Here is a 144,179-nt window from a genome sequence, read left to right as displayed (position 1 = left end):
GTAAATGCGTTGGTGAATATTTTGCATTAAAGCATTCATATCGTCGTTGTCGGGTGGAAACCTTGCATGTCCAAAACCGTTCGTTTTGTATTTATCATCTATAAAATGTACTAAACTAGTGAAAACAGCAGATCTACAATTGCGAGGCGTTGTGTGCTTGTAGATCTGCTGTTTTCACTAGTTTTGTGCAACAGCCTTGTATGATTAAGCAGGGCAAAAGACGTACACATTTGAAACTTGGAGATACGAGGTTTCTGCCCGACAGTGACGATATGGTTAATGCCTCATTAATACAGGTTGCTTTTTTTTTTACAAGGAACGTTTTCCACATTGCTTTATTGTCGTATTCTGTGTGTATGTACTCATGACACAAACAACACTTCAAAAGTATATTTTCAGACAAATGAATCGCACTGGCCCAGCTAGCCTGGGCTGGGTCCCGGTGTGTAAGTACATTAAATATGATTAGACATTTAAATTAGTCCTCACTAATGCTTATTATAAGATGTCACTATTCTGTCTGCTCACTCTGGGTCTCATTTGGTGGGATATGGACAGTTCAGGAAACTGCCTACCAATGACATCATCAATGGAGATTCCAAGCTAATAAAAACTACAGGCTCTCTCTTCCTGGGAAGATAGTGTTTAAATAGAAGCTATTGTTCTTGCATATATAAAAAAAACTTTGAAATCTTGTTCGACATAACCGAGCCTACCAATCCTGCCTACTGATGACGTCACTAGTATGCAGATTTATGTCTACAGAGCGGGCGGAAAATAAATGGTTCCATGTTATAATGAGCATCATTGTGGACCAAATATATGACGATACGGTTGAAAATGAATGCTCAAGAGTCTATTTAAGACTATTCTTCCCAAAGGCTTTGTGCTACACCTGGAAATCATGTCCGATCATCAGTTCCTTACCTTTCCCCCGAAAACAATACTGATGTTTAAAAACATCGCTGGGCTTCTTTCAATGATTCCTGTAAGCCAGCACAGTAAAATAAACATTTATAACTTCATAACCTTTCGGTCCATCACACAGAGCTGATTCGGAACCGACCCCTGCTGTGCTGTATAGAACACATACAGTACAGACATTAGTGTATAGATAAGTGCAGGCCTATATTGCTATATTGTTCTGTAAGCCGAGGTGGTCGTGGGACCAAGGTTTGGTCATCTGAGCCTGGGGAAGATTCTGATGAAGAGGATCATGCTGATGAAGGTGAAGGAGACCAGGATGAGCATCAGCCACAGGAACCAGTTGACGGCCTTCTTGGTGTGCTGCTCCAGACGCTCCGACTCCGTCTTCAGCTTCTCAAAGTTGGCGTCTGCCTGGCGCATCGACTGGCTGAGAGTCTGCGGGACAGAAGGAGGGAGACCCAACAATAAACTAAAACAAGGAAAATCAAAAGTAAACAATTAGGAAAGCCGCAATATTGTTGGAGACAATGTGGCCACTTGAATGCCGATCACTCATATATTCTGGTCATGTAAGAAAATACAGACATTCTGGGACAGTGTTCTAAGGATATTAGAGGAAATCATGGGTTAAAAGATCATTAATGACCCCACGGTATTATATCTTGGCTTGATACCCGAAGACACAGTTGGACAAGAGGACATTCATCTGTTTAAAATCCTGACACTGGCGGCTAAAAAAGCAATCACAAGAAGGTGGTTGAAAGAGGCCCCTCCTGAGCGAGGATCATTGGTTGGACTTTGTGGAAGAAATCAGCCTCATGGAAAAAATTACGTATAACCTGAGGACCAAAGCAGAGACATACGAAAAGCGATGGGAAAAATGGTATTTGTATAAGAGTAAATAGTGTCGCCAAGGAGACACTCAGCTCATGTCAAATATTGTCTGTGAGTAAAATGTCTTCAATGAAATGTAACGCTAAATGCTTAACCCTACTAAATAAAAGTGAATAAAATTGGGTCTGGGACACTCCCACTGGCCAACTGGTCCGGGCGCAAACCACTTAGGCATTGCCACATAGGCATGGATACCTGGCGGCGTCGCCAGTTCGATTCCCGATCCGGACGACCTTTGCCGCATGTCACTCCCCGTCTCCGCCCCCCATTTCCTGTCAGTCTACTGTCCTATCAATAAAGGCATAAAAGCCCAAAAACAAATCTTAAAAAACTTCTGCCCGAACCCGACCCTACCCGACCCGTCTACCCCTCGCGGCAAGGCAGACGGAAATGGCAGTGGATGTGTTGGATGCAGCTCAAAGTGAACTTTACTCAGGTATTTAGATTGCCGCCGTCCAACCTTCCTAGCCTGTGTTATTAAAGAAAAAACAGGCGACAATGGCCTAAAATGGGCGATCGAAAATCAGTCAAAGTGGCCATTATATCTGGAACATAAGGTCCAATCTGCTCAGTTCAAAACCTGTTGGATGCGTGACTTTGAGGACATTAAGCGCATAATGACACCATTTGAGGTTTTCGGGCCTAAAAGTATGGTAATTGATTGGCCGGGCAGAGCATTGGGGTCGGCCCAGTAGGGCCCAGTTAGGGCCAGGCCTTAATTTACAGACCTGTTGAGAACTCAACCTTTTTTCTGCATGTCCCAAGAATCCATGGGCACACCAACATAATACAGGAGGGTGTAAATATCGTCACTGTTGTGAAGAAACCTCGTATCTCCAAGTTTCAAATGTGTACGTTTCTTCGCAAAGTAAAGCCCTGCTTCATCATACAAGGCTGCCACACAACAGTAGTGAAAACAGCAGATCTACAAGCACACAACGCCTCGCACCGCGAGGCGTTGTGTGCTTGTAGATCGGCTGTTTTCACTAGTTTAAATGATTTTTAAAATGATAAATACAATACTGGCTTTCAAGCAGTTTTAAGGGGCACACTTGAGCCTTCTCAGGGGCACACCAAAGGTCCCCAGGCACAGTGGTTGAGAAACACTGCTCTAGACACACATACAGTACAATATGTGTACCTTAGTGATGCGCGGATAGGCTTTTGAAGCCATCCGAATCCATCCGCGCAAATTCATTATCCGCCCATTATCCAACCGCATTAATTATATCATCCAATTTATAAATCTGCACCATCCTCATCCGCAACTTCAAAAGTATTATTATTATTATTACCCTTATTATTAGGCTAATATTATTTTCTGGTAGGCTATTCCCTGTTAGTTTTCTTAGTCGTGCGATCACAGAAATGCATTGATCTAGCCTACGGAATGTCTCCGTTCGTCTTTTTTTCTTTCTTTTTTTTTTTGGAGTCGGTGCTGCGCGTCGATGCAGACAGACATGCAGGCAGACAGACAGAGTCAGACACACGAGAGAAAGAGAGAGCGAGGGAGAGAGCGAAAAAGAGAGGAACAAACACAACTTAGTGGGAAGTTTAACTTACCTACTGTACAGTAGGGCATTCACGAATAGTGATTTTTAGAATTCGAATTATTCGACCTCAAAGTATTCGAATATTCGGAATTCGACGGGTATTTTTGTAATCTAATAAATCATTAAAACGCTCCTTTGCGAGCCTTAAAAACAACCAGCAATTAACGGGTTAACCTCTGTTCGTGAAATAACAGCCATCGATTGGCTGTGAGAGGTTTTCACTGGTGGATGCAGAACTCAAGCAGCAGAGAGAGAACGGACCCTTTGGAACAGACCTACAATGCACAATGCGTCGCGGATAGACGCGTTGTGAGCTTGTACATCTGCTATTTTTGACACGCTGCACTGTCTTACGACTGAACATAGCATAAACATGCTGATGAAACTTGCGACGAAAAACGAGTTCATTTTACTAGGAAAACTCCGAAAATAACTGTTCAAGCCTATCCTATCTATCTTCAACAACCACATTTATACTGTCCATCCTTGTTCGTTACAGGCTCGTTGTAGGCTATTGTGAATTGTTTAGCCTCGGGATCCAGGCATTATAGTGATTGTTTGATGGGATGAACGCTATGTTAATGACTTCACACGCATGTCGTTGACACCTCCGCTACTTAGCAGGCCATTAATATGTACCGAGACTCATTCCAATGTTAATGAAGGCTGGTGTGACTCGAGTCTCGACCAGTACAACAGACAAGGCTAAGATGGGTTATGATTACATTACATCACATGCTATAGTATAGAAGTATACAGTATGTAACACAAGCTTTACAAGATCATCAATTCCACTCCAATCCGTGTCGCGAAACTCTCGACCCGTTATCATAAATAAAACGGCGGACGCTTGTACCTTTATGGTTTAAAGAGGAGATACATTTGAATATGAAGCATGACATCAACGTGGTTGCGGTGAAGCGCGGTCCGAAAGAGCTACTGTAAAGAGAAGGGTGTCCTCTAAACTGGATATACTCGGCAAGAGGAACGTAACTCAGCAGCAATAAAGTAAAGTAGCCTAAAGAATTACACACTTTTGTCAGCAACGAGCAGAGCTTGCTTGTTCTGGAGAGCCCCTCCCCTCCCCTCCTACACTGAGTGACTGTCATCTATAGTGACGGGCCAGCAGTGTATGTCGGCAGTCGGCACATCAATCACATAAGCTAGTCACTACAGTGTGGTTGGATTTGACAACAATCAAACATGAATGGATTAGGAGAAATACTAACACCAGAGCTCACAGCTGCATGTCTACTGTAGAAATATTGTTTGTCACGAAAAAAAACCGGGAAAAAAAAAAAAAAAAAAAAAACGAAAATAATATTAAAATTAATTTCGGCGATTTTTCGAATAGTGTTTTGATATTCGAATATTCGGTGAATGCCCTACTGTACAGTACTTTACAATATGGACTATGGAGCTGAGAGAGATTCACTTTGCAGCGCGACCAGAGGTAACAATGAGTGCGACGATGCATGCCGTGATGCCGTTTAAGTGGACACAGCTGTTTAGTTTTATCGTGGACTGCACATTGCCTCATGAAAAATGATGGTTACTTTACAAATTATACAAAATAACACACACTAACACAGACACAAGCATACCTAGATTTCGCTTTTTATTGATAGATATATTAGGCCATAATTTATTTCCTGCATTATTTCATCCGCGGATATCCGAAATTAATTACCTGTAATAATTATATTTGATTGATCCAAATCCGACTGCACCGCGGATCACCGCGGTCCACCGCGGCTAAAACCGCTATCCGCGCATCTCTGTACCTGGTTGTCCTGTTTGATGAGGTTCTGTGCTGCCAGGGTGTTGTTCTTCAGGTTCCTGGCCAGGTTGAGCATGTCGTCAGCCAGCTTCTCCTGCAGGCTGTGGTGATGCTGCAGCACAGCATCCAGCTCTGCTGCAGACTGACGCTCGTCCACAGGCAAACCTCTGCGTTCATATGAAAGGAAAAGGTATTTAGGCTCTCTTAAGCCCCTTTTCCAGTGGCCCAACACCACACCACTCCGCCCACTTGTGACAGGTTTTCCAATACAAGGACCTGGGTAGAGTGGTGTGAAAGTGGTACTAAATATGGTACTAAAAAGTATCCAATCTAGAGTAGGTCTGAGCTGGGCCAAACAGGGTCAAACACTTCATAGTAATGACTGATCACTCACTGACTTTTCATTTAGACCACCAGGATATAGTTGTAATACATGATAATAGATTATATTGTGTTATAACCACTATTATAGTGCATCATAATTATCATAGTAATACATTAATACTTTATAGTGTATTATAATCACAGTTATAATCCATTATTGTGTATTATAATTTAGGATAGTTGTAATACAAATTTATATTGTATTATAAAAGCCCCCTAAAGCCCCTTTTCGACTGCAGCTTTAGCACCACACTACACCACACCACAAAAAATATCGACATTACACAAAAGTACCCCTATCGGTAAGAAACAAATTGACCCTTTTAACTGTGATTATAATACAATATAAATTTGTATTACAACTATCCTAATTATAATGCACTATAATGGATTATAACTGATTATAATACACTATAAAGTATTCATATATTACTATGATAATTATAATACACTAAAATAGATTATAACAGTGATTATAACACAATATAATCTATTATCATGTATTACAAGGATATCCTGGTGGTCTAAATGAAAAGTCAGTGAGTGATCAGTCATTATAAAGTGTTTGCCCCTGTTCAGACCTACTCTGGATTGGATACTTTTTAGTACCACGTTTAGTACCACTTTCACACCACTCTACCCAGGTCCTTGTAATGGAAAGCCTGGCACAAGTGGGTGGTGTGGAGTGGTGTGGTGTTGGGCCATGTCATAATTAAGTATTTTTTAAAGTTATGGATAGATTGGACAATGTCTCTTGCATTAGTTCTTACTGAAATTAAATAATGCTTCACATTTTTTAATGTTTACCTTCTGTTTCGCAAGTCTGTATCTGAGGTGCCTATGAAGGATAGAAGGAAATCACACAAATACATTCTTAGATTCTCCATTAAATATTCATAATATCCTAAATGTGCAGCTATTTAAACAGAAACTGAAGGGATACTGAAGTGTAGATGTCTCCCAGTTGATTATGATTCTTACCGTTTACAAACATTCCCTGTGAAGAGACAGAAAAGATGCTTCAGGATGTATGCATTTTAGAGTTAATCGAATTTATTAACTCATCTACTGCCATTTTGAATATGCCTTCTTTGGGATCTCCCCGCCAGAAGTCTCCATAGACTTCCATGTAATTTATAGTGCACAGATCATGCACGCCCATGCACAGATCATGCACCATGTTTGTGCAGGTTGTTCACAGCTTTCAAACAAAAAAATCTGATTGGAAATCCGTTCAGGCATTCTTGAGATAATAGCCATTATGTTTTACATGTTATGTAAGCAAAGATGGCTGCCCTGTATGAAAGATTTAATGGGGTCCAAAAATATTTAAAAAAAAAAAAAAAAAAAAAACTTTTTTTTTTTTTTCAAACTCGTCATAAGCAGAGTGGACACATAACTATAACTCGTCAAACTAGTCATACGCAGTGGATGAGTTAAATGGTCGTCAAACTCATCACTGGCGGATTGGAAAGCCTCCAAAACTTGTCATATGGCAGTGGGTGAGTTAATTGGCTATCCAAAATGTGTGCACAGAAAAGCCTACTTTTAATTTAATTTTATTCAGGTAGAAAATAATTAAGGGGGACAATACACATCACCATGAATGATATTGATAAATATGTCAAATTAAATTGCTTAGTTATGTTGAGGAAAATGACTGCGGCTTGTTAATGGACATGTTCCAAATGTAGAACCAATGCACATTTTCAATGCAGGAGGAGGAATCAGTAATGGATACCAAGTAGCAGAACCTGGAAGATATTCGAAACCCGGAGCAAATAGGTAATCATACCGTGCCCAGCAACTCATTTCTCATCTCCCGTGTACAGCGAGCTTTGGTCTGCATGTGGACAGTCTTAGTGGCCGGCATTCTCTCGTTGGCTATCGTGGGTGTCCGACCAGGAGCAAGGAACTGATTGGCTAAGGCTTTCTCTGTTGGGGAAGACTGCACACAAACACATGGGAGAGGCATAAGATGGGAAATGAGAATCCCTTTTCTGGCAGAAGTAGTAACATTACCTTTTTCAAGTTTTTCAACCCTAACAACTTAAATATATGGGGGAAATATGTTTGAAGAAACAGATTGCATAAGGACTAGAATTTCACCCTCACTATTGAATACGGTTTCTGAAAATTGAGTGATACACAATAAATACATTCTGTTTAAAATATAGAATCAAGTGGAATTCTTGAGAGTAATAATGTTTTAAGTACCAACACTGACCAGTTTCTCTGCATCTAGAAGTCCTTTGAGGAAATCTACTTTCCTTGTGTAGTCTGTCAGGACTTCTGGTGTGGGTTTGCTGGGGGAGAGGGAAAAAAAAGCTTCATTATTTTAGAATAACATGGTATTACTGAAACTGTGTAAATCAGTTATGTAATTAACCCAATAAAGCTGGTTGCACATTGCACTGCATTTTTTCGGTTGAGTTTTGGAAATCCGAAATCCGGAGGCCAGGGAGAAAGAGAGGTAAGAGAGAGAGCAAGGGACTCAGTGGCAAACGTTGCGAAAATCTGAAAAAAATCAACCCTGGTCCGAAAATAAATACTAAACGGGCGGCAGTGTGCAAACATGATTGACATAAGGTCACGGTGAGGTAGATTCTTTTAATTTACGTGCTCCGAAATTCGCTCCGATATTCAGGCCCGAAAACCGCAGCAGTGTGCAAAGACCTTTAGTTAGATTATGCATGCCAGTGTCAAGACTCTTTCAAGTACCGGTATAGCACTATACTTTTAATATAAAATAAAACAGAGAATGCTATTGAGATTTGCTAGCATTAGAAACCCAACCGTCAATTGTGAATTATTTTGTAGGCTATATGGTTAGCAATTGTGAAAATATGACTCATTAAGTCACATTAAAGTAGAAGAATTACATACATATATGATATTATTAACATTAAAATATAATAACAATACTGTAACTACAATGACAAAATAAAACCAAATGTCGGCACAAAAAAGTTTGAATAAATTGTAAAATTCAAAATATGTCTTGTTATACTGATAGACTTCATCAATCATCCAATCCACCAAACAAGAGTCAATAGCAACAACAACATATTTGGCATTTCTTTCATGGGTGCTACATGAGCTGTGCTGCTCAGTGCTCATCCCACAAATGCGGGCACCATTAATACATACCATTATACAGTTGCAAAACCTGTTTTTCCCAAGAAGCATTGTTGAAGCATTACAGAGAATAACAAACATAGTAAACTGGACATGAGTTGGTGCTGTAAATGGGACCTTTTTTTGTCCTGTCTACTTTACACACCAAATCTTTTTTAGCAAAAGTTGCACATCTACTATGTGAAGCTCTGCTATTTGTGGCTAATAGTAATAGCCTATCTTTTTTGTATTTTATTGAAATTATGATTATTATTATCGTGCAATGTTATTCTCCATTATTTAGTTTTTTATGTTCTTAATGCATTATTATTGTGTGTTATTTTTGTACGTATTTTAATGTTGGAAATAAACATTCATTCAGACAAATGTGCATTTTTGTCTGACTTACCTTGAACTCTTCCTCAAAGCCACCATCATCTCCTCCAGAGCACCAACATACTAGAAGTGGATGAATTTAAGATCATTGCATGTCTGCTGTTCATATACATTGACTGATGTTTATATTGGTCGTAAAACAGATTGTATGCTATTGAAATCATTAGCATATAATCTTGACACCACCAAGATGGATCAAACCTCACATTTTTTGTTCAACAAATCATATACTAATAGCCATAAATCATAACTCTTGTAGAGGTCACTAATATTGGGACGTTTACTCTCTACAATATAAGCAACCTCTACAAGAGTTATGATTTATGGCTAATATACTAACAAGTTACCCTACATTAAACAGAAAGACAATTAAACATTATCAAGCCAAGCGTCCAACTCGAGTCATGGGTCATAACACACAACACAGCTTGCCATGTTCATATATTCTTTAGCTTAACAACATTAACAAGCTAGGTGACATTAAAACATGCAGTTTGAGATCCAGGGGGGATTTATAAATGCTATTAAATGGTGTGTAAAACAAGTGTCAAATATAACGCAGTTGTCCATGAATTGGATATAAAACATTAGTGTCATTGCAGTCAGTGGCGACGTGGCTATCCGATCCGTTTGGAGTCATTGCAGCGCTGTCAACAAGGCTATGAATGTATGCGTGACAGTCACGCTTTACTAAACCGTTGACGCAAAGCTGCGTTGAAAAACAGAAATGGCGAAAAATGTATTCGTAAATTTACCTTTTCTAATCTCCATTCTTCTTCCCCTCGCTTCTCAGAAGCTATGGACTCGCAACGAGACAATAATCGGATGAAATTAATTTCCAACCTGGACGAAGCCATGTTTAAAAACTGACACAATAAACGTCGCGAGGATTTGACGTAGGCAGAACCAGAGTGGGCGGGTCTTTTTTTTGTCTGACAAAACATGACGGTTATCACATTACCATAACAAGATAACTGCTTTTTCTGTTTGTGGGACCTTAAAGGAGTAGTTCACCCCCAAAATGACCATTTCCCCCCCTTCTATGGTATCCAGTCGTCTCGCCAAAAATCCAAGTCGCCAAATTTGCGGGACATGTCGCCGAAGACAGGTCGCCAACCAGTCGCGGACATCTCGCAAAATTCCTGAGTCGGCTCGCCAACCAGTAGCCGAATAACTCGTGAATGATACACGTTCATGGAGGCTTATTCAAGAGCACAAGTGTTTAAGAATGAAGAGTGTTGTGTGTGTGTGGAGGCTTCAAGAGCACAAGTGTTTAAGAATGAAGAGTGTTGTGTGTGTGTGTGTGTGTGTGTGTGTGTGTGTGTGTGTGTGTGTGTGTGTGTGTGTGTGTGTGTGTGTGTGTGTGTGTGTGGAGGCTTATTCAAGAGCACAAGTGTTTAAGAATGAAGAGTGTTGTGTGTGTAATGAAGAGTGTTGTGATCAGTGTAGATGTAGATCAGCATTTGAATTATTTAAAAATGTTTTTCAAAATAGTAAAAAAAGGCAAAGAAGTTAAGGCATAAGGCATGAGACCTGGATCATAATAGAGCCCCAAATCTCATCAAATGGTGGTCCTCACAGTTTTCCTCCAGAAATCAAAACTTCAAATCAACCTTGGTTACATATACACATTATGTTCTGGCCTCTCTGTTTATCCTTTTTCTACTAACAATAAAGTAGGTTTATCCACATAAATAATGATGTAATTTTCTCCAGCTGTGCATAACAGTGTGATCAGATCAACTCAATAACAAATTACAGTAGGCCTACTCTACTACAAGGATAACAAGATAGGCCTACAAATGGATAATGTGCAAATGGCAATATAGCCTAGTCTAACTAGAGATCAAACCTTTATCAAATACTGCCCCCTACTGACAAGATGAATTCCAATCTATATGTGTGTCACATCAACAAATTGGAAACATTGACATTTCAAAAGGATGGAATGTAGGCTACATAAGGCTATCATCACCTTTTGTTCTCAAAAGCACTTTGCACCTTCAATGAAACGTCCAGTCAAATGAGGTGTTGATTAATGGGTCATGCGCCTGCATTATGCAATGACCCATAAGTATGTGATATTGTGCTATTATGTAGCTACATTCCATGCACAAAGAAAAGCAGAAGGAAGAAAGAAAGAAAGAAAGAAAGAAAGAAAGAAAGAAATCCAGTGTCCATGAAGTGAACGCTGTTTGTAGGCTATAATATGTTAAAGTATTTTATATAAGTAGGCTAATGGTTATAATAATGCTGCTGTCCCTGAGCAGATATTGTCTAGTGGCCTGATTGTTAGATTATAATTGTTTATATCCAGTGGTGTACAGTAACTAAGTACATTTACTTAAGTAATGTACTTAAGTACACTTTTGAGCTATTTGTAGGCCTACTTAACTTGAGTATTTCCAATTTTCAATACTTTTACTTCTACTCCATTACATCTCGGATCCAAATATTGTACTTTTACTCCACTACAATTTTTGAAAACTTTAGTTACTAATTACTTTGCAGATACAAAATAGAATAGGCTATTATAAAAAAAAATGCATGGACCACTTTAGCCCCATTTTATACCTTGGCTATTTGAAAATAGCCGATCTACAAGCTCACAACGCGTTGTGAGCTTGTAGATCTGCTATTTTCAAACACTTAGTAGGCTACTTTTACTTTTGGTACTTTAAGTACATTTTGATGCCAACACTTTCATACTTTTACTCAAGTACATTTTGAATTCTGGACATTTACTTGTAACAGAGTATATCTACAGTGCAGTATTGATACTTTTACTTAAGTACAACATGTGAGTACTTTTTCCACCACTGTTTATATCACAGTCCGTGGCTTAGGGGTGAGCCATCCAAGCTGTTTTGGCGACCTGTCCTTGGAGCATTTGGCGAGGCATCCTAACCCATGTGGCGACATGTCCACGCTAGTTGGCGAGCTGCCCTAGAAAATTCATTTGGCTTCATTTGGCGAGTTGGAAATTTGGCGAGAGGACCTGTATTCGCAGAAAGGCTGCGCCAAGTAGCCAATAACTAACAAGCACTTCACTTCCTCTCAAAATGGTAGATTTCAAAATAAGAGGCTACTCCCGTAGGGAACTGGTTTTATTTTTAAGTCTACTTACAGGAAGTAATGGACTTAATTAGAATTACATGACACGACCAGTTTCGAGCATAGGGAAGCCTACGCGCTGACCGCAGCCTCTTCTAGCGTCCGCGTGGTCCTAGTGCCGGCCCTATTTGAGGCTTTTTTCCTCTCCTTTTTCGCGGCAGCCCAAGTGCCCAACTGGTGGTCCGCAGCCCACGGGGGACAAAACGTACGCGACCCCCCCCCCCCCCCCCCCCGTCTCCTACGTCGCTGCGTTGTGAGCATGTAGATCGGCTATTACACAGGTTTCTACGGGTTCTTGGGCTGGATATGGCAGCCTGGAATGGTTTTTCAAGTGCAGCTAAACTTAGCATGTTAGTAAACGTGCCACAATTAACAATAATGCATTGCACCTGTGCAGCTGACCTGCGGAACCTGGGAATATACCATTTTGTCAAGATGGGGAGAATACAAGTGTGGAAAATATAATTATAATACCTTGTTAAACATTTTGTAAAATTTTGCATTTGTAGTTATTTTACTGTAACATAATAACCAGCGCAGATAGACAAAGAGACATTCATGGATTTATATTTAAAAGTAACTTTTCCCCCCTGGACCCAGGGTATGGCAGCTGCATACCCCTGCCATACCCAATTGACGCCCCTGCCTGGACCCACTGTTGAAGACCCCTGCCATAAAGAAAGGTTTGGCTGGACATACATAGCCATACCTTCAGCACCAAGTTAACATGTTACATTTAATCCCACCTGGGGTTTATTCAGAGCAGCCTCAGTCTGTTATTGGCCATCATGCAACAAAGAAAAAGGTTAACGGTCCTTTTCATATGAACCTTGACCGTAATTTATTCTGGCACTAATGTTCTGAAATAGGGGATCAGAACATTCAACTTTGGGTCACAATGTCACCAACAGGCCTACTCTATGCAGTCAACCTCTTCTACTTTTGCAATTAAAGCTTGATTCCTCTTGAGTGTGCTGTTGGATCTTAGGATCTTGTTATTGACTGTCCATTTGTTTTGAGCGGTGGTCACACCGTCTCCATAGCGTGGCCATGTGTGTATCCGTGTATGTATGCGTGTATCCGTGTATGTATGCGTGTGTGTCTGTCTGTATGTTGCCTGAGTACTGCCGGGTGACCAGAGAGGCGCTGTTGAGCAGCACGCACACACACACACACACACACACACACACACACACACACACACACACACACACAGAAACAGCCTTGAAATTAATGGACACCACCGCTCAGTTCACACTGGTGTGATTTTTTAAGTGACCTATAGGCTAAATTTGTCTTCTCGTTTTTAATATGAATGTTGACATCATTATTTTTAAAATGTCATCCTTCATTATGGTTGTTTCATGTTTCAACAGTAAACAATGACAGCCAAATACATCTGCATTAATTTACACATACTTTCTCACACACACTACTCTCAGGCTGAAAGATATCATCACAGAAACCGCTAAAGACAAAGCAAGTTCCTTTTAACCTCATTTCTAACCCCGTGCAGGAGACGGTTGGCTGCAAATGCTGTGAGACGTTGGAGGCAAGCCTACAGAGCAAGGTAAGAACAGCCAGGATATCGACTCAATCTCAATTATAGGTTTATTATGGAAAATAATAACGTAATCAAATGTAGCCATACACGTACAATGTGACACACACACACACACACACGCACGCACGCACGCGCACACACACACACACACACACACACACACACACACACACACACACACACACACACACACACACATTTCTATGAAGGGTCAGTATAAGATATTATACACAGTTATTAGTATTTAGGCAGGTTTTGCATGTTCATTTGAGAATTAATCATATGATCTGAATCAATTGTTTGAACCTTACTTAAGTCAGTAAAGCTAAAATATAGAGGTTTGTTATCAACTGGTCCATCACAGTAAAAAAATAACAACTTTGGCTTTTATCTCGTTTCTCTTCACACAAAACTGTGCAAACTTGAAGTCACATGTTTTGAAAGATCTGATGTGTGAAAACATGACAGCATAAACAAGTGAGCCCTGCTACTGTATGTCTGAGCGAAAGAGGAAGTGGTCTGAGATCCTGCAGTTGCCGTTGTGCTGTTGTTTATCTAACAGAACTAACTGTTCTCTCGCTTATTGAGTTTCGATATCACTCCACCCAGGATGGAATGCATGTGAGTAGAGATTCAGAGATCATACTTTCAAATGACACATTTAAGGGTTCATATACAGTGTAGACTTGGGCCTTATGGTTCGACAATGCTTGTATAGAATTGCATGCATGTATTTGTTTCAATAATAACATTTTGCTTGTCTGACTATCAGCATTGTATTTTGTTAATGTGTGCTGTGTGCAGTACTTCAGAGTTGATAAGATTAAACAAAATGTGGGTTTCCAGTTGCCCTCTCAGCTACTGTAGCACTGCTTCCTCTATCTCTGTGGGAAGTTGATGTGCAGTCAGGTGAACTACAGTGTCTGGCCAGCAGTGGCGTCAGTTCAGAAAAAGCTAAGGTATGGCAATAGAGATGCAATTTATGGCTCTTTGAAGTGAGCCAGAGCCATGGCTCTGGCTCACTTAAAAGAGCCGTTCAAAAGACTGGCTCATTTGGCTCTTTTGGCTCATTGCATATTTAAAATATTTTCGTTGAAACATGAATCCACAAGGTGGCACAGTCTGGCACCACATTCCTCTGCTGACAGTTGAGATCACAATTTTGTATTTACCCTTTTTAGAAAACATGTGTGTGTGTGTGTGTAAATTAAGCTACCTTGACTAATGTTATTCATGCAACACCTTAAAAAAAACAAGCAGGCAACAATGAACTCGCTCCTCCCAGCGGCGTATAGCCTTAATGGTCCACGTCACATTGATATAAACCAGTATGCGCACGCCGGTCGGCACCAAATGAACCCCACCGTTCATAGGATGCAATGGATGGCACTCGTGTTTAAAAATGCATTCCATCAAACTTTCAGATGCCGTTTTTCTCCCAGTGTGGAGGAAGAATGTGTAGGATTTTTACTGTAAATTCTCACTCTTGAAATATATAATCCTTAGTTTCTGTTGATTGTAAACAATAATAGCGATTCAAAACAGTTGTCCTTCAAACCCCACCTCTATTCACCATCATCAGAACAGAGGGATCGCTCCTCATGATCACCCACCCGATCCACTGGATCACAAGCGTCTACAGCTCGCCCAGCTGCAGTCCATGAAGCCTAATTTATGCTCCGTCCTGCGACGGTGTCGCGCGCAGACCTCCAAGCTCAGAAGGGTTGCATTGGTGACGCGGAACACCGTTGCGCAATGAAGTATATATGTCTCGATAAGGGCACTCCCATGGGAGCAAAAATGTGGAGAATATATACCTTGTTGAAGTGACCATTTTGTAAAATTTTGCATTTGTAGTTATTTTACTGTATTTTATAACATAATAACCAGCACAGACATTTATGTATTTATATTTAAAAGTAACCTTAATTCCCCCCCTTGGACCCAGGGTATGGCAGCTGCATACCCCTGCCATACCCAATTGACACCTCTGGTAGCCAGTCATACAGTTACGGTTAAGAAGGAAATTGGGAAACACAATTGTTGCAACAACACACTCAGAATATACACTGGATGGATCTGGTATTTGAAAAAGAATCCCTCTTGACGGCAGTCGTGTATATAGGCAGCAGTAGAGTCACACAGCAAGTGAATGGTTTTGGTCACATATTATTATAGTGTTGCTGCTGTAGTGTGTGGCTCATTGGCTCATTTTATGAGCTGATTGGTTGATTTGACTACACGTATATAGCGCTGTTACCAGGGACGTGCAGAGAATGTTAGAGAGGCAGGGGCTGACATTTCTAAAAGGGCCTTTTGGTGAATATATTGAAAATATCAGACCTCCAAGAGTTTGGACGAAGCACTTCTTTTGAACGCTGTCTTCAGTTATGGCATGCATGTAAAGGGGGGCGTTCGCATTTATTTTTCCATAGTAAAAACTGCATCCAATGGTCTGGAGAGGGCACGTTTTTTACAGACGGATAAAAGGGCAGGGGCTCAAGCCCCCTTTGATGTCTATGTGTGCATGTGCCTGGCTGTTACCACCAGCCCAACACCATGCAGGCATGCACCACCTTTTCTCATCTCTCCATCTTCTCAATCTTTCATTCTGCCATGGCCCTCCGCAACCCCCTGTTGCTGCCTTTCAATTACTTACTGTACATTATTCAGAATCAGAACAAATAATATAAAACAAGACAAGGAAAAACATGGGCAAAATGACATTAGTTTATTAACTATAGTAGACTTATATTGTTCACCCATTGTCCCTCATTTTGTGCTACATATTTTGCTGCCAACCAGCGTGAACATGCGGCTTTCTCACCCAATAAGTAAGGGATTGCCTGGATAGAATCAAACTGTATGTTTGTTTTTGTTATATTTGTGAATTTAGGGTACCGTAGTATTCTTCTCTTATGTGTTTATATTTGTCACAGTCAGTTTGTCTCTCTCTCTCTCTGCCTTCTCTCTGTCTTTTTTCTATGTCTCTCTCCCTCCTATATGGAGCCAACAATAATTAATCTCCAGCAGCTCCAGATCCTAACCTGGTATTCTCACTTGTACCCTTTCATTCCATCTCTCTCTCTCTCTCTCTCTCTCTCTCTCTCTCTCTCTCTCTCTCTCTCTCTCTCTCTTCTCTGTCTCTGTCTCTGTCTCTGTCTCTCTCTCGCTCTCTCCACCTCTAGTTGTTGCCTGTTCTTTCTCTCTCTCTCTCTCTCTCTCTCTCTCTCTCTCTCTCTCTCTCTTGCTCTCTCTCTCTCACACACACACACACACACACACACACACACACACACACACACACACACACACACACACACACACACACACACACACACACACACACACACACACACACACACAGTGTATACAGTACAGTCATCGCAACACTTTTTGTCCATCTCTCATACACTCACTGACTCCCCAGCCAACACACCCTCCCCTCCCCTCCCCTCCCCTCCCCTCCCCTCCCTCCCCTCCACTGCCTGGCTAAGCAGCCAGAGCTCCAGTGTGACAGTGAGTGCTCCAGCTCTCGCTGGCCTCCTCCTCGCTGTCTGTTCTGTGCTGCTGCCATGGCCGACTCGCCCCTCAACAACTCTTGGCCCTCCTTCTCCAAGCTCTGGATGAAGAGATGGTCCTTCAAGAGAGGTACGGGAGAGTGCAACTATGTCTGGGAAAGTGTTGTTACATAGAGGTTATAGCTTTGTTTAGATGGGGGCACAGTGCATGGGGGTCTGAGACAGAGAGACAGACAGTAGAGTGCAACTATGTCTGGGAAAGTGTTGTTACATAGAGGTTATAGCTTTGTTTAGATGGGGGCACAGTTCATGGGGGTCTTGAGACAGAGAGACAGACAGTGGTGGAAAATGTACTCAAATGTTTATCATGTTTTACTTTAAGTGTCGTTACTGCAATGTAGAAATACTCTGTTAGAAGTAAAAGTCTGGAATTCTGAATTTACTTGAGTTAAAGTACAAAAGTATTGGTATCTTGATGTACTTAAAGTACCAAAAGTAGAAAGTTCTCATTGCGCAGAATGTCCCATTTTACAGTTCAAAATGTATGCAAATCATTTGAAAATAGCAGATCTACAAGCTCACAATGTGTTGTGATGCAACACATTGTGAGCTTGTAGATCTGCTATTTTCAAATGGCCAAAAATGTACAGTATATAGGGTTGAAGCGGTTAATGTATGTTTTGTAATAATAATCACAAAGTAAGTACTGGTAGTTACTAGTTCTGAAATAAATGTGTTGGGGTAAAAGTACAATATTTGGAATCCGAGATGTTGTGGAGCAGAAGTAAAAGTATTGGAAATACTCAAGTAAAGTACAAATACCTCAAAATTGTACTTGAGTAATTGTACTGAATTACTTTCCACCACTGGTCAGACAGATGCAATGGCCTGTCCACTCTCTTGACGTCTTCTAATCTAAAGAACTTAAAGGGGCACTCCACCACTTTTCAACCTATGTTCATATAATTGGTCCTCACTCAAAAATAGCTTTTTTTTTTTCTCTCAGAGGAGGGCTGTGCAGGTCAGAAATCCATCGTCTTGTGACATCATCGATTGCCAATCCAGCTTATAGAAACTGCAGGCTTTCTATTCCTGAAAAGTTGCAATTTTAAAGTGGAAGCCATTGTTCTCGCGATAATAAAAATCTAAATATTTTTTTCAAAAATATTGATTAATTTTGTTTTTGGGAAAATGATGATGTCACAAGACGATGGATTCTGAACTTCCCACAGCTCTCCTAGGAGACTTGGACTGAGTAGAAAAAGATTGTGATATTTTATCATGAACATTAGTGAGGTACTATTATATGAAGACAGGTTGAAAAGTGGTGAACTACTCCTTTAAGAATGAATCATCATCTCTTCTCTTTTCTTCTCCATTCTCTCTATCTTTCAACATTTCTCACTCTCTTTTAGCTTTCATGCATATATAGTTGCATGTGTCCGGGTTTTTGTGACAGTTGCATCAGTATGTTCAGGCTTCGCGTTCATTGCTGTTTCAGTGAGTAATCTCATTCTCAGACAATCTTCTTTGCCTACTTTATACACTATTTATACAGTATTTGGGGTGTCTTGACTCCCCAAAATATCCCCTATTTTGGGAATGACTCAGCTGTAGCTTGCTAGCAGAATGATTTTTTTGTACTTTTTTGGAGTTGCCCCAGAGTTGATCAGTGTAGTTCTCAAGAACAATCGATGACTTTGACAAAGTGGGAATAAAATGGTTTCTGTTTTAGTTATTTATTTTCTTCTATTTACTATTTTTTAAACAGCTTCACGTTGTGGTTTTCATTCTTCTCTTGATGACCCTTGTCTAACGTGAACTGAAATATATCAATGTCATTGGTGGAATATAACGCGGATGTATTGGAAGTAGTGTGTAGGATGTTTCCATGCTCCATCAACGGCCGAGTTCGCTCAGTGCTTTGAAACGCTAGTCGAATGGATATCTGATCAGAGGCTCTGTGAGATGACAGTTGTTTTGATGTGTGATCTATGTGTGATCTGACCTTAGATCAAAGAGCCTCTGTGGCCCCTAGCTCTCCCCTACAATACACCCAACATCATGCTGTACACCATACATGGGCAACTGGCGGCCCGGGGGCCACATGCGGCCCCCACCTTCACTTAATGCGGCCCGCAGGTTAATACCGGAATACTGATATATTACTGATTTCAGCTGTTACAATTCCAAACATGACCTGGTTTAATTCCGTCAGTCAATATTAGTAGCTTAATTACTAGTATAGTAGTATTAAAATGTATTTTTTTTTTATGTCCAATGTAGTTGTATTTAGGTTCATAAAGTTAACATGAGTATATAACTAAATGTGTTTGAAATTAAATCAAAATGTTACATTTCAGGATTCCAATTCAAAAACAACAAAAATGTATTCAGGATTTCAATTCAAAAGAAGCAAAAATAGCCGATCTACAAGCTCAAAACGCATCGCAGCGCGATGCGTTTTGAGCTTGTAGATCTGCTATTTTTGCTTATTTTGTATGAGATACTAGAATGACAAAGTAGGACGAAACAATATGTAATGTGGCCCTCTGGGTGGAAATATCGTGCTGTCATCAAAGTTGCCCACCCCTGCTGTACACAGACACTATTACACACGCACGCGCACACACATGCGCACGCACACAAAACACCTTCACAACGATACATGCACATACACTCCTATAGCCACTAACAACTACACATCAGTCATACATGGACACAATCACACGTGAACAGGCCAACACCAAATGCATTTGAGTTGTTAAATCCATAATCAATCAAGTTTTTAATCAGTCACTGAATAAAATAAGTTGTCATGCATTAGGAACGAGGCCTACAGTATAAAAAGATGACCAAGTAAGTTAGCAACGGCTTGTAGATCTGCTATTTGTCTGCTATAGGTCAAGTTTAATATGTTAAGGACTGTTCATACTTATATACTTACACTTATATCAACTCAAACAAATTCAAGTATTTGTGGGTCATTTGGTGATTTTAAATGATAACTGTTGCAATGCTGTCGGGTAGGGTTCTGTACTAGAGACAACATCCTTATAGAGGAGCTGATAGGCCACACGCACGCAAACGCACGCACGCGCGCGCGCGTACACACACACACACACACATGCACACACGCATGCACGCACGCACACATGCACGCACGCACGCACACACACGCATGCACGCACACACATGCACGCACGCACGCATGCACGCACACACGCACGCACGCACGCACGCACGCACGCACGCACGCACGTGTATTGGGAGATGAGATGAGAGGCCAACCATAAAAGGCTACAGGGACCGCATCAAGCTGCAGCAGCAGCAGCAGCAGTAGTGTCTACAGTATAGCAAAGGTCTCCGTTTACACTTAACACAGGAGGGATTTGGATGCAAACAAACTCTTCCCCCCGGCCGGGGACATTGTCACCGTCTTGGCCTGAGAAAGTGATCTAGTGGTATTGAAAACAGATCTACGTCCATCTCTGTGTTTATCTGAGAGCATCTCTGGCTGACGGACTGGAGTGGATGCTGCTGGTTGTGGTTTATGGCAAGACCTGGAGGAGCCCAGAGCTCAGAGTGTGGCCTGGCTGGGAGGAGAGGAGTGGAGGGGGTGGTCCTGGTGGTCCTTGGGCTCTGCTTCTCATCTCACTGAATAACATAACACTACTAATCTCGCTGTCCACTGTAAAAGTAAAGGTAATCCTCAGCAGCAGCTGTAGTGAAAGCAGTGCAGTGAATGCTACAGGGGCGTCACAAGGGGGGGGAGTGGGACTGAGTTACTTTAGCTATTGAATAATAGCAGATATACAAGCTCACAGCGCAGCACCGAGTGCCGCGCTGCGAGCTTGTAGATCTGCTATTTCTGAAAAGTCGTGACAATGTGTGCAAATCTTTGAATTATATGTATTTTTTAAGCGAACATTTGTAACTCAAATGTTGCTTCTGGGGGGGGGGGGGGGGGGGGGGTCCCTGGAACTAAATATTTTGAGATGGGGGTCCGTGGCCAAATACATCAAATACTATAGGATTTGAAATATTATATATTATATTAATTATATATATTATAGACTAGCACAACTTTTCATGATTTTTCAAAAATAGCAGATCTACAAGCTTGCATCGTGGCGCTCGGTGCCGCGCTGTTAAAGCACAAAATAACGCGTAATAATGCGTTCCTAGGCTAAATGAAATGGGTTAAACCCCCGCCCCCTATGAAGAACATTCATGGGGGGCCCGCAGTGAATCCTTGTACCCAGGGCCCAGAATTGGGTGCGACACCTGCTGCTATCACTACGGGCAGAGAGAAAGGCGGACATCTTGAACCCAAATCGGGACCCCCCGGGCCATGCAAGAAGAACCTCTATCCACTTTACATCAATTACATCCAAACGGCGTATACAGGCATACGTTATTCCTTTCTACATTGTCCAGGGAGTCACAAAGATGCCATCAGATACCAGTAACACACAAGGTTTTTAGATCCCAGGTTACGGCCGGCTGCATGTGTTGTGTGACATTGGAGGATAAGGTGCCAAGTTCTGATTGAAAGGAGCGGGTGGAATTTGGAAGGCTGAATAAAAGGATCTCAGATTTTGCTTTGTTAAGCTGGAGATAATGTTAATTGGGACATCCAGTGCCTAATCTCAGAGAGAAATAACATTGGGCGGAATGACCTTTTTTAACCTGCCCTAGCAATGGGCCTGCCTTACTCAGATGAGCACGGTAGATGAAACCCAAACACTTTATTGTCTAGTAAATCTAGAAAAAAAATACACTCAGGTTGGACAAAATTGTATTATTTAGTTTTTCAACTGATTCTGACAGGAAATTAGGTCTACTAGCCAGGATAAAAAACCTACCCTGATCTGCTCATGGCAAATACCCACAGTGGCGAAATCAAGTTGGCCTCCCATCGACTTTCTATACAGGAGGAAAATACCCAGAAAAAGATCAGCTTTAAGTAGGATGTGAGGGGTCTAACTAGGGGTTTGTCATGATGCTGAATCCATTGCAAGCATTTGTTTTGCACATAAAACATTCCTTGGGCTAAAAATAGCCCAAGAAAACGATGGTTTAGTGACGAAAAGTGATGAGTCATCACCTTTTGTGGTATTTTCCTCCTGTATAGAAAGTCGATGGGAGCCCAACTTGATTTGGCCACTGTGGGTATTTGCCATGAGCAGATCAAGGTAGATTTTTTTATCCTGGATAGTAGACCTAATTTCCTGCCAGAATCAGTTGAAAAACTAAATAATACAATTTTGTCCAACCTCTGCCTTATATTTATCTGACTATTTAGGACTTTTTGATACCTCATAGACTCCTCAGATATCAGATACCTCACATGCAAACTCTGTGTGGAGTTTACATGTTCTCCCCGTGTCTTCTAGACCTAGAGTAGGTACCCTCACAAAAAACATGCAGTAATCCTGGTCTCTATACTGCCTCCCCCTGGCCAGCCGGGGTGCCTGATGGAGGGGAAAGGAACTGGTTGGAATAACGTGTTCCTTCCACGCGCTACGTTACCAACCGGGGAAACTCCCCCGGTCAGGTGAAAAGAAGCAACTTGTACTCCTCATGCATAGAAGGAAGCATGATGTCAGTCCGTTGGCAGAGGGAGTGTAGCACCCAGGATTACATTAGATAATTGACACCGGGTGAAAAATGGGTTACAAAATCATGGGATTAAACAAAAAGATATCATCAGACACACATGAAGTTGGTCAAGCTTAATCTTTAGTATGAAACCAACAAATGTGGAAACATTATGCATATGAAAGACCCCTTCTCTTCACCATCCTTATCATGTCTAAATTTCATTAGCATGGCTTGTATTTACAGTACTGTGGCATATTCAGTCATGAGTGGCTCCTTAAGGTTGCATAGAGCAGAATGTAGTGAATAAGCAGCTGGGTCTCTCTCTGCCAATGGAGACTAGTGGTTGCCAGTGGTGACAGCAGTTTGTGGCATCATGTAAATCAAGGAATCTGTTTATGCTTTCACAAAGGGGTTGGACTTGGGGTTGCTGTGAATTCACTGTGAATTCACTGTGCATCCATTACATATACCCCAATTACAATCACTCACACATTTTTATAATTGTATTATTATTACACCAAATAAGTGTCCAAATGGCATCATATTATTATCCCTGCCAGGCCAAAGGTAGTGGAGAGATTATGTTTTCACCCCCTATGTGTGTGTGTGTGTGTGTGTGTGTGTGTGTGTGTGTGTGTGTGTGTGTGCGTGCGTGCGTGCGTGCGTGCGTGCGTGCGTGCGTGTGTGCGTGCGTGCGTGCGTGCGCAGTTAATCCTTCTCGCAAACCACAAATACCTATGAGCGTTACATTTCTTTGACACTTTCTAGGACAAGATACTCAAAACTATACTATATAACTATACTGTATTTCTGCCTAGGCACGCCTCCAGCAGCTATGTCACCGTCAAATGGGAGGTTGAAGTCTCCTGCACTTTTGTTGGTGTTGTTGAGGCATGACACATGACTATACAGATTATTATATGTGCAGATCTGGCCAGTGCCACTAGATTAGAACACCATTCTTCCACTGGAGATGGGAAGCCAACTGTACAATGACACTCGTGACAGTCACCAATCCTGAAACCTATCATGGTCCAATATCCAAATTGGCCACTTGCCAAAACCTGAAACCACTTTGCTTTGAGCCAGGGACGTGCTGGGCCACTGATTCAGCCCGGGAAAAAGAGTTGTAGAGGCCCTCATTGCGTGCTATAGAGAGAGATCTCTCTCTATAGCGCTGCTGCTGCTACTCAAAGATTTGCCATTTCAGATCATGACAAGTGACAAGCCAGTGGGCCAATTACATGAATTAGGTCTATATTTCGTTGTTGTTGGGTGGAATCCTTGTATGTCCAAAACCATTTGTTTTGTATTCGGTGCGAGGCGTTGTGTGCTTGTAGATCTGCTGTTTTCACTACTTTTGTGCAAACAATTGAATTTTTACTTTTGTGCAAACAGTTGAATTTTTTCCTAATGGCCCGGCCCCGACCGGGCGGGAATGAACCGGCCGTTCGGGAGTTGTCCCGCTTTTCCCAATGGCCAGCACGTCCCTGCTTTGAGCTGTGATATAATTTGAATATTTATAGATCCAGAATGTCTCAATTAGACAGTAGTAGACATGCTTCCAGAGGAGGAGGACTTTAAAGCCTGTAGGCTACAACTCACATATTGGACTTGGTCTTTGTCTATTACATTTCAGCATCAGAGTGTAAGCCGTGCAGCCAGCCCTATGGGCCACCCACTGCCCAGCCTGGTGATGGCCATGTGACAGGGACAGGCTGTTGCTCCTTGCTTTCCCCTGTCTCCATTGCTGAGGACTGTAGCAGCACCAATGAGGACCCGGTAATCCACACTGTTCTAGCTTTTAATAATGGGGTCGGACAAGAACGTTCACTAATAATATGGGGTTGTTGTGAGATTGTATGTATTAGAGTAATGTAAACTTCATAGACACATACAAAACAGAAAATGAATGGAACCACCTCTTTAAAAATATATATTTTTAATCCATCATACCAATTACAATTTCATTGTTTTTGGGGTAGAATGTGTACATAAAAGGAGCTATAGTCAACTTTTTCTTGAAAAATGGACGCTAAAATAAAAAAAATCACACTCGTGTGAACTGAGCGGTGGTGTGTGTGTGTGTGTGTGTGTGTGTGTGTGTGTGTGTGTGTGTGTGTGTGTGTGTGTGTGTGTGTGTGTGTGTGTGTGTGTGTGTGTGTGTGTGTGCAACAGCGCCCCTCCCTTAACATGTGTGGTCAGAAAAGGTTACTGCAGGCTACAGACCCGGAGACAGACAGACATACAGACAGACAGACATACAAACAGACAGACAGACAGACCCACACACACGGCCACGTATAGGAGCGTTGTGACCACCGCTCAATAATATCGAAAATATTTTATAAAAAAGATTAAGCTTCATATATGTGTTTCTTTTCAAAAATGACCACAAAAAGCGTAAAATAATGATAAAATAATCATTTTGGCCATTGTCAGGCTGACTTTGTTTACATCCCTTAACAATCCATATATAAGAATAGAAGAGGGATGTAAACAAAGTCAGCCTGACAATGGCCAAAATGATTATTTTATCATTATTTTACGCTTTTTTTATAAAATATGTTCGACGTTATTTTTATTTTAGCGTCCGTTTTTCAAGAAAAGGTTGACTATAGCACCTTTAAGGCTCAAAATACTCAGTGATTACCATGCTATGAAGAAGATATCGGCTTTCCTGTAACTCTCCCTACCTTTCCCTGCTCCCATCTGTCCTCCCTCGCCCCTCTTCTATCCCTGGCTCTCATGCAGGACACCTGTTCGGTAGACAGTGACTACGACTGCCCAGGTGTGGTGGGGTGTAGCAGTAGCGTGGAGGACCTACTGGACCTCAGCGCCTCTCTCAGAGACTCGGAGTACTTCAAAGACCTAGCGGGAGGTGTAACACTGTCACCGTCTGCCATATCCACCGCCGTAAACACAGTCTCAGAGAGTAGCAACCTGCCTGGTGGCCTTCATGAGTCCCTGAACAGTCCTACTGTCACCGCACATGCACTGGTTTCTCTGAACACCCATCGCAGCCAAGACGTCCCGCCAACATCCACCTCCTGCTACGCCCAGCCAGCGAGTGGACTACAAGCCTCCCACCCCTGCTTTGTGGTCAGGCATCTCAACCACAGGGCCATGGACAGCTGTGACAGCTGCGAGGACCCTGTGCCGGGGCACAGTATGGCAATGATAATGAATGGCATTCTGGCATCTTTGGAACCAGCAGAACCCACAGAATCGGCGCTACTTATTAAGGGGGCAGAGGGATTAGGAGGTCATGTGGATGTGGATACGGACCCAGACACAGACCCGGACCCAGACTCAAGCCCAGGCCCAGGCCCAGAGAGCATCCCAATCTTTGTCCGGTCCATGTCAACTTCTCGTAGACACAGCCTTTGTCCCATGTCCCCCATTGACCTGGGGAGGAGGTAGGTTGATGGATGGATGGATGGATGGCATTGATGTGTGGATGTGCTGTATGATCGGATGACCAGACAGATAGACAGACATGTAATCCTGGCTGTCACTATACACCTAGCGAGAGTATTTGTTCCTACTGTATGTACAGTATTATAGCGGTCAGTGACAGCTTTCTGCTCACTGAGTGCTATAATTCAGCTGAGTGTCTTGTGGTTTAGCTGGTTGTTCTTTCAGAGCTTTTCAGAAGTTGAAGAAGCTGCGGCTGAGAACGTGAGAGGAACACCCAAGTGTCTCTAGATAAAAAAGCCAGCTCATATTCAAGTTAGCAAAATGTGTGCAATGTGGGCAATATATTTAGTTTATAACATTGTGAATGATATAACTCCACTCCAACATTGTTATGTTGTATGTAATGTAACATAAGGAATGAAACCTACTTTGATATTGGATATTGTTTACGTCATCAGTCCTTCTGGTGTCTCTCTATTCTGACAGACTGAGTCTGGACACCTTGGCATTGGACAGTGATGACGAGATAGAGGACGAGGATGAGCCTGGCGGTTCAAAACAGCGAAAACATCCACTTCAGATCCATGGAGTGCAGCATGGTAATTTGAATCAACAAAACTTGAATTGTTGTGGGTCACATATGATAAGATGGAAACTAGAGGTGGAAATTAAATTAAAAAGAAATTGATCTAATGCTGCATCTGTCATTGTCCAGCAATGTACATCAATTGTACATTGTACAGCTTTTAGGTTCCCCTGGGTTAATATAGCTGTGCTGATAAAATGAATATGTTTTTCTATTCCATTATTATTATATTGCACCTAGGACCATGACTCCCCATATAGCCCCCAACCATTTGTGCCAGACTAGATTTCCTACCATTTTGCACTTTTCTTAAAACACACTTTTTGCCAAGACTCCTACATATCTTGTCCAAAACTCAGACAAATCGGAACACATTATCTCTGGAGTCATATGTGACCAAGATGTGTCACTGTATGACTTTATACTGACCTACAGTACTAGCCATATACCGGCCTGGCGGACATCTGCGCTCAGAGGAGCGCACCTTTCTGGTTCTAATATGATATCCTTGCTGATTTCAGGATGCTGGTGTATCAGGACTCTCCTGTTCTGACATCCTGGCCACAGATGAACGTTACCGTGCTGCACACGTCTCCCGTGTTGTAGAGACTTCCAAACAAGCTGCCAGGGCAGCAGGAGGTATGTCTGTGTGTGTGTGAGTGCGTGCGTGCGTGCGGTACGGTACGGTACGATGCGGTACGGTACGGGTGCCCTTTGACTCACCTGGCAAGGGTAAATAAGGCTATAGTCCGACAGGCAGGCCTGATTTGGAATCGCACTTGAGTTCTGGGCGGAGCCGTTTGTTTTCACGTCCGTCGGCAGGTTAGTTACTTACCAGCGTTAGTTTCAGTGAGGTTAGGTTTAGGGTTAGGGTTAGGCATAGTTTTACTGAGGTTAGGTTCAGGGTTAGGGTTAGGGTTAGGCATAGTTTTACTGAGGTTAAGGTTAGGGTTAGAGTTAGGGTTAGGGTTGGGTTTAGGTGGTCGAACCTTCGTGCGGCTCCCTAGCTCCAGTTCAGCCAATCAAAAGCTTCCTTGGGCGGGGTTTGCCCACAACTCATGTGCGATTCCAAATAACGCGTCAGGCAGCTGTATGCATCCATCCTTTCTCTCTCTCTACCACCTTTCCTGTCTCACTGTCACTATAGATTCTAGAAAATAAATCATAAACCATAAAATGCTTAATTAAAAAAAAGGAGAAGAACTTATATACTTTTTCTACTGTATGTGTAATCGTTCTATTGCAGAGGAGCTGGTTCCTGATGAGGATTTACACTCTGCAGAAGGACAGAGTCACATGTGAGTCTAACACAGCCATTCATTACTGTACTGTCTCCCTGTGTCAGGTTACACACATAGCTACCATATTCACAACAATATTTCACTTTGTTGTAGTCTTCTATTTTCAGACTCTTTGATCTTCCATAATGATCCTGTGTTACTCCATGACTGCCGTGTATAGAGGCTACATGTTGTTCTTTTGTTGCGCCTGGACTCCCTGGTTATTTGACACCCTCAGAGTACAGGGGTTTTCCCCTGTTCCCATCCCTGCTCTCTGTCATAATGTCTGCAACCTCCTCCTCCTCCCACACTCCTCTCCACCAGCTCCTTCCATGGCCCAGGGGTGTGTGTGTGTGTGTGTGTGTGTGTGTGTGTGTGTGTGTGTGTGTGTGTGTGTGTGTGTGTGTGTGTGTGTGTGTGTGTGTGTGTGTGTGTGTGTGTGTGTGTGTGTGTGTGTGGGGTGTGTGTTGGGGGGGGGGGGGGGGGTAACAAGGTCACAGAGATCAGGTCTCTCTGTAAATTGAAGTTTGACACCCAGCACCCAGTAGACTTCTCCTCTCCTCTCCTCTCCTCTCCTCTCCTCTCCTCTCCTCTCCTCTCCTCTCCTCTCCTCTCCTCTTCAATTTACAATTTACAATTGAGGCATTTAGCAGACGCTCTTAACCCAGAGCGACTTACAATAAACAAGGTAATACATCAATACATCAGTACATCAACATCAATACATCAAATGCATAGAAATAGTAATCTAATCTAAAAAGAACGTAGAACAAGCACCTATTCAGTAAAAAACACTTTACATAAAACATTAACAAATGCCATCTAACTTTCATGTAAGGTCATTTGATGGTAGGTGAGTGCTACGATAAGAGCTATGGGCTTAGGTGGAGTCTGAAGAGGTGAGTCTTCAGATCACGGCGGAAGCTAGGGAGTGAGTCTGTTGTTCTTAGTGCAACAGGTAGTTTATTCCAGTGGTTCTCAACCTGTGGGTCGGGACCCCCAGGGGGGTCCTCAAATTATTTTGGGGGGTCCCCAGATGATTAACTTAATGTGCAACATTGTTTTCTCACTCAACAGTAGACAAAAAGTTAAGGAATATTAGAGGCAGAAATTGTGAAAATAGCCGATCTACATGCTCACAACGCCTCGCGTTGCGAGGCGTTGTGAGCATGTAGATCTGCTATTTTCACAATAGAACCGTTTAATATAAAATGGAATACCTAACCTCTTGGGTGGGGGGTCCCCAGTTAAAATATGATTATTTTGTGGGTCACGGCCTGAAAAGGTTGAGAAGCACTGGTTTATTCCACAGTTTGGGGCCAGGAGGGCGAATTGTTTAGGTGGAATTTTGTCCTGGGGTTTTTAGCGAGGGTTCTGTCAGCGTCCCTGTGTTAGCTGATCTCTTCCCACCCGCCCGCCCACTCAACCCTAGTGTCTTGTTTGTCTTAAAGGCTGATGGTACAGAGAGTTCTGCAGGAGCTAAAACTGTACCATGGGTAAGTAAACAGGAGAGAGAAGGTCTGCTCGCTGCCTCCATGCCAGTGTGAGGAGTAACAGAGCAGGCCAGGTCATGAGCACTGTCTGGGCTTGCATGAGCGAAATGCATGGAAGAATAATGGTGCGTGCACACAGGCGTCAATATGATACAGCATGTGTGTGTCTCTGGGATGAGGCACGGTGTCGATCCGTCTGTGAATATTTGAAGTTTCACCCAAATGTATCACTTTTTAAACACTGACTGGACACAGTTCACTGCTGGCTGAACAAATATTTTCACTGATTGAGACAGACTGATCTAGACCAAGGCTACACTAATCTGGATCTTTTTCTAAACTCAGATTTTCTTATATCTGCATAGAAAAATATCTTGGTCCACACAACAAAAATATCTAGGTCTGAAAAAGCCCATGCCTACACAGATCCACTGAGAATCAGTATTTTTGTAAATCTTCACTTGTTTATCCGGTTTCAAAAAGATCTGGTTAAGTCCCAATCGCACAAAGAAAGGTCCGGATTCAGAAAGATCCAGACTTGTATAGCCTAAGCCTTAGTCACTCAGGAAGATTTGAGCATGATGGTGAACACAGAACAAGACTTTGATAATACTAAACCACTGTATATATCATTAATTGGAATGTTTCCAATTGTGGTGGTAAGCACCGTGACAGATATTTGGGAACGTTATCACAGATATGTGAGTCAGGGTAATTCTTCTGAAATACATTGCATCTGGTTGTCCTCCGCACAGAGCCAAGCAGGGGAACAACAGAACCCAGGCCAAGGTTTCAGGAAGTGTCACTTGGTACGAGTTCCTCTCTAATGAGTGAGTACTGATCTTATTAACATTACACAGTTTAGAGAAATCCATTATAGTTGGCCTGGAGGCGATTCACAGCTCAACAAGCGATATCCGCCTGCTTTTAATATGATACCACATGTACCACGTCTATTGTAGTTCTGTTTTCATGTGCTACTTCATAGGTCTTCATTTTTATTTTATTATTATTTTAATCATTGGAATATATAGGGCAAAAACAAATGTCCATGCAAATGGACAATTAAACATAATTGTATATTGAATGAAACCTGTACCAAAATAGGTCTCACCGCACTGAAAGGGTCTGAGGTGGGTTGGGTTTTTCTGCTATGGAATGAAAGAAATGAAATCTTCGTTTGCAACGCTATACTAAAATAACTTCACCATGGAATTGCATTCTTTGCTGGAAGTATTGAGCATTGTCTATGCCTATGACTGTCTCAGCAATGCAGAAGTGATCATTCTGTAGCTGTCATATGGCTGCCATCACTGCACCTCAACAGCATGAAAGTGGTGATAGACATATGATGAGCTTTCTCAAAAAACATGTGATCTCAGTCATCTCACATAAGCGGTTATGAGAAGTTCTGAAATGTGAGGCATGGCATGTGATTGGCATGAAGCTCCTTTATTATGACATAAAGGAGGAAAGTCCCGATGATGATGACTCAAATCGTTGTCAGCTGGATCCATACATGATTTGATTTTGTTTTTGTTTCGTTTTTTGTAAAGCTTATGAGTATGAATGTTCGATCTTTTTTTTCCTGTTAGGAATGAGGAAGAGGAAGATCGCACAGAGAAGGTAGAGAGAGGCACAAAGGTGAAGAGAACTCTCAGCTCACTGAAAAACAGGATGACTGGCTCCTTCAATAAAGACAAGGTGAATAGTTACTATTATGGACCATCTGTGTCACTGTTAGTTTAATAACGCATTCTAACTGAAATGCAGCATTCATTATCATTATTGAACTATTACAACCAGTTGCATGACCAATTCTCTCATTTGCAAATCCCGCCCCATTCTGCCCTGTTACTACTGTGGTACAGATGACCTTGGGCAGATTGTTTTTATAGTGGCAGTGAATGGGGGGAGAGGGTATTTTCATTGCCTCATTATTGCAATTTAAAGTACCAAAGGAAAAACATCTTGGTGATATTAATAAAAGGGGAAGACAAAGGTACAGTAGTTACATTGCAAAACAGGGGGTTTCCCTCGAAAATATATGTTTTAATTGTTTAATCCCAGTGGGACAGAATCACCATTGCAGATTCTTTTATAGTGGAAGTGGATGGGGAAAAAAGATTGTTCATAGCCTCATTACAGCTATACCAGTAAGACTCCCTAATCGGGAGATAAGCGACCGTTGGTCGCTTATCTCCACAAATAGGCCAAAAGTTTGTTTTACCAATTATTACACTCTATGTGAACATTTACATCAACAAATCCCAAGTACTGGTTTTTAGGGGTGCTGAGTGTGGCGCAGCAGCGTGTCATGCATTTTCTGCAGGGCCTTGTCACACCTTTGCCCTGCTCATATCTCCGCATCAGTATGACATCACACTGCTGACATCAGTATGACATCACACCGTACACAAATGACCCTTATATAAGACCGGCATTATCTACCGACAGATTAGTAACAAGATGTCAAAATCGTTGAAGGTTGAATCTCCAGATATGGAGATAACCAACACATCCCTCCATATATGGAGATAACCGACGAATCTCACTAAGTCTGACCTCACAAGCCCCATATTTGGACACGAACAACATATAACTCCATATATAGAGGCATAGCTGCTGACATCAGTATGACATCACACCGTACACAAATGACCCTTATATAAGACCGGCATTATCTACCGACAGATTAGTAACAAGATGTCAAAATCGTTGAAGGTTGATAACCAACACATCCCTCCATATATGGTGTGATGTCATACTGATGTCAGCAGTGTGATGTCATACTGATGCGGAGATATGAGCAGGGCAAAGGTGTGACGTGTGACCGACGGACGGGGTCGCAATAAAGTACCAAAAAAAACACATCTACGTGATATTAATAAAAAGGGAAGAAAAAAGTACAGTAGTTACATAGCAAAACAGTAGTTTTCCCCCGAAAATATATGTTTTAATTAGTTTAATCCTCTGGATCAGAGAGAGAAGAGAAATAGAAAGAGAAAGCGCAGTGCATCTTGGGTAGGAAAATGACAACCAGATTATAGTTCTACTCACATTTCTGCCCATTTAAAATATATACCCAATCGTAACTCTTAGTTACATTGATAAGGTCCATGTGAACTAGTCTGTTGAAGCTTATTCATTATAATGAGCGAAATCGCTATCACCTCGCGCGGCCGTACTGCACGCAGGCCGTGTCGCGCAGAGCGGACCGTTGTTGAAAGCCTAAAGCAACATTCTCCACTGCACAAACTCCACCCCCGATAGCAAAAAGTGAATGATTTTTTCTGGTTGGCCAGTCAGGGAGTATCAGGGACCAATCAGAAGGCTGACAAACGGTGAATTAGATTGGTTAACCACATAAACCCTGTCCCTATTCTGGGCTAGCCTAGTAAACCACCAACTTCCGTAATCCAGATGGATTCCAGAAAATGAAAATGCTTTCTGGACGGTTTACGAGGCTAATTCTGGGCATGTCATTGTATTAACTGCACATTCTGGAGAAAGAAACAGGCGAACATCAGGCAAAGATAGCCGATCTACAAGCTTGCGTTGTGATGTGTCATGTATGTGAGCTTGTAGGTGCACGGGCTATTTTCAGCAAAGAAATGTGGTGTAGAGGGGAAGATGAGGGAACAATGTATAGACTCCTGGGAGACCCTGATCAAAAAGGTATCTAGGGCAGGGGTCTTCAACAGGGGGCCCGGGACCCTTAGGGTTACTACAGGGGGGGCCGCCAAATCCTCGTGTGATAGGATCATTCTTTTCAATTAAAAACTTGAACGCTCGCATCCCTAATCTGAGGAGAACTTTAGGCAAAAATAGCAGATCTACAAGCTCTCAACGCCTCACTCAACGCTATTTTCAGCAAATAGGTTTGGTGTAAAGGTAAAAGAGAGCAGACCTTTCAAGTACAGAGTGAAAGGTCAAGTTTACTAAGTATCGACGATTTAAGTGGCTAAATGTCTGAAACACAAATCAAACATAGACTGTTGACAGCGCTGTCAAAAAGGTCGATGAAAATCTGCATAACGCATTTATACAATATGTAGTGGGGGTACCTGCTTCATCTCTCTCTCAGTTAAGGGGTCCTTGGCCTGAAAATGTTGAAGACCCCTGATCTAGGGTTTAAGTGGTTTAATTATAGGCTTCTGAGTGTTATTAGTCATAGAGGGAATCGAACGCCTCATCACATTTTAATGTTCAGGTGTTGCTCTCTATTTTCACAGCATGTGCAACTCATTGGGTTGAATAATGGCTGGGCCTATCTACATTACAATTTGTAATTGCATCGCTGATCATTAATTCTGCTACAAAAATAGCTGTTATAATGACTTTGATACAAATGGGTTTGACACTTGCGGTGATACATTCTGTGGTGAAAGAGAATGCATAATGTGACACAGAATTAATAATACTGTAATAACGTCCCTCTTTCGCTTGCTTTCTTTGTCCTTTCCAGGGTAAGCACCAAGAAAAGGAGCAGCAGAAAGAGAAAGGAAAGGAGAAACCTCAAGTGTTTCGCACCCGGAGCCACGGGCACGAGTTGGTGCCCGGCTCCTTCTCCAGCTATGCCACCTGTTCGTTGTGCAGCAAGACGTTGCAGGGAAAGCATGGCTTGCAGTGCATGAGTGAGTACTTCATTCATGCACACACCCACCCGCCCACGCTTGCTTTGTTGCTCACATGCTGCTGGTGCATGTGATCACAGCCACAAACTCACCCATTTCTACACACATTGCTCGAACTCCTTACTGTCTCACTCACTCTCAACATGCAACACACACTCTCACACGCATGCACACGCACACGCACACGGCCACACGCACACACACACACACACACACACACACACACACACACACACACACACACACACACACACGCACGCACACACACACACACACACACACACACAGTTCTTCAAAATGTTCACTAAAGTTCACTCTGTGCGATGCGCTGAACCTATACACTATGTTTTCAGTTCCTCTTCATAATACTGTGCTGTAAATACTGTATGCCATGCTAAACTAATTTGACTCAAGCCATTTCTGTTGCCACTCTCGATAAAGGACCTCACTGTGCACTTTCAGTTCCTCTTTCAACAGCATTTGCTTGCAATGTTATGATGTTACGATCAGTGCTCAGTCAGTGTTGTGGCCAGACAGACGGTAAGGCTGTACAGGATGTGTCAACACCCTTTTACTCATTTTACAGTACTCTCTTCCGTGTGCATGCAGTTCAGCTGATACTGACAGCAATATGTAAAGACTTATGAAATAGCCTTGTTTGTTTTCGTTTGGGCTATAGTGAGCAGAGTACTCTGTGACTTTTAGCTGTTGTATGCCTACATCATAAACTGAGAGGCAGTAATATAGTGCAAGTTTGACATTTTCTTTGAGATTTGAATGCTTGCGTTGGTATTTGTGAGAAATTGATAGCAACCTTGTGTTAGGCAAGACAAAATAATTAACCTTGAAGTTACTGAAGTACGTTGCGCGCGCACACACACACACACACACACACACACACACACACACACACACACACACACACACACACACACACACACACACACACACACACACACCAACACATGCTCCTTTCTTCTTCCCTCAACTTATTATTCAATAATTAAGTAATCTGATAATGTCTGTTTACCTATTCCTTAAAGCCAACTCCCTGAAGTTTGAACTGATTTAAATATAATTTATCTTGAAGAGATAACAGTCCTAAATTAAAGAAAGCAGATGTTTTTTTTGTGTGTAGACTTGGTGATTGAGTCAGCTTCTCTATCTGATTTAAATGCTTTCGTAATTCTCATCATACGGCCAAGAGCCATATCTGGTCACCTCATCTGTATCTGTCTGTCTGTTACTTATGAAATGTGACATGTTGTAGGCTATGGCTTTGTGTAAGCCATGTTGTTTTCTCAACTTAAGGGGAATCCCTTAGCAGAGGCTGGTGACTGTTAAACAGAAGCCAGAAGGCATGCTCTCCGCTTTGAGGAACTCTAAATAGTGTCCAATTCAATCCACAGTGTATCAGACTAGGAGACAAGGAAATAAAGTTATTGTAAATATATTATAATTAATATTTCCTTGCCCTCGCCTGTGTGGTAACTGGTAAACCTTAACAAAAGGGCACATACTGTTTCCAAACACATCAAGACGACGGAAACCAACAGAATGTATTCAAACAGTTTAATGTTGTTTCCTGCCTGCAACATAATTACAGCCTAACTTTCAAAGAAGTATTCTTTGTTATTATAGGATGCAAAAGCCATAATATCTCGCATACAGTTATAAAACTTATAGTCTGGTGGAGGGAAATATAATGGATGGCTGTTTTGATCAGTGTGCTTATTAAACAAAGTTCTTCTGGTATATTTCAAAAGGCTCATGCACACATCCAGTGTGCTTCCAGACAGCAAGCTGCCTTTTAAACATTAACAAGTGTGACAGCAGACAGCAATGCTGCTGCTGTGTGTGTGTGTGTGTGTGTGTGTGTGTGTGTGTGTGTGTGTGTGTGTGTGTGTGTGTGTGTGTGTGTGTGTGTGTGTGTGTGTGTGCCATGTACACAAACGCACACAACTTAGAAACAGAGACAAGAATTGTTCATTCATTAACTATGGCTGTTTTGAAGTTGGCAAAAGTTATGAATCCATAAACTCTGACCGTGTTGTCAGTGGTGTAAAGTAACTAACTACATTTACTTAAGTACTGTAGGCCTACAGTACTTGGGAGTAGTTCACCCTCAATTTCAATTGATTAGGTACTCACGCATGGAGATTGAGTTTAATAATATTTGTTTGTTTTTGTCGCATTCCTAAGCCAATAATTTGATTGGGGATCATATCATTATATTATATCAATGGGGCTTATAATACCCCATTGACACCCATTTACCCCACTGATTCCGAATGGTCTCCATCCATGTCCATCTCAAGTCTCACTCCATGGGGTGAGTAATCGATAGGAAAAAAAGTATTTTTGGGGCTGAACTACTCCTTTCAGTACAATTTTGAGGTATTTGTATCTGTAGTTTTTCCAATTTTTTATATCCTACTTTTACTTCTAGGCCTACTCGTAGGTCTACATCTCGGATCCAAATAGGCCTATTGTACTTTTACTCCACTACATTTATTTGAAATGTATTTGATTTACAATTAACCACGATGTGATGCATTTGTGAGCTTGTAGATCTGCTATTTTCATTTGAAAACTTCTGAAATGGGACATTCCACATAGTAGGCATACTGTCTACTTTTGGTATGTTAAGTACATTTGATACCAATACCTTTGTACTTTTACTCAAGTACATTTTGAATTCCAGACTTTTAATTGTAATGGAGTATTTCAACATTGCAGTATTGATACTTGTATTTACTAAAGTAAAAAACGTGAGTACCTTTTCCACCACTGGTGAGTATCCCTTTAATTTTGGACCAAGCCCTGGGGGGAGAAGCAGCAGCCTGTGGAATGCGTCGTGTGTGTGTATGCCAGATTGTTCCCACTGGAGGAGACTAACGTTAACTACAATTTGTGTGGAATTACTTTTTAGTCAGTTTTTACAGTGGTCTTTTCATCTGACAGACCACTTACGTGTCCTTCGACAACGTATGAGTGATTGTGAGAGTCTAACGGTAAGCAGAAAGCTACTATAGTGTGTTATAGTCTATAATATCCATCCAGCTCTGGGATCAGGTGGATAATAAGTCCGTCCCGTTGTTTAGGATCAATGGACTTCTGGCCGTTAGCTAATAGCCAGCCAGCTAAAACAAAATTACACTTCATTTCATTTATTAGACTTCTTTCGCTTGACAAAAATGACTTAATTTTCATCAGGGTGTGGGGCGAAAAAAGCTATCGATGCTTTTCGTTTCTTTTTTTAACTGTTGGAAATATAATTTAGTCGAACTAGGGGTCGCATCGGCGAAGAATAAATTAGCCGTTATATTGCAAACATTATATTGTTAGTTGATGATGGGCTACTACAACAAGTTATAGTCACAGTGGGGTTGTGTTAACTTCAGGTTGCAAGTAATAAGTCATACATAATGTATGATATTGTTGTGAGCGGTTGTTTTCCATGTAGAATCCATCCAGTAGGATTCCCCATCAGCGTCACTAGTTAGCCTGTTAGCAAGGCTGCTAGTTTTAACACTGCACCCCGCGTATGTCTCAACAAAAACAACTAACGCCAGGCTAGGCTAGCAAGTGGACAGTCGATAATAACTCCAGTTAAAAGGTTACATGTCTGCATTTGTCTGTTTTTGTGACGAGTCGTTTTCGCCTTTCAATGCTTTATTACTTTTAGCCACCTTGGAACTGATTCATGTCATTTATTGACTTGTAACGTTGCTACCAGCTCATTGCTCAATAAGTGGCTGGTAGCTTCTAGCAAGCCATTGCAGTTGAGATAAAGCAGAACAATCAAGGCAATCCTGACCCAAAAGAAAGAAAAAAAAAAGTCCAGAAACTCATTTAAATCCTATAAAATGTATTTTAAAACAAATTGCTATTTTGAAATCAAATTGGCAGTCTCATGTATAATCTGTTTACATATCCTATAGTATCCTACTAATGTTAGTCACAGGTGGATTTTGGAATTTGATCTTGCCTTTTTATAGGAACTATTTGACATTGGCAGCCTGCATGGGTATATGAACTAAACCACATCATCATTGAAATGTTCCTCGAATTCTTGGCATTCCATTTGCTGATCAGGTGATCCCATCTACCTGTGGTGCAAAGTCACCAGGCAATAGGAATGACCTAGACTGTGAGGTGACCATACCGACCATACCTCTCTCTCTCTCTCTCTCTCTCTCTTCACCTACTTGTATGTGTTCAGAGCTCTCAGATTGGGTCACATGGTGCTAATTGTGCTTGGCAGGTCTGCCAGTGCATAACAGTCCACTCCAGTGACTCGGGGTCTTGCCCGTCTCACCGTGTTAGCACAGCTTCTCCACGCTTCACTGCCTTGCCTTTCCTCTCTGGCAGTGGCTCTGGCCGTCCACTTTGCCTGATTTGGCCTTCTGCCCTACGGCCCAACCTACAGTACTTCACCTTTGTTACCAATACCTGCTGCCTAGTACTGTACCTACCCATCAATTAGATATTGGTAGGTAGGTAGGGATGGGACGATAAGCGATATTATCGTTTATCGTGATAAAAAACACTCACGATAATCGTATTGTGGAGATTTAATTTATTGTGATATCGTCCTCCGTCATGCACTGGGATCAACCTTTCATTTGCCGAGCTGCATATCTGGTACCACTTAAACCCCCTATAATTGGTAAAAGGTACTTATAATATAGGTACTCGATAGTCTTTTTTCTCACAACGTGTCGCGTTGTGACGCATTGTGAGCTTGTGATATGAAATTTTCATATGGTCCCATCCCTAGTACCTACCCATCAATTTAGGTATTGGTACTAGGCAGGTGCTTCTTTTAATGCCCATCTACAGTTACAGTACACTGTAACTGTACTGTACATGACTAGTTACTTGGGGCGAGCCACATGCAACAGAATGGAAATGCAGTAAAAATGTCAAGTACAGGAACTGACGTTTAGATTTATTTTACAAATTGCAATGGATTTATTTGCCGAAATGTTATGTTCCTGATTCCGAAAACATTAACTTACTTTCGTGTTTTGCTGAACCCTTTTATTTATTTTTTACAGATTATCATGTTGTGAGAAAACCTTTTTCTGGTAAACATGACAGGTGGAGAATGTTTTGGCCTCCATGGATTAAACTACTCCCCATTCCCCAGATACTCCAGTTACACTGGGTGATGTCATATTTTGGCAAGCTGCTTCAGAGTTTGCCTCAAGTGTTGGTGTTTTTGTTCTGTATTATTTGGCTCTATGTGCGTGCGTACATACATACACATACACCTGTATAGGTGAGGAAGTCTGTGGTTGGCTGTTATGTGAGACGGCAGTGACACCTTACCTAAACAGTTGTGAGCTTGTGACCTGCTTTTCTCTTGTTTGGTCACAGCATTAATAGGCTATAGTTTGTTTGGTTGTTAAAAGACTTGCCTAACATTCCTTGTTTGTTACTATTGACTCTCTAAATTGCTACGCACATAAAGGCTGTGTTAGTGTGCATTGTCTAAGATTGCAATATGTGGCTATGTCTAGCTGATAAGGTCACGTGATACAGTGTGCTCATGTTAGTTACATGGCTGCACCTTTAACCAGAGTACTAGACCTTGTAGACCGTGGCTGAATGATGCTGGGGTAATTGAGAAGTAGACTGCTATCCGATTTACCATATTCCATTCTGATTGTCTAAGATTGGCTTCCAAAGATTGTAGGATTGCTCTGTTTTGAACAAAATGCCTCAAATCATGAACGCGTCGTGCGATTTCCATGAAATCTTGCAATAAATTCAAACCTTTTCACATTGGCCTGTCATAGCGCCACCAGCAGATCGACATTTGCAAAACACATTTTTGGAACAAAATGCTTCAAATAATGACTGCAGCATCCGATTCATGTGAAAGGCAGAAGATGACCTGGCACTCTTTTCACATTGGCCTATTATAGCGCCACAAGGAGGCCATGATGATCTACCTGGTGGAGACTTGTGCTCGGAAGAGCACTGCTTCTAGTTTCATGTTATTATTTTTGTGTTTTTAACATTTACAGGGGAGAAGCAGGACGAGGCCAAGTAAGGTAGCATAACCTTAAAGTTATTTCACTTGAAGTCTCGACTCTCCACCCTTTGATAACTGGAAGGGGATATCTGGTTGTTTGATTCCAGTTAAATTTGGTGTGGTCAGAAGGGATTCCAGGGAACACAGGCCCACAGCCCCACCCATTCCTGCTTTGGGGTAGCACATTTGGGTGATGGTAACTTGTTTTCACAACCAAGTGTTTGTTGCGAATGTCAGGTTGCAGTTACTATCAAAACCTCCACCGGCTGTCCGTCAGTCTGTCTGTCTGTCTGTCTGTCTGTCTGTCAAGTCACGTCACACTTTTGCCCTACTCATTATCTCCGCCACCGTTGCCCCGATCCATGCCAAACTTTGCACACACACTCCTCGGCTGCCAAACCACAACCTGCTCCCTCATTTCTCACATGGCCCTCTTCTAGCGCCACCATGAGGCCGATTCTTGCAAAACACATTTTTGGACACTGCTCCTACAGATTTTTCCCGAAAATCACGCAAAGCGGTACACAGTATTTCTAGAGTCATGTCATCAACATGGATCTGTCCCATTTAGTGCCACCATCAGGCCGATTTTTACATGCGACCTGACTGTCGCTTATCTCCCGATTAGGGAGTCTTACTGGTGTCTTATTTTTGAGCGGTGTTCACACCGTCTCCATAGCGTGGCCATGTGTGTATGCGTGTGTCTGTCCGTCCGTCTGTGTGTGTGTGTGTGTGTGTCTGTAGCCTGACCCAGGCCTGCAAAACCATTGAGTGACCAGAGAGTTGTTGTTGAGGAGCCATGAAATGTACATGCATGCATGCACGCATACACACACAGCCTTGAAATTAATGGACACCACCGCTCGGTTCACACTGGTGTGATTTTTGTACCATTTTTGGGAATTAGCACCTTACCTACACCTAAATTGACTAATGGGAGTGTGGGCGGACCTCTGCCAAGTCACTCGGACAAACCCGATACGTCCATATTAGGTACGACTATGGCCATGCTGCTATGACGCAGACATAAGCATAAACAAACCTGATGATACGCCCATATATAGGCAGTACCACATCACTATAACTCAGACATAACCATAAACAAATCCGATATGCCAATATATTCAGTAGGCAGTACCACATCACTATAACTCAGACATATCCATAAACAAACCCGATATGCTCATATATAGGCAGTACCACATCACTATAACTCAGACATTACCATAAACAAACCCGATACGCCCATATTTAGGCAGTACCACATCACTATGACTCAGACATAACCATAAACAAATCCGGGGAACAAAAAGCGTTTCTCAACGATCAACGCAATCTGGAGATGGATTCCGAGATTAAGCCATTTTACTGCAGAGCAATGCATAGAAGCCAACAGAGGATATTCACTTCCTGATGATGTCATCACCCAAAGGATCACGGGAGGGTTTTCCTTCACCCACAGGACCTAATGACCGCGCACTACTGTTATTTAATATAAAAACAATATCCCGCTCGGGAAAAGCACTCAATGTGTTGATGAAACTAGAAGCAGTGCTCTTCCAAGCACAGGTCTCCGCCAGGTCAGGTATGTTATTGTGGCCTCCTGGTGGGTGGTGGAGCTTCTGCCTTTAACGGCAATCGGATGCTGCATTCATGATTTGAGGTTAGAGGTTGAGGTTCTGAATTGGCATCCAGGGAGTGTGTGTGTACAGTTTGGCAGCGACCGGGCCAATGCCCAACGGTGCCGGAGATTATCTGATAACAGACGGAAGGACGGACACACGCACGCACGGATGGACGGACGGACAGACAGACAGGGTGCAAAACATAGTCTCCTGATGCTTTCGGCCCTTGCAGAGACAATTAACTCATAAAAGGCACCGCTCACTTCACACTGGGTGTGATCTTTCATACTTACTCCCCCTGACATTTCGCTGGTGTATATAGTGGTATTTGTGTTAAAGCAATAAGAAAAACACCACATAAAAGCTGATCATTGTGATTCTACAATGAGGTGTACAATTAGCCTACTTAGACAAGTCTTGCTGAGTTTAAGTGACCTACTTCCACACATTCAGCATGCCTTGCTTTCTCTTGTGAACCCGATGACATTTGTTGCTGCATGGATTGGATAAACTGGCATCAGTGGGCTATACAGAGATGGTGTATGGATGGTGTTGGCACACTGGCAGTTTTTCTAGCTAACCATGTTAACTAGAAAAAGTGCTTCTCGAGCACAGATCTCCGCCAGGTCAGGTAGGTTATTGTAATACCGTAATATAAAACAAATCACACCAGTGCAAAGTGAGTGGTGCTTACTTCTAGTGTTGCCCGATCCCGATCACGTGATCGGATCGGCCGCCGATATGGCCGTTTTTATAAGATCGGAGATCGGGGAAAAAAAATCGGGGAAAAAAAAAAGTTTTTTTTTTTTTTTTTTTCAAAAAAATATTTTCTGGGAGTACTGAAAGTTACAGGTAAGGTGAATGCGAAATGAAATGTAAGCTTACCATAATCACAGTAATCCTTAATCATTTTCAATCATATTCAAGGGCTTTTGGAGAAATGAGACAGACAGAGCACTGCAGAGGGAAGGTGATTGTGTCAGACTCTGTACAGCTGGCAGCTGATGCCAATAAGTAGTAATTGGCCCCTTGCTAATGGATCAAAGGAAGGCAATTATGTCTCTCTGCACTGTCAACTAGCTCAGTGGTTCTCAACCTGTGGGTCGGGACCCCCAGGGGGGTCCTCAAATTATTTTGGGGGGGTCCCCAGATGATTAACTTAATGTGCAACATTGTTTTCTCTCTCAACAGTAAACAAATCAACATAAAGTTTAAGTGTATAGAGGGTATCTGCACATTTCGAAAGTGAAAAATTAAGGACTTTTTAATACCTCTAAAATGACAAATTAAACATTGGCCAAATTGTCAAATATTAAAGCCAGAAATTGTGAAAATAGCCGATCTACATGCTCACAACTCCTCGCGTTGCGAGGCGTTGTGAGCATGTAGATCTGCTATTTTCACAATAGAACAGTGTTATACAAAATATACTTCCTCAACTCTTCAGGGTCGGGGGTCCCCAGTTAAAATATGATTATTTTGGGGGTCACGGCCTGAAAAGGTTGAGAACCAAGTGATAGAATGAATAGAATTTTTTTTTCTTCTTAATGCGTTGCCAAAAGATCGGATCGGGAAAGATCGGGATCGAATCGGAAGCAATAATATATGATCGGTATCGGATCGGGAGCAAAAAAACCCTGATCGGGGCATCCCTACTTACTTCGCATGTTATCAAACACGACACGCGTGCATATCTCCTTGTATGGGCCTTTCTGGCCGTGACGTTAGTTATCGCCATACATGGAGATCCGTGCTCATACGGACATACCGTGCTCATATGGACACTCATACATACACACAAAGCCAGACGTAGGAGCGGTTAGACCGCTAAATTTTGTTTTTGTTTCTGCTCTGGCACCCAGGGAGTGTGCGTGCAGTTTCAGTGCCATCGTGCCAACGGTGCCAGAGATTAGCTGTCCACAGATGGGAGCGTGTGCGCACACACACACACACACAGGGCAAAACATAGTCTCAGGACTCTCGGCCATGCCTGGCGGCGACAATAAACTCCTTTTGTAGTAGGAAGAAGTCATCTCAAGATAGTTATGTGGCAATATTATGATTCAGACCATATAAGTTATATAAAAAGAGGAGTGTCTTGGGATTTCTAAATACCCTGGTTTACCAGAATGCCTTGATACGGCCCTAGCTTTACTGTATATTTCTTCTCAAGTTAACACCAAAAAGGGAGGCAAAGTATTCATTCTGCTGGTCTCAGTTAGGTTTTGTTTTCAAATGTACACGGTCTGCCACAGGTCAGCATCCTGTGTGTCAGGCTAGCTACCACATAGCAGCTGTTGGGTTGTGCTGTAGTGGCTGATGATTAACTAACCAACATAAACCGGATGTGAGCATGTGACCTTGAATTTATCAAGCAGCAATAGAGTGTGAGGGCGTGTCTATTATCACCCACAAACACAACCTGACCTTCACAGTTCACTGTCGTCTTAGTAAAACATAAAATAACAGACTGTTAACCTCTCAGTCCTGATGCATCAGCTTTAATTGTAAATTGTAAATAACCACAGTGAATGAGGGTTGAGAATTGTTCATACCAGTCCATTAGTAGTGCTACGAGTCCCTCACACCCATATTATGGGTGTTGTTTATATTTTGGGATAAATCAAAAACGACTTATCTAATACATGGTGTCTGACCTCAGTGCACGTTGAAAATCTCCTTATGTCACAATGACACGGACAGCTTCTTTGGGTCTGAAGTCATGCTTTCACAGTCAGCATGACTTATTTGGGTGTAGCTGCAGTGGGAACTCTATGGTGTTAACTTATGTCTTGAGTCATAGTGAACTCAGATATGGTTATGTCTGAGTCATATTAAGGGCAATTTTAATATACCGTAGGAAGTGATCAAGGATTAGGAGGAGGAGGATGATGATGATTATTATTTAGTGTAGGCTATGATTTAGTCATTATGGCAATTCCCAAATAAGCCATGCAATTGTCATTGCTGATACCCTAATGCAGGGGTCTTCAACATTTTCAGGCCAAGGACCACTTAGCTCTGAGCGGGATGAAGCAGCCACCACTACATATCGTATAAAATTGTGTTGCAGATTAAAAATGTATATGGATTATTACAGTTTAGACTTGACAGCACTATCATCTGTGTAGGTCATATTTTACCACTTGACCTATAGTCTGCTCTTCTTTTCCCTCTACACCAAACTTCTGTTCCAAAAAATTGCCGATCTACAAGCTCACGTTTGTAGATCTGCTATTTTTTGACTAATGTTCCACTAAGAATCAAACATTTGAATCAAAGATTTGGCGGACCCCCTGTAGTAACTCTGAGGACCCCCAAGGGGTCCTGGACCCCCTGTTGAAGACCTCTGCCCTAATGGCTAATTTTCCAGTGAGGGTCCACCCACCGGTAGGATATAGTGTTTCTGCATTCTCCTTTGAAGTGGAGGTTAGGGACTGTTCATAGTGAATTACTACTTTTTTATCATTTCAGACTCGGACTGTAAAACTAAATGGTGATTCTTTTTGAGGTTTCTGTTTTGCGAGGGGAAAATATGCTCCTATGGATGCATCGATAGTGAGTTTAATGCGTCCCATTTGAATAAAATCTATCTTCGATGGGGGCTGCGTGGCTAACGTCACTCACTGGAAGGTGTCAATGCCCTGTGTCAGGATAGCAGACATTTCAGAATATGGTTTGACTAATAGACTTGACCTAACACATGATGACACAGACTAAAGTACTAATCTGGTTGTGCTGAAAAAGTGGACTGTCACAGGGCAGCCTGCCCTCTGCACTATTACACACACTTATACATCTGATGATCTGATAGCTTTCTTGGTCACACCTGTCTCTCCTGCACTGCTGGTCGCCATCCTGTTTGTTAGGTAGGTGCCAAGTGCTGTGGAGGAGACGGGTGTTGTGTTAGTCTGTGCTTTATGCTTAACGTTTAATTTGGCATTTTGTCAGTAGTTGTTGAACTCTAATCCTAAAACATCTTTGATTGTTTAGGTTACTCGTACTGTATGTTATGGGGAAGATGTAAGACACCGGCTACACGAATATGGATCTTTTTCTAAACGCACCTTTTTTTGTGCGTTTGGGGCTTTCAGCTACACGCAAATGGAGATTTCGTCCGCTAAAACGGATCTTTTTGTAAACGGATAAATAAGTGAAGATTTACCAAAATATCCGATTCAGTGGGTCTGTGTTGTGTTTGTGTGCGTGTGTGCGTGTGAGAGGGTTTCTGTGTGTGTGCGTGTGTTGCTCACCCAGGTGTGTGTGTGTGTGTGTGTATGTGTGTGTGTGTGTGTTGCTCACCCAGGTGTGTGTGCTTGTGCTAGGGATGACAACGATTAATCGATCTTCGATTAATCGAACGATTAATCAATAATTGATTTTAATATTTCTTTTTTATTTATAAAAAAATATACATATATTTTTTCGTTTCTTCTAATTTATGGAAGCTGCAGGTACAGAAAATGTGTTAGACTTATGCTGGAACACAGGTAACATCCCTGAGGGAGAGCTGCCAGAGCCCTTTGTGGAAGAGTAATAGCCTGCTGTAGTTTTCATTTAACACTGATCCCGAGTATACTCGTGAAAAATACTCGAGTACTCGGCGTGCCGATCCCGCGAATACTCGCGAAATATACTGTATATACAGTAAAGCTGGCAAGCTTACCGTACGGTCCGTTGGAAAGTGCTGACTCGCCGATTCATCATCATCACGCATCCACGTGCACACAATAGTGATTCCTTAACATGGAAGCCGACGGTCAATCTCATCTTTGATGTCCATTTTCTCCAAAAAACACTTTTGAAGCCAAGGATGGCATTGGATTCTCGCTAAAATAGCACAAGCTGAAAGGCAACGATCCTCCATTACTGCACCCGCATGGGACAATGATCACTTCCAGTCGTCAAGTAAATGACGTCAAGAAGGAATTGTTTGCGCAATCGACTTCCGGCCTTCAAAATAAGAGACTGGCCGCGGACGGAGCCTGCGAGCGGCAGCCTGTACATTTTAACCCGTTCATGTCTGGAGCACTAAATGGGTGGGGTGTCGAACTCATTTTGGGGTGAGGGCCGCATTGGATGAAAGGCGACTTGATGAGGGCCGAAACAGTCGCGGATCGGATGGCATGCACACTCGCGCGCATGTTCGCTCTGTTTTTCTTCCTGTCGTCTCAGCCACTGCTATAGCTAGCAGTATATCATTTTACAAATTGTGTTCATTATCTATCTATAAATGCGACAAATCTCTGTCTGTTTGTTTGTTTGTTTGTTTGTAATCCGCGTATCTCGAGAACCGTTCGTCCCACCGGCTTCAGATTCGGCACGCGCGTTCCCCGCCGCCGCACGGAGTGCAGTGCCGGGCCTCGACCCGACCCGACTTGCGGTTTTCCGAAACCGGCGCGAAACGTTCGGAATCTCCTTATGCGGAGCTGATTGTTGACATCAGGCTGTTCCGGAGGAAATCGGCGCAAGCACTGAGTCATTGTGACATCACTTCATAAAAGGCTCTGACATCACGTACGCCACATGAGTCAACACAAAACCTCTGTGAATGTGTATGTATGTATGTAATCCGCGTATCTCGAGAACCCTTCTTCCCACCGGCACGCGCGTTCTCCAAATATGGGCATAAAGTCTGACATCAGAGTTTTCCGCAACCGGTACTGTGTGTGCAGAGATCTTCATATATGGGCATAAGTGGACAAAGACAAACAGATGGTCAAAACGGGTCCTATGACAACAGGTATATTGGGGTTTGCATTAAAGGGTGGGTCTGCATAGATCTCCATATATGGGCATAAAATGGATGCAGACAGACAAATACAGATATCTCCATATATGGGCATAAATGGACACTTGCAAACAGATTTTCAAAGATCTCCATATATGGGCATAAAGTGGACGCAGACAGACAGATACAGATATCTCCATATATGGGCATAAATGGACACAGGCAAACAGATGGTCAAAACGGGTCCTATGACAACAGGTATAATGGGGTTTGCATTAAAGGGTGGGGCATTCATGGGGTTTGCATTAAAGGGTGGGGCATTCATTCCCTATTTCAAATTCGGCACGTGCGTTCCCCACCGCAGCAGGTAGTGCAGTGCTCGGCCTCGACCCGACCCGATACACGATTTTCTGGAACCAGCACGAAAGGTTCGGATTCTGATGTCTGACATCAGGATTTTCCGGAACTGGCACTGTGTCTGCATAGATCTCCATATATGGGCATAAAATGGATGCAGACAGACAAATACAGATATCTCCATATATGGGCATAAATGGACACAGGCAAACAGATGGTCAAAGATCTCCATATATGGGCATAAAGTGGACGCAGACAGACAGATACAGATATCTCCATATATGGACATAAATGGACACAGGCAAACAGATGGTCAAAACGGGTCCTATGACAACAGGTATAATGGGGTTTGCATTAAGTTTGTCTCCTCCTCCATCTGTTTGTCTGTGTCCCTTTATTCCCATTATGGAGATCTCTGTATCTGTCTGTGCCTCCGACTGTGTTGCAGACACAGTGCCGGTTCCCCCTTTAATGCAAACCCCATTATACCTGTTGTCATAGGACCCGTTTTGACCATCTGTTTGAAAAAGCGACAGAAATCTCATATATGGGCATAAAATGGACGCAGATAAACAGATATCTCCATATATGGCATATATGGGCATACAATGGATGCAGAATCACAAAGATCTCCATATACGGGCATAAAAGGGACACAGACAGACAGATACAGAGATCTCCATATATGGGCATAAAATGGACGCAGATAGACAGATCTCCATATATGGGCATATATGGGCATAAAATGGACCCAGAACTATAACTGCAGTGATCTCCATATATGGACATAAAATGGACACCGACAGACAGACAGATACAGATATCTCCATATATGGGCATAAATGGACACAGGCAGACAAATGGTCAAAACGGGTCCTATGAAAACAGGTATAATGGGGTTTGCTTTAAAGGGCGTGGCATTCATTCCCTATTTACATTGTTCCGAGTTGGCCAGGTCGCCGACTAGCAGTTGGGTACGAGAGATGCTATTTGTTTAAAGGAGTAGTTCATCCCCCAAAAAATGTTATTTGATTACTCACGCCATGGAGACTTGAGTTCAATAATATATTTTTATTTTCTTTGTCGCATTACTAAGACCAAAAATGTGATAATAGTACACTTCCCCCCATTGATTCCGGATGGGGACCCAAATGCATTTGGGTCCAAATGCATCCGTAATCAATAGGCATGCATTTATTGTAATCAAATTTCTGTTTTAGGAATGAGTCTACATTGGCTCAATGGCATTTTGGGGGTGAACTACTCCTTTAAGAAGTGCCAATAAGAATAAACCATTTGATAATAGAATAATTCAATTCCTGATAGTCTCTGCTATAATTTGTAAATGGCTAAAAAAAGAATATTATTGATGCAGGACAATAATTATTTTTATTGTATTTTATAATAAAAATCACACCCGTGTGAACTGAGCGGTGGTCGTGGAGGCTGTGCAACAGCACTACTGGGTGGATGCAGCGGGGTTAGTGTGCTTTACAATGCTGTAGTTTCTTCACACACTCTAATTTATTTGCCCCTAAAACATTCAGTTTGTTAATAATAATACTTGACCACACATGTTGACCCACCCTTCCCCCCTGTGTGTGTGTGTGTGTGTGTGTGTGTGTGTGTGTGTGTGTGTGTGTGTGTGTGTGTGTGTGTGTGTGTGTGTGTGTGTGTGTGTGTGTGTGTGTGTGTGTGTGTGTGTGTGCGTGTGTGCGTGTGTGCGCGCGCGTGTGTGTTTGTGTGTGTGAGAACAGCGCCCCTCCCGGGGCAGATCAGCTATTTTCGCCGTGCAACACACATGACAAAGTAGTCAGGCTTTACTTGCGAGAGGAGGAGATTCACAGTGCAGCTGCAGACAGCACCGCATAATAACGTTCACGAGGAGCTGCTTGAAGTGCGTACTATTGGAGCATGTGAATGAAAAGAGAGACGAGAGGACAGACGACCGCACGGAGGCGCGGACCGCCGCATGAACGGCCGCCGAACGCCGCCGAACGCCGTTCACGGGCGTCAGAATGATCGTGTTCGACAATTCGTTCATCAAGCGAAAACAAAGGACGTTCAGTTCACGTTCGCCCTTCACTGCGTGTGTCTGTGTGGAGCTGCTGCTGCTGCTCTATATCTCTTGACTGTGTGTGTGTGTGTGTGTGTGTGTGTGTGTGTGTGTGTGTGTGTGTGTGTGTGTGTGTGCGTGCACGAGAGAGAGAGTGTGTTGTCTGCCTGCCCTGCTCAATAGCGCCCCTCCTTTAACGTGTGTGGTCTGTGTGTGTGGTTAGGAGAGGTATGGCAGGCGACAGACATACACGGCCGGCCAGCCAGCCAGTAACATCTTGAAAGCGAATCACAGGAGCGGCGGGACCACCGCTCAAAAAGAATAAAAGTAATGAACAATAATGGCATATTCAGAAAATATCTGAATAATACAACTTTTACATTTTATTATTATTATATTTTTTAAATAAGTAATTTTCTTAACAACATTAATTTCCATGTCTAATATGTGTAATCTTTGAGTACAGTTCGAATATTGTAGGTATGTTCAGGTATTATTCATAGCCAGACCCCCCACCCCATTCCTAGCAATGCTGTCATCTTCAGAGAGAGAGAGAGCTGGTCACTTAACATTCCAATCAATCAACTCAATCACTGCCAGCTGGTGAGAGAAACCTAGCCTGCAGTGAGTAGACATTAGTTAGGTTAATTCTTAAAACAATCAGAACTCTTGACAGGAATGGGCTAGAGACTTACTTTTTTGACCATGAGCCACGTGAGACACCGCCGAGCGAGCGGTAGCAAGCGAGTCGCTGTGTCGAGCATTGCGATGGTCGCATTAGCCGACTCAGCGCTGTTACCGAGTTATGTGTCGTTATGGACAAAATAGTAAATCTTCGTCCCCCCGACTTTCGGCACCTCTGTGCGGTTAACACAGCGAAGCGCTCCCTACCTCCTTGCCCACCACTGGCCCCCACCGTTGTACTTACTGTAGGTTCCTTGGGAAACGCCAGGTCGCAGAGTGGGCAGGCCTGAGCAGGAGGCGGGCAGGAGCTGGGATGAGGGTGGGGCTGAAAATGCTTTGAAAGCCAAGCAGAAATGACAGGGGCTCTGTAGTCAGGAGTGGTAATTTAGCCTCAAACCTTTTGAAAAAAGTTTTTTTGGGAGATAAGCAATGTGATATTAATTATTTTGAAATGCATGGTGTAGAACCTTTAAACTTTTAGTTTATTCACCTTATTCCTGGCCCCGCCTCTGCTTCCTGTTCATATCCTGAAAGAGGCTGAAAAACATAATTTGGTTTCCTGTATCCTTGCAATAAAGTGTCAGTAGATGGCGCTCTGGGCTTACTTTCTAATATTTTTTAAACCAGTGGTTCTCAAATCTTTTCATATCAAGGACCCCAGATTAACATATTTGTCCACAGTTGCAGACCCCCATCTGAAAATATGTGGTGCCAGGAACCTCCACACAAATTTGTGTTGTTAAAATGTTTAAAAAATATTCAAAATATTTTACTTTTTTTTTTCTCCACAATATCTTTTAAATAGCAAATATACAAGCTCATAATGTGTCGCAATGTGACACATTGTGAGCTTGTAAAGTACTAAAACTAAGCTTAGTTGCTTCTGTTGGGTTTATTTCTTTGGCAAAATCTGGCAACAGACAATTCCCTGTCACTTCTTTTCTTGGGAGGAAGTGAAAAGATGTTTTTGAAGCAGCACACAGAGAAAAACTCTCTAGCGCCCTCTGTAAAAGGCAATGGCGGCCTCCCTAGAGAGGGCCAGGAATAAGGTGAATAGAGGGCAATTATAATATGCTGAGGCATATTTGGCTTATTAGAGATCCTTTTAACTGTTTGGGTTTTTTGTTTCCTTATTTTTATTAAGTCTTATTTTTTGTTGTGCCTTGCCTAGCATTGTACATACACAGACATTTGATGTTACTTTTGGGAGAAAAATAAATACTCCTAAAAGTGTATTTGTGGAGCCTTGGCCACAAATACATTTGGCCAACTGCTACATGGACCTTAAAAACGAATAGCACATCCTTGTTGTAAAATATTTAGTTGAGAGATTCTTAAGGCGTAACACCTGGGGGTAAGCCGTCTAAACATAGTCTGTCTATGCAAAAGCTAATCTTTGCAAACCACTGGGCCAATTAGTGCAAGAATTATTGTGCACACGGCCAGGAGGCCACGGAAGTAAATCCCCTTGCACTATACAGTATACAATTCAATCTCAGAAAATTAGAATATTGTGTAAAAAAGCATTGCAGATGCCATAGCACCCCAAATCATAACTGACCTCGGAAACGTCCCACTGGACTCTTACTGGACTCAACTCTTACTTCAGAAGGTTGACATTTCTCTATTATAAATCCTTGTTTTGAGTGGTCTCGTGTAATATTGTAATATTTATAGGGCTGGGATGCGATTACAATTTTTTATCTAATTCATTACAGGCTCTGTGATTAATTAATCGCAATTAATCGCATTTTAATCGCACATCGATATTTGACCTGAGAAGCATTTTCTTTTAAGTAAAACACATTTTGTTGTACGAGTGAATCAACTAGTGAGTTTTTTTAAATCTAAATTTCGCATCCACTGGGCCAAGCAAAGCGCTCTGATCGGCTACTTCTCCCTTTGCGTTTGTCTCTTCTTGGTTGGTGCATCGCTATGATCGGTATGCCCGAAACTGAAGGTTCTGTTGTGCAAAAACTAAGTGTGATTAAAATGCGTTAATTCTTTTAATCGCGTTAATTTTCTGTAATTAATTAATCGCAATTAATCAGTTAAAGTCCCAGCCTTAAATATTTATAAATATAAATTCAAAATTTTAACAAAAAAAAATGTTTGGGATAATTCACTGAATGTGCAATGTATCTAGAATATATGAAAGTTTACAGAAATATTATTAAAGACTTTTTACTTTTACAAAATATTACATTTTTCTGCGATTGATCTGTATATCACACATCAGGGTTTTGATAATAATACATACTGTTTGCTTTTAATTGGCTTCCAAAATTAGTAATGGGTATCATGAATGTAACTTCCGATCAACCCCAAATTGCACACTGAGGGGCTTCCACTAGAGTGCACCTTCAAAAGCACTTTTATTTCTAAGGGGTGTCACAAATGCGCAAAGTTACATCGTATGTCATGGAAATGCTATTTTCGCCCGCAGCTTCCTCGGGTCTTGACGGCTGCAACCACGACTTAACCCTGCAAGACCCGAATTAATTTCTACTGGCCAAATTCTTTTTTTTTAAATCAGGTGGTGTTGTAGGAGTCCTAATCACAGGAAATTTTAATTAAAAAAAATCATAATGTTTTTGTAAGGTTTTATAGCCATAAATCATAAATCATGCTCTAATTTGCATTTTGGGGATATTTTTCACAATAATAACATATGTACATGTTCTAGACATTCTAATGATCACGAAAACATATATTACAGGCATTTTACTTATGTTTTAGTGAGGAATAGCTTCAGTTAAAAAGTGAGATGTTGTTCGTCCAGACGCTGGAATTTCAACTTCTCTGGGAGGTGTGAATGTCATTCTCTGTGAGGGGTATTTATATGCAAATATCGTGGCCAATGGCATTGTAATACTAAACAATAGGATTTAATGGTGATGTTAATGTGAAAAAAGAACTGGAAAACTAATTATAACATTTTTTTAAAAATGATTTAAAAAATGTTGCCAAAAAGCAACGCTGGGCCTTGCAGGGTTAAACTGGTTAGGCAAGCCAGCCTGGCACCTGTGACCAGTGACTGCATGTTGCTCCATGGAACTCACCTTTTATAGTTGGTGGTTCTGTTTACATCATGCCGGTTCCCATCGGATTTGATCATTTAATTTCTATACAGAGTGGACTGCATGATGACTAGGGCTGTCACGATTATGACATTTTACATGACGATTAGTTGCCACTCAAATAATTGCGAAATAATTGTGTTTTTGTTGTTGACAATTACATTTCTGTTTGGCTTTTAGGCTTTGAAGTTGCACATGGAAATCATGACACATAACCTAAATATACAAATAAATTACTGACATATTTGACAACTTTATACTTAAAAAAAGAACATTGATAGTGGAAGTAGCCGATCTACAAGCTCACAACGCGTCGCATCTGCTATTTCCACTACTTTTTGAAAGTGTTTGAAACTATATTAACATTTCTCAACATGGAAACGATTATGACGATTATGCAAAATAATTGCGATTACCTCATATAATTGCGATTAGACGATTATGTAATAATTGTGACAGCCCTAATGATGACATCCTTGATACTGATTGTTTGTGATCACACAGTGACAAATAACACATACTATGTGTTATTTATGACTGTGAAATGGGCATGTGATGGGCGTACACTAAAGCTTTTGGTGAAATGGATGCCATGGAAGGAATAGCAACAAATGTTTAGGTCTGCAGAGAAATGGGAAGAGAAGTAGATTAGATTAGATTTGACTCGTAGAATTGCAAGCAGGAGGAAAGGGCAAGGTAGCTGTACAGTTGGTATGCAGAAGCTGCTAGTATCGGACATGTTTGCATTGTATTGTTCTTAGGAGCTGCACCTTTTGTGAGCAGGCCATGTAACCTGGAGAGTTATACAATTACCACAGCCATGTGATCTGCTTTATGTGAGGACACACACACACACACACACACACACACACACACACACACACACACACACACACACACACACACACACACACTCTCACACTGTGTGCGTATGTGTGTCTCTCTCTCTCTCACACACACACACACACACACACACACACACACACACACACACACACACACACACACACACACACACACACACACACAGAGTTGCTAGGAGATGTGCAAATTAATATGTTTAAAGACAGACGACTGACAAACAACAACAACTCAGGCCCACTTTCTACCCAAATCATAGATTGACCCACTGGTGGGTAGGCCTATAGTATACAGTATGTGTCTCTAATGGCTGTATAATTAGACAAACGTGCCAACCTCTAACTCACTACTGTGTGTGTGTGTGTGTGTGTGTGTGTGTGTGTGTGTGTGTGTGTGTGTGTGTGTGTGTGTGTGTGTGTGTGTGTGTGTGTGTGTGTGTGTGTGTGTGTGTGTGTGTGTGTGTGTGTGTGTGCAATGCTGTACCCCCCCAACTGTATATACTGTATGTTCCCCCTTTTCAACAGTTCTTATTATATTTTGACACTTGCTTTGGCAATGTAAACGTATATGCAGGCATTGACACTAAGGCTTGCCCACCTGCCCCAGGCAGGTAAATAAAACGTCAGGGCAGGTGAAGTTGGCTTTCAGGTTGCCCGACAGGGCAAGTGCTCATTTGAGAGGGGACACAAATGTCTATAAACATGAGATATCTGTCTTAACGCCTGAACGTGGCCAGTGCGCTGTGTCTTCTGGTCTGTGGAATGTAAAATAAGAGCACTATTTACCTATAATGTGCTGTTTTTACTGTTGCTACATTTAAAAATAACAAGTGTGAACCCATAGACATATTCAATCATAGCTAAAGTATTTGGTATTTGGATTTGGAGGTATTGAGGTATGACAGTTTATCGCACGGGCCCAGAAAGCAAAGAAATAAGTGTTAAATTGAGCGGTAATTAAAATCGTACCTATCATTTTATAAAGGACGATTTACTTTTCGGGCAAGTGGGCATTACCTTCGGGCAAGTAGAACATGACCTGTACTTGCCCGATGGGCAAGTGCCTCTGAGACCTTAGTGTCAACCCCTGTATATGCAGTGTTGAATTAGTCTTGGGTCGCGTGCCCCCGCCGCAACGTTGAACAACGTCGAATAGTGACTTTGATATTCGAATATTTGGTGAATGCCCTAATTGGGGGAGGGTATTTTCTTCTGGTTTTATCTGGTAGGGTTCGACTCAGACTCAGAAGAGAACATAATGTTTATAATGAGCCAAGGGAGAGTGATAGGCCTCAGAGAGTCAGGAGCATTAAGGAGGGATAACCGGTTGCTATGGATCCCTTAATTGTTTGCCAGACAGAACATGGCCTTGACGCAAGACCAGAACTGTGGTCAGAAAGAGTGAGCATTAGCTAGTCTGCCGGAAAATATGAAATCAATCATTTTACTACTCTTCAGTTTCTTTCACATTCATACTTCATGCCAAATATAGACAATATAGTCTCCCCTATCAGCTGTTTATGCTATTCCCATTGTTTGTTTTATATTTAAAAGCACACAATGTCTGCTTTTTTGATATACTGTATTTGTGCTAGTGAGTCTAGCTAGTGAGAGTAGACAATTTGGACTTTTGGTTATTCCACCCAAGGCTGAATGGATTGGGGTTTTCTACTGTTTGGTCTAGACTAGCTGATAGTAAAGCACCTTACCAAATATTTTATTAGACCAAAATAACTTACGGTATTACAACAACTTATTCTCTACTACTTATTATCACAACTTATTATTTTTATTCTCTGATTATCATCCCATCCCTACTCCTGGCACATCTCCTATTAATTTGCACATCTTGCATTTTCTACCAGTGGTTTTAGGTGTAATCGAATGACCAGACAGACCATCTATCTCGTCAAGCTCATGGAGGTTTGGAGAAGAGGGAACGGATAACAAGTCCTGAGGCAACAATTGATTGCCTGTCAATCTTGATAACGCCAGCCTCCAGCACCTTGCTGTGTCCTCATTTTTCGAAACCCAACTTCTGTGCCTGACTTTCTCCAAATCTCAGTCATAGATTTGAACCCAGGCCAGCAGAAGGGAGGACTATTAGCCTTATTTACGTGTTATTGGCTCTCGCCGGGCGAGACACCGGGGCGCCTCAGACCTCCGTGAGCTTGACGAGACTGAGGTCTTTATGTGCGATTATGTTGAATTGAATTGTTGTTCCGCCCCTTGTTGGATACTGAATGTTTACAGGCTCTGTTTTTTGAGCGGTGGTCACACCGTCTCCATAGCGTGGCCGTGTGTGTAGGTATGTATGTTTGTTTGTATGTATGTATGTGGGTGGGTGGGTCTGTATGTAGCCTCAAGCCTGTGGTGTAGTACCTTTTCTGACCACACATGTTAAGGGAGGGGCGCTGTTGTTCAGGCCAGGCCAGAACAGGCAAGGCACGCACGCACGCACACACACACACACACACACACACACACACACACACGCGCGCACAGACTCCACCGCTCAGTTCACACGGGTGTGATTTTTTATATAGCATGTTATATGCCACTGATGCCTTGCCAGGTAATTGTTGACCTGGCATCCTATAGTTCGTATTAGGGATGTTAAACGACTCGTTATTTGCAAGTCGACGTTTAGAGGCTAAAAATTGATGCGTCGAACGATTTTTATTTTTTATTTTTTGAGGCCGCGACAGCCCCTCAACAACACCCATATATCGGGGTCTTGTTCACGGATGAGAGAAAGGGGAAGACGGAGAAGGAGATCAGCCGGAGAATCGGAGCAGCAGGAGCGGTTTTACAGTCGCTAAACCGCACTGTGGTAAAGAAAAAAGAGTTGAGCAGGAAGGCAAAGCTCACTGTCTACCGAGCAATCTTCGTTCCTACTCTCACCTATGGTCATGAAGTGTGGGTCATGACCGAAAGTCTAAGGTCGCGGGTGCAAGCGGCCGAAATGGGTTTCCTCAGACGGGTGGCTGGTATCTCCCTTAGAGATAGGGTGAGAAGTTCAGTCACCCGAGAGAGACTTGGAGTAGAACCGCTGCTCCTACACTTGGAAAGGAGTCAGCTTAGGTGGTTCGGGCATCTAGTACGGATGCCTCCTGAGCACCTTCCTAGGAAGGTCCTCGATGCACGTCCCACTGGGAGGAGACCCCGTGGCAGACCAAAGACCAGATGGAGGGATTATATCTCCAAACTGGCTTGGGAACGCCTCGGTATACTCCCTGAGGGAGTGGAGGAAGTTGCTCGGGATAAGGAAATCTGGAGGTCTCAGTTGGAACTGTTACCCCCGCGACCCGATTCCGGATAAGCGGTTGAAGATGGATGGATGGTTGGATGGATTATTGGATTATTAGTTTTTGTCGTATTTGATGGATCTATCATGGTTAAAATAGAGTTTGAAGTTACAATAGGTTTGTATAGGAAGGGCGTGTGTCTGATAAAATGAATATCAAATATCTAAATACTGTTACTGCATTGTTGAATTTCTGTTTTACACACCATTATATTTGTCTTATTTTGACCCAATTATCGAATGTCAAATTTACAGGTCTTCTTCAGAATACAACACTGATTTACTACAGTATAATACTAGTACAGTAGGAGTCCACTAGTACAGTGATTCAAACTTTGTCAAGAACCCCCATAAATCTGAGAGTGTCGAAATGGAACCAAACTGACACGTAGGGTCTTTTTAGTATTTAGTTACATTTGTACACTCTCAGTTACAGACCTGTTATGGTCATTCAGGGCTAGCTATTTGTGTTTCTGGTAATATTGTTGTCCGTTCATTTTGTATGTCTGTGGCAAAAAATTTAATTTTGACAGTGTCCACCACAAGCCAACATGCCGATGACCCCTGTCCTGTAGTTGTCGATACCGATGTCATCAAAAAAGTCAAATAATGACTGATTGGGCTCTATTCCTGACTTGTCCACTATGTGTATTGTCTGGATGGAAGCCAATGAAAACGAATGAGGTTGTGCAGTAAAGTCTGACGTTTCCCATTTTTTGCTGGCTTTCAGATTGTGCAGTGAATGTTCACAAGAGCTGCAGGACTCTGCTGGGTGACTGCAGCAGCACCAAGAACAAGGTAAGAAGAATAACAGCATAATAATGTTCCAAGATACTGTTATACAGTGTTACAGTCATGTTTCTGCCTTTACTCCCTCTGCCCCTAACCATTTCTTAAAAGTGTCATGTCCATACACGTGTTTAGCTGTCATTAGATGCACTGTGAGCTTCTAAACCGGTTGCTATTTTCGAAAATGTATGGACATTTTTGGAAACGATTATGTAAAATAATAATCAGCATTGTCGCTCAGCTGATGTCAGAGTTGAAAAACATTACTTTGTGGTGCATGGTGCCAAGTGGTTGAGAAGCACTATAGATCATTTTAGTATTTAGAGGCATTATAAGTTGCTTGTTCATCCAAGTTATTGGGACTGGGTGAGTGAGTATTGCAGTAGTGTGTGAAAGGTTAAGACAATTTATTTTTATACCAATGTGTGTGTCTGTCTGTGTACGTACGTACACATGCTGTTCGAAAACGAAGAATTGCCTTCCAATAAATGTCCTTTTTTGTCCTCTACAGAGAGATTCCCCTCAAAGGACTTCATCAGCACCCTCTCCCAACCTTGGTGAGCACATGCATATAGTATACAGTAAATACTAGTGTACACATAACACACACACACACACACACACACACACACACACACACACACACACACACACACACACACACACACACACACACACACACACACACACACACAGTGACTGGCTGCAGTTACTCACTGTATGGAGAGAAGGAGGAGAGGGATGATGGGGGGGGGGGGGTAAATGATTGGTTATTGTGTCAGTCCCACTGTGTTCAATTAAAAGGTTCTGGAAGCTTCTCAGGAGGAGCCTTGCAGAGGATTAAGCGAGGTGTGTGTGTGTGTGTGTGTGTGTGTGTGTGTGTGTGTGTGTGTGTGTGTGTGTGTGTGTGTGTGTGTGTGTGTGTGTGTGTGTGTGTGTGTGTGTGTGTGTGTGTGTGTGTGTGTGTGTGTGTGTGTGTGTGTGTGTGTGTGTGTGTGTGTGCAAACCTAAAATACACAACTACTACAGTGTACATGAGTATACTTTGAGTTTTTTCAAAAAAAGGAGATTCATCATGGTTTTTGAAGCCAGCCTAAACGTTACCCTTAACCCATTGAGATGAATACATTCCTGAAAATTAAAAGAAATAAATTGTTGATGTTGTGCTTGGAACGATTATAGATGATGGGAATCAACAGGTTGAAAAAAACTGTGAACCACCAGGCGCTCCCTTGGGCCCCGAGTACCCACCCTATCCATTAAATAAAACGCCAGGTTGGATGAAACGGCCTTGATGTCACTGACTACTTAATTCAATGTGGATAATTTGGTTTCTTAAGGGCACAAATAATGCCTTTGATTGGAGCCACAATGACAGAGCGGCAGCTCCTCTTATTCTCCTAGAGATTGTTATCATCTCAGCTGGAGTGCTCTCACCTCCAGCTGGATCCGCTCACCTTCTGTACTGACCAATCAGTGGCTGGGGAAACGACGAGAAAAACTAACGGGAGGGAGTGATGTGGAGACGGGAGAAGAGAAGAGATGAGGGAAACGTGCTTCAAGTTCACGTGCATGCTGTTGGCTTCTAGAAGGTACCAGATGAGGTCAGGCGTGGGGCGGGTCGATCGTAGCTATAAATCTGCTGTCTGTCCGCTGTCTGGCACACAGCATCACCTGCAGTCCGGACTCTCCTGCGTCCCGTCTGGTCCCCAGATTAGGACCGAAGCCTTACTGCTCTCACAGATACACTACGGCTGTCTTTTTTGTCGTCATTATACTGAACTGCAGCTACTATTCTGCACTCGACTGATAGTAAGAATGGAGGTTGCGCTAACCAAGGGCAATAGTCGCACCACTTCCAGAACATCACCCTCCTCTTCCGAGTCCTCCAACTCGTCCTGGGGTCCGTCCAACAATTTTGGGGCTCGGGTGCTAATGCACCGCGACCTCGTCACCTGCCGCTTCCTGGGATCCTTCCCCCAGTCCTGGCTAGAGAAGTATGGGGCGACCGAGGGCAAGCCTGGACCGAAGTCCGACAAGAAACGTCTGGCCTCCTCGTCCTCCTCCCCTTCCTCCTCATCTCCTTTTCACTGCTCATCTGCTCATCACTCCCTGTTCCCTCGTTTCACCTCCTCCTCCTCCTCGTCTAACAGGTCCTCTCGTTTTCTTCCCTCATCCATCCCTTTTCTTTCATCCCTAGCGGCCAGAGAGCGGGACAGGGAGCGGGAGCAGAGCGGCCCAGCGTCGGCCCAGGCCGTGAATGGCCCCCCGGCTTCGTCTCGCACCCCAGGCATGACCCTCACTCCGCGGGCAGCCTGCACTCAGCCCACCACCCCGCACGTCTCCAGCACCCCAGCCTCCGCCTCCTCCGCCACCACAGCACTGCCAGGCGGATCGTCCAGCCTCAGCCACCATCTCCGTAACAGCAGCTCAGGGTCAGTACCTCAGCCGTTTTGTCTGTTATTGTTCTTAACCTTCACAGGGTGAGCACAGTTGAAGACATTCACTACTCGCCACCTGTAAGCAGGGTCCCCACGGTCATGAAATTCCTGAAAATATTTACATTTTCCAATCCGGGAAAAGGTTTGGAATTTATCAAGAGTCCTGGGATTTATCCAGGGTCCTGGAAAAGGATTTGGTTATGCATTGTTTTGGCTATTGGTTTTGTTAATTAAAAACATTTTCCAAAACATGTACAGTATAACATTGCACGAAATATGTAACTCAAGTTTGTTGATTAGGCTGCGTGATTGCAGCCTAATGTGTACTGGACATGACAAAAATAACAGATCTACAAGCTCACAACGTGCTGCAGGCAGGCTGATCCTATGCCCTAGGATAGGTGGTGTGCTCTAGCAACAAAATTGGCACGCAATTTTGGAATGGAATTATACCATTCTATATTCTGTACCTTTTCTTTCTACACTGCATGTCTTTGGGCATTGCACATAGGAGTAATTCAATCTTTATTAGTGGACTCAGGTCCATAAAACAGGGTACAAGATATAAAAGAAACACGACAGGCAATAAAAATCATTACAAAAATACAAAATAAATAGTACATAACTTAAACCACAGGAAGGAGGCTTGAAAGCGCCACAACGATGCTGTTTGTAGATACATTCAATTCATTAGTTTGTGCAGATGCATTCACTCTCCTCTCCTTCTCAGCACTGAGACGGAGGAGAGAAAGCAGGTGTTTACTGTGAAAAACAGGAGTGCGACAGAGGAAAGCAAAGCTACCGAGAAATGGAGAGAATAAACTTAAAGGACAACTTTGTTTTTTTTACAACAAGGGTTCATATTTTAGATTGTAATTAGAGAAAAAAAAAGATGAGTGTTAAAATGTTTAATGTACTGCTTTCTATCGTTTTAGTGATTTTAATGATTTTGCATACAGGTGGCTAAATATGTATTCTTAGCCACAATAAGCCCATTCCCATGATGCACCGCAATCTTTCACGGGCAGATGTGACTTATGGGGGCTAGTAGTGTTACTCTAAATAGTAACCGTTAAGACAACCTAAGGGCGAGAAGCTTCCCTTCCCCTTAAATAAATCGCTGGCTTATTGTGTCTAAAAAGACATTTAGCAACTTGTACGCTAAAATCGCTAAAGCGATAGAAAGCAGCAAATTAAAACATTTTAACACATCTTTTCTTTTCTCTAATTACAATCTAAAACATGAACATTTGTTGCAAAAAGGAATTGGTATGCAGTATCACTGTGGACATAATGGTTGTCTTCCCTCAGGTCTCTGCGAGACCATCTCGGAGAGATGGATGAGACCGACGCCAACCGCTTTAAGCGCTTCAACGAAGACACAGTTTCCATCGCTCCTTCCACTACAGAGTCCATTATCGTAGAGGGTGAGTCGACTGGCGCGTACAGTTGGTGATGAATACCTGAGATAAGTTGACCCCAGCAGCCTTGCTAAGCTCGAAGATCTGATGAAATGATAGAATATACGTCACATCGACTCTGTTATCTTCAACCATCCCAGTCCTCTTAAGATCTGCGCATGTGCATCGTTTACCCTAGGATGAAGTTGTAGCAGCGGTGGTTTAGCATGTTTGCAAACTGGGAAGCATGCTCTCAAAGCGCAGCCTGACGTGGGGTTTCTTTTCTATGTGTTTTATAGTGACCAGTATAGGAAAATACACTTAAATATATCCTTGACACTCATATCAGCACTGTCCCCACAAATCCTGTACCAGTTGGGCTGTCCTGTCCTGTGTCTTCTCCTATTGCAAATAGATTATAGCAGATGCCACTGCTAAGTGCATATATACGGTATGGGAAACCCTGGGATGGCTGGTGTGTCGGTATGATGTCTCTTTTAGACAGGGAGGAGAATGTATGTGGGAGTCACAAGTCACCTCACACTGTTTCATTAAGCTGGAGTGTGTGGGAGCGGGGGAGAGAGGCTGACTGGGTACTATCTTGCATATTATTTGCCTGCTGCTGTGTTACAAGGCATGTTGTAATATTAGACACACCCTTTTTTATGAAAGAGCTACTGTACTTCCAAGCAGCAGTAGATCATTTCCTTAATGGTTATCCAAATAGCATTTCAATCATTATTGTATCTCCCCCTGAGACCCAGCAATTCATTTTTGTCCATCACTTTTTGCTTATTTTCTCTAATTCTATACTATCGATTATTGAGTGAGTCCTGTTGTTCCTTACCAAGGATCTCTTAGCTTTCCAATGTATCACTTTTGAAGAGACAGGCCTCATCTCTGACATGGCTACAGCCCCACACATGATACAGCATTCAGTGATGTCATTACGTGCGCATCCCGCATCAAAAACTCATTCAAGTCGCCCAGGGACTCATTCATGTCATGGTCCTGGGGATGCGCCTCCATTGGAGTCCATGTTAAAATAATTTACCAGGTCGCGGTAAAAGAAAAACATTTTAAATTGTTCATGGGGTGAAAGCATCCTACTTTCCCCTACGTTAACACAAATAAAATCCACGTAGAAAGTCTTAAACAGGCGATAGAAACGTCAATGTTTTTAGTAGTTTTAGTAGTTTTAAGTTCAAACATTAGCCAAATTGTAAAATAAATATAAGAAATAGGCAAACATTTTGAAAATAGACGATCTACAAGCTCACAGCGCTCAAAATCATTGTATTGAGGACTCAAAACTTTTCTGGGACCCATTTGAATGACCACCTGTGGGTCCCGGGACCCATTACATTGAAAACATCACTGCTCATAGACTGATTAGGGTTCAATACATGTGATCGCTACAGTCTATCATACTTAGGGCTGGCTCGGTATCGACATTTTGTTATCGCGGTTACCGTCTTCCCATTTACCGCCTGTATTGCAGCAATTACCGCACCCCTGTATCTATCAATTAAGGTTCGGCGATAAGCCAAAATATTCCAATCATCTGCCCAGAATTTGCCGCTCCACAGCCCGAGTTATACATCCCCGTACAGCACAGCGGGTCTGGCTTTGAAAGGAGCAGATCTACAAGCTCACAACACGTTGCATCCACGACGCTTTCTGAGCTTGTAGATCTCTGCACTGTCGGGTTACTATAGTAACGTAGGCTACAGGGGCTTTTCAGAGGGAGGCTCTCTCCACATGTCGGAAAGGAGACATGTCGGAGTGGAGAGATGCACTCCTTTTCAGACACAGTACGCTGTGTGTGAACAACCAGATGAGAGACGGCCCGTGTAGATCGTGTACATTGATTCTGTAAAGTCACGTCTCAAATTGCATTGATTGAGTGACAGGTTTTAGTTACAAGACTTGACACAAAAGGTTGTAAAATCGCTGGTTTCATTTTCGGTTTTAGTCCTCACGGCTCGCACTCTGTCTGTATGAATAAAAAAGAATCTGCAAGGTATGTATAAACATGCTTGTGTCGTGTGGATAATGGAGAAAGTTTAACGCTGCTGCCTGCTACGAGACAGCTGCTCCAGTCAGTGTCCAGTGTGGATTTCTATGTCTCCGCGTGACGGCAATACCTAGGGTCTAGCGTTAGTTTCATTTTCGATGAAAAGGAAACTGATGGCCCATTAAGCTTCCAAACATGTGGTACGCGGCCCAGAGCAGAGCGGCATGGAGCGCATGCGGTCCTTGCTTCTCCCCCGTTTTAAAACTCGCTCGTTCTCAATAAAAAATTGCCTCTTGATTGTCTTTTTTGACCGCGGTAAGGACCCTGACACCGCGGTAGGCCGCGGTACGGCGGTACAGCGGTTACCGTCCCCAACCCTACTCATAGACTGATTAGGGTTCAATACATGTGATCGCTACAGTCCATCATACTCATAGACTGATTAGGGTTCAATACATGTGATCGCTACAGTCTATCATACTCATAGACTGATTAGGGTTCAATACATGTGATCGCTACAGTCCATCATACTCATAGACTGATTAGGGTTCAATACATGTGATCGCTACAGTCTATCATACTCATAGACTGATTAGGGTTCAATACATGTGATCGCTACAGTCCATCATACTCATAGACTGATTAGGGTTCAATACATGTGATCGCTACAGTCTATCATACTCATAGACTGATTAGGGTTCAATACATGTGATCGCTACAGTCTATCATTGTTACTGATGCCTTGGTTCCTTCCTGCAGATGTTCACTATGCAGCGGTGCGAGCTGATCTGGAGGCAGACGCTCAGGACCTGGAAGCAGAGTCCTGGAGCATGGAGGTGGACCAGCAGTATGTGAAGAAACTCACTAAAGAAATGGTGAAGAGACAAGATGTGATATACGGTGAGTCCAAGACAGTGGCTCGGGACTCTTTCGTGGGTCACAGACCAATTTCTATGGGTCACAACTCGAGAAAAAAAATCCCATTTTCTTTTCCTACAAAAAATGTAAAGGGATATTCCACTTTCAACAGGGAAACACCTTATGGGCTTTTCTCCACACCCACACCCATTGTAACTTCAAACTCCATTTTAACCATGATAGATTCTATTCATTAAAAACACCCATTATTTTTTTCTGGTGACTCATATTACCCTCCTAATATGTGAGCAGGCCGTTTTTTCCATAACGTTTCTCATTTATTTTTAATAATTATTTGGGAAAATCTAAAAAATGAAATACAAAAAATAATTATTAAAACTAAATGAAAAAAGTTATCGAAAGAAAAGATAATGGGTGTTTTTAATGAATCTATCATGGTTAAAATGAAGTTTTAAGTTACACTGGGTGTGTGTGGGGAGAGGCCCTGGGCCTGGAGGGCCTGGTAACATTTACATCAAATATCTAAATATTGAATCAAGCAAATTAAAAACTGTTCAGGGTGTTCATAAAAGCCTTATTAGACGATAAAATTACCAAAAGTTTTTTTGAAAGTGAAAATGTTTGTAAATATATACCATTTTATTTTTAGAAGTAAAAATAATTGAAGAATTGTATAGATTTTCAAAGAAACAAACACATGATCATCTAAGAAATTCCATAAATAAAATATAGTAATAATAAGTAGTGAAAATAGCCGATCTACAAGCTCACAACGCAGCACAACGCATTGTGGGCTTGTAGATCTGCTGTTTTGACTAGTGGTTCCCGGGTAATCGTCTAATCTCTTTTGGGTCTCGGGCTGAAAAGTTTGGAAACCACTGGTCTATATTGTCAACATTTCATGATCTGTAGGGGTGAAGTTCCTGCTCGCCAATGTGGAAACGTGGGTGTTTGAATGCTCCATTAGTCAAGTCACTTGGGTCATTTCGTTAGTTTTTTAGGGATTATGAAAACGATATATTTTTGGAAACGTCAGAGTATAACAAATCAGAAAATCCACGATTCCATTTGCAAAATCCCTAGACCCCTGAGGCGTGTTACTAGTAACAATTATCTACATCTATAAAGTAACTACTAACTAAGTTTTCAAATAATTGTATGGAGTAAAAGTACAACATTTGCTTCTGACATCTGACATCATACCCTTTTATGCCCATACATGGAGATCCCTGTCTGTAGAACCAGCCGTTAGTGTATGTGGCCAATGTGGCCTCCATATATGGGCATTCCCATATGAAGTCCTGTTAGATATGGGCTTAATATTGATGACATCAGGGAACTCCATATATGGGCATGAAAGGGATTCTGTTAGTGTGACATCACAGTGAAGGCAGAGTGTGATGTCAGAGCGGCAAACCCATTCTGTTAAGAGTGGTTCGCCTGACATCACAGTGATGTCAGAGTGACAAACCCATAGAACCACAGTGTCAGGCGTTATAGACAGAGATATATACGGACAAGCTGTGACCGTTCACATACTAAACTGCGACCTACCGTTGTTTCCTGTTGAGATTGGCACATTTCACCCAAGTTTTTTCATCTCACTCATGTCACTTTGTCTGCTGACCTCACTCGAAATAAACAGAAAATAAACAACATTTTAAATAAAACAATTCACAGGAGGCAAGCAGTGATCACCCCAAGATGTGCACTGCAATGTAGTTTCAGATGCACTACATTTCAGGCGCTTTTTGAGAGTGAAAGAATTAGAAGACACGTGTGACATGTGTGATCTGGGCAGCTTGCCCCAGGAAATGTGCCAAGCTCAATGGGGAACAACGGTACCTGTACGGTCGCAATTAGTGACTGTTTGCTGCAATCCCTGTTCAGGAGGGAGTAGAAGTGGGAGGGACAGTGTGTTCCTCAACACATGTCACACTAATAACTCACACTGCGAGGCGTTGTGAGCATGTAGATTACTTACTTAATATTTGACAGTTTGGCCAGTTTGGTATTAAAATGGTCTTGAAAGTCCTTAAACTGTGACTTTATAAATGTGCAGATACCCTGTATACACTTATACTGTATGTTGGTTTGTCTACCGTTGACTGAGAAAAATAAATGACATTAAGCTAATCATCTGGGGACCCCACTTGGGGTCCTGACCCCAAGGTTGAGAACCACTGGTCTAACACAGTGGTTCTCAACCTTTTCAGGCCGCGACCCCCAAAATAATCATATTTTAACTGGGGACCCACCCCCCACCACCCTGACGATCACTAAGAGTTGAGGCATTACATTTTGTATACTACGGTTCTATTGTGAAAATTGCCGATCTACATGCACACAACGGCGTTTCACAATTTCTGCCTCTAAACAAAACAATGTTGCACATTAAGCTAATCATCTGGGGACCCGCCAAAATAACCCCACCCACAGGTCGAGAACCACTGGTCTTAACAATATGCCTCTGTGCCTTGGTATAGAGCTGATGCAGACGGAGATGCACCACGTGAGGACCCTGAAGATCATGCTGCGCGTCTACATCCAGGAGCTGAAGGAGAACCTCCAGATGGACGCGGGCAGGCTGGACTGTCTCTTCCCTCGGCTGGAGAAGCTCCTGGAGCTCCACACCAACTTCCTGTCCCGCCTCAAGGAGCGACGACGAGAGAGCCTTCTGTCACCCAACGACAGGAACTACTCTATCAATAGACTGGCCGATCTACTGATCACACAGGTAGGGAGGCCACAGAGGGACCAGCAAGCACACGTTGTCCATGTGTATGCAGATATACACACGCGCACACACACACACACACACACAACGACTTGTGATTTTAGCAAGTCGACTCGACTCGGTAAAAAGTTGAGTTGAAGTCGACTTTATCGTTTGAGGATGTCATCACGTCACACACGACCCCCCAATTATTTTGGGGGGGTCCCCAGATGATTAACTTAATGTGAAACATTGTTTTCTCACCCAACTGTAAACAAACCAACATAACGTTTAAGTATATAGAGGGTATCTTCACATTTCTAAAGTGCCAATTTAAGGACTTTTTAATACCTCTAAAATGACAAATTAAACATTGTCCAAATTGTCAAATATATAGAGGCATAAATTGTGAAAATAGCCGATCTACATGCTCACAACGCCTCGCATCGCGAGGCGTTGTGAGCATGTAGATCTGCTATTTTCACAATAGAAAGTATTATTTTATTTTTTCAACTTCGACTTTCTCTGGTGGGAGTCGACTTGTGTAATGAAGTCGACCGACTTGTCGACTTTTTTCGTTAATGCTCTAACACACACACACACACAAACACACACACACACACACACACACACACACACACACACACACACACGCGCACAAGCCAAGGACACTGTCCAAAATGATTTATATACATACTCAACATGACACACATGACGCAGTAGGTTGTGCGCACAAACATGAACACAGTCTCTGCCATAAATCAAAACTTACATAGTTGACTGCCAGCCTTTGTTTACCTTTTTAACGTGGGCGCGATCATGACGATCGTGCGCGGACCATGCATCATGCCATGCGTGTGAACGACTGCACGTCGTTCACAGCTTCAAAAAATCTGCTTGCAAAATGGACGCTCCGTTCTCTAGTTCGACGCCGCTTCGTTTACACAGCGAGAAAAAAATCCCATTTGAGGGACGGACATATCCATTTCCGGTCTCCGGTTGCCATGGTAATATGGTCCGTCGCTCAAATGGGACCGGTCACACTATCTCCGGAGTCCGGAGTACATAGAGGCGGCCGATCGGCGATTGTTTTATATCAATTAAAGCATATTCAATTCTCGGGTTTCTCGGGCCTGGCGGAGAAAAAGTCCCGGGATTCTCGAGTTGGGCCAGTAAATGAGTTAAGAAAACAGAATAATGAGCCTTCTGGGCATCAGAGATGACTGCTGTATTTGTTCTCCAGTTCTCAGGTGATATAGGAGACAAGATGAAGGAGTGCTATGGAGATTTCTGTAGCCACCACACCGAGGCTGTCAGCTACTACAAAGAACAGCTGCAGAACAACAAGAAGTTCCAGCACCTCATACGAGTGAGCAATTTCGCATTCTTCTGCTTTCATTTGAAATCCACGATGTGAGACAAAAAGTTTCATCTTCTAAAACACGGTTCTCTTCTGTTTTGTACCTTTCAGAAACTCAACAATCTGTCCATTGTGCGGAGGTTAGGAGTGACCGAGTGCATTCTGCTGGTGACGCAGCGCATCACCAAGTATCCAGTGCTAGTGGAACGCATTCTACAAAACACTGAAGGTAAAGTGTGCCGCGCGCTCATTATTTCTTTCCTTATAACTAAACTAATAAGTAGAGTATTATAGAGCAGTGTTTCTCAAACTTTGGATGCAGTGCCCCCTTATATTGATTTCTGAAGCCGAGTACCCCCTTCCAGCATTTTGCATAGAAAGATTTACATCAAAACACCAATTCCCAAGCCAATATGTTCAAAATAAAACAGCATTAATGGCAAATAAGCATTGCTTTCTATTAAATAACAGTTGTGCTAGTCAAGGTATTGGTGTAATTTGGTTTAACAATTTACAGATGAGCAGGTTCACACAAAGTCTGTGAATGTTTTATCATTGACCATAACACTAAAATACATATTCCCATTTTCTAGTTTTTTCTCACGTACCCCCTGCAGTACCCCTAGGGCAGGGGGGGGCAACTTTGATGATGGCGAGGGCCACTATATTTCCACCTTCACCCCAGAGGGCCACATTGCATATTGCTACGTCCTGCTTTGTCATTCTAGTATCTCATACAAAAGAAGCAAAAATAGCAGATCTACAAGCTCAAAACGCATCGCGCTGCGATGCGTTTTGAGCTTGTAGATCGGCTATTTTAGCTTCTTTTGAATTAGAATCCTGAATTCTTTTTTTCTTATTTTTTAATTGGAATTTTTTTATTTAATGTCAAACGCATTTAGTTATATACTTATGTTACGTTTTTGAACCTAAATACAAATACATTGGAAATAAAAAATGTACATTTTAATACTACTATACTAGTCATTAACACATCGACTGCCCACCAGGAGGCGCCAGTCATCCCCTCTGAGTGCCCCCATAGCACTTCCATAGAAGAATACGAGGCCCTGTTGCGTCAATGCATGCGTGATGACGTCACTTGTTCACATGAGCGCAGACAGGATGTTATTGTGTAACTTACTGTATGGGCTAGTGTTGATCATAGCTGTTCACTGCCGATCAAAATTTGGACATTTTGCCGCACGCGGCCACAGTTTTAGCCATAAAACAAACATCGGAGATAAAGGGCTTTAAAGATGGGGAAATGCATTGGAGTATACGGAGAAAAACGGCCGCGCGATGCTCTCAGCGTCGACTCGAAGCGACTAGCGGCTAATGGGCTACATCCAGGCGTAGCCCCGACCTAACGGTGAGATATAAAGTTATACTGTAATTACAGTAAACGCGTCCAACGCGTCGTGGGCCTCCAGCGACATCAAAGAAATTGTCGCGTAGACACCTCGTGGGCACCCGCTGTGTTAAGCTACTAATATAGACGGACAGAATTAAAGCAGGTCATGTTTGGAATTGTAACAGCTGAAATCAATAATATATCGGTATTCCGGTATCAACCTGCGGGCCGCATTAAGTGAAGGTGGGGGCCGCATGTGGCCGCCAGTTGCCCATGTATGCCCTAGGGGTACAGGTACCCCCATTTGAGAAACACTGGTTTAGAGGGTATGCACCTGCATCACTTTTCCACCGGGACGCGCCACCTCAGCTAGACTAAGTGCCAAAACATTGAGCAGCATGGAAGCTCTCGTTGGAGATCACACACCGGTCCTGCCTATCACCTGTTTCTAAATATCACATAATGCAGGAGGCAGCAGAGGATATTGGGTTATTGAAAACAAGCGCTTTCAAACTCTGACACTTGAAAAAGAATCACCTGCATGTAAATTATTGACGGAAAGTAAGTAGCTCATGTCTATGGTGGATTTTGCAGATAGAAAGAGGATAATCCAAGCTTTCCATACAGCTGCAATGTTGGTGAGTTTAACATTGTTTAATACAATCAGATAGGACTTTTCTGTTTGGATTTTTTTTTTGTCATTCAGTAGGCGTTCTCGCATAACTTCTGAGTATAAATGGTAAATGGTGCATTTATATAGCGCCTTTATCCAAGGCGCTTTACAGAGATTGTGCATCACACTCACCCATTCACACACACATTCATACACCGAAGGCAGAGGAAACCATGCAAGGCACCAACCTGCTCACCAGGAGCAACTAGGGGTTCAGAGTCTTGCTCAAGGACTCTTCGACACTAACTCTGGGGGAGCCCGGGATCGAACTGGGAACTTTTCAGGAACCCTCCGTGTTCTAATGACTGTTTCTCTACCCCTGAGCCACGGCCGGGTATGATGATGTCACGTGCATAGCCTCTAGGGGTGGATATTGGCAAAAATCTTGCGATGCAATACGTATCACGATACTTGGGTCACGATGCAATAGTATCACGGTATATTGCGAATCTTTGCGATACGATACTATTGCGATATATCAGCTTTAAAAGCTGAAGGCACTCCTCCAATGTTGTTGTTTTCGTCGGTCGCAGCATTTTCTGAGAGACCTCACTCACTGAAGGTGGGAAGGGGAAGTATCTACTATTAGTACGGCGACATCTAGAGGCAGCAGAGTGTCAGGACCGGACTTCAACCATTGGTTCCTATGCATGGGAACATATTTTATTTCCCTCAAAGTATCGCAATACTATGGCCTGAAGTATCGATACAGTATTGGCAAATAAACTATCGCAACGTTTTGCCATATCGATTATATTGCCAACCCCTAAATTACCCTCAATTGCCGTCTCATTGGTTTAGTTATTATAACTTGCTGTGGTGGTGCAGTCAGTGAGATTTGGAATTGCACCCGAGTTCTGGGCGGAGCCGTTTGTTTTCACATCCGTCGGCAGGTTAGTTACTCAGAGCGTTAGTTTCACTGAGGTTAAGGTTAGGGTTAGGGTTAGGCATAGTTTTACTGAGGTTAAGGTTAGGGTTAGGGTTAGGGTTAGGCATAGTTTTACTGAGGTTAAGGTTAGGGTTAGGGTTAGAGTTAGGGTTAGGTTTAAGTGATCGCACCTCCGTGCGGTCCAAGCGAACAAAAAGGAGCGCTCCCTAGCGCCAGTTCAGCCAATCAAAAGCTTCCATGGGCGGGGTTTGCCCAGAACTCGGGTGCAATTCCAAATAACGCGTCAGTGAGGGTCTTGTGAATGGCTCCATCTAAGCCGTGCGGGTGTGCGTTAATTGTCTCTCCAGCCGGTACCGAGGAACACGAGGAGCTGACTCGGGCGCTGGGTCTCATCAAAGACACCATCGTCCGGGTCGACGAGCAGGTCAACCTCTACGAGAAGGCCTCTCGACTGCGGGAGATCCACAACAAGATGGAGCCCAAGGTGCTGGGAAAGTTCAAAGATGGCCGCGTGTGCCGCCGGGAGGACCTGGCGCAGGGCAGGAGGCGGCTCCTGCACGAGGGCACGGTCAACTGGAAAGCTGCCTCTGGTAGACTCAAAGGTACTGATATACTCTCAGACACTGACTCTGAGGAAGATGTACTAACTATCGAAACGTCAGTCACTTTGTCGCTTTATAATAACCCATTTAGGGCCTAGAATTATTGAATGCTTTAACCAGTGAAAAATAGCAGATATACAAGCTCACAGCGCGGCACCGAGTGCCGCGCTGCGAGCTTGTAGATCTGCTATTTTTTTATATTTAAAGCATAAAATATTGCGTCATAATGTGTTCAGGCCTAAATGGGATAAATGAACGTGCAGACCATCGAGTGCTCCATATTATTTGGGTAGTCATTCATGAAGTGCCCAGGTAGTTTTTTGATACAGTTTGTCCTTGTTGAGCACGGACGAGTCCTTCTACCGACTGTTGGCTGAAGCGCGCAGACATCTCCTACTTGTATACTCTCAGACACTTTGCTATTGTCCGGTAGTGTGCTGATGAAACTAGTCCACTGTTTCTCAAACTTTCAAATCTCAAGGTCTCCCTTTAACTCTGACAGTGTGCAAATGGAACCAAATGAACCCGTTAGGGTTCATTTGGTTCCATTTGTACACTGTCCGAGTTACAGACTTTGTATGGTTCAATTTAGACCCCCCTAAAGGAACCCACAGAGTCCCTGGAACCCACTTTGAGAACCACTGAACTAGTCTATGTAGGATGTATCGACTGCTTCACCCTGTTTAGGTTGACATTGCTAAAAGCAATGCATAATGTCTAACGTGTCATACCATTTTATTTTGATAATAATTTGAAAAATGGTTATCGGTGTATGGCTTCCATTCTGTAGATCCATTTAGGTACATGTAGTGAAGGCTATTTCTAATGTCCACCTCTGCAGAGATTCTGGCAGTGCTGTTGTCCGATGTGGTACTCCTGCTGCAAGAGAAGGACCAGAGATATGTGTTTGCTACCGTGGTGAGTAGTTTATCTCTATAATGTTATTACTGCTGTGTGTGTGTGTGTGTGTGTGTGTGTGTGTGTGTGTGTGTGTGTGTGTGTGTGTGTGTGTGTGTGTGTGTGTGTGTGTGTGTGTGTGTGTGTGTGTGTGTGTGTGTGTGTGTGTGTGTGTGTGTGTGTGTGTGTGTGTGTGTGTGTGTGTGTGTGTGTGTGTGCAGTCTGTGCACCATAAATTAATATGATTGAATGGTAAATGAGAACGCATTTTCCTTAGAAACGGACGCATTTGATCCAGTCAGGGAAATATTTTCACGGCCGTTTCAGTTCAGAATATTTTAATTGAGGACTTAAAGGACAACTTAGTTTTTTTACAACAAGGGTTCATATTTTAGATAGTCATTAGGGAAAAGAAAGATGAATGTTAAAATGTTTTCATTTACTTCTTTCTATTGCATGCAAGTGACTAAATATGTCTTTTTAGACACAATAAGCCCATCCCAAAGATGCACCGCAATCTTTCATGGGCAGATGTGACTTATGAGGGCCGGTGTAAATAGTAACAAAGAAATTGCCGGCTTATTGTGTCTAAAAAGACATATTTAGCCACTTGTACGCATGCCCCCACCCACTGAAATCAAAATACTAATATCGCTAAAACAATAGAAAGCAGTAAATGAAAACATTTTAACACTCATCTTTTCTTTTCTCTAATTACAATCTAAAATATGAACCCTTGTTGTAAAAAAAACAAAGTTGTCCTTTAAAATCAGTTGATCAATTAACACAACAGACGAATGATCAGAAATCATGTCTTTTCTCGCTCACTCTCTCCATTCTAGGACAACAAGCCTCCAGTTATCTCTCTCCAGAAGCTGATCGTCAGGGAGGTGGCTCACGAGGAGAAGGCCATGTTCCTCATCTGCGCCTCCTCCAGCGAGCCGGAGATGTACGAGATCCACACCACCTCCAAGGAGGAGAGGAACACCTGGATGAGCCACATACGACAAGCTGTCGAGAGGTAAACTACATTTAACCAGGACGTACGAACGGAGCGGAGCGAGTAGAAAAGCCGCTCCGAGGGCTCTTGGCCCGCTCGCTATTCGCTCTGGTCGGCCACCGTGCCGCTCCGTCGCTCACCCTGATTTGTGCATCTCTCGCTCTGTGCTCCGCTCAGTTCGTTGATCACAGCGGCAGCCAAAACAGAAAAATAAATAAAAGTAGGCTAGGCCTATTTTACTGCGTGTCTCTCTTTTGCCACAAGCGTTCCCAATCCCAACACAAAGAGCCTACAGCCTGTGGTAACGTGAGCCACAAGCCTCGGCTCGATGGAAACTATCCTTTTACAAAAGACACCATAGTTTACTTTTTTGGTGATAAAACGTAACTGACACAAGGTATTTATAAACATGTTGTGTTGATGACAGAGAAATCTTGATCAAGGACGACGGACATGCACTGCAAATTCTTTGACTGCTATGCTCTCAGTGGTACCGGGTGCACTGCGTGTATGAGGTTCATGTTGTGGCGCGCGGCGGCCGCGGCCCCAACAGGATCGGCTTGGAGCGGAGGAGGGTCTGTGCTCCAAAGAGCGGAGGAAAATCATCGCTCCACTGCCGCTCAGACGCATTTTAGAACTCGCTCGCTCACGCTCAACTAAAAAAAGCCCTGCGCCACTCGCGCTTCGCACCGCTCCTATGCCCTGCATTTGACACATGTTCTCCTGAATACACCGCCAAGTAGTCACGCAATGTTCCTAAAGTGTGTTTGTTAATCTGTCTTCTAGGGCATTAACGACTTGTGATTTTTGCAAGTCGACTCGACTCAGTAAAAAAGTTGAGTTGAAGTTGACTTTAACGTCATCACATCACACACGACCCCCCGATTATTTTGGGTGGTCCCCAGATGATTAACTTAATGTGAAACATTGTTTTCTCACTCAACTTTAAACAAACCAATATAAAGTTTAAGTGTATAGAGGGAATCTTCACATTCTAAAGTGCCAATTTAAGGACTTTTTAATACCTCTAAAATGGCAAATTAAACATTGTCCAAATTGTCAAATATACGGAGGCAGAAATTGTGAAAATAGCCGATCTACATGCTCACAACGCCTCGCATCGCGAGGCGTTGTGAGCATGTAGATCTGCTATTTTCAAAATAGAAAGTATTATTATTTTTTTCAGCTTCGACTTTCGACTTTCTCTGGTGGGAGTCGACTTGTGTAATGAAGTCAACCGAGTCGACTTCTTCGTTAATGCCCTACTGTCTTCACATCTTATCCCCCCCTCTCTCTCCTTCTTAGCTGTCCACATACTGAAGAGAGGCTGTTTAGTGAGGAGGAGGAGGCTCGAGCTGCCAGGTTTAAAGACTTCCAAGGTAACTAGCAATCACTCGACGGCGAGAATAACAATAGACCTTAATGAGGAATGATACCCCGTCTTCAGCGGTGCAGCATCAGCAATGAAGGGCCGTTGCTGTGGTCAGACGTTGTGGCATCATGTGTGTTATTAACACAAATAGCCCGGTTGAAACGATGTAAACATCAGGTCGTAAATGACGGGGTTGCCAGACACGGCCAGGAGGTTAAGACCTGAGATTGATGAGCAACACTCCTCTCCAAAAGATGACTTATTTTCAGCTTGTAGTGCTCAGAGCGCTCTGCAAGACGCAGGACGTCCAAGAGTGTTCCTGGGAAGAGGAGCGCTCCAACGTGTCTTTACCATAGAAATGCATGCAAAATAGCACTTTCTGTGGATATCTGCCCCTAAAACCGCCTTCTTTGCCCACTAGGCGGTGCTCATGTATCACGCTAACCTGAAAAATCATCAGGTTGTTACTTTAGTTTTGATGTTGTGGATTTTTAAACTTTCGTCATCTAGGGTTCATCATAGCATGTGTTACTACTTTTATTTATGTTTGTTTGTTCGATTGTTTGTTTGGTTTGTTTATGGTGGGTCCATGACACAATTTTAGATCCTCAACCAGGGTTAAATTAGGCCCCATAATGCTACTTCCACTTCAAACCCATTTAGGTGTAAATGCAAATCTGTCACTTTAGATTTGAACCACTTTAACCATTATGTTATGCTTTAACTATTAAAAAAAAGTATACAAGCTCACAGCGCGGCACCGCTGCAAGATTGTAGATCTGCTATTTTTGAAAAATCGTGAACATTTGTAAAATTACATGTATTTGATCCGTGGACCCCCCCCCCCCCCCCCCCCCCCCATCTCAAAATATGTTGTTCCAGGGACCACCCAGAAGCAAATATTTGATTTAAAAATGTTCGCTTTTAAAAAGATAGGTTCAAAGATTTTTCAAAAATAGCAGATCTACAAGCTCGCAGCGAGCTTGTAGATCTGTTATAGTTAAAGCATGAAATAATTCTAGGCCTAAATGGTTGTTTTTAACACATTTCTCTCCCAGATCGTCTGAGCCAGAAGGACACGGTGATCATCCAGGCTCTGACTGAGAAGCTGCAGCTGTTTGCGGACATGGCAGAGTGCGTGGCTGGGCTGGAGGACACCGCCTCCCGCTCCAGGCTGCTGCTCCGTGGCGACGCCTCGGACCTCCAGCAGGGGGAGACATTGCTCAAAGGAGCCATCACTGAGGGTAGGAGGACACTAGTCTGGGATCACTTCAGTTTTCGGGCTTGTAACCGGTCTGGAGCGGAAACCACAAAACGTCATGTTGTAGTACTCAAAGGACTACAATTTGGCCGGAAACGATCCACCGGAAACAGTTTTAACCCAAAATAATTCCCCTGCGCTCAAGGACATACTTTTAGGGCCTACCTAATAAAGTCCTTGATGTGGAGTAGTTTTGCTTTTGAAAAATGTGTTTGGTATATGCATCTTTTAGTCCAACTTGTAGCCACTGGAAAGACTACACTAGGCTACTCGAGCATTTTAATAGCTAGATTGGGGAAACAAACGGAGGGAACCAAATCAAAGCGACGCCGCTTCTTCTAAACGGCCTGTTGTGAACGAACACCAGGCTTTCCCTCAGAAAGCCTGGTGGGCGAGGTTAGGAGGACACACGGTCAGATACTGTTTTGATTGATTGGAAGCTTTAGTAGCAGTTTGGATAGGAAAAAGGTACAGTTTCACAACAGTACAGTTCACTGAAACGAGGTCAACTGAAAGGAGATCCGAGAAAGACTTTCGGCTTATTTACATTATGTATCTCATATAACATTGAATGACAGATGGATAGAACACAGTGCTGTGCATGAGGATATCATCAATAGCAAAAAGAAGGAAAAATAGAAACCGTTGTAAAACAGAAAAATGAAAAGAAAAGAAATAAAAGATATTTCCAGTGGAAAGGGGAAGTGGTATCGTGGAGATTTAATGTATTGTGATATCGTCCTCCCGTCATGCACTGGGATCAATTCACCTTTTATTTATTTGCCGAGCTGCGTATCCGGTACCACTTAAACCCTCTATAATTGGTAAAAGGAACTTATAATATACGTACTTGATACAGTCTTTTTTTTCTCCACTCTCTATCAAATGTCTTTGCCAAAACAATAGCCGATCTACAAGCTCACAACGCGTCGCGTTGCGACGCGTTGTGAGCTTGTAGATCGGCTATTGTTTTGGCAAACGTTCCACCCCAGGATAATGGATTTAGATTTTCGCGATAATATCGTACATTTCTTTTGTCACAATAATCGTGATATGACATTTTCATGTCGTCCCATCCCTAATCCCTAATATCTCTACTTTTCCCCGTCCCTCCACCCCAGTGGAGAACCTTCAGAAGCTGCTGCAGTCTGGAGTGAGGGAGGAGGCTCCAGCCCCGCGCTCAGAGGAGGGGAGCAGCTCGGGGTCTCTGCCCAGGAGGGCAGACACCTTCGGGGGCTACGACAGCAACCCCACCATCCTCCACAAGAGTGAGTCCTCCGGCGCGCACCACGACCACGCTCTGAGGAAGTCCACTCTCTAAAGGCCTTTGTGAACCTGCTATTCTCAACTACAACAAAATAAATGGGAGAAATTCAAGCCTATTGGTTGTTTCGATTGAATTTATTGACTGATCTGGATGCTTAATTAATTAGTCAGTTGGGTATTTAGTTAGAGACTTGGTGCACAAACGCCAGCAACTAAACACCTTGCATGTGGGAGCATTCTTATACAGTATGTCCATAGACGTTGTTAATGTGTTCCATGTTCGTTCACGTGTGGGTGCATCTGTTTGTTATATGCTTGTGTTGTGCTCGTCCTTCTTTTGGTTTATTTGTGTATTTCTGTGTGTGTTTGTCTCTTTTATCTGTGTGTGTGTGTGTGTGTGTGTGTGTGTGTGTGCGTGTGCGCGTGCGTGTGTGCGTGCGTGCGCGCCAGATGGCAATGTGAAGAGGAAGACGTGTTCTAGAGACAGGAGCCAGAGAGCCAGCTCTGACCCTCAGCTCAAAGAGATCTGTGGCAGACACACCCTGGAGCAGACGGTGAGAGAAAGACGCTCACACACACACGCACACACACATGCACACACGGTGCTTACACATGCACCACACTATGACTACACACAGACCATTGACATTCTGCGCACACGCGCATGCCGGACAAAACTAATTAAAAATGTACTTGTGGCTCTTGGTTTAACTTTTTCTGTGACTTTCCTAACAGCTTTGTGCTGTATGCAGACTATGGACTGGCGATACTATGGAGTGGAGGGTGGAGGGAGAAAGGGGGGGTTCGTTAGCAGTCCTTTTGTTATTTATTCTATTTCGACGTCTGACTCCTATGCATGCATTTAAGAAAGTTATACTGTGAAATGTCTCATTTTTATCCGGACAAGTGAATGGGAAATGTACTTGCCCAAAGGACAAGTGCCTCAAAAGGTTAATGTCAAGCCCTGCACACACACACACACACACACACACACACACACACACACACACACACACACACACACACACACACACACACACACACACACACACACACACGTGCCTCATGAGCTGCGTCAAAGTGTCCAGGTATTTTCTGTAAATAACAATGTCTCCAGACCAAGCCCAGTCATTCGTCACTCACTCACAAGGTTTTCCATGTCCTCATGTTGACTTTAATCTTGTTCTCTCAGGTAACCGTGTGTTTGCTCATAAATAGATTAAGCCCCAAACACTGAAACAATGTTTCCTGAACATTGGATTAACCTTAGATTCCTAAGAACCAGCAGACTGACAAAATAGGATGACCTCACTCTGTTGGTGGAGCAAGCATAGCCTAGACATAATCATTTCATCTACTTTAACAACACTCAGTCACCTTAAACACGCTGAGTTTCATACTGATCCTACGTGTTAGCACGGTACATTACCCACCATTTTGGTTTAATGGTCGGTGACGCTTGTGTCACTGTTTCATAATCTGTATGACTTGTTGTTGTCTATCTCAGTGGATTCCAGGGACTTTGTGGGTTCCTTTTATGGGGGTCTTAACACATCGGACGCCCACGTGGTTTTGACGTCTTAATTTGCTGGTGCCCATGGCAACGCGTCATTTTACCTACCGGCGAGAGTACTGGCGAGAAAAGTAATCCAAGTAAATGTAATCCGAGTATGTCCTGTTTATTTCGAGAAAATCTTTTCTTTCAGTCAGGACCGTTTTTTATCATTTCTAAGCCACAGTGTTTGTGTTACGGCATGTAGAAGAGGCTGCCGTTTTGAGAAAAAAATGAAAAAAGGAAGAGAATCCGGAGAAAACAGCATTTTTGTGCAGCCGCTAAACAGGAAGTCAACGAGACACACAGCACGTCCGGGTGACGTAATTGCGCGCTGCATGTTTGGAAATGGAGTTTGTTTCATCACCGCGGTAGCCAAGTGCAGTAGCTACAGTACAGTATAGTTTACTGTACAACGCGTCAAACGCGTCGTGGGCCTCCAGCGACATCAAAGAAATTGACTTGTAGACACCACGTGGGCATCCGATGTGTTAATTGACCCATACAAGTCTGTAACGCTAACGGTATACAAATTTAACCAAATGGACCCGTTAGGGTCCATTTGGTTAAATTTGTATGCCGTTTATAGTATGCTGTTAGAGTTGAGGGGAGACCTTGAAATGTAAAAGTTTGAGAACCACTGGTCTTTCTTGTTGCTCAGGTTGATGAGAGCTGCTGCTCTTCCCCAGCCAGCTGGAACCGCATCTGGTCCAACTCCTTCCCAGAGGCTGAGGTTAGCTCCTTGCTCTCCCATCCGCCACCATGTGTTAAGGGCTGTCCACACCAAGAATGATGATTAACAAATATCTCATTTTATAAATCGTTCTAACTCAAGTGGATGTCATTGGCATCGTTTAACAATGTCAGTGAGATACTTGTTGCACTAACTAGCATTGACTGTTACGGTCTCTTTTTGTAAGACACTTTATGTATATATAGTATACTTATATATTATTCGCCCCCTCTATTGATGCACCTTCTCTTTATTGGTACTGTACTGCTCTTTTTTTCCTCTTATCTATCTTTTTTTTTTATTACTTCTCTGTAACTTTGTAAATACTGTATACTGCTATGCTACAACTGGACAACTGAATTTCCCCCTTGGGATAATAAAGGTATCTATCTATCTATCTATCTATCTATCTATCGTTTTCAGAGAGAAACACTGACAGCTAATCAAAACCCACTTTCAACACGTCATCACCTACAATACATCACCTACGTTCAACAAGTTAACTGAACATTATCGTTCAATGTGGCTGGTCACAACATTATCTTTATGTTTATCATTCTTGGGGTGGACAGGACACATTACCAGATTGAAAATATACATAATCCCAGTGGCTGGTTGATGCTGCTGAATTACATTGGTTGAATTGTCATTGGTGGTGGTTTGACTTTTTGGTTCTGTTTTTGTCTTTTCAGTTCTTTGACAGAGTGCTGATGCTGTCCCAGAGACTCTACAGCCTACAGGTGAGACGTGGGTGTGACTAGAATATCTCATATAGCTCATGAATATCAAAAGTCCATACAGTATTTCAAAATATTACAATATTACACAAGACCACTCAAAACAAGGATTTATAATAGGGAAATGTCAACCTTCTGAAGTCAGAGTTGCTTGTAGTCCAGTGGGAAATTTCTTCAGTCAGTTATGATTTGGGGTTCAATCCAGGTCAACCTGGATTACTTTTTTACACTGGATCTGTAATTATCTGTTGACGGTCTGACAGTGTCAGTCAGTGACATGCGTCTGTAGGGTTGGTTCTTGCAGGTCCAGCCAAAAAATCCTCAATATAGCAAAACACGTTTTGATTGTTTGTGTTGGAAAAGATTTTGTCAAAGGACTTAAAATGATAAATGGGCAGGGAAAGGTTTTCTTTTTTTTTCCTTTTTTTGTTTTGTTTTACCAGATAGCGATATAACCACTTTTGCTGCAGTCAACATTCCCAGTAATAATGTTTTTTTTATAGCTGATGTTTGTATTGGGTTTACCCACATTCTACATTCATGCAGTCCATTTATCACACTAGAGTCTAGACCAAGTGATGGCAACGTATCAAATACGCAATGTTTACTTTTGTAGAAACGTGTACGAAAAATTCACTTGACATTTGGATGGAAACACAAGTATCATGTGTGTGTGTGTGAGGGGGGTGGGGGGTGTACTGTATGTGAACCCCCTTTTGATGTTAGCTTGTGTTCACTTCTTAGCTAGTGTTGGCTGTGAAAAATGAGCAGGACTGACACACTTTTCACGCTGACAAGACTAGACGCCAGAGAGGGGTTCTATTAGCCTCGCAACAGCCAGAGTTCTCCATAGACAATGCATTACGCGATGACGTAGTTACTAACTTTGACTGACAGGTCCATTCAGTAGTCATCAGCGCATCAAAACATCGTCGGGACTCGGGAGTACATCAAATACGTCTTTTCCAGACAGAAATTCCAAAGGTGCAAACTGTTGTTCGTTTTTAAGTTATGAAATGCTGTTGATTTCAGATAAAACTTCGCTTAATGCAGCTTTTATTTGTGATTTGTGAACTCGCATCGGACATGGGGTCCGCCATGTTTATTTACAAAATGCGAGAGCTGTAGCAGCCGCTCGACCAATCAGGAGCGGTGTGAGGCGGGTTTGCTCGTAATGCAGCCTTTTGATTGGGAATTGAACCTAAATTCTCATAAAGAGATCGATGGGAGGGGACACCAGACCGAGAAAGGAAGCACATTGGTGATGACGTAACTCGGGATGGCTTGCGAGGCTAGGGTTCTATAACTTATCAGAAGGATGTAGCAGTGAATTATATGTTTGGATTTAGTTTTTCTGTGATGCTGCTCAGCTGAGCAGCAAAGATGGGTTTTCGCCGCACTCTCTGAGCTCTGCAGTGTGTGTTTAGTTTAGAAAATTAAAGCGTGTGCATGTGCATATGCTCCCATAAACATGGACATTTACATACTGGCCAGACCGACGGTGGTAACTTGCAATGCATGCTGCTAGTCTCATGTCTGTGTGACAACAGTGGTGTAAAGTAACTGAGTACATTTACTCAAGTACTGTACCATTTCTTAGGCGTATTTACTTCACTTGAGTATTTCCAATTTGCAATACTTTTACTTCTACTCTACTACTTTTACTCCATTACAGTTTATTTGAAAACCTTAGTTGTTACTTTGTGGAAGACACACACACACACACACACACACACACACACACACACACACAACCTTTCGGCTATGAGCTTGTAGATCTACCTTTTTCAAAAGATGTTTATATTTTTGAAAACTTCTTTCTGCATAATGAGAACTTTTACTTTTGTACTTTAAATATATTTTGATATCAATACTTCAATTTTTTACTGAAGTACGTTTTGAATTCTGGACTTTAACGTGTAACAGAGTATTTCTACATTGCGATATTGATACTTTTAATTAAAACATTTAAGTGCTTTTTCCACCACTGGTGTGACTGTGACACCAGAAACTCCTAAACCATACATGGGCAACTGGCGGCCCGGGGGCCACATGCGGCCCCCACCTTCACTTAATGCGGCCCGCAGTTTAATACCGGAATACTAATATATTGTTGATTTCAGCTGTTACAATTCCCAAACATGACCTGTTTTAATTCCGTCAGTCTATATTAGTGTAGCTTAATGACTAGTATAGTAGTATTAAAATATATTTTTTGATGTCAAATGTATTTGTATTTAGGTTCACAAAGTTAACATGAGTATATAACATATGCGTTTGAAATTAACGAAATGTTACATTTCAGGATCCCATTTAAAAAATAACAAAAAATAATTCCAGATTCCAATTCAAAAGAAGCAAAAATAGCCGATCTGCGATGCGTTTTGAGCTTGTAGATCTGCTATTTTTGCTGGTAGAAAGGTGGAAATATAGTGGCCCTCTCCATCATCAAAGTTGCCCACCCCTGTCCTAAATCCTGTAACAAAACAAAAAACCAACCAAATCACCCCCTTCCTCCTCCTCCTCCTCCAGGCCATCGTGTCGCAGCAGGACAGCCACATAGAGCTGCAGCGGGCCTCGCTGACGGAGAGGGCCTCGGTGCCGGGCCGCCACCGGGGGAACGTCTTCCTGGAACAGGAGAAGCAGCGGACGCTGGCCCTGCAGCGCGAGGAGCTGGCCAGCTTCCAGAAGCTGCAGGCGCAGCACCGCCACGAGCAGCAGCGCTGGGAGAGGGAGCGCGAGAGGCACCGCACGCAGGCCGAGGCCACCGAGCAGAGGCTGCGCCAGAGGGAGGACGAGAGCCGGAGGCTGGAGGTGAGGAGAAGCAACTGCTCCACACAGTGTTGATTTTGTCGACTAAAGCTATGACGAAAAATGTTTGTCGACAGTGTGACGAAAACTAAATAAAAACTAAGCTGTGATGACTAAAACTAAGACTAAATACATTGACAATTTCGTCAACAAAGTAAAAACTAGACTAAAACGTTAAGGAGGGAGAAGAGAGTAATTTTATGTTTGGTTGCTCTCAGGTGTTGCGTGCTGAAAATAGCCGATCTACAAGCTCACAACGCGTCGCGCTGCGACATCGGCTATTTTCAGCACATAACCAAGCGTAAAATCAGTCATTACGATGCCATCAAGGCCTGTCAAACTACATTTTAGACGACTAAATCAACTGTAGATTTAGTCGCCTTAAAATCTTATAATATGATTTAATTAGACTAAAACTAAACCTTTTCAGGTGACTAAAATTATGAATTATTTTATTTAAAAGACTATGACTAAAACTAAATCAAAATTTGCTGTCAAAAACAACACTGGCTCCACAGCAGGGGAAACCACACACATCTAGGCCTGTCACAATTATTACATAATCGTCTAATAGTTGCGGTAGTGGCAATTATTTTTGCCTAATCGTCATAATCATTTCCATGTTGAAAAATTTTCGTATAGTTTCAAACAGTTTCAAAAAGTATTGCAAATAGCAGATCTACAAGCTCACAACCGTGTTGTGAGCTTGTAGGTCGGCTATTTCCACCATAAATGTCTAAAGAATAAAGTACTAAATAAATAGATAGATAGATAGATACCTTTATTATCCCAAGGGGGAAATTCAGTTGTCCAGTAGTAGCACAGCAGTATACAGTTATTTACAAAGTTACGACGTTAGAGACGTAAGAAAAGATAGATAAGAGGGAAAAAAACAAAACAAAGACAAGAGCAGTACAGTACCAATAAAGAGAAGGTGCATCAATAGAGGGGGCGAATAATATATAAGTATATATACATAAAGTGTCTTGCAAAAGAGACCATAGCAGTCAATGCTAGTTAGTGCAAACAAGTATCTCACTGTCATTGTTAAACAAAGCAAAAATACTCAGAAACTACCAACACAACCTAATAGTGCAATGTCAAAAATCAGTGCGAAAAAAGAAGAAACTAGGAAGCGTGTCACCGCAAGACGCACATGAGCACTCTTCCTGGAAGGTCCTTAGAGGTCAAAGTCAATACAGCAATAGTTCCTTAGAGGTCAAAGTCAATACAGCAATGGTTCCGTCAGTCTAAGTTAGGAAGGGAGACCTTTTCAAGCGTCCGTTATGTGTCTCGTTGTACAGCTTAACACATGGGCTGCTAAGGTTTATAACATGTATAGCTGTTGCTGCTGGCACCATTGACTTACGCTTTGTTTTGACGTGCCTCGCAAGCTTCGTGCGTGTGCACGTGCGTGTCCAGAGAAGATTGAGGAGGATAATCCATTTGTTTACAAACGCTCGCGAAACTAAAATCCAAAAATCGCGGTAAAATCGCGGTAAAGTGTCGCCGTGAAAACAATCAGCTCTCTGCTTCCATGGGGCTGTTTTCATGTCATTCTTAGATAAAGCCGTTCTTATGTTTCAAAGTAGAATCTAAAGCAATGTTAAGTCCTTCCGTGATGTCTTGCCCAGAGGGGCTGCCTGCACTGACTGGGTGACGTAATGGACTCAGGTCATTCAAAGGGCAGCTGCAGGCTCAAAAAGTTAACTGTTTGTTGCCACGTCTGTGAACGAGATAACTTCCTGTGGCAGGGGGACACCTAGTGGCCATAACTCGTCCCTGAACGAGTTTGGCTCCCCAAGTGTTAAGGGCAGCCGGTACAAAAGATTTTCCTAATCTCTCACATCTCCGTCCTGGGTAGGTAAAGCGGTCGTTTCCTCTCTTACTCCAGTAACAGGTGATCTCTAGATGGAGGGGGTGTGAGGAGTATAGCAAAGTAGGAATATGCCAGTCATTCCTTTGTATATTTAGGTTATTTGTCATATCTGCCCTGTGCGACTTCAAAGACAAACAGAAATGTAATTTTTATTCATATGCTCCAGTGTTCAACGACGAAAACACAATTATAACTTTAATCGCAATTATTCGTGTGACAATTAATCGTCACATAAAATGTCATATTCAACAGCCCTACACACATCTCATACTTTGAGATCATGTGTGAGTTTGTTGGGGAGAAGATGCACAAAGCGGCTGTGCGTGTCGTGTGTGACGTGAGAGCAAAATGTCCTCCGTTTAAATGTGGTCGATAGACACTTGTTCTCAACGTGGGTCATTGGGGGGGACACGCTGCGAGCTTGTAATCTGCTATTTTTGAGCGGTGCTCCTGGAACAGGAGCTATAGCTCCAACATCTGGCTTTGTCCGGTCAATAACCAAGAGGAAAACATGTTAAAAAATGTCCGGCCTTAAGTAAACTGAAGCACGGCTACATCCGGCCTTGATATGGCCTACATCCTGGCACAAACGCCTCAAAGTTTTTCGTCCGGTCAAAAAGACGCTTGATGAAATGAACTCAGCACCGCTCTTCTCTTCTGTGGTCCATGGCACAAAATATTTTCAGATGGCCGTCCATGGCCAAATACAGTACAATTTGGGGTTGCTAGCCATGAAAAGGTAGAATCGCGAGGCGCTGTGTGCTTGTAGATCGGCTGTTTTCACTGGTTTTGTGCGACAGTCTTGTATGATGAAGCAGGGCTTTGCTTTACCAAAAGACATACACATTTGAAACTTGGAGATACGAGGTTTCTGCCCGACAGTGACGATATTTTAGTGATTATGTTGCGAGGAAAACGTTGAGATAATAGCCATTTTGGTTAGAACTGACTGAAAATAACTTTGTGCTTCAAGTTTAAAATGATACTAAATGTTTTTTCAAGTGTCAAGTTAAGTTTTTTCAAATTAATTCCAAATATTATCAAATGAACTCGCGGTACCCCTGGACTGCCGTCACGGCACCCCAGGGTGCCCCGTCACCCACTTTGAAAACCCCTGTGATAGATGATAGGGCATCAGTAAAGCTGACTGCTTACCTGTCACACAGGAACGGCTGGCAGAGGAGAGGGCGGAGCTGGAGAGGCAGAGGGAGACGTACCAGCAGGACCTGGAGAGACTCAGGGAGTCCACCAGAGCTGTGGAGAGAGAGAAGGAACGCCTGGAACACCAGAAGAAGATCAAGAGGAAGACCATCGAGGTGGGGGTCTATTAGTCAGGGTGTCTGCTGGTTCCAAAATGGTCTTAAAATGTTTCAAATGTCTCAAAAGTCTTAAAGAGGTGGTGCCATGATCCCCCCCCCCCCCCCCCCCCCCCTCTAAAACATGATTATCAGGTATTATGATTATACTAGGAGGAAGACTTTTTCCAAAAAAGTATATAGAAAGACTTAAAATTGGGTTTTTATGTGGCCACACCCCCAGTTCATTACGTATGCATGGATGTCATGGTAAGTGGTGACCCAGCTGAAGTTAGCCACACCCCACAGTGTTGGGTGAATGGTAATTAGGGGAGGAGTTGATTCTGTGATGTAATAAGTATGTGTGTTTTTTAACTGACACTTTTGACCACAAGGTGGCAGCCTCCAAGAGAAAACAAACAAATACCAAGAGAACACATAATTGCTCATAAAAACCACACCAGGTGGTCTAATGAAGTACTTTCAACCTCCTAGACACATGAAAAACTGAAAAAGTACAAAACTATGGCACCACCTCTAAATCCTGTACAAATCTTAAATTCCTCCGCAGAGGTCTCTAAAAAGCAGTTTTCTTGAGCCACTGAATTCCTATTTTGAAATCCACCCTATAATAATACTAAGACTCTTATCTGCTCATTTTCCATTCATGTTCACTCGCCACCTGAGCATGGGTCCTGCAACTTTGACTTCCGCCTGGTACCGTTGAATAAATCTTGCCTGTAAATCTCGAGAAGAAAGCCTACGGTTCCAAAATGACGCAAGGATAAAGGAACCGGTCTTCTTGGGGTGTTGTCTTCCTTTGACTTCACCAGTCTCCAGTGTCACGGAACTCCCAAGTTCCGTGAGACTGGTGAAGACCAATTGGTCCCAAGTTTGGAAATGGTGATACCAAATAATGCTGCCCCTCTAGTCTGCGTGACGTAAGACCAGCTTCCACTTGTCTTATAGCACAGGCCTTATCGAGAGGGACAACCGTGGCATCTTTCCATGGGGGCAGTGTTGCTGCTTGGAGCATACTCAAACTCAACAAAGTAGCAGGACATGCCCAGGTGCCAGTCACACACCTGTGACGAGGTGCATGCTGGCAGGTTGCTCAAAACTAGAGCCATTACCAACGGATGCATATTGTGGGATTTTACAAATCCTTTGAGGGCACTACCCATACGTTTAGCTGTGTTGCCTTACAGGTTATACCTTGTTATAAAGGTGACAAATGAACGATAAAACATATATAAAATTATTATTATTATTGAAGGGGGGAAGAAACAACGTTATATTTCCGAACATTTTGTGAGCAGAGCATACATTGCCTTGGTGAAGCAATTTTCCCAAAGTCAATTTGGTTCTAATCCTACACACACCAACTGAAGAACAGTTGTAGTGACCAGTAAGACTCCCTAAATCGGGAGATAAGCGACCGGCAGGTCGCATGTAAAAATCGGCCTGATGGTGATGCTAAATGGGACAGATCCTTGTTGATGACATGACTGTAAACATACTGTGTAGCGATTTGCGTGATTTGAGGGCAAAATCTGTAGGAGTAGTGTCCAAAAATGTGTTTTAAAAAATCGGCCTGAAGGTGGTGCTAAATGGGACAGATGCATGTTGATGACATGAGTGTAGAGCAAGTGTGTACCGATGTATGTGATTTTAGGGCAAAATCTGTAGGAGCAGTGTCCAAAAATGTGTTTGAAAAAATCGGCCTGATGGTGGCGCTATATGGGACAGATCCATGTTGATGAGATGAGTGTAGACATACTGTGTACCGATTTGCGTGATTTTAGGGCAAAAATTGTAGGAGCAGTGTCCAAAAATGTGTTTTGCAAGAATCGGCCTCATGGTGGCGCTAGAAGAGGGCCATGTGAGAATTGATGGCAGGCAAGGAGTGTATGTGCAAAATTTGGCATGGATCGGGGCAACGGTTGCGGAGATATGAGCAGGGCAAAAGTGTGACGTGTGACTGACAGACGGACAGCTGGTCGAGGTTTTGATAGTAACTGCGACCTGACGGTCGCAAACAAACAAGATGGTGGTGAATAGGTTGTTGGCAACCCCCACCACCATGCTATCTCTCTCTCTCTCTCTCTCTCTCTCTCTCTCTCTCTCTATCTCTCTATTCTTGCCCTCTTATTTCTTTGCCTCCCTGCATCTCACCTTCCGTGGTGCCTTCCTTCATTCCATCCCCTGGGCATGAATACTGTATCCACCCTACCTCGTTTCAACTCCCACAACCTGTTTATAGATGGGTGGACTGACACACACACACACACACACACACACACACACACACACACACACACACACACACACACACACACATCCTGAACACAATTCAAACACTGGAAACCACCTACACTGTATGCAGAGAACAGTCTTTCCCTTTACCTCTTTCTCGCCTTTCCTCCCTCTCTTTCTCTTCTTACCTCCATCTCTGTCTCTCTCTCTCTTTACGCAGCAACAATGCGGGGCATTGTTTTTGAGTTTCATGGGAGAGGAGCCTTAAAAAAAACACACAGATCCTCTGACTGTAATTTCATGCTTGGTGTTAATAGACCTTTAGAGTAGCAACAGTTAAGTTACCCAATATCAGCCTCTTTAACGGCGCTCTCACTGGTAATGTAAGGAGAGGGAAGGGGAATTCTGTTGCCATGAAGTTTCACCCATCTGATGTGGCATTTATGTATGCACGAATCACGGTGCGCTGATGCAGACGTGCACGCACGCGCATGCACACACACACACACACACACACACACACACACACACACACACACACACACACACACACACAGATATATACAGATGTGTTTATGCTTATAGCAGGGGCCTTCAACGTTTTCAGGCCAAGGACCCCTTAGTTGAGAGAGAGATGAAGCAGGGACCCCCACAACCTTTTCAGTGTATTTTCGATTCATGTCAATTTGAGTTTTCAGATATTTAACCACTTGAGCCGTCATTACCTAATAAACTTGACCTTTTACTCTGTACTTAGTCTTCTGTTTTTCCCCATACACCAAACATCTTGCGCAAAAATAGCCGATCTACAAGCTCACAACGCCTCGCAGCGTTGTGGGCTTGTAGATCTGCTATTTTTGGCTACAGTTCTCAGAATACGGACACTAGGGTTCACGTTGTTAATATTAAAAGGATTGGACGATTTGGAGGACCCCCTGTAGTAACTCTGAGGACCCCTTAGGGGTCCCGGACCCCCTGTTGAAGACCCCTGGCTTATAGGCCAGTCTGACTGGCGTTGTCTCCATGTTTGACTGATGTCCTCCCTAGCTCTGCGCCGTCTGCCAGAGCTACTGTAACTGGCTGACAGGCGCCTGTCCGTCCGCTATATCTCTTATTGGACAGCGTCTCCTCCCTCTTTGGCGCAGGGAGGCTGACTGAATGACTGAGAGATGACACAATGTAAGCCATTCAAGTCCAGACCTGCTCACAAGCCTGTGTTTGTTTGAGCAAAGAAAGCAACGCATTCCACTTTATGCGTTCATGTTTATTTGCAGTATTTTCAAGTTGAAACGCTCGTCGAGCCCTACCGATATGCCCGGTGTCGTCTGTCCGTCTAGCGTCTACCAGCGTGGCTGTGTTTCAAGACCTTTTTGATGATACGCCTCAAGTCACTTGCAGTCTTGACTAAGCATAACACACACACACACACACACACAAACAAACATCTGACATGAATTAGGTCCCCTATCCTGCCCTCATCATCTCATTAGCGCAACAGGCAGGCCTTTCATTCTGCCCAGGAGTTGTGCCTACAACCGTTCTTCTACGGGGGCTCCTGGAAAACCACAACCTTGGGCCTTCTGGAAGTGTGCTGTATTCATTGGTTTGAATTTAGCTAAAATTATTGCATGGACCCCAGGTAATCCCTGGGGGCAGCTTTCAGGTGAATCAGATTATAGTGTAGATTATGGTGTATTATGTTTCTGTGTGTCTTTGATTAGACCTGACTGGTCAAATCTTATCAACAACTCCATAGGAGGACCCCATGGTGTTTGTTAGGGTATGCTATAAAGTTTGTTTGGGGGGAATCTCGCTCTTTCGATGGGTTATTCTTTCGACTATGTGTGTCGGCAGGTTAGCTACCGTGTCACGGTTACTGAGGTTTAGGTTTGGGTTTGGGTTAGGTTTAGGCATAGAGGTTAACATTCACCCGCGTCGGCAGGTTAGCTTTTCACAAGGTTAACATTCACCCGTGTAAAGAATGTACCGTCGAAAAGATGCTCGGGCATGTGCCTTGCATGTGCATGCTTTTCATGCCTTCGCATATGCACACTTTCTGGTTTCGGGCACACATTCTTTTCTGCGAGCGTCATAACTAGTTTCTAAAACGCTGCCCTAGTGCCGCAACCGGGGGGGGACTTTTTCTTGGCTGTGGTTTCCACTGCAGCATGTTTGGAGACGACGGTCGACCCCCCCTTCTTCTCACCAACATCAAACGTGGTCTTTTTCATCAGCTGTGACCTCAGCATCTGCTCCAGGCTGCCTGATATCAACAGTCATTTTAATCACCACCGTCCTTAAGTTAAGGCTCATCAACCAACCCGCAGAGCTGTGATTTTAGACCCCCACCCATCATTAAAAACAGAAGAAGAAGGCTGTTATGTATTTGTGTGTGTGTGTGTGTGTGTGCACAAGATGTGGCAGTTGTCCCAACATGTTTTGACTTCAAAAGAACGTCTCTCTTTTAACGGCGCTATCTCTTAACTGATCACACTTGGGTAATGTTACCACGGCACCCGCAATGGGGAGTGGTGCTGTGTGTTTTCTGTTTTTTTTTTTTTTTTAAGACATGTAGGCCGGGTACACATTATAACTAGGGCTGGGATGCGATTAACATTTTTAATCTAATTAATTACAGGCTCTGTGGTTCATTAATCGCAATTAATCTCATTTTAATTGCACGTCGATATTTGACCTGAGAAACATTTTCTATCAAGTAAAACATTTTTTTTTGTACGAGTGAATCAACGAGTGAGTTTTTTAAATCTAAATTTCGCATCCACTGGGCCGAGCAAAGCACTCTGATCGGCTACTTCTCCCTTTGCGTTTGTTGTCTCTTCTTGCTTGGTGCATCGCTATGATCAGTATGCCCGAAACTGAAGGTTATGTGGTGCAAAAACTAAGAGTGATTAAAATGCGTAAATTTTTTTAATCGCATTAATCTTCTGTAATTAATTAATCGCAATTAATCAGTTAAAGTCCCAGCCTTAATTATTACGCATTATTTTATGCTTTAATATTAAAAAATATCAAATCTACAAGCTCACAGCCGGGCTGCGAGCTTGTAGATCTGGCATTTTTGAAAAAACTTGAAAATGTGTACAAGTCTTTGAATATTTTCACCCGAAGTGTCTTCTGAATCTTCTGAAAGTTTTTTTTTTGAGAAACGTATGTTTCTATTTCAGTGGTGCTTTTTCATGTGAAGGACCCCCAAAATGAGATGTATTTGGCCACAGACCCCCATCTCAAAATATGTAGTTCCAGGGACCCCTCGGAAGCAAAATTTGAGTTACAAATGTTCGTTCGCTCTAAAAAAAAAAATCACGACTTTTCAAAAATGGCAGATCTACAAGCTCACAGCGCGGCACCGAGTGCCGCGCTGTGAGCTTGTAGATCTGCTATTTTTCTCTAGTTAAAGCTAGCATTCGATAATCCCAGGCCTAAAAGGGTTAAAGCACTGTAACTGCTTGTGCCCACAGGGTAAGAGAATGGGTGGAGGAGAGAACTAGTTGCGAAAGTGTCAGCTACCCTCTTCAAGCTGGAATGTTCTCACAGTCACACAGACATAGCCCAGGTTTTTTTTTTATTGGCGCTCAGAGCGGGGAAAGACCTTGGCTGAAATTGCTCAATATAAGCCTGTGGATGCACGGTCATAAAGCACATGAGGAATCCAAGGTTAAGAGGTGGCATTTTGTTGGGGTTTTTTAAGGCCCGCAAAAACAGCCCGCCCAGCACGGCATGACTCGACACAACAGCAGATGACAAGAAAGAAAGCCCCGGAATAATTTGCATCCTTTTTAGGATCCGCTGGGGATTTTAGTCAAACCAGAGGTGACTTTGAAACCGTCCCTCCAGTGACAGGTGGAAGTCGATGTTTAATCCTTAACTCAGAACATGTTCCATTCTTTGTATATATCTTTTTAAAAAGCGTACATTTGTAACTCCAATATTTGCTTCTGGGTGGTCCCTGGAACAACATATTTTGAGATAAGGGGTCCGTGGCCAAATACATGTAATTCTGGAGGTCCTTCACTGACATGAAAAAGTTTGAGAACCACTGATTTAGAAGAAGGATTTAGACGACATTTATAGAATCGGGTCAAAAATATTCAAAGACTTGCACAAATAGCAGATCTAAAAGCTCACAGCGTGGCACTCTGTGCCACGCTGTGAGCTTGTATATCTGCTATTTTTTAATAGTTAAAGCGTAAAATAATGGTTAAAGTGATTCAAATATAAAGTGACACAGATTTGCATCAGTGGCGTCAGTTCAGAAAAAGCTAAGGTATGGCAACCTGATGCGCGTGCAAGACACCAGTCATGTTGTCATACCTTAGCAACAGGCATGATACATTTATTTTAAGAATACATTTTAATTTTTTTCCCCCGTTTCTATGGTTTCTTGGGCTGGATATGGCAGCCTGGAACGGTTGTTCAAGTGCAGCTAAACTTGGCATGTTAGTTGCGACCGAAGGTCGCATATACTCTGAAAAACCCCGTGTCGCTTGAGTGACCTTCCTTCCTTCCTTCCTTCCGTAACCTTCCTTCTGTAACCTTCCTTCTGTACGGGAGTGATGTCAGTGTGATGTCAGCGAGTTGTGACATCACTTCCTGTACGGGGCGGCTACACGAAATGTGGATAACACTATATATGGAGATAGTCCAGTCCATCATGTCATATGGGACTACCGTCATAGACAGTAGCCAAAAGAGAAGGATACACAAGACTAAGAAAGACAAAAAAAGGAGGAGGAGGATAAAGATACCAAAAGGAGAGAGAAGAAAGGGTGGATGAGGTACAATGTGTCTCAGAAAAGAAAATGTAACAAGGAGGTGGCAACGGGGCGGCTAGATAAAGTTATTAGGCCTGGATCCGACTTTAAGTCGACGCACAGGATTCCAGAAGTGTAGCGCTTATTTTTGCTCTTGTATCAAACTGGTACTCGAAACATTCTTAGAATTTAATATATATTTTCTAAAGTAAATATGGGGGCGGCTGTGAAAAAATCGCACCCGTGCGAAGTGAGCGGTGCAAACTAATTCCTGCGCGAATCAGTGTTGATAGGCATGCATGGCAATATTGTTTTTGTTGTGTATGATGTCAGTCTAGAGGTCTGCTCAGACTATATAAAGACTATAAGTCTTTATCGTCATTTCTCATCAGTTAGATGACCAAGCTACGGATTGTAACTTGTAAGAGTGTCGTAGTGTAATGATAAGTGACCTTATTTACCTCCAGAGAGGCCTCCAGAGAGGCGAGAAGAGGCCAGAAGATGAATATTTTAGTTTTTCAAAGTCTGTTCATTTGTATTTTAAACTTGTATTAGCTGCCTATCATTTATAACCTGTAAGATTTTCCACAGTCTGTCTAAAAGTGTGGTTATTTTATCGCTTATAAGTGATATTCATCTAATACAATTTTGAAATTCAAGGTTAGCACCTCTCAATAATTTTTTTATGACGTATTTTACGCGGCCTAAACGCGCTATGACGTATTTTACGCGGCCTAAACGCGTTATGACGTATTTTACGCGGCCTAAACGTGTTCTAAATCAGGGTTAACCAATCGGGTGCCTCTGTGACTATGACATCATGGACAGATCAACAGAATCGAAGTGTTTCATTGGTCTAGCAAACTCAAGTCATCATCATTTGTGACATCATAGTTTTGGTAAAAAAGCGGTCTATAGGAGCGGTTAGCACCGCTCAAAAAAGAGAAGAATAAAAAAGTAAAAAAGGAGGAGGAGGATAAAGATACCAAAAGGAGAGAGAAGAAAGGGTGGATGAGGTACAATGTGCGGTATCCTCCTTGTCAAGCTCGACTTTGAGCATTTGCACCTACAGTATACATGGAGAAATGGAGCGAACCTGTTTGGCCTAAACATGGAGATGTGGTACAGAATTACTCATATATGGGCATAAAAAGTATGTCATGTGACATCACTTCCTGTACAGACAGTCAGACAGACAGTCATTGACTCCGGCCTAACAATGGCTACTGTCTATGACGGTAGTCCCATATGACATGATGGACTGGACTATCTCCATATATAGTGTTCTCCACATCTCCATGTTTAGGCCCTATCGCTCACACCCTAGGTGGGGTTGGCGATAGGGCCTTTCTGTGTGGAGTTTGCATGTTCTCCCCGTGTCTCCTAGGGTTGATACCCTCACAAAAACATGAACAAACTCCCCCCAGAATGACAACAACTAGAATCGTCAGAGAAATGCTGTGGTTGGCCAGATAGTCAAGAATTGGCGCGACCTCACCCTTTAGGGTGAGGTCGCATGTCACCCTGAGGTCGCATTCCACCCTCAGGTGTCTTACTAGTAAACGTGCCACAATTAACAATAATGCATTGCACCTGTGCAGCTGACCTGCGGAACCTAGGAATATACCATTTTGTCAAGATGGAGAGAATACAAGTGTGGAGAATATAATTATAATACCTTGTTAAAGTGACCATGTTGTGAAATTTTGCATTTGTAGTTATTTTACTGTAATTTAACAATATAATAACCAGAACAGAGAGACAAAGAGACGTTCATGGATTTATATTTAAAAGTAACTTTTATTTCCCCCCCTGAACTCAGGGTATGGCAGCTGCATACCCCTGCCATACCCAATTGACGCCCCTGATTTGCATTCAGGTATATATGGGTTAATCCTTAACTCTTCCCCAGAACATCTTCCATTGAGGTTTTCTTACCCAAGGCACTTAACCTCCGGTTGCTTCAGCGGAGCTCCTGTGTGGTTAAACGGTAGGAAGGAAGGGAGACTGAGGCTTTGTTTGTCTGTTCCCTGGTGAGAGGCCAGTGTGTGAAACTGTATGGACACACAGCTGGGCGTTGCTGAGAAAGAGTTTGTCTGCTTAGAGAAAATGCCCTGTATTAATAGAACAAACATCACAAGATCACTCCTGCAATGTTGATGATGTGTATTGTCTACTTCTCACATGGAGATCTCTCCTCTTTTTAGCGTAACTTGCAAATGGTTGTAGCTTATATGTTCCTTCTTCATTTACAAATTTTCACTTTGTGCTTCTTGTGGTCGTTGAGAAGAAGTAGTGCTCATACTCCATTGATAGCGAAGCGTGTGTGTGTGTGTGTGTGTGTGTGTGTGTGTGTGTGTGTGTGTGCGTGTGCGTGTGCGCGCGCGTAAATAGTGCATGCTTGTAGATCTGCTTGTTCATCTGCTTCAGTTGCCATTCCACCAGGAAGTGACAGATTGAGTTAAGAGAGCCAGGTTGAATATGTCGCACGGAGGATGTAAGCAAGTCGTGCGACTCATTCCTCCTCCTCGTCGTTTAAATGAAATGTGCTGCCTGCGGGGTGCAAAACACCCAGCAGCAGTTCACGTAATTCAAACTCTGACCGGCGATCTCCCCCATGGAGATCACCTATCCCCTGGATAGCCATCTGAGAAGGCGCCTGTGTCCTGTGTCCATTTCCCCACAAAGCTGCACAAACAGAAGAGAGTTAAGTGCGTGTGCCTTGTTTTCATAGTGTTCCGGGACAAGCGTGTCGTGGCCTTGCATGTTAATATTAACATTTTAGCACGTCTTTGAGACGCGAGTCAGACTGGGGGGTGGGGTTGATGAATACCCACTCACACAGTGGGTTTCAGTTGTTTGGTAACTGCCGTCTTTTTAAAGTACACTGCCCTGAGCAGTAAAGGAGACGGCAGTTAGGGCTGTCACAATTATTACATAATCGTCTAATCGCGATTATTTGACATAATCGCGATTATTTTTCATAATCGTCATAATCGTTTCCATGTTGAAAAATTTTCATAATATTTAAATAAAAGGTCAAAAATAGTGGAAATAGCAGATCTACAAGCTCACAACGCGTCGCATCGCGACACGTGAGCTTGTAGATCGGCTATTTCCACTATCAATGTTCTTTTTTAAGTATAAAGTTGTCAAATATGTCAGTAATTATGTGTCATATCTACCATGTGCAACTTAAAAGCAGAAATGTAATTGTCAACGACAAAAACACAATTAAATCGTTAATCGCAATTATTTGAATGACAAATAATCGTCATGTAAAATGTCATAATCGTGACAGCCCTAACGGCAGTGTGAGATTGGACGGAGGGTAGAGGTTCTAACATATAACAATATGACATGCCATGTTTATTTTATATTATCTATACCAATGGTTCTCAACCTTTTCAGGCCGCGACCCCCAAAATAATCATATTTTAACTGGGGACCCCCCCCCCCCTCCCCACCACCCTGATGGGCACTAAGAGTTGAGGCATTACATTTTCTATAACACGGTTCTATTGTGAAAATAGCATATCTACATGCTCACAACGCCTCGTGTTACGAGGCGTTATGAGCATGTAGATCTGCTATTTTCCCAATTTCTGCCTCTGATATTTGACAATTTGGCCAATGTTTAATTTGTCATTTTAGAGGTATTAAAAAGTCCTTAAATTGTCACTTTGGAAATGTGCATATACTCTCTGTGCACTTAAACTCTATGTCGGTTTGTTTACTGTTGAGTGAAAAAACAATGTTGCACGTTAAGTTAATTATCTGAGGACCTCCCAAAATAATTTGGGGGTCCCGACCCACAGGTTAAGAACCACTGATCTATACAACAAAATTAAAGGTCATTAAAGGTGTTAGATTGGCATTGCAGACAACCAGCACATTGACAACCAAGGGTTCCCCAGACCCCAGGTTGACTTATGATGTTGTCTGACTGTGTTCCTGTTTCCTGCGTGAGAGAAACCCTCCGAGCAGTTCTTAACCCTTGACACCCATAGCATATAAACACACGTAGACCCTGGTGGTGGTGAATCACTTCAACTTCATATACACACACTTACATCCTGGCCTGATGAATCATTTCCTGTGAACCTGAACACAGAACTTGTATCCCGAGGGAAGCCATTCTCCCCACACTTTCTGTACGTGTTGTTACAATATGTCTAGCTCGAGGCTAACCGTTACTACATGACTACATGCTATGACTACAAGTCATACCTTGGTCACTGCGAGTGTACACATTGTGTGTTCCTGCTTCCTAGTCACAGCATAGCAAATACTCAAATGAACAACCTTCAGCCGGTGTTGGAAGTGGGGAAATCTCTTTTCGAACGACCGTCATTTCAACAAAGAAGCGTCGGGAAGGTTAGCGACTCACCCCACGGAGGTTAGGTTTAGGGTAAGGGTTAGAGTTGGGTGTCGAAAAGATGACACGTAACAACGAAACGCTCCCGTTGGAAGTCACATAGCTTATGGAAGCAAATGGACCATTTGTGTGTGATATTGTCTGTTTTAGGCCACCTTTTTATGTGTGAATGTAAGTTCTTTTGATGTGCAGACTGTATTGTTATATTGTCGCCTACTTGGGCTATTTCGTTTTAACTCCCTGCAAGCTGGTATAAAAGGACTTCATTTCTAGTTTTCATACTGATAAATCACATACTGTAAACTGTCTGTATGCCCTTTGAGCTCGATACAGTATTTACAGTAGGCGTAGGCCTGCTTGCTGATCTAAAATGAGTGCTGCGGAGAGGATCATTCAATAAGACATTGTCATGTTGAGATTTCCCCCCAAAAATAACCACTCCGCAGTCAAGCACTCCATTAAGGTTTCACAGCCAGCGTCCTTTCCCATGGCATCTATTGTGCAGCAGGCAACACACTGTGGACGCTAAGCTGTTTGTATACGCTGATACAGGCGTATCCAGGCAGTTTGGACCATGAGAGGAACCTTAGCTGTATAATTAGCCAACCCCAAGCTTGTCATTAATGGAGGCCCACTGGAAGGCAGCCAGTGCTAATTGTTTATGTGCTGTCAGTCAAGGCGCTTTGTTGCTCCCTGGCTTCCGCACAGTTACTGCCCTGGAAACCTGCTGTTTATGCTGCTTAATGCCGCGCACCTCACGCTGGGAACAATGGAACATCTGTGTGCCAAGATTAGTGACTATTGGAGGAGAGAGAGAGGGGAAAAAGAAATGAGGGGATGTGAGTGAGGAACTGGAGAGGTTTCCCAACACGGGGGCCCCTTCTCTGCCCTAGGCTACACTGTTGTGCCTCGGCAACAGCCGAGGGAAGCCCCGATCTACCGTATAGACCAGTGGTTCTCAACCTGTGGGTCGGGATTCCCCAGGGGGGTCCCCAAATTATTTTGGGGGGGTCCGCAGATGATAAGCTTAATGTGAAACCTTGTTTTCTCACTCAACAGTAAACAAACCAACATAAAGTTTAAGTGTATAGAGGGTATCTGCATATTTCTAAAGTGACCATATAAGGACCTCTAAAATGACAAATGAAACATTGGCCAAATTGTCAAATATTAGAGGCAGGAATTCGGAGAAAATGAATGTAGATCGGCTATTTTCACAATAGAGCCGTGTTATACAAAACGTAATGCCTCAACTCTTAGTGCTCGTCAGGGTGGGGTGTCCCCAGCTAAAACATGATTATTTTGGGGGTTGCAGCCTGAAAAGGTTGAGAACCACTGGTATAGACACACACACACACACACACACACACACACACACACACACACACACACAGTTACAGCTGGCTGTGTCGGGCCCTTCCCTCTGTGACACATCGTCTCGTTATGTGTACCTTGTCCCCTGCAGGAAGTACAGTAGTATGTACAGTAGTACTGTACACACACATTCATCAGTCACACTGGAGGTCGGACAGGAACTATAAATTGTCTCCGACTTTTATCGAGACGACTTTTGTTTCAGTAATTTACACTGCAGCAATTTGCTCTAACTTGATATGCCGGGGGATGGAAAACACCACATGATGAATTGCCGTTGTGTGAATATGGTCAATCATAATAAAAATGATCTTTGTATTGAATTCTTAACAATGTCAAATAAAATATACATGAAATGAAGTGCAATTGAAACAGCATAATGCAAAAATACACAATAGAAATAATAACCAGTGATACCAAAACGATAGCAAAACAAGATGTGGTCTAGTGATAATGATACTAATCAGTCATCTCCGTACTTAATTCCAATATATCAATTATTAACCCATTTAGGCCTAGAATTATTGAATTCTTTAACCAGTGAAAAATAGCAGATATACAAGCTCACAGCGCGGCACCAAGTGCCGCGCTGTGAGCTTGTAGATCTGCTATTTTTGAAAAAGTGAAAATGTGTGCAAATCTTTGAATATATGTATTTTCAAAGCGAACGTTTGTAACTCACATTTTGCTTCTGGGTGGTCCCTGGAACTAAATACTTTGAGATGGGGGTCCGTGGCCAAATACATATCATTTTGGGGGTCCTTCACATGAAAATGTTTAAGAACCACTGACATAGTAGTCTCTCAAGAACAGACTAACAGAGCTCCAGTTAAGTGAAAAGGACCTTTTCTTTGACGATGGCTGGCCAGATTGGTGACATAGAAACATATAATAGGTTTTTCAAAAAAATCTTAGAAGGATTCAATATTATAGACACTTATAGAATCGGGTCAAAATTCTAATTTTCACGATTTTTCAAAAATAGCAGATCTACAAGCTCGCAGCGCGGCTTGTATATCTGCTATTTTTCAATAGTTAAAGCATAAAAATAATGATACACAATAATGTGTACCCGTTCTAAATGGTTTAAATTAAAGTTTTAAAAAGAAAGATGGATAAGATAAATATTCAGAGACATTTTTGGATGGTTACTTCCTTGACCTACTGTCAGTGTGCACAAGAAATTTGCCGCTGATTGTTCCAGCGGTTAGCGAGATTAGCCTCACGCATCTCACAACTCACAGACTTGCACACACAGACCCTCTCCTAGACATCTTGGAGCCAGGCTGTAAAAGTGCAATTCTAAGCAAGCAATAAACATACAAGAACTGGAATTATATAGGGCAATAGGAACAGTTTTGAACCTTTTAAATTACAGTTGTTTTGACTATTACGGTAAAGATGAAAGCTAGATAATGATCACGCTGATAAGGAAAAGATACAAAGATACGAATCAGCAGGACTTATTTACAGAGCTGTTGCAGGTGACCTGTTTTTATGGTATTTCGTCTACACACACACACACACACACACACACAGTCAGTAGGCCACAAAAGTACCACCACATGTTTCTTTTCACATACAGTATGTTTTATACTTTTGTGTGTGCGGCATAGCTCAGGGGTAGAGAAACCGTTATTAGAGCATGAAGGGTTCCCAGTTCGAAGAGTTAATGTCGAATAGTCCTTGAGCAAGACTCTGAACCCCTAGTTGCTCCCGGTGAGCAGGTTGGTGCCTTGCATGGTTTCCTCTGCCACCGGTGTATGAATGTGTGTGTGAATGGGTGAATGTAATGCACAATCTCTGTAAAGCGCTTTGGATAAAGGCTATACAGTATAAATGCACCATTTACTTGTTTAAATATATCTATACTATAATTTTGCGAATGTCTGAGTGAGTGTCTGTCTGTCTGTCTGTCTGTCTCAGCGTTTCTCCTCGGTGGCTGGAGCAATTGATCTGAAATCGCATCACCATTAGCATATGAACACACCTGACATAACTGTGAAGCCCGTTTGTCACTTTCACAAATCGTATGCTGTATATTAGCATTTTTATGGTGTATCTATATCTATTTAGCCTACAGTACCTTTTGTGACCACACATGTTAAGGGAGGGGTGCTGTTGTTCAGGCCATTAGCACAATCACACACAAACCCCCCCCCCCCCACACACACACACACACGGGGGGGGGGGGGGGGAGGAGTGTGTGTGTGCAGGGGGGGGGGGGGGGGTTCTGGCCCTGTTACAGATGTTGTCCAAAAATCATGCAGATCGGTACACAGTATCTCTGTAGCCGTTAAATGGAACGGGTATTTCTTTCATTGATGCTCCTACATATTAGCATGCAAGCACCAGTTAAAGTTACTTTCCATCCCTCATATACTGTGTGCACAGTGCACATCCCATAACCCACACACTGCACATCATTTCGGAGCTCATATCTTTACCTGACATTACTGTGAAGCCCGTTTGTCACTTTCACAAATCATATGCTGTATATTAGCATTTTATGGTGTAACTACTATCTATTCTGCATCTAGCATGAGGCATATCTATTCTGCATCTAGCATGGGGCAACATGTTTAACCAGCTCTGTGTGTGTGTGTGCGCGTGTGTGCGTGTGTGTGCGTGTGTGTGTGTGTGTGTGTGTGTGTGGGTGGGCGGGGGGGGGGGGTTGGCTGGCCCTCTTTCAGATGTTGTCATGTAGATCGGTACACAGTATCTCTGTAGCCTTTAAACGAAATGGGTATCTTACATTGACGCTCCTACATATTATCATGCAAACACAGTTAAAGTTACTTTCCATCCCTCATATACTGTGTGCACAGTGCACACATCCCATAACCCACACACTGCACATCATTTCGGAGCTCATATCTTTGAACGGGTAAGGGCTAGTAACATACATTCTTGAGCGGTGCTAATTGCTCCTACGCCTGGCTTTATGAGCACGAGACTAACATCACACGAGACTAACATCATAGAAATTACGCAGAGACTGACATCGCCACAGCTGATGTCATGGACAGAACGGCCCTTTCAAGGAGATATGCACGTGTATCATTTTTCACATTTTTAATTGATGTTTTTTTTTTTTTACTTTTTACTATACAAGATTTTACGATAAAAGAAAAAAACACTTCATGTTTTGGTCAAATCTGGCTCCTGACCTACGGTATGCAATGCATTTCATATCAACGGTCTCTCAAATGGTGTGTTTGAAAAGTGCTTTGCATGGCGAATCCAATCAAATATTTATGGGCGTTCTCCAACTATAACACACACTACAGTGCCCTGAAGGACTGTAGTGATCTGTTTGATCTCCAGATTACCAAGCTGGTAATTAGACGGACAATACAGTGAGTGACTTTAATCCACTGATGTCATGAGAGAGCCATTCATTTGTTTATTTAAACGCTTAGTTAGTTAGACACACCTTTATGTGTGCAGGGACTAACAGTATATGAAGGGTTTTATGTTTCATGTTTTTGTGTTGTGTTGCTTGTCCTAAAGCGCCTCTTGGAGCACTTGAAAAGGCTCTAACAGACTTGTGTGCTCAGCAGAAAGAGAAGCATGTGTTTCTGATTCCCTTTTCTTTTTTTTTTTTCATCCCGTAAATACACTGTGCCTCAACAGATTGTGTTTCGTTAATGGCACAGTGGTGCACAGACGCAGATTTATTGTGTGCGTATGTGTCGTCTGTGCTGAGCTCAGCCACTCTTTAGATGTTGTTCAAAGTTTTCTTTTTTTTTCTAAAACATGCTCTCATACACAGGCCGCAACTACGCATGCACGCACACACACACACACACACCACATGCAAACACAAGGTTCCACTTGAACTCAAATCCCCAACTAAAATCTGACCGCAAAATACGGATAATTACAGTGGAGAGTTGGGAAGCCATCCTTTGTGAACTTTGAATGCTAAATCTAAAGCCTGGTACGATGTAGGTTGCAACCATTGAAGACACGGCATGTGACCTCCCCCACCCTCAACACTGAGTGTTAGCATGCGGGGCGCATGCTAACACTCAACTATATGCAGACTTGGTCCGAAATGTGTTGATACATTTGGGAACATTTTTTAAATCGTCTTCAAAAGAAAATCTGCTTTTTTTTCAGTTAGATTGGTCTACCCAGTGAGGAGAACATTTTCTAAATCCAGGCAGAGATTTTTCTCTATTTTATACAGTAGTATAACAAATTTATAATGTGTTACACAGTGTTAATTTTGATAGCAAATTTTAATTTACTTGGGGTCAGTTTTGTTTTGTTTTAGTCATAGTTTAGTCACCTGAAATGGTTTACTTTTAGTCCGTTTTAGTCGACTAAATGTAGAGTTGATTTTTTCTACAAATAGTTTTTCGGCGGGGCTTGATGGGAGATTTTGCACTTGGTTGCATTCTGCTAGTCCCTCCCTAACATTTTAGTATAGTAGTTCAACAATATACTAGTCTAGGGTGCACATTTCGGGCAAACAATGAACTTTAGAACAAGGAGGACACCAGCACTCACTTTAGAACGGATTCTTCATTTTGTTTATTTCCCCAAGCAGCAGCAAACAAAGGGACGTTTCGGCCTAGCCTAGCTCAGCTAGACAATCCACCCATGTTAGCTGCATTTAGTATATAGTCTGGCCAAGCCAGGCTAGTTTCGGCCCAGTGGGACTTCCTCAGCGTGTATAACTGTATACACACTGAGGAAGGCCCACTGGTCATTTAGTCATCTAGCTTTGTTTTAATTAAATCTTCGTCTGTGGAAAAAAGGTAGTTGAACATCTTTCGTCATAGTTTTAGTTGAAGAAATTAACACATTTATTGCCACCATTAAATCTCTTTGAAGTTCCAGGCTGCCACCAGTCTCCATAGACTTCCATGTAATTCATAGTGCACAAATCATGCACGCCTAGATCATGCACCACGTGTGTGCATGCTGTTCACAGCTTTCAAACAAAAAAATTCGCTTTGAAATCCGTTCAGGCATTCATGAGATAGCAGCCATTATGTTTTCTTCATTTGTAAACAAAAATGGCTGCCATGTTTGAAAGGAGTGCATCTCTCCACTCCGACATGTCTCCTTTCCGACATGTCTCCATTCCGACACTAGCCCTATCTCTAACCCTAACCCTAAACCTTAGGCCCATGGGAGTGTCACCACTCCGACAATAAGAAGTCAATTTCGGAGTGGCGACATGTCGGAATGGAGAGAGCCTCCCGTTTGAAAGATGGGGTTGGTATGGGGGTTAAACATGCAATTTCGCGATCGCGATCATGCCTAGTAGTTAGAAGGAGGTCCATTTTTTTTTTCTTTTTTCTAAATGGCTGCCAACTCGGGCAACTCGGGCAGTGGCAAGTGCGGACATCGGGAATAACTCGGGCAACTCGGGCATGGCAATCAAAGTGTTAACACTGCTGTTTCCCCCTCTCTCCCACACCCCCATCACCCCTCTTCCTATCCCTAGGTGGCTCCTCTGTCGGGCAGTCTGAACGGGGAGCTGTTGCTGTCCTCTGGGCTGGGTGGTGGAGGTGGTGTTGGTGGTGGCGGAGGTCTCTCCAGCTCCTCCACTGGCTCTGACCAGCACCTCCTGCCCCAGAAGCCCCTGGTGCGCTCCAGCCTCTCGGTGGCGCCCGCAGACTACCTGGAGCGCCCAGAGGTGGCACTGCGACGCGAGGCGGGCGGTGCCGGCGCCGGCTCTGCCGCCACGCTGCCCGTGAAGACGGAGGTTCCTCTGCATCTGTTCAGCACCACCAACCAGCAGCACAAGCAGCTGGGGGTGCAGCAGCAGATCCCCACCAAGCTGGCAGCCCTCAGCAGGGGCAAAGAGAAGAGTGGGAAGGCATCGCGTCGCACGGACAGCACTGGTGAGGCTGTGTGTGTGTGTGTGTGTGTGTGTGTGTGTGTTTTATTGAATGTTTCATTAGACAGAAATGTGAAACGGCTCGAGCACAGTCCAAACACTTGGTCTAAAAGGATTTACACTTGCATTACACTTTACATTGAGGTCCTTGGTATTCGATTCATCAATAGAGGGTATGCGCACGTATAAATTGAATGGCAAATCGAGTGGCAAAGTGAGTTTAACATTGTTTAACGTCATTTAATCCAATCCGATAGGACTTTTCTGTTTGGATGTATGGGCTGTCAAGGCCAGAAAGTATAATTTTTTTGCCACTCAGTAGGCGTTCCCGCATAACTTATACTTAGGTATGATGATGATGTCACACGCATACTCTCTATACTCCATCCATTCAGTGTGTGTGTGTGAGAGAGATGGAATTCTGACTTGACAGCTAGACAGCGGTAGGGTGGAGAGGGATGAGTGAAAGGGCACAGATGTGAACTAACAATAAAGTACTATATCAGGTTAAATTCCCTGAGTGTTCCTGAGCAAGATCATAACCAATGGCTGTAGTTGTAGTTATATGACTGTTAAATGTTGACATCTAGCATGCCATGGTCTCTATGGCTCTCTTTTTGTGCTTCTCTCTCTTGTCTTTTGTGTTGCCCCCTTCCTCCTTTCCTTCCGTCCTTCCTTCCACAGCCTCAGTGGACATGAAGCAGATGCTGCCGTTGAAGCTCTCAGCCAGAGAGGACAGCACGCTGAAGGCCAAGCGCTCCATCAGTCCCCACCAGCAGCTCCAACACTCCCACTCCCACCACCACCTCACACTCACAGGTAGTGCAATACACACAAATGGTAAATAAATGGTAAATGGTGCATTGCACCTTTATCCAAGGCACTTTACAGAGATTGTGCATTACATTCACCCATTCACACACACATTCATACTGTACACCGATGGCGGAGGAAACCATGCAGGGCACCAACCTGCTCACCGGGAGCAACTAGGGGTTCAGAGTCTTGCTCAAGGACTCTTCGACATTAACTCTGGAGGAGCCCGGGATCGAACTGGGAAGCCTTCGTTAACCCTCTGTGTTCTAATGACGGTTTCTCTACCCCTGAGCCACTGCCGCCCCAGGACAGACACAATCTCCATCCATCTGTCCTGCTTCCTACATTTGGTTAAGATTCATTCGCTTGTGTGTACTAATCACACACACACACACACACACACACACACAGAGACACAGAGACACACACAGACACAGACACAGACCTACACTTCACTCCACCTGGGCAAACCCAGACCCACCCATGCAGGCACATTCCCCTGTAAAGCTTAGCTCCTTGCCAAGCCTCGCCCTGTGTAAACACCTCCTGATGTTCCCCATGCTTCCCTCAGACTAATGGCCCTTGTCACTGCTGGCACAAGCTCTTTTTTTTACACTTTGAACTAAATCCCTGAGCAAATACCATTTGCTGAAAGAATTGATGTGCCTTGTGGCTGTGAGGTTAAATAAGGCCGACTGTACGAATCGAGCAGAAAGTAATCATGTGTTATAATAGTTTCTCTGCCAACATAGTTACCTTCAGCCGTCTGATGGATTATCTGTTGTGTGTTTATTGTAAACGTCAGAGCAATTTTTCATCTCTGCCGAAACAAATTCCTCTAGCCTACACTAGGGATGGGACGATAAGCGATATTATCGTTTATCGTGATAAAAAAACACTCACGATAATCGTATCGTGGAGATTTAATTCATGGTGAAATCGTCCTCCGTCATGCACTGGGATCAATTCACCTTTTATTTGCCGAGCTGCATAACCGGTACAATTTAAACCCTCTATTGGTAAAACGTACTTGTACTTGTTCCAAATGGCAAATGTTCCACCCCAGGATAATGGATGTTGGGGATATTTAGATTATCATGATAATATCGTAAATCGTGATTTCTTTGGTCACAATAATCGTGATATGACATTTTCATATCGTCCCATCACTAGCCTACGCTGGCTGTGTTTCTCAAACAGAGGATTTCTCCTCTCTCTGTCTTCCAGATCCAATCGGCCCATCGGACACCGGCGGACCAGACGGCCTGTCCTTCCCCAGCGCTGCTAGCGTCCAGAAGCCCCCCATGCCCCCCGTTCAGCCCACTGCCCCTGTCCCCATCCGCTCCTCCCACAGCCCCAGCTCCATGCACTTCCACCCCCAGGGTCTCAGTCCTAATGCCCACTCCGAGGGCCATCGACTGGGCCTCAGTCCTAGTGGCCAGCCTCTGTCTGAGGGCCAGGCCCATGTCCATGGGCACAGCCTTCCCTCTCCCTACAGGAGCCCTTCAGAGGAGCTAAACAAGGAGGACGTCATCTTCTTTTAACCTTCACCGTGTTGGTCATTGATCATCAAACCAGGATGTTGTCTTGGCAGAACTTTGTCGGCAGAACTTTCGAAGCACACAAACTCGACGCAGAAAAACATCATTCCATAATTTTTTTTAAAGATGATATTTTAGAAGTAGGCAATTTCTTACTAGAGGATCACTGATTGTAGCTTTTGCTATCACATTTTTACGTTGTAATTTTTAAAAAGGGGGGGGCGTAAAAGTCGACATAACATACAGGAGAATACTGTGACAAGATGAAGGCTTTTTGAAACGCATAATAAAGTTATACTGAATCCAAAGACGTTAGCCCAGAGAGCTGAAGTAATGCATGCTGACACACATTTCAGGCAGGTTAGTGGAGGCAAGGAGACATGAGTGCCTCTCTGTGTCTAATGGACCTCCAGTCAACACAGAGCGAAGGAACTAGAACAGGGAGCCAGAGGGAATCAAACTTATTGCATGAAGATTCTCATTGATGTTTGAGAAGGCTTTCCTTTGCAGTAGTGAATACTCCATTCTAGACAAATTAATTAACCCATTTAGAACGGGTACACATTATTGTGTATCATTATTTTACGCTTTATCTATTGAAAAATAGCAGATATACAAGCTCACAGCGCGGCACCGAGTGCCGCGCTGCGAGCTTGTAGATCTGCTATTTTTGAAAAGTCGTGAGAATTAGAATTTTGACCCGATTCTATAAGTGTCTTTTGAATCCTTTTAAGATTTTTGGAAAAAACGATGTTTCTATGTCAGCAATCTGGCCAGCCATCGTCAAAGAAAAGGTCCTTTTCACTTAACTGGAGCTCAGTCTGTTCTTGAGAGACTACTATGTCAGTGGTTCATGAACCTTTTCACGTGAAGGACCCCCAAAATGATATGTATTTGGCCACGGACCCCCATCTCAAAATATTTAGTTCCAGGGACCACCCAGAAGCAAAATCTGAGTTACAAACGTTCGCTTTGAAAATACATATTTACATATAAGATTTGCACACATTTTCACGACTTTTTCGAAAATAGCAGATCTACAAGCTTGCAGCGCGGCACTCGGTGCCGTGCTGTGAGCTTGTATATCTGCTATTTTTTAATAGTTAAAGCATCCAATAATTTTAGGCCTAAATGGGTTAAACTTTAAGCAATTAATAGCGTGGCTGTACAGTTGTCATTATGAGGGTTAATTTAATTTCTAAATGAAAATGTAGTAATTCTTCTTGCTGAAGACTGAAACACTGGACCGCAGCTCATAGCAATGCCATTTGTGGAGTCATGTGGATTTGTTTCAGGAATTGTACCGATTTCCATTTCCAGTATGATAATTAACAAAGCACCTGTTGCTACAACAAGTGCTGTTTATATAATGCATTCAGACGTGTAAGCTGTAGAAGTGAGGTGGCTTTTTAAATGCTTCAGTTGTCTGGATTCACATACCCTTAGGATCAACAATGAGGCTCATTTCTTGTAGATAATTGAAACATTTAAAATGACATAACCAACCCTAACCCCAAGCCAAACAGCTGCCGTTGACTTCAGTCAAGCGAGCCCCAAGGTTGTGTCGACACTCGACAGTGAGTTAGGTTCATGCGAATTGAACAGGTCTGGCTTGACTTGACAAATTACACATCACTAGGATGAGTGCCCTTTAGCAAGGACGGCATATTTCTGAGATTTGTACTTAATGTGTCGGTGTAGACTGAGGGCCCAAGGTCTCGTTGACGCTCATTGCGTTTTAGTGCATTTTGAGATGACATTTCATTAACTGAGTCTTAAGTCTTCAAAAGGGTTTCTTCCACACACATTTCTCTGTCTGACAGACGGCTATATTAACTCGGAGGAAAGCCGTTGGGCATACCTCCGAGTTAATATACTACATTTTTATTTGTGTACATCACCAGGCAGTGTAGATATTTATAAATCACAAGTCAGTTTGTCAGATCAAGGGTGACATTATGGACAGAAATATTTTGCCAAGACATTTTTGGCTTTTGGTTTCACCTCACGACTAGCTTTTGAGTTCGTCCAAATAGATATGGTACTTAAACCATGATCAATATCTTGTGTGAACTAGAACAGCTCCTTGAGGTAATTCGATCATAACCCTGTATTTATGTATATTATGTACATAGTGATTTCTTGGGAATTGGCCATCTCTCTTTACATGTTGTGTATGGAGATAGTAAGGCCAGGGCTTTTCATCATCAAAATCCGATATAACCTTTGGTCAAAAGTCCATATGTTTATATATGCGTTGATTCATCAACTGACAGGGATGTGTTCGTTCGTACGATACCATATCCCTAGGATGGACTGTAATGATGGTTTGTGACCCACCCACCACATGCCAATGCTGATTGAATTTAAATAGAAGGTACTACGTATTTAATGTAGGTCGCAGTGAAGTCTCAGTGCACTCTCCATTGTCCCTGTACTCTTTTTGTAACGACACCGATGTCTGACCAATATTATGTAGCAGTGATTTATCTAATTCATGCACTCATTACAGTTCGTTAACCAAAGAGACTATTGACTGAATGGATTCTGTTTTCTTACCGTACTCCGATATGAAGGGTTAATGTTACTGTGATCATAATCAGGTAGAAGCGTGGCACAATTACTTTCATATTCCTGACACCAGCTCTTACCCTGCTTTAGGTCTTAATTGGGGACATTCATTAATAATAATATCTGAATATTGATGCCACGCATGTAAAGGTTCACTTTTGTTGCGGGAAAGTTTATGAAATGTATGTCTCTTTAAAATGAGCTTCCGTAAAAAAAATTAAATGAAATACAAAACTGTTCCAAAACAATAATGACAAGAGGTATGACAACTCAGATGAGAGCACTTTAAGAAATTCCACTCCCCGGGAAAGGACCTAAATGTGGATGATATTGGACATGGGTTCCAGGAAATCTATATCGGTACAAATGTTAAGTAACAAACTCCAGTCTTATTCGTATAACTGTTAAGTAACAAACTCCAGTCTTATTCGTATAGGCTAACTGTTAAGTAACAAACTCCAGTCTTATTCGTATAACTGTTAAGTAACAAACTCCAGTCTTATTCGTATAACTGTTGAGTAACAAACTCCAGTCTTATTCGTATAACTGTTGAGTAACAAACTTCAGTCTTATTGGTATAAAGCTGGTTGCACACTGCTGCGTTCTTCCGTGGCGAAATGCGTTTTTCAGGGCAAAGAGAGAGAGCAGAGGGACCCAGTGGTCCGAAAATAAATGCGAAACGGACGGCAGTGTGCAAACGTGATTGACATAACGTGAGGTTGACTTCTTTATTTACGTGCTCCGAAATTCGCTCCTATATTTGGCCAAAAAAACGCAGCAGTGTGCAATGATCTTTATTGGTGTACACTGTACAGTAACTGTTGTTTAGTTGCAAACACAGTCTTGGTATAATTGTTAAGTAACAAGAACTTCAGTCTTATTGATATAACTGTTGTTTAGTAACAAACTCCAGTCTTATTTGTATAACTGTTGTTTAGTAGCAAACACAGTCTTGGTATAATTGTTAAGTAAAAGAAACTTCAGTCTTATTGATATAACTGTTGTTTAGTAACAAACTCCAGTCTTATTTGTATAACTGTTGTTTAGTAGCAAACTACAGTCCTATTGGTATAACTGTTTAGTAACAAACTCCAGTCTTAAATGTCCTGTGCTGTTGCTGTACTGAACCACTTTAACTTGCGCTTTGTCTTAATCTTGCGAGCCAGTCAGTCACATCACTGTACGCGAGTGTATATTCTTGGTTGCTGTTCACACAATGGGACATTCTGAGTTGAGTTAATAAGTAGTGTGTATTCCACACACCCCTCACACACATACTGTATCTTGGACCTGTAACGTGTAAATAATAACGTGATCATCATATTTGTTTCCTCTGCCAATTTACACTAGTCACTTTTTGATAGTAGCATACTTGAAGGGGAAAATGAATGTTTATAATGCATATTATTATTATTGTGTGTTTGTGGACTTTTATTTACAGAGAGCTGTCTAATGATGTTTGTAGCACACAGAGATGAGGATGATTTTTTTTGTACTGCAAGACGTTAGAGAAAGCCTGTGGACAGAAAACTGCTGCCTTAGAGAAATCTGATTTTTAGTAATAAAAATGTCTTAAACATAATTTGTTGGTATATTAACTGGCTCTATTGCTGTCTTGAGTCTCTCTTTTTTTTTTACATTCCTGGTTGGAAGGATCTTTCACTTGGGATGTAGTGGTTATTAAGGCAAGGCACGCAACGAATAATTCCCACGCAAGCAGACATACATTTCTAGCAGGATTTTCTTTGACAACCACATGTGCACGCAACATGTAATAATGGGCGCATTATTGTTTAGACCCTTCATTCATTCTCATTTAAATAATCCTGACCACCCATTTAGCCACAACCATAGCTATTTCTCTGTCTCAGTGTGCAGTAGAGGCCCTATTGACTCTGTGTTTAGGCTGACTAATAGCATGTCTATTGCCAGACAAAGGTCTATTTTCAGGTGCTGTGGCCGGGGCCCGCTCATCCCTCTGTATAACCCACTGTAACAGCAGGGCAGCCAGTTCCTGTGTTATTGTTATTCTGACTGGGAAGATACTACAGTAGTGGTCAGTTTTTATTGTCTGCCGTCATTAGTGGCTTTCCGCTGTCTCCTCGTAACAATCATTTTTTCCACTGCAGCTATGGTATGCCCTGTTGGAGGGATGGCAGCTTTCCGATTTGCCATTGTTTCTGTCTGTTCCGCCACACGGTCTCCCTCAGTGTAGTATTTTCAAGTCTCTTTCTGCCTCTGCACCCAGAGCCGCCTCCAACGGAGGAATAACGGTGTTACGGTGGTTTTGTAGGAAGTTGGGAGTCACGACTATTAATTCCATGTCCGAGATTCTTCTCACCACAAAGCTAAAACTAATAGGATATCGTCACTGTCGGACAGAAACCATGTATCTCCAAGTTTCAAGTTTGTACGTTTTTTCGCCAAGTAAAGCCCTGCTTCATCAGACGAGGCCGTCGCATAAAAGTAGTGAAAACAGCCGATCTACAAGCACACAACGCCTCGCGGTGCAAGGCGTTGTGTGCTTGTAGATCTGCTGTTTTCACTAGTTTAGTTCATTTTTAAAAATGATGAACACAAAACTAACGGTCTTGGACATACAAGGTTTCCACCCGACAACGACGATATGCTACAGAGACAGTCACACAGACCTCCCTGTAACTTTATAAAAATAGTTCGTCAGATTTTAATTGCACACACAATTGTCTACTTTTACAGATTTAGATTTCCATCCTTTCTGCTCACACTATATTCAAGTCAAATACCGATGCAAACTGGCCATTGGAGAACAAACAAATGGCAAGTTTCAAAACCCACTCATTGATCACCACGTGATCATACGCCAATAATGCTTGTTATTTAGCAATCCTAGCCCCCAGCAGTCTACAGACTCTTCGGAAACGCGTGATACATAGTTGGAGAAATGTCCTGCCTGTGTGCTTATCTTCTCCACTGATGGCCTGTATGTTGTTTTACTACTCCTAAAGGGACACAAAGACCTTCTGTGTTATAAAGACACAAAGCAGACTCTATTCGTCTTCCTCTGCAAATAACCCAAGGTGATTATAAAGAGATAGCCAGCAGTAAAACATGCCTCCCAGACAGGCCAACTTAAGTCTCTAGTTGGGTTGTACAAACTCACACTTATGTAATCACCTTGGCTGGCTTTGGAAGGAAGTTCGGTTCCAGATAGCGCATCCATTCGAGTGATTTGACTTTCCTTGTCGAGGCTTTTATCCGAAACAGGCCCGTAGGACAATAAAGTTCTGTAACCTGCAATAAATGTTTGTTATGGATGTAAATCAGAGTGTGTTGCCCCAGCAACAGGGCAATATAGCGAAAGACGCGTTATTTTATGGGCAGTAGCCTTGCTGCCGGGTTCATAGTTTTGGTATGAATGAATAAGATGCATTGTTCCTTCAACCAGCTTCCCTCATATCTTCCATTCTGAATCGACAATGGAAATCCCTGAGCAGGCCGGGGCAATTCTGAAAAGGCTTCTGCAGCATAGGCCCATGCCAGGTAGCAGGGGCGTCACAAGGGGGGGAGTGGGACTGAGTTACCAGGGCCCAAGGTGGAGGGGCCTTGATTATTTTATACTTTAGCTATGGGAAAATATCAGACCTACAAGCTCACAAGTCACAACAATGACTTGCACAAATGTTCACGATTTTTCAAAAATAGCAGATCTACAAGATTTTCTATATCTGCTATTTTTTCTCTTTAACAGTTTTTATTGTTCCGACACATACAAGCCACAAGACATGTAACATGACCACAACAGTGTATCATACAAGAGTTTATTTTTTTCCTTATTAAACAATCAGAGGAGTAATAGCGGTGCCATGGCATTGGTCCGAAGGTTCATTAGTCCAAAGGTTCATTGGTCCGAAGGTTCATTAATCCAAAGGTTCATTGGTCCGAAGGTTCATTAGTCCGAAGGTTCATTAGTCCGAATTTGTTAAGAATACTATGCCTAACTCTAACCCTAACCCTAACCTTAACCTCAGTAACCCTAACTAAATTCGGACTAATGAACCTTCGGACTAATGAACCTTCGGACTTATGGGCAGTCTCCGTAATAGCAATAGTAATAATACAATATAAAAAATATATCTGCTATTTTTCAATAGTTAAAGCACAAAATAATGCGTAATAATGTGTTCCCAGTCTAAATGGGTTAAACCCCCTCCCCCCACGAAGAACATTCATGGGGGGCCCGCAGTGAATCCTTGTACCCAGGGCCCAGAATTTGGTGTGACACCCCTGCCAGGTAGGAAATCAGATCAGAATGTATACCATTGTTCCTCCAGGAGAGACGCCTGGGGTAAACTGAAACAGGGAGATGGTTCAGAAAGGAAGTGTGTACTACGCTGACTCGCACGTTGTGTTCACAGGATTTGCATTCTGTCAGATGTCGGTTGTCAGCTGATGACAGATCGCCACGGCTGTTCAGTTTCATTCCCATGCAGAACGTTGTATCAGGAAGTTTGAGTTTGCCCGTTGTGACGGAACAATCTGTCCCTGAGAAGAACAAACAAGGTAGATTCTCATCTAGTAAAATGACTCGAGATCAGTTTCCACGACACTTGAGATTTTTTAAGTAAAAAAAAAACAAAACAAGAAATGGCTTGATTACGGGTGGTGAGTTTAGCCTGAGGATAGTAATGGAACAAAGGGGAATTAATTCCTCTTCATCCTATGAGGTAAGTAGGATTTCTGAATACCAGAAGAGTCGCCGGAAAGAAACCCGCCTGGGCTGATTGTTTACATTTTAATTGATTGATTGATTGATTGAGGTATTTATTAGAAGTTTTGGATAGGAAAAGGTAGAGTTTCATGACATTACAGTTCACTGATAAATGTCAACTAAAAGGAAACTCGGGTATGGTAAGACTTTATTTGTTATTTTCCATTGAGATCCTTAATATCCTTATATAACTAAACTATGCCTAAATGGTCAAACCTAACCTCATTCCCAACCTTAACCTCAGTAAAACGGTGCCAAAACCGAACCCTATTCCTAATCTTAACCTCAGAAAGATATGCTTAATCCTAAAGTTATTTCTAACCTTATTCTCAGTATAACTAATGCAAGAATAAAAGTCTCTGCAAGTTTCTTTCCGGCAACTTTATACCGGTTACCGGATATCTCATCCTTGCCATCTCGTCCTACCAACTGAAGGCAACTCTTCAATCTCTACTCGTATTGTGTGCTGTCAGATACATGCCAGGGCTGATCTGTGGCCCACCAGTACTCAGCAAGCTCATATATTTCACTTCTATTTCAGGATACGGTTCTTCTTCCAAGGCTGATGCTGTGTGGGAGGTCTCTGTGGGGCAGATGCAAAGATGTTGAAAGAATTCGACTCTTTCTCTACACATACACACATGCACACGCACACATACAGGGACGTGCTGGCCATTGGGAACGGCCGGTTCATTCCCGGCCGGTCCAGGACGGCCATTAGGAAAATAAATTACCGTTTGCACAAAAGTAAAAATGTAACGGTTTGCACAAAAGTAGTGAAAACAGCTGATCTACAAGCACACAACGCCCCGCACCACGAGGCGTTGTGTGCTTGTAGATCGGCTGTTTTCGCTAGTTTAAATCATTTTTAAAATGATACAAACCAAACGGTTTTGGACATACAAGGTTTCCACCCGACAACGACGAAATATAACTCATGTAATTGGCCCACTGGCTTGTCACTTGTCATGATCTGAAATGGCAAATCTTTGAGTAGCAGCAGCGCTATAGAGAGATCTCTCGAGATCTCTCTCTATAGCGCGCAATGAGGGCCTCTACAACTCTTTTTCCCGGGCTGAATCAGGGGCCCAGCACGTCCCTGCACACATACACACGTACAGGTACACATGCGCATGCACGCACACACACACACACACACACACACACACACACACACACACACACACACACACACACACACACACACACACACACACACACACACACACACACACACACACACACACACACAGATGCATAAAGGTTTTGAAAGGCAACCCTGGTACTTTTAACTCAAACACCATTTGGTGCCAAGACAAATAGCCTCCTGGCAACAAGCGTGGAAAACCCTCTCCTTCCACAGAATGTGAAGATGTGTGGGCAATTTGAGTTGCTTAGTTTCCCCTTGGGTAGAACAAACAGGAGGTTTGTGCAAAGGTTCACGCCATCCACAAGGCAGTTTCTTAAGAAGATCTATGCCAAACACTGGAGGATACAATTACTGTGAGTGTTCTAAGGTTACCAGAATGGGTATTTAGGAGCGGAAATACAGAAATAGTTGATTTTTTTAGCCAGAGGTGGTTAAAATAAAAGCAGAGCAAATAAGTCCTATCGATGAAAACACAGTTGTAATATCAAACAATGTTTAATTGCGGACATGATGGGGCAGAATCTTTGAATGAAGTGTGGGGGTGTGAGCCCTGGAGGCTCTCTCTGTGTGTCGAGTAGTAAAGCATATGCATTTGGGTGGAAAGTGCTCTTCAACTGTTATCTCAGCCTTTTCTCTAGGAAGAAGGCAGCCTGTGGCCACATTCTGGTAGGGGTGGGCGATATGGAAAAATATCACGATATTCTTCCAAGCTGTGTCACGACGATACACAGTCTTATCACGATTCTTTTTCACATTGTTTTTTTATGGTTATTTTTCAAGTTACTTGTCAGTACCACCACCTACAAGGTAACAAAAAACGGAAAGAAAAAGGAGTAACCATTTAGACCAGTGGTCCTCAAAGTGGGGTCCAGGGAGGTCTAAGTTGACCCTTACAAGTATGTAACTCTGACAGTATACAAATGAGACCAAATGGACCCTTACAGGTCCATTTGGTTTCATTTGTATACTGTCAGAGTTAAGGGGAGACTGTGACATTTTAAAGTTTGATAACTACTGATTTAGACCAAAATGTAGGTTAAATGGATTCTGCAATGAATCTCTGTATTAACAATTCAGCAGGATTTTGTATAAGGCTCCCTCATTGTATCACGATACATATGATATCTCTGAAAAGGAATATCGTGGAGACATTGTATCGTGGAGACATTGTATCGTCTCAACGATATTTAACACCATATCGTCCACCCCTACATTCTGGTAATATACTGTTGTGTTGTGTTTTGTATCTCTGTTGTTTTCTTTGATATTTCGTTCTCTACTCTACCCCTGTCCTTTTGACGTTGGTTTTGCACGTTGACATCGTGACCGTCTGATGGGTGAGCTCAAGCGAAGACAAGGAGAGCATTTAGTGGAAAGCCCAACAGACAGGCTGCCTGTCTGCATGCGCGGCCCGAGCAGGAAGAGAAAGCTCTGGCCTCCAAATGGACAAACTGGGGCGTGAGTAACGGCTCCTTCAGCGCAGCTAGGCTCTTCCTTCTTTCATCTCCAAGCAGAAAGCCCGGCTCAGACAAGTGCAAGGGTAGAGCTCCTCTTTAGGAAGGGGGGAGACTGATTTAGGAGCTGGAAACGAAGCAGTCGCCAACCTCCCACCGGAACTGGCAGGGCTGACTGGCTGGCTGGCTGGCCTGACTCAATGCTGCCTGCAATGCAAACAACAAAATTAGGCAAGGCTGAATCGGGAGAGCGAAAGAAAGAAAGCATCTGTTTTCATTGCACCGAGGTGCGACCAACTTCAGATATATGTGACGTTCAGTTTAGCACCTTAGTTTTAAGATTTCATGTGGTCTGTTCAGGGACGTGCTGGGCCCCTGATTCAGCCTGGGAAAAAGAGTTGTAGAGGCCCTCATTGCGTGCTATAGAGAGAGATCTCTCTCTATAGCGCTGCTGCTACTCAATGATTAGCTATTTCAGATCATGACAAGTGACAAGCCAGTGGGCCATTACTGTACATGAGTTATATTTCGTCGTTGTCGGGTGGAAACCTTGTATGTCCAAAACCGTTTATTTTGTATTTATCATTTTAAAAATGATTTAAACTAGTGAAAACAGCCGATCTACAAGCACACAACGCCTCGCGGTGCGAGGCGTTGTGTGCTTGTAGATCTGCTGTTTTCACTACTTTTGTGCAACGGGCTTGTATGATGAAGCAGGGCTTTGCTTTGCGAAGAAATCTACAGTACAAATTTGAAACTTGGAGATAGGAGAATGGAACGTAGGCCGACATTTTATTTTTATTTTTTTTCCAAATGGCCGGCCTGGACCGGCCGGGAATGAACCGGCCGTTGGGGAGTTGTCCCGCTTTTCCCAATGGCCAGCACGTCCCTGGGTCTGTTTCTCTCATGCTCGGCCACATGTAGGTACCCTGGCATCACAGCTTACTGCCACTTCACTGATCTATAAACAGAAACACTAAACACACCCACATCGTGCACACCCACGGCCTCTACCCGGTGCACCCTATCGCTCTGTTCACACCAATGACTTTCACAGAGCCATTGTGTTCTGATAACGTTCTCAACGCCTCGAAAGAAGAAACTAGACCTGTGCACTATTCATTCACAACTCTGTGTGATGACACCCTGGCATGCATGCATGTACAGTAATGTACACACCCACGCACACATGCATGCAGGCAGGCAGGCACACGTGCACGCACACAAACATGCACACTGTGCAAGGATACAAGTATGCACACAAACACGCGCATACACACACACACACACACACACACACACACACACACACACACACACACACACGCATGCAGGCAGGCACACGTGCACGCACACAAACATGCACACTGTGCAAAGATACAAGCATGCACACACGCACACGCACACACACACACACACACACACACACACACACACACACACACGCGCGCGCGCGCGCGCACACACACACACACACACACACACACACACACACACACACACACGCATCTTTTGTTTCACTACAGTTCTTTTGTACATGGCTCTTGTTTCAGATCATTATCATGTCAAGGAATCTTGGCAGAACGTCTTCCAACACATTTTCCAGGATAAGATGATAATGACACAAGTCCCAGTGAATGCACAAGCCATCTAACTGGCACAGGAACCTGTTAAACCGCAAACAAAGGAATACTGTACTATTGTTCAAACATGCAGCAAACCTTCCTCCGCTCTTCTCTTGTCCTCCTCCTCCTCCTCCCTTATTATTCCCCTCCTCTGCAGGGTTTCTCGTTTATTTCACAGTTACCCCTCCCTCTATTTTAATTATCCTCCCCTCCTCTGCCCCCTGGGAATCCCAGTCTGACAACCAGCCAGGGGAGAGCACAAACTATACCAGCATTAAATCAATTCTAATCCTGTCCACCAGCCATGGCTACACAGAGCTGGATTTTTCAGATATCCCGGTTTTTCAGATATCCACATAGAAAAATATCTAGGTCCACACGACAAAGATATCTAGGTCTAACAAGCACACACACAGTAAAGTCATCACAGATATCCGGGTTCCCTGTCTACACGGATCCAGTGAATCGGATATTTTTCAATCTCTCCACTTATTTATCCGGTTTAAAAAATATCCAGCTTTGCGGCCGAAATATCCAGCTTCATGTGGCTGCAAGCCCCAACAGCACAAAAAAATGTCTAGATTCAGAAATATCCAGCTCCGTGTAGCCATGGCCTTAGACAATGCAATGATGCACCACCTACAAACAGCAGTGTGATATCTAGGCCTATATCTCACATTTATTTGTAAGGAAGATTTCTTCGTTTTTTTGTTTCCAGATAGATCAGGGTAGATCAGTTTCGAACCCACGTCCTCAGGCACACAGAGTAACTAACTGGTTGAGCCTATTGGCACCCCAATATCTTACACCGTTAAAGGAGTAGTTCACCACCAAAATGACTTTTTCTATTGATTACTCACGCCATGGAGACTTGAGTCTCCATGGCCAAATGCATTTGGGTCCCCGTACGGAATCAATGGGGGTACATTTATTGCAATCACATTTTTGTCTTAGGAATGCAACAAAAAACAAAACATATTATTGAACTCGAGTCTCCATGGCGTGACAAAAAGTCATTTGGGCGTGAACTACACTCCTTTAAGCCTATTCTATTCTTTCAGATCTATGCTTGTGGCTGGGATGCAGACAACCTCTTTGGGGTGCATTCAGGAGTCAGAAATGGGACGTTAGTATTGACGTGGCCACATGGTGTAGTCTCCCCCCTCTCCAATCTGTGCCATGAGCGTCTATACGCATTGTGTGTGCGCGTGTGTGCGCATCGGTGTGTTTGTTAATACAGCATGTGCTGGCTTCATTAGTTTCCTATAAGCCTCAGTGAAAGAGGAGGGAGGAGGAGCATCAGCAGGGACGTGCAGAGAATGTTAGAGAGGCAGGGGCTGACATTTTTAAAAGGGCATTTTGGTGAAAATATCGAAAATAGCAGACCTCCAAGCTCACAACGCGTTGTGAGCTTGGAGGTTGGCTATTTTCGGTGCTTGATACCACACTGAACTAAGCATAATCAAGTGAATACTGTAGATGTGGCGTAACGGCATGGATTTCTACACAGAGAGGGCAATTCTTTCAACATAAGATGCTGCATTTAAGTTCAGAAGAGTTTGGACAAGACAATTCTCTTGAATGCTGCCTTCAGGTATGGCATGGAAAGAGGGCATTTGCATTTCTTTCACCATGGTAAAAACTGCAATCATGGTCTGGAGAGGGCACTTTTTAACAGACGGATAAAAGGGCAGGGGCTCAAGCCCCCTTTCATGTCTATGTGTGCCTGAGCAGCAGAATAACAGGAGCGGTCGGTGTGTCCAGACAGGGACAGATGCTGCTGACGGCTCCCATGTATCTCTCTATTGTATTATTCATCCCAATGTCACCTCCCATCTGAAGCCATCCGTCCCAAAGGTCGCCGAGGCCTCGGTCTGTTCAAACACAAGCATGCGTCAGACACACACACACACAAACACAACGGATTTTCATAATGTGGATGTTGATGGCGCGTGTCCTCTACGTGTGAGCGCGTGCTGGGGGGGCGGATTTACATCTGTCACACTTCAGCTGTGAGGGGAGGGGACAGGCCCGGGCCAGGTCTGTGGAACACCATTCTGTGGAGCCTATCAAAGGGGGGGAGGGGGAGGGGGGGGGGGGGGGACTTCAATTTGACGCTTCTGACACAATGTGATGCTTTGTGGTCATTTGTGTGTGTATATGTGCATCTGCGTGTGTGCGTGCGTGTGTGTGTGTGTGCATGTGTCTGTGCTCAGGGGTGTCGCACCAAATTCTGGGCCCTGGGTATAAGGATTCACTGCGGGGCCCCCCATGAATGTTCTTCATAGGGGGAGGGGATTTAACCCATTTAGACTGGGAACGCATTATTTCGCATTATTTTGTTCTTTAAAAACACCTTCCAAGCCCCGGCAGAACCCCCTGAACCCCGGTACTGCCGTGCAATCAGCGTTTTATTTATAAACATATTTTAAAAAACAAACACACCAAATGATAAACAACGCGCGCGGGTCGTTCAGTGCAAGCCAGCAGGACGTGCACACACTACGTGTTTGGGCGGCCACTTACTTAGAAGCTGCTGCTGGCTGTATTTCTGCCGTTCATTTGCATGGAGCGAGATGGGGTAATCCGCGAGAAAAAACAGCGTTCGAAAGTACATTACGTCCTCGTCGCACGCACATCGATCTAATTCCATGTATTCCACTCATTCCGAAGCCTTGATTTCGCCTCTCGTCTGGTCGAAACTCTTGAGGGGATGGGCTAAACCAGGCTGCAGCACACACAGTGAAGGGGAACGTAATGGCCGCTCGTGGAGCCAGTGGCAGAGCCAGCCGATGACGTCATCACGTTTCTGACGTGATCTGATTGCGCAACGTCTCTTAAAGAGACAGAGCACGACCTGCGACTGTATTTTTCAAAAAATGATGATTAATTTCATAAATTACGGCAATAGACGGGAATAGACGATTGGCTGATGGGACCCAGTAGGAAGTCCGAGGGAGTGCGGCCAGGCTTAGAAGGTTAACTATTGAAAATGTTTGCTTAAAGATACATATATTCAAAGATTTGCACACATTTTCACGACTTTTCAAAAATAGCAGATCTACAGGCTTGCAGCGCGGCACTCGGTGCCACGCTGTGAGCTTGTATATCTGCTATTTTTCAATAGCTAAAGTATAAAATTATTAAGGCCCCCTCCACCTGGGGCCCTAGTAACTCAGTCCCACTTTTCCCCCGTTGTGAGTCGTGACGCCCCTGTACGTGCGTGCGTGTGTGTGTGCGTGTGTGTGCTTGTGTCACCTCAGGCAAGATATCAACCCTCCCTATACCCCGACGTTCCCCAACCCCCTCTCATTAGAGTCCCACTTCAACCCAACTGGGAATTCATCTCTGTTTTATTAATGAAACTGGAAGGAAGTCGTAATAACGAGAAGGGGGGAAAATCCCAGTATTTCCCAAAACGGCCCAAAATCAACGTGGCTTTGGAAATTGGAAATATGAAAAATCTAACGGATCTGTCTTGATCACACGACTATGGAGATGATGTGTACCAATTGGTGTGACGTTTGGACAAAATCTGTAGGAGTAATATCAAGAAATGTGTCTCTTATTAGTCCCACTTCAACCCAACTGGGAATTCATCTCTGTTTTATTAATGAAAGGGGAAGGAAGTGATAATAATGAGAAAGGGGGAAAATCCCAGTATTTCTCTAAACGGATCAAAACAATGGGCTTACTGAGGCTTTGTTACAATGTGGCTAAGGTTGCACACATCCTACTGTGTCCTGGAGTGATGCAGGGCTGCAGCACACAACCATCTTGATTATTCTATCCATTACTTTAGATTAATTAAATATCCCGTTTTTCATGATCGACTCATGAATGAGTCGATTAACCATTTACCCATCCTTTTATACTTCATCTCACAATGGTGTCACATTACGTGTCACATTGTTTTACAAAATGATCGTTAATGATTGTTTTTATAATTGATTAAATGACTATATGACTAAAGCAGGACTATAACTAGAATTGTGTGACCCTTCGGGCCACGTCTACTCTAGAGATACAGTACGTTGCAGCAGTGATCCCACTGATATGGCCATATATGGAGATCTGTATCTGTCAGTCCTGTCGGAGAAACATAAGATTCATGGCGCTCACATCTAGAGTCTGGCCACGTATATGTGAAGGGGTGGAAGTCGCGTTATTCTTTTTTATTTTTCTTTCCTTTAATAATTGTTGTTTTTACAATTATTTCTTTCTGTTGAACCTGTTTTGTATATTTGGTATAATATGTTCTTTGGTTATAATGCGATATTGCTGTCTCCCTTTAACACCTCCTCCTCTCTCTCCATGTGTGAGTCTGAATGCGAACTGATAGGATAACTAGAAGCCAATGCTGGCCACTGTATGGGGACTGACGTCATGACCAGCCAATGGGTGGCTGGCCGAGTGGGAGGCGGCCCTTTAAGAGGAAGGCCAGGCTCAGTCTAGGTTGACGAGCAAGGGGTGCAGACGTGTGTGGAGCGGGCTGAGGGAAGTGACTCAGGTGGCCGGCTGTGACGAACAGAGAGACAGGCACAGGCCGAGCCAGGCAGTAACTGAACTAAACCTGAACTGAACTAAAGTGCTAAGACCGAGTAGCGCTTTACCTTACAAACCCAGCGGATTCCAGACGGTGATCCGGGTGCCAGCATTACCAGGCAGGGTCCGGGCCATCCAGAGACGAGCAAGAGGGTCCCGACGAGCCGAACCGGCTAACGAGAGGGGTCGTTGTGACTACTGTGGTGTCGTGCGAACTATTCGCAGCGGCAGCCCACAAGGCTGCCTGCGTGTGAGTATCCAATCCTGTACACCACTGTCAATAAAGTCACTGGCCTAGAAGTAAGCTGTATAGTTGTCACGACAAGGATACTGGCGTATTCTTTGCATTCACAGATGGGTGGACTAAAGAAGTAGACGACCAGAGATGAGCTGTGTGTCGCTGTGTGTGCCATCCCACCTGCTGTAGAAGTCACTATTCCCACCTGCTTGAACGATACGCTGCTTATTATTTGATATCTGTTTAGTATATAGTAATAATCTGCGCTCCTTGTAATTATATTCGTTTATCGTAATATTATATTTATTACGATTTGAGGCCTTAACAAGCCAGTACCATACACTAAAGTGCACTTTAATTACCCCAAGATACGATACGATAAGAGAAAGAGGGGGGGGGGGTCGAATTAATGTTTTATTGTTGGTAGTGCTCTTATTTTTAGGTTTTTAGCTTAGCAGGCGCCATAGGATTATAGGGTTCCCTTTTTATTTTATTATTGTGTTTTTGGCGTGATAGAGGCCGCTGTAACCTAGCAAATAAAGATTGTTATACTTTTCTAAACTGTCGTCCTGGTCATTCTCTCCTCATGATTTATATTGCTCTGGTGTTCCGTAAACGAACTTGTGTGTCCCTAAAGGTTGTGCCTTTTGTGCACTTTCTTTCCTCTTTAAACGAGGTGGCGTTGTCGGAAACGTATAATTATATAATCTGCTAATGGTAATACTTAATAATATACATCAAACCAAAAAGGTGTATTTACAATTATTTATTGGCAGATTCAGTAACAAGGTAATGACAAAGGGTACCAGTTTAAACACTGGCAGTTAATGTGAGTTGGGCCACCCTTACATAATTGACGTTTGTAGCGGCAGGATCGGACACAGAGCAATATAGAGGAGAGATTGAATAAGTGTGTAATTGTGAACTTGTAATATGATGATGATGCCGGTGTATCCGGGCGCCCTGTGGCTGCCCACGTTTGGAGGTACAGAGGGTGAACTTAAGTACAGGGAATGGAAAGTACAGATTAAAGGGCTATTGGGGACGCAAGATGTTAATGAGGCTAAAAAGGTTGCCATTCTATTACAAACCTTGACTGATGAAGCTAGACGGCAAGTTAATGTGTTGGATGAGGGGGATCGAGATACTGTGGCAAAAATCTTTGCTCATCTAGATAACGTGTACAAGGAAACAATCCCTGTTGCAAAGGTACGCTCACAATTTTATAGTTGCGCACAGCGCCCTGGAGAGAGTGTCAGTGCCTTTGTTCTGAGACTTAGAGAATTATTTTGTGGGTTGCGGCGTTATGATGCGACTACAGCCCCCTCCGAGGCCGTCTTGAAAGACCAGTTTCTTATGGGGTTAACTGAGGGCCCACTTGGTCAAGCACTGAGAATATACGCTCGACGCCACCCTGACGAAGACTTCGCCGCGCTGCGACAGGAGGCCTTGACGTTGGACATGGAACATGGAGGTACGCCAGCTACTGAAATCGCTTGTCATGCTATTAACCCTGTAACTGTCCCTATGCCACCACAGACCTCTGCGTGGAGAGATGAACTGAAGCGAGAAATAATGGAGGATGTCAAGACGCAGTTGCACGGTATGACGAAAGAGTTGATGAGTGAAGTCCGACCGCTCATCCAAGCTGCCGCTCCTGCTGTGCGTCCCCAACCACCGCCGTCTGAGGCGTTCTATGTGCCACCTGCGCGCCGGCACGCGCCACCTCAGAGATATGAATGGGATGGGGAGGGAAGGCCCATATGCCGTCAATGCAAACAGCCAGGACATATAGCTAGGTGGTGCACTACGAATCAGCCGTCGTTAAACTAAATCGTCCTGTTGCCGAGGTCCAGGCAACAGGAGTCCCCTTATCTGTGACACATACTCGGGCCAATGATGCATTTATCGGACGATGTCCCATGATTAAAGTAAAGATGGGGGGCGTTCGTTTAAAAGGGTTGCTTGATACGGGGTCCCAAGTCACTTTAATGCAACAGAGCTTATTTGAAGAACACTTCTCTCAAACTGATTTAGGTGCAGGGCCACTTGTGTTTAAATTAAGAGCAGCAAATGGCCTTGACATACCGTACACTAGTTATGCGGTATTTGATTTGGAGCTAGAGGGAGTGCAAGTCCCAGGGCGAGGGGTCGTAATTGTCAAAGATGAACACTGTACGCAGCCCTTGATTATTGGCATGAACGTAGTGAGTGCATGCTGGCGTACACTGTTTAAATGGCCTGGGAGGGTTACGTTTCCCCCGCGTCAAGCAAACGCGTTGTGGCGAGACGCATTCGCTGCCTGTAAGAGAGTTGAGGCTGTGACTAATGACGACGGGTCTTTGGGTTATGTGTGGCCCGTCAGTCGCCAAAAGATCCGGGTCCCCGCCCGCAGTGAAATGGTTGTATGGGGACGCACACGTCGGGGACCGGGAGGAACTGACTTTGAGGCTCTGGTCGAGGCGCTACCAGACCTGAAGGAATTGGGGTTGGCGTGCGCCTTGGTTACGGTACGGGGCGGGCGGGTCCCTATTCGTCTCTGTAACCCCTTTCCTTATAGCCTGACGGTGAGGCGCTATCAGAAGTTGGGGAAACTGTACCCCGTGAATGATGCTGATGTGCGGGGAAGTCAAGATCTGAGCCTGTCCATGTCCGCTGATGGCCTGGTGGATGTTGCCCTGGTGAGCGCTGCGGAAGACGGACCCGTGCGCACTCTATCCCAAGAACTCGGTGGGCTGGCTGATCGCACTGACCTGCCCGAGGGAGAGAAAGAGGGGCTGCAGTCCATGTTGCTGAGATGGGAAAAGGTGTTTGCTGTACATGATGAAGATTTCGGGCGGACGGACGCCGTGCAACACCAGATCCATACAGCGGGCGCCGCACCCATTCGTGAGCGACACAGACCACTGCCGCCCTCCATGTACAAAGAAATGAAGGCCTTGCTAGGTGACATGCTGGCGAAAGGAGTCATCGCGGAGAGCTGTAGTCCGTGGGCCGCACCGATTGTGCTGGTTAAAAAGAAGGACGGCAGCTGGAGGTTCTGCGTGGACTACCGTAAGTTGAATGCAGTTACCCATAAAGACGCGTTCCCTTTACCTCGTATTGAAGAAACATTGACCAGTTTGACTAAAGCACAGTGGTTCTCGACTCTTGATTTAGCCAGTGGGTATTGGCAAGTAGGCATGGATCCACGTGATCAAGAAAAGACTGCCTTTACGACCCCACTGGGTCTGTTTGAATTTAAACGAATGCCCTTCGGGCTGTGCAATGCGCCTGCTACGTTCCAGAGACTCATGCAACACTGGTTAAGTGGACAAATGGCTGAATCTTTATTAGTTTATTTGGACGATATTATTATCTACTCCCCTGACTTCTGTTCTCATCTACAGCATCTGGATCGGGTGTTCCAGCGACTATGGAAGCACGGACTGAAACTGCGCCTTGATAAATGTAAACTGTTACAACGTGAAGTGCAGTTCTTGGGGCATGTGGTGGACCGGGAGGGAGTGCGCCCCGACCCAGACAAGTTAGTGGCGGTGCGAGGGTGGCCAATTCCAACCACGGTGCGGGAGGTTCGTGCGTTTCTGGGTCTTGCAGGCTATTACCGCCGTTTTGTAGAATCATTCGCTGCTATAGCCCGTCCACTGAATAATCTCTTAATTGGGGTCCCCGTTGATAACAAGTCCTCACAGAAACCGATTATATGGACGGCAGAATGTCAAGCTGCTTTCGATGCGCTAAAAGGTGCCCTCACCCAAGCTCCGGTGTTGGCATATGCTGACTATGAGGAACCCTTTGTGGTATATACGGATGCGAGCAACCAGGGGTTGGGTGCGGTGTTAGCCCAAATCCAAGATGGCAAGGAGCGAGTTATCGCGTATGCGAGTCGTAGTTTACATCCCACAGAACAGAATGATGCTAATTATAGTTCCTTTAAATTAGAGTTATTGGCCCTTAAGTGGGCTATAACCGAGAAATTTAAAGATTATTTGTTGGGGGCGCGGTTCACTGTGTTTACAGATAATAACCCGGTGGCGCACCTCCAGACGGCTCGCTTGGGCGCTATCGAACAACGTTGGGCAGCCCAATTGGCTTCCTTTACGTTTGAGATTAAGTACCGGCCAGGCAAGAACAATGCCAATGCTGACGCCCTATCTAGATTCCCCGTAGACCCCGGAGCGGTCGCGACGGTGGAGCTGACGCCCGCAGCAGGAAACGCTGGCTGGGCTGGTGCTGAGTGGCTGCGTGCACAGAAGGATGATGAGGCTATCCAGGTGGTGACGCGGTGTGTGGAGAGGGGCATCCACCCTACGTTGACAGAGAAGAGGAGTTAGACGAAAGAGGCGGCTCAGCTGTTGCGCCAGTGGACGAAACTGCGGGTGGAGGGGGGGATATTGTACCGTAATGTGACTGACCCTTACACCCAAGAGGAATACTCACAAGTTGTCTGTCCAGGTTCCAGGAGGAAGGAGGCGTGGAAAGAGATGCATGTGGCTGCGGCGCACGCGGGGGTGGACCGGACGCTGGTGCAGCTCCGGCGGCGGTTCTACTGGCAAGGCATGGAGGGGGAGGTACGTCGTTTCCACCAGGGCTGTGTAAACTGTAGCTTACAAAAAACTAGGGTCGAGCCTAGAGCCCCTTTACAACCTTTCGACGTCTCGTACCCTTTAGAAGTGGTGGCCATTGATTTTCTTACCCTGGGTCGACCTGCCGACACCTGTCAAAATATCCTTGTAGCCACAGATCTATTTACTAAATATAGCTGGGCCATACCCACACGTGATCAAACTGCTCAGACCACTGTGCGGGTGTTATGGACCCATATTATACAGCCGTACGGTTGCCCCGCCCGTTTTCATTCGGACAGAGGCGCTAACTTCGAGTCTGCGCTCATGCAACAGTTATGTAATAATTATGGTATTACTAAGAGCCGTACTACGCCGTATTATCCAGCCGGAAATGGTGGCGTGGAACGCTTTAATCAAACGGTACTTAATCTACTACGCTCGTTGGACACTGATAAGCATGGCCGATGGCCTGAGCATCTGCCTGAGTTGATTCATGCGTATAATAACACTCCTCACAGCGCCACTGGCTATGCCCCGGCGTTTCTAATGTTTGGCCGCCACCTGCGACGCCCTGTAGACGTGGAACTGGGAGTACAGCCTAGGCAGGACAGATTTGGAGTGGGGGACTGGGTTCAGCATCACCAACGGCGGTTGAATGATGCGTATCGCACCGCAGGGCAACGGATGGGAGGGATGGCAGAACAGCGTAAGCGCATGTATGATAAGAGGGCGGGTATCCCACCGTTGGTATCCGGAGAGCGAGTATGGGTGAGGAACCGGAACAGACAGGGGCAAGGGAAGTTGGCTTCCTGGTGGGATCCCGAGCCCTTTGTGGTACTGGAAACAGTGGGCGAGGCTGGGCTGGTTTATAGAATTCGACCAGAAAAGGGCGGGCGAGATCGAACAGTGCACCGTAATGCTTTGAAAGTATGTGTAGCGCCTCCAGAGGCGCCCCAGTGTCCTGAACCGGCACCCCCGCAGCCAGCCGCTGGGCCGGTGTGGCGGCAGTGTTATGGGTTTCTTCCTGTAGCTCAACAACGTTCAGGGCGGGTTAATTTTGGGCAGCCGCCTGTACGGTACAGCCCTGGTTAAGTTGGTCGCAGGGACTGCTAATGATTCAGTAGGGGGGAGTGTGAAGGGGTGGAAGTCGCGTTATTCTTTTTTATTTTTCTTTCCTTTAATAATTGTTGTTTTTACAATTATTTCTTTCTGTTGAACCTGTTTTGTATATTTGGTATAATATGTTCTTTGGTTATAATGCGATATTGCTGTCTCCCTTTAACACCTCCTCCTCTCTCTCCATGTGTGAGTCTGAATGCGAACTGATAGGATAACTAGAAGCCAATGCTGGCCACTGTATGGGGACTGACGTCATGACCAGCCAATGGGTGGCTGGCCGAGTGGGAGGCGGCCCTTTAAGAGGAAGGCCAGGCTCAGTCTAGGTTGACGAGCAAGGGGTGCAGACGTGTGTGGAGCGGGCTGAGGGAAGTGACTCAGGTGGCCGGCTGTGACGAACAGAGAGACAGGCACAGGCCGAGCCAGGCAGTAACTGAACTAAACCTGAACTGAACTAAAGTGCTAAGACCGAGTAGCGCTTTACCTTACAAACCCAGCGGATTCCAGACAGTGATCCGGGTGCCAGCATTACCAGGCAGGGTCCGGGCCATCCAGAGACGAGCGAGAGGGTCCCGACGAGCCGAACCGGCTAACAAGAGGGGTCGTTGTGACTACTGTGGTGTCGTGCGAACTATTCGCAGCGGCAGCCCACAAGGCTGCCTGCGTGTGAGTATCCAATCCTGTACACCACTGTCAATAAAGTCACTGGCCTAGAAGTAAGCTGTATAGTTGTCACGACAAGGATACTGGCGTATTCTTTGCATTCACAGATGGGTGGACTAAAGAAGTAGACGACCAGAGATGAGCTGTGTGTCGCTGTGTGTGCCATCCCACCTGCTGTAGAAGTCACTATTCCCACCTGCTTGAACGATACGCTGCTTATTATTTGATATCTGTTTAGTATATAGTAATAATCTGCGCTCCTTGTAATTATATTCGTTTATCGTAATATTATATTTATTACGATTTGAGGCCTTAACAAGCCAGTACCATACACTAAAGTGCACTTTAATTACCCCAAGATACGATACGATAAGAGAAAGAGGGGGGGGGGTCGAATTAATGTTTTATTGTTGGTAGTGCTCTTATTTTTAGGTTTTTAGCTTAGCAGGCGCCATAGGATTATAGGGTTCCCTTTTTATTTTATTATTGTGTTTTTGGCGTGATAGAGGCCGCTGTAACCTAGCAAATAAAGATTGTTATACTTTTCTAAACTGTCGTCCTGGTCATTCTCTCCTCATGATTTATATTGCTCTGGTGTTCCGTAAACGAACTTGTGTGTCCCTAAAGGTTGTGCCTTTTGTGCACTTTCTTTCCTCTTTAAACGAGGTGGCGTTGTCGGAAACTTATAATTATATAATCTGCTAATGGTAATACTTAATAATATACATCAAACCAAAAAGGTGTATTTACAATTATTTATTGGCAGATTCAGTAACAAGGTAATGACAAAGGGTACCAGTTTAAACACTGGCAGTTAATGTGAGTTGGGCCACCCTTACATATACATGTATATGGCGATGGGACTGATATGGCCATATGTGTAGATCTGTGTGTCGGACTCGGTCAGTCAATCCTAATTCAGGTGCATGCCCACTCATCCAGGTGTGCAGTTGTCCAGGTGTCCACATGTCCCTCGTGCTCATATGTCCTCATGTCCCTAGTGCCCAGATGTCTCCACTCTTAAGTGCCCACTTCTCCAAGTGCCCACATGTCCTCAGTACCCAGATAGACAGATTGGTGCCCACCTCTCCAAGTGTAGGTAAAAACACATATCGGCCTATAGTGGGAATGTGCATGCAAAAATGAAATGAAAAATCTGAAAGACCCCTTTCTTTTAATGACTATAGAGATAATGTGTATCGATTTCCACAAACCCGCCTCCTGGTGGCGCTGTAACAGGCCCATGTGAAAAATTGGGGCCAGAGGTTTCTGCTCATGCCAACGGTGCCGGAGATTAGCCGTCCACAGATGGAAGGACACGCGGTCAGCTTGTCAGTGGTCAAATCCCTTGTATATTTTTTGTCCTATGAATGAAACTGTCCAGCTTCTGACGTGACACGAGATCACAATAGGATCTTTCATCCAAGTGCATATTTCAGATGCTCTTTCCCACTTCTGTTTGTAAAGGGAAGAAAACACATGTGGGCGAGGCATCTTAGAAATGTTCTGTGTGTGGACAGGCTGGCTACACAGTCATTAGGTGGAGGCTTGATCATATTGACAGGGCAAATATGTGAGCCTTCTGATGAGTTCCCATTGTGGGCAAGTCGGAATTTGAATCCGAAGGCAAATTACAGTAAAATAGCTAGGTTGGGTGGGTGTGTGCGCATGCCAATGTACCTGTGTGTGTGTGTGTGTGTGTGTGTGTGTGTGTGTGTGTGTGTGTGTGTGTGTGTGTGTGTGTGTGTGTGTGTGTGTGTGTGTGTGTGTGTGTCTCACCCAGCCCCGAGGCAACAAACACAGAACGGAGCGGCTCATCAAAAGCCTGAAACCCTGAACAATCAACTCTCTCACTGTCAGCCTGCCAACGTCACTCTCTGTTCCTCTCCTCTCCTCTCCTCTCCTCTCCTCTCCTGCGACTCCTTTCATTTCGTGCCCCTGCAATTTACTGGGTAATTATTCTATTGTGTAAACAGCTATTGCTGTGGCCAAATGCTGGCAACCCTCAAAGCGCCTTCCTGTCACAATGCTCTCTGCTTTTGTCAAAAAGCCGCAGCTCTTATGGCTGCACAGACACTGTCAAAAATAGAAGCCACGCAATTCATCTTGCAGAGAGAGAGACAGAGAGAGAGAGAGAGAGAGAGAGAGAGAGAGAGACACACACACAGAGACAGAGAGAGAGAGAGACAGAGAGAGAGAGAGAGAGAGAGAGAGAGAGAGAGTCAAAGGTCGCTATATTATGTAGTCAGACAGAATCATAATTATCAACTTTATTGTCGTATCACACACTGTTACAGGTGTAAAAGAGTGGGTGAAATACAATTATTTTTGTGTAGCTCTCAACATTGCAGTTTACAGGAAGGGAGAATAAGGAAGGAGAGACTATAGAGAAGAATGGAACTCAGAACAAGTCAAATAACAGGAAGGCAGAGTCAAAGCAAATATACAAAGTCCAAACAGGTGTATGATTAAAACTTAGATGGCACTATGGAGAGCAGAAGTGCTTCTTGGGCAGTAGGTGGAAAACATATCCATTCCGGCCTATAAAAATAGCAGCAGCAGGGACGTGCTGGCCATTGGGAAAAGCGGGACAACTCCCGAACGGCCGGTTCATTCCCGGCCGGTCCAGGCCGGCCATTAGGAAAAGATTAAACTGTTTGCACAAAAGTAAAAATTAAACTGTTTGCACAAAAAACAGCCGATCTACAAGCACAACGCCTCGCGGTGCGAGGCGTTGTGTGCTTGTAGATCTGCTGTTTTCACTAGTTTAAATACGTTTTTAAATGATAAATACAAAACAAACGGTTTTGGACATACAAGGTTTCCACCCGACAACGACGAAATATAACTCATGTAATTGGCCCACTGGCTTGTCACTTGTCATGATCTGAAATGGCAAATCTTTGAGTAGCAGCAGCTACTATATCTCTCTCTATAGCGCGCAATGAGGGCCTCTCAAATTCTTTTTCCTGGGCTGAATCAGGGGTCCAGCACGTCCCTGAGCAGCAGGCTTATAAAAGCACAGTTTCATGTGCATGGATGCAGTTGCATGGATACAGAAATGAGAAAAGGATCACCAGGTTTAAAATTACATCATGATAGCAGCAAGTATAAAAAAAATCACAGTTTCATGTGCATCGTTAAAGTGCCATGGTCAAAGACAAATATTACATAAGCGGGTGGGGCGTGCATGCATACCCCGTATTGTTCCAGACTTGCGTGGTCTCAGAGTAGGCCGGTGCCGGTCACCGGTCTAGTGTGATGTAATATCCTATGACTCTTTTTTTTTACGGCATGGTACGGAATGGGTCGGCTGTCTAGAGCAGCCTTTGTCTGTATACCGTATATACTGTACTGTATAGTGGTTCTCAAACTTTTTCAACTGTAAAAAAAATCATCCACGGCATGAATCTTATGTCATATTACATTATGCATGTAAATAAGCGAATCTTTCCCCTGAGATACAGTAGGCGGGGTGTCAAATGGTAAATATACCGTGCATTAATATAGCACCTTTTATCCAAGGTGCTTTACAGAGATTGTGCATTACATTCACCCATTCACACACACATTCATACACTGATGGTGGAGGAAACCATGCAAGGCACCAACCTGCTCAGCGGGAGCATCTAGGGGTTCAGATTATGCTCAAGAACTCTTCCACACTAACTCTGGGGGAGCCTGGGATCGAACTGGGACCCTTCGGGAACCCTCTGTGTCCTATTGACGGTTTCTCTACCCCTGAGGAGGAAAACTTGAGAGAATATCCTATCACTTGAACCCCAGCATCCCTATTCTGGAGGTAACATTCACCAAAAATAGCCGATCTACAAGCTCACAACATGCTTTGAGCGTAGGGTGCCATGGCACCCACTGTGAGAAACCCTGCAGTACTGTATGTCCCCCAAATGTTTGTGTCCTTACTGGGTCTGTCCATCAGCCATGTGTCTGTAGGTGGCTAACCTTGCAAACCACTACACTGGGCAGCACAGCAATGCACACTGCCAGTAGGCCAAGTCAATCCCTGAATATCTTTCACATTTTACGATATTTTTTGGTTGTCAGATCCATCCTTTTGGGCAAATACAATATTAAACTCATCAATCATGATATCATATCACCAATATGACATCAGAGACTCGCGGGGATGCCATGCCAATGATGCCATTATTAGACCCCATGTTGTTTATTCTTTGGATGGCACAGTATAATATGGTATGACTTTCCCCCCCCCCAGTATGAGACTAAGTTATCTGTCTGTCTGTCTGTCTGTCTGTCTGTCTGTCTGTCTGTCTGTCTGTCTGTCTGTCTGTCTGTCTGTCTGTCTGTCTTCCTGTACAGGAAGACAGACAGACAGACAGACAGACAGACAGACAGACAGACACACAGACAGACAGACAGACAGACAGACAGACAGACAGACAGACAGACAGATTCGCCCTGTACAATGTACTGTACAGAGCTAAACCACAGGGCTAAACCATTGGACCGATCAGCGGCCAGCCCGCTTTACATTTAGGCCTATATAACTCTTGTCTTGAACCCTAGGCTGAAATGATGTTTTCCAGAGTTTATTTTAAGCATATGTAAAAATGTATGAAAAAATGCAAAAGATTATCAAAGCTTAACCCTTTTTTTTTTTAATTAGATTTAAACAATGAAAAGAAAGAAAGAACGCATGGGGAATCTTGCACTAGTTAGCTACAGCCAAGTGGTTGCATATACTGTAGGGTAACGTTTTGCAGATGCATGAAGCGAGGTTGTGGAATGATGTGACCTTTCCTTTCCCTTCACGTGGCAGGGAGCAAACCTGCTGAACTCCTGTGTTGTCCCAGTGTCAGGCAGGAGCGATCAGACAGCTCCTACATTCACTGGAGTGGTTAGCCTGTCTGTGTGTCTGACTGGCTGTCTCAGACTGTTTACTCCCTCCATGCTTAGCCAGCCATCTCAGAGCCTCTCAGAGCTGGTGCCAGGATCAGGGACGTGTCGTGCAGAGAATGTTAGAGAGGCAGGGGCTGAAATTTCTAAAAGGGCCTTTTGGTGAACATATCGAAAATAGCAGACCTCCATACTCACAACGCGTCGCAGAGCTTGGAGGTCGGCTGTTTTCGGTGCTCGATACCACACTAAACTAAGCATAATCAAGTCAATACTGGAGACGTGGCATACGGCATGGATTTTCTACACAGAGAGGGCAATTCTTTCAACACAAGATGCTGCATTCAAGTTCAAGAGAGTTTGGACAAGGCAATTCTCTTGAATGCTGGCTTCAGGTATGGCATGGAAAGAGGGCATTTGCATTTATTTCACCATAGTGAAAACTGCATTCATGGTCTGGAGAGGGCACTTTTTTATACAGACGGGTAAAAGGGCAGGGGCTCAGGCCCCCTTTGATGTCTATGTGCGCACGTGCCTGGCCAGGATAGCAGAGAGAGTGGGGAGAGAGACAGACAGACAGACAGACAGACAGACAGACAGACACAGACAGACAGACAGACAGACAGACAGACAGACAGACAGACAGACAGAGAGTGAAAGATGGGGAGAGAGACATAAGCAGAGACAAACAGTGGGGATGGACAGACAGACACAGATACACAAATGCAAGAAAATAAAACATGCAAATATGCACGCACGCACACTAGTATGCACAAATCCACAGAACCACAGTCTCACCTAGGAATTCAGCCCAGTATCTTCATCATGGGAGCCAGCAGCCTGAGGTGACTGCTGTGGTTTCACACACACACACACGCACGCACGCACGCACACACACACACGCACGCACGCACGCACGCACGCACGCACGCACACACACACACACACACAGCTATCGTCTCTCCGTCTGAGCTGAGTGAGAGCTACTGTAGCCTACTACCATCAGCTCTGTTACATTATATATCAGACCTCATAAACACAAGTGTAAATCTCCCAGCCCTTTGTCAAAGTCCTCGCCAGGCTTAACAGGATGCATTCATTCCCCCTTCCCTTTCCATCTACTGCTCAACATAGGATTGCTGATGATTAGAATGACTGACCATAAACTCCCATTTCTTAACCAGGGAAGTTTATTACTTTGCATATTATGGTTTGCACTGCTTCAAGGTACGAACTTACGCACTGACGCGTGATTGTGGATCCCACTGGGAAAGATGGATAACCATGCCCCGGACTCATTTTTGAAGCTTGTGATTGGCTGAACCGGATGTAGGGAGCGCTCCATTGTAGTCACTTGGACCGCGGCAGAGGTGCACCAAAACCTAAACCTATCCTTAACCCTAACCCTAACCCTAACCCTAGCCCTAACCTTAACCCTAACCCTAACCCTAACCTTAACCTCAGTAAAACTAACGCTGGTGAATGCTAACCTGGTGAGTAGCTAACCTGCCGACGCTTGTGAGAACGAGCGCTATATACCGTTTCCATCCATCTTCTCCAGTGGGATCCATAATCATTCTATTGACTGACGGAAGAAGAAACTGCTTTTAGGTCAACAACATAACACTGTTAATAACAAAACCTTTCCTGGCCGGTCCTCCTTATTAGTAGAGGAAGATAAGATTATCAATGAGGCTGATTTAACCTAATGTTGAGCCTATCTAATTAAAGCCTTTGGTGGTTGAAAGCAGAGGGCCTGTCTGGACTGGTCGGCCTTTGATTTGACCATAATGTGAGCATCGATCCGGTCCCTGCGGGGCGCCATGTCCAGCCAGCGGAGGCGTCTGCCCTGCCCGGCTCCCCGGGGAAGGTGAGTGAAGGCCCATTCTGAGACCTAATCAAGGCGCTTTTGTCCCGTGGCCAGAGCAGGCGAAAGAGGAGCGGGAGGGGGTGAAAGAGGGGGAGCACAGCTGTGGGGTTCTCAGGCCAGCAGACACACGCCAATATTTGGGTGGGGTGACGGCGTACACCCTCCGTGTCCGTTCCAGCTCGCTGCCTCCTTTCTTGGGAGACGACCAGGAGCAGAACTGTCCCCCCCACCCACCCCCGCCTCCTCCCCTCCGCCACACACAGATGCACAAACTACAACCTTTTATGCAGACGCATAACCCACCTCCCCCCACACGCACGCAAGCACACACACACACACACACACACACACACACACACACACACACACACACACACACACACACACACACACACACACACACACACACACACACGCTTGCACGCATGCACGCACGCACAAAACATTTACTCAAAAGCAAACACACACACACCCACACACACTCAAAGACCATTCATCAGTCCAGATTGTTGTGGCGGTTTGTCTTCTATCTCCCTTTATTCCCCACCCTCTCTCTCTCTCTCTCTCTCTCTCTCTCTCTCTCTCTCTCTTTTTTTTCCTGGCAAATTCTGGGTTTCTTTTGTCTTCGGGCCGACTTTCAAACGTCTATTTATGCACGGTGGTTTAATTGTGTGTTGTTGGCTGAATGTGTTTGGAATTGTTGGGTTTGCACATTTTGCATAACAATAGGCCCCATTGACTGGGCCGCGGCTCGTCCTTCTGTCCAGTGCCAGGTCCCATTTTTCAGACCGACGTGTTTCATCTTTTTATGCATAGATATCTGCATTGTTTCTGAAAATCAATGCATTAAACTTTGATGTTTGCCTGTGCCCATACTGCCACAAACATGTCTCCATGCTCCACTGGTCACACACAGCCTCTAGCAGGATGATGTCATGGCTTGTGTTGTGAGAGCAAGGTTTTGAGCCGCTCTATTGTTTACATCTAATTAAGAGGATCCTTTGATGTTTTTTTTCTCTCTTTCTGGTTGGCTTTGAAAAGTAGTTAACAATGCGTTGGTTGGTTGCATTATGTCACCATTTTGCGCACCGCTGCTATATTTTATGTAATTTGTTACACAAGTGCTTTAATGTAATTTACTGTTGTAAATGTTGTGTATGCATACAGTTCACACTGGACCTGTTGCTCCCTTGTAGACACTTTGCACATTATGTTCTACTTCAATAGTCTACTGTAATGTATGGTATTAAACATACATTATGAAAGATAGGACTATTTGACATTCAAATAATTGAGAGCACAGGTTGCAAACAAGATGCAAAACAGTCCAGACAGCCATGCTGCCCATTTACAGTGTCAATGACAATGTGCCCCAGCATTTATTTCATCTCTCCAGCAGCTCCCTTCCTTTCTTGCTTTCTTTTTACACTTTTTATCACACACACGCACAAACGCGCACACGCGCGCGCGCACACACACACACACACACACACACACACACACACACACACACACACACACACACACACACACACACACATACACACACACACGCACGCACACACGCACCCACCCACGCACTCACACAAACACATACCATTGCATGTCTGTCATCCACCCATCTGTCCGTCCGTCCGTCCGTCCGTCCGTCCGTCCATCCATGCATCACATCTTGGGTCGAGGTCTCACCCTTTCCCAAACAACCCCAAGTACCACATCTCCACTGGTGCAGAACAGCTGACTGACAGTGAGGGGGGAAAACAGCCTGGGGGAATGTTACATTGAAGGGAGAACTCGATGAGACGATGAAGTGTAAGAATTGGACACAATTTTTTGGCCAAAATACTACTGGGAGTTTATTTTCATCTCTTCTCCACAAACTAATACTGCATGTCTACCCAGAACAGACTCAGGGCTTTGATTTACTGTTGCCACCCAGTTGCAGTGTTTGCTGCGGCGTTAAATCACACAGGTTCAGACTGTCCACGTCTGGGCCGCAATCCTCCTCCTCTGTCTGTCCTCTCCTCCCTTCCCTAACATCTGCTGTTTCGCTATATTTTATGAAACCATATTGAGCCCACACGCAAGCACGAAACAACAACCCATCGACCACAAAACAATCAAACCAAAAGCTGACAACAGCACGCGGGGTTCTTATTTGGACTCCACGGACGACATAAATTTGGGAGACTATAATGCAGACTCGGAGACAATGGCAGTTGACAAGTAAACTTTCAAAGGCAGCCTGGCCGCAACGGATTTAAAGTCCAAGTGCACAAATGGATGCATCAAATATAGAAGAGAGTTGGGTCTGGGTTGGGTGGCATGATATCCAGACAATATTACAGAGATGGATGTTGGCCCATTGATAATGCATGAGCAAAAACAACTCAATGATAAGTAGGCCTTCTCCCTCTGTCTCTCTCTCTCTCTCTCTCTGTCTCTGTCTCTGTCTCTGTCTCTGTCTCTGTCTCTCTCTCTCTCTCTGCCAGTCTGCACTCAGGAATGTGCCTGCCATAGCTTTCCTTTTGCCAACGCCTCATTTTGCTCTTTGTCTGTACTAGGATGGCATTTCTCACAAAAACCTCACCACTGAAGATTGAGAGGTATGAAAGGGTATACTGGTATAGCACCTGAGTGCCACAGAACAGGATTAGTACATTCTCAGAGGTTTGAGGGTAATGATGTGTTGAATGTGTGTGTGTGTATATGTGCGTGTCTGTGTGGCAAATGCCAGGGGAAGAGACAGAGACAGTTCCCATTCCGCATAATCGCCCATTACGCTGAATTGCACCTTGCGGTGTCTCTGTTCTGGGGCAGAAGGAAGGGCGTTTCATCACAGTTCAGTGTAGCAGGTAACACCGCATCACTGTCTGTAGATCAACTCAACATTTACTTTAGAGAGAAAAATAATATGTCTGCTTTTCTCTCTTTATCTCCATATTGGGAGTGGGACAGGTACAATTTCTGTTGTTTCTGTTTTTGAAGTTAAACTATGGATAGGCCTATGAGTTTCAAGAGCAAACGGAATACATTTGAGGGTATTTGCATCAGTATCAGGGTTAAGGCCCATTCCCACTGGGCCAGATAACAGATAAAAAAATCTCTTTCTCCAGATATTTTTCCATTCAAAGTGGATGGTAGATACAGATAAAAAAAATATTTGTCACAGATAAAAGTATCTGTGGCAAATTTCTGTGGTAGATATTTTTTTTATCTGTATCTACCATCCACTTTGAATGGAAAAATCAAACCTCGGTTCGAAGTGGAGTGGTGAATCTGAGCAGCGTGCGTGCGTGTATGTGTGTGTGTGTGTGTGTGTTGAGTGTGCCTGGCCTGCACAAAACAGCGCCCCTCCTTTAACTAGTGTGTTGTGTGTGGCCACTCAAGGTATTGCCAGGCTACGGACACGGCCAGCCAGCCACCCAGCCACCCACCCACGGACATACCCACGGACATACCTGTCTATTGGGAGTGCTTTCACCACTCCAAAAATATCTGGAGAAAGAGATTTTTTGTATCTGTTATCTGGCCCAGTGGGAATGGGCCTTTAGGGTGGTTTGCATCTTGCATCTCTCTATTGTTATTTTGTTGTAGTGTCTGTGTAGCACATATCCTACAGGGTTGCCAACCCTCCTGAATCGGGCAGGAGTCTCCTGAATTTTGACCACATCTCCTGCGGAGCTCCTGAATTGTCATTTCTCCTGAATTTGGTATCTGCCAAAATTCACCAGAAAACAGGAAACTATGAGCCTGGGCCACAAGGTAGTGGTCCAGGCACCTAGGCTGGTAATCCATCCAGCCCTTGCAACGTTGCAGGTTCGAGTCCCGATCCTGATGACCTTTTCTGCGTGTCATCCCCCATCTCTCCCCGTCCCACGGCTTCCCAGCCTACTGCACCTATCAATAAAAGGCAGAAAAAGCCCCCCAATTTGATTGTTCTTTTTGTTGAAAGGTGTGAGATCTAGCTCTCTCTCTAAAATCAAGGCGAAACACCTGAAAAAAGTGATTCCCATCAAGGCGAAACACCCGGAGGAAAAAAAAAACTCATGCAAATGAGGTCCAAGTCAGCCTAGAATCTCTCGATTACAGACAGACTTAGAAGAAAAACGGCTTGTCAGTTTTTCTTCTAAGTCCAGCTGGACTTAGAAAAAAAACGCCTTGTCAGTTTTTCTTCTAAGTCCAGCTGGACTTAGAAAAAAAAACGGCTTGTCAGTTTTTCTTCTAAGTCCAGCCTTCTAGAGGTCTGACTTGGACCCAGCTTGGACCTCATTTGCATGAGTTTTTTTTCCCCCGGGTGTTTCGCCTTAATGGGACTCACTTTTCTCTGGGTGTTTCGCCTTGATGGGACTCACTTTTCTCTGGGTGTTTCGCCTTGATGGGACTCACACTTTTCTCTTGGTGTTTCGCCTTGATGGGACTCACTTTTCTCCGGGTGTTTCGCCTTGACTGGGACTCACTTTTCTCCGGGTGTTTCGCCTTGATGGGACTCACTTTTCTCCGGGTGTTTCGCCTTGATGGGACTCACTTTTCTCCGGGTGTTTCGCCTTGATGGGACTCACTTTTCTCCGGGTGTTTCGCCTTGATGGGACTCACCTTTTTCCAGGTGTTTTGCCTTGATTTTGGGACTCACTTTTTGGGGGATTTTTTGGTATTTTGGGACTCACTTTTCTCCGGGTGTTTCGCCTTGATGGGACTCACTTTTTTCCGGGTGTTCCGCCTTGATTTTGGGACTCACTTTTTGGGGATTTTTTGGTATTTTGGGACTCACTTTTCTCCGGGTGTTTCGCCTTGATGGGACTCACTTTTTTCCGGGTGTTTCGTCTTGATTTTGGGACTCACTTTTTGGGCGATTTTGGGACTCACTTTTTTCCAGGTGTTTTGCCTTGATTTTGGGACTCACTTTTTTGGGGATTTTTTGGTATTTTGGGACTCACTTTTCTCCGGGTGTGTCGCCTTGATGGGACTCACTTTTTTCCAGGGGCCCTATTATGATCCAGGTCTTATGCCTTATGCCTTAACTTCTTTGTCTTTTTTTACTATTTTGTTTTTGTTTTTTAAATATTTCAAATAGATGATCTGCAAGTTCGCAACGTGCAGATGTAGATCAGCATTTGAAGTATTTAAAAATGTTTTTCAAAATAGTGAAAAAAAGGTAAAGAAGTTAAGGCATAAGGCATAAGACCTGGATCATAATAGGGCCCCAGGTGTTGTTCCGCCATGATTTTGGGACTCACTTTTTGGGGATTTTTTGGGACTCACTTTTCTCCGGGTGTTTCGTCTTGATGGGACTCACCTTTTTCCAGGTGTTTCGCCTTGATTTTGGGACTCACCTTTCTCCGGGTGTTTCGCCTTGATGGGACTCACTTTTTTCCAGTTTTTTCGCCTTGATTTTGGGACATACTTTTTTGTGTCGGTGGGGGTGCACGGAACTCCACAACGAGGGTCTGGGGTTCCCCCCAAAACCTCTTAACAGAAATATAATATTTCCCTGTGTTCTGTTAAATTTTTTTTACATGTTTGATACTTTTATCAGGCTTGCTTTAGCGTGGGTACAATTTCAGCCTTAAAATGCCAAATGGTGTACAGATTTGATGCAAAGTAAGACATCTTCTCATCTTTAAGTCATTACTTAAGTGAATATCTGTATGATCTTGCATGCATTGCCCACACACCCCAAGCAGACCCCGGCTCGACCATGACCAGATTTGAACAAACCTATTAAAGGTATTCTATTCACTGACCTCATTACTAGTCCGCTGCGCCTGCACGGCGAGGTCATCTCACAATGCTTTCTGAACTGGATTTGAAA

At 43.6% G+C, this 144,179-nt stretch overlaps 2 protein-coding genes across 4 annotated transcripts in view; one reads left to right on the top strand and one right to left on the bottom strand.

Moving 5' to 3' along the window:
* The window catches only part of use1 (unconventional SNARE in the ER 1 homolog), a 10,796-nt gene extending 871 nt beyond the window's left edge, over positions 1-9,925 (bottom strand). The window contains exons 1-8 of the mRNA XM_080721927.1: positions 9,807-9,925; positions 9,065-9,114; positions 7,766-7,844; positions 7,334-7,486; positions 6,520-6,535; positions 6,346-6,376; positions 5,159-5,321; positions 1-1,362 (exon numbers count right to left, since the gene is read on the bottom strand). The exon at positions 1-1,362 is cut by the window's left edge and continues 871 nt beyond it. Coding sequence (XP_080578053.1) covers positions 1,180-1,362; positions 5,159-5,321; positions 6,346-6,376; positions 6,520-6,535; positions 7,334-7,486; positions 7,766-7,844; positions 9,065-9,114; positions 9,807-9,908 — 777 coding nt within the window. The 5' untranslated portion in view covers positions 9,909-9,925 and the 3' untranslated portion in view covers positions 1-1,179. The remainder of the gene's footprint in view (positions 1,363-5,158; positions 5,322-6,345; positions 6,377-6,519; positions 6,536-7,333; positions 7,487-7,765; positions 7,845-9,064; positions 9,115-9,806) is intronic.
* Positions 9,926-26,800: 16,875 nt separating this feature from the next.
* arhgef18b (rho/rac guanine nucleotide exchange factor (GEF) 18b) lies at positions 26,801-109,492 on the top strand. 3 transcript variants are annotated; one of them, XM_080732714.1, is made up of 27 exons: positions 26,801-26,876; positions 27,385-27,502; positions 28,110-28,161; positions 30,392-30,466; positions 31,232-31,347; positions 58,750-58,817; positions 59,320-59,365; positions 61,009-61,243; positions 62,561-62,676; positions 65,426-65,566; positions 68,032-68,282; positions 69,505-69,630; positions 69,733-69,850; positions 72,885-73,139; positions 73,981-74,057; positions 74,879-75,057; positions 76,342-76,415; positions 77,467-77,652; positions 78,791-78,937; positions 79,386-79,489; positions 81,149-81,220; positions 81,913-81,960; positions 84,490-84,771; positions 87,814-87,963; positions 106,187-106,586; positions 107,267-107,422; positions 108,626-109,492. In XM_080732714.1, exons 1-27 carry the CDS (start codon positions 26,817-26,819, stop codon positions 108,940-108,942), a joined length of 3,969 nt encoding a protein of 1,322 aa, XP_080588840.1. In that variant the 5' UTR covers positions 26,801-26,816; the 3' UTR covers positions 108,943-109,492. The 3 variants fall into 3 exon arrangements, with proteins under 3 accessions (XP_080588840.1, XP_080588839.1, XP_080588838.1); XM_080732713.1 differs by lacking the exons at positions 26,801-26,876; positions 27,385-27,502; positions 28,110-28,161; positions 30,392-30,466; positions 31,232-31,347 and adding an exon at positions 37,153-37,287 and having other exon boundaries at positions 107,267-107,401; XM_080732712.1 differs by lacking the exons at positions 26,801-26,876; positions 27,385-27,502; positions 28,110-28,161; positions 30,392-30,466; positions 31,232-31,347 and adding an exon at positions 37,153-37,287.
* The last annotated feature ends 34,687 nt before the right edge of the window (positions 109,493-144,179 follow it).

Source organism: Nannobrachium achirus, assembly GCF_963921795.1.
Source record: "Nannobrachium achirus genome assembly, chromosome: 1".
NCBI lineage: Eukaryota > Metazoa > Chordata > Actinopteri > Myctophiformes > Myctophidae > Nannobrachium > Nannobrachium achirus.
The sequence above is the reverse complement of the archived record's forward strand: the minus strand, read 5'-3'. Positions and strand labels throughout refer to the sequence as shown.

Bases quoted from the DNA above. Each gene is read 5' to 3' on its own strand.
- arhgef18b (XM_080732714.1), top strand. From the start codon at position 26,817: ATGAGCCTGGCGGTTCAAAACAGCGAAAACATCCACTTCAGATCCATG. The intron at 28,162-30,391 runs GTGAGTCTAACA...TCCTCCGCACAG, and splicing joins GCAGAAGGACAGAGTCACAT to AGCCAAGCAGGGGAACAACA. The intron at 69,851-72,884 runs GTAAAGTGTGCC...TTGTCTCTCCAG, and splicing joins CATTCTACAAAACACTGAAG to CCGGTACCGAGGAACACGAG.